Source organism: Phodopus roborovskii, unplaced genomic scaffold, assembly GCF_943737965.1.
Source record: "Phodopus roborovskii unplaced genomic scaffold, PHOROB, whole genome shotgun sequence".
NCBI classification, from domain to species: Eukaryota; Metazoa; Chordata; class Mammalia; order Rodentia; family Cricetidae; genus Phodopus; species Phodopus roborovskii.
Genome location: NW_026126547.1, coordinates 10,205,671 through 10,349,849, shown reverse-complemented (window position 1 = coordinate 10,349,849; position 144,179 = coordinate 10,205,671). Strand labels below are relative to the sequence as shown.

Sequence of the window (144,179 nt, the reverse complement as noted above, 5' to 3'; positions counted from 1 at the left end):
ATAAACTGGTTAGTTACACACAGACAAGTGAAACTAGAGCCTTATCTCTTACCCTGCACAAAACTCAACTACACTTAGATCCAGAACTTCAAGAGAACACCCAGTAGGGAGTACACCTCAATGGCACATCTAGACCTACCTTCTGAATAGAACTCTAGCAGCATGGGCATGAAGACCAACAGTTGACAAATAGAACCTCATGAAGCATAAAAGCTTCTGTATGTAGAACACAATTGAGTGGAAAAGCTGTCTTCAGAATGGAAAAATATCTTTTCTCACTATACATACAACAGAGCATAAGTGTCAAGAGTATACAAAGAACTCAGAAAAATTAAACACCATGAAAGCAAACAGCCTAATTTTAAAATGAGCTACAGGACCTAGAGAGATGGCATGTGATGAAGACTGTTTGCTCTTCTGCAGAACTGGGGTTTGGTTCCCAGTATCCACAATGGTCATATCAAATCTGTCTGTAACCCCAGGTTTGGGAGACCAGACATCTGCTTTCACTTTCTGCAGGTACCTACACACACATGCATGCACACAAACACATGCACAAAATTAGTACACTCTATCTGTTAATATAGGCTATAGAATTAAACAGACATTTCTCCAAGGAAGAGGTATGCATGGTTAAAAACAGTTTTTAAATGTTCAACAGCATTAGCTAACAAGGAATCACAAACTGAAAGAACTTTGGGATATCATCTTTCTCTGATCAGAATGGCTAAGATCAAGAAAACACAAATACTAGTGAAAGTATGCATGAGCCTTTCCAACTCTAGCATCTATCTTCCTGTTTTCATTGTATCCATCATCTATCTTTGTCCCTTTGATATTTAGAGCCTTTTTCATGTGTCTATTGTCCATTTTTTCATCTTTCAAAAAATTGTCTATTGCATTAGCCCATTTATTGATTAGGTTGTCTGATTTCTTAGTATTTGTTTGAATTCTTTGTATTTGCTTGATGTGCTCCTCTACCAGATGTATAGCTAGCCAAGGTTTTCTCCCCTTCTGTGGCTCTTTTCACTTGGTTAACTGTTTCTTCTCCTGCCAAGAACCCTTCTAATTTTTAATTCCATGATGTTACATTTGTCAAGTGTTACCGTTATTTCCTGAACATCTGGAGTCCTGCCGGAGCCTCTTGCCTTGCCTCCACTTTGAAGTATTTACCTTACTCTTTCTTCTATCAGTTTCAGAGTTCCAAGTCTTAAAGTCTTTAACCCATTTAGAGTTGCAAAAATCACATCCCATTATCTCACAAAGATTTTCCTGTTGGGTAGGCACTACAACGCCCCCACACCCACATAAAAATAAATAATAAGACATAACACAGAAATATCAAATAAGTGTTCACAGGGCAGAACTCTTCCTACCTGAAACCATGCTTTCTGCTTGTGGCCCTTAGTTTTCAATGACTGAGCTCCATATCTCAGCCCTGATATCACACCCTTTTTCATGGCTCTTGCCTCATTTTTTTTTGTTTGTTAGTTTTTAATTAATATATCAGTAAATAGTTACCTGAATTTCTAGTAACAGATTTAAAATGCTTTTAGCATAAGTTTGGGTTCCTGACCTCCATACAAATTTTCCTGTGGTATTCTTTCCTTTGAGAAGGTGAGCCTCTACTCTATTTACCAACTCACTGATGTTAAGAATTTTCCATGCATCTACTTCCTCAATGACAATTAAGTTTCTAAAATCTACTGTGGAGATAGATAGATAGATAGATAGATAGATAGATAGATAGATAGATAGATAGATAGATGGGTTATACACTCAGTAAATACACTTACTAGAGCCTCGCTATGTGCTTCATCAAGAATGTAACAGTGAATCAGACAACCAGATGGCCTGATCTCATGTCCTGAGACACACCATTAACCAATGATGACAGTGTTCCTGAAAGGCACCATGCCACAGAAGTATCCCAGCCTCCACAAACAGTGCCATGATCTAGAGGCCAAGTACTCAAACACCTGAGCTGATAGGGGACATCTCACATATGAAAGAGAACATACTGCAACTGGTCCCCATAGGCTTGTGCTTGTCTCCTAATGCAAAATGCATTTGCTCTAACCATGCTCCCTCATCAGCAAAATCTTAAGTGTCAGGCCTTCACTGTCCACTCTCATTCTCTTGTGGAATGTCCTGGGAAGATTGAACAAATATCAAACAAATAACTCCAGATAGGTCACCAAAAACAAAACAAAGAAACAATTCTTGTTCAGTATTATGATAACATGGGTGACGGAAAGGAGGCTGTAGTACCAAAAAGCCAATGCCAACCTGGAAAATAGCTCTGAAATCTCACTAGAGAACTTGCAGGCAGTAGGGTCAAAAAGTCTGCTCTCCTCGGCTATTGTTACTGATTTTCTAACTTGGGGCAAGGACCTAGAGCCTTCAAGGTTCCCTCTAAGAGGGAATTATTCAGTTAAGAGTAAATAGAGATGTGGCATTACTCCATGCCAATGTATAGTGGATGCATAAAACTTGATTTTACAGGACCACACAACTAACTTTGCCTAGAGTATCAGAAGTGACTCTAGGCTTTTGAATGATATTGTGGCTCTAGTTCTAGGAACAGGCTTACCTGGTCATTGGCTGGTTTGGATGAAGTGCTCAGCACCTGCACTCCTATGGGTTCTGTGGAACAGCATCTGTGTCCATACCTGTGAGTTTTCCAGAGACACCTAGTCTAAGGAAAATGGGCAGGACCAGGATCATCATACCACCTTAGCTTCTTTCCCTGTGATTGAATACTCTAACAAAAGAAATTTAAGGGAGAGAGTGATTATTTTAGCTCACAGTTCAAGGAACAGTCCATAATGCCAGGAAAATAAAGGCAGTGGGAGCTTGAAGTAGTTTGTTATGTTGCATCTACAATCAGAAGAGACAAGGGTGAGTGCATGTGCCTGATCAGGGATGCCTGAAGGTCCATCTCACAGGTGATAGTAGGTTCTGTCAAGCTGACAAATGAACACTATCCACCACATATATTAAGTCAAATAATCCAGACTTAGAAAGATAAATATCAGGTTTTATGTCATATACGGAATCTAGATTATATATGTATGTATTAGAGGTGGTAGGGTGGGTTTATTTGGGAAAAGAAGATCAGTGGGCGGGGGACAAGATAGATTAATGGAGGGTGGATGTAGTCAACGTGTTTGTTATAATTGCATGAACATGTTTAATGAAATTCATTTTGTGTGATGAATATATGCTAACTTTTTAATTTGGTCACCTCAGTTTTAAAGAGAGACTCAAATCCTGTGAAGGACCTGCTGAGTCGGAGTCTACATCCTTACAAGGTCACTAACAAGATCATAAGTGCTTGCGAAGTGGTCGTTTAGAATAGGGCCCGAGCTTTGGGAACTGCCTTGAACTACTTTACAAGCTTATGGCACTTCAAGCAGATGACGACACAGTTCCTGGCCAGGTTCCCTAGCACACATAACTAGCATTGTCTATTCCTCCTTTTCTAAACATTTGAATCAAAAAAAAAAAAAAAAAAAAAAAAAAAAAAACCTCTAGAATGCTACTACATGAAGAGAAGAAAGATCTACTTTCAGCTGGAGAAAAGAAAATATGGAGATTCCAGGTGGGTGATTTCTTGGTTTGTTTTAAAAGTAGTCCTTTCTCATCCTTTGAAGTCCCAATTGAAGCTACTTACCCAGCACGACAGTCTGCCCTCTGGAGTTAAAACAGCAGCAAACATTCTCAGGCCCTTATTTTGAAACATTTTTGCCAATTCCATATAAAAGGCTCCTTCTAAGCTCTTTGGGGCAACCACTTTATTGTACAGACTGTCATCTGAGGGCAAAAGGACAAAGGTGTCACAATGACACTAAGAGCTGGTTAAAGCCACATGTGGGAAACCAGCCAGCTCACCAGTCAGAAATGCCTGCCAGCCTTCCAAGCAGATCTCCATCCCTGGAACTCATCTGGGAAAAGGAGAGAATGGCCCCCACAAATTGTTCTGTGACCTCCACTTGCCCACTGTGGCGTGCATCCCCCACCATACATAAAATTAATTTAAAAATGTAATAAAAACACTTTTTTCAAAAAGTTCCATGTGATGTCAGGTCCCAAGAGGTGTCCTTTCACAAAAAAGAAAAGAAAAAAAAAGCTGTCATAGGACGGGGCCTTTCGCATACTAGTTTACTCGTACATGGAGGGGGGGTGTGAGAGCCCAGTGAGGGGCTGTCTAAGAGGGCATGTGTCACTGAAGACAAATACTTACCAAATTTGGATAAAAGCCTAGAATCCAAGGGGCTCTGGTAATATGGACGCCCCAAGACCTTCTAGTTTCTTCTTAACAGGGCTCCAAACAAACACTGAGTGCAAAATATGAAAGCAACTGCTCACAGCTGCTCCTGGGGTCCCTGTACTCTTACTGCAGCTGCGGAAAATTGTTGAATTCCATTCTCCATGTTGCCTTAAAAGCATTTCAAAGAGGTTCCAAGAGAGCCAGTGCACTTTAGTAAATTGAAAACTATTTGTAACTAATCAGAGATTGCCACCCTGTAACACTCAGCAACAGGAAAGAGTAGAAGACAAAGGGTCAGGACAAGCGGGAGTCAGGACAGAGGCTCACAGGCTCTGGCGCACGGGAGTCTTTCTGGGCAGCCCTACAGTAATATGGGTCCCTTTGCATTCTTACAGGGAAATTTAGAAAAAAGAAACATGAATTTGTAGGCACTACTGTTTTCCATATCTTGCCTGTCCAGAATTGTAAGTATCTGTGAATTTAAGATAAGTCCTAATTCTAGTCCCCTTGTCCGCAATCACTGGAATCACCTCTAAGCTGGATGGAATAGGCTTGAGCCTAAATTTTGTAAATGGTGTGAGGGTGTGTCCAATAATGAAAGATAGTGCGGCTCCAAAAGCCTGCTAATGGTGGTCTGCACGAGGAAACCTTGGGTACCCAATATTCTGTGGCTTTCAAATGATAGGTAATGTTTGAGATCCCAGTCCCAGAGAACCTGAGGAAATAAAATAGCTGTGACTTTTCAGTAGGACATGTCATATGGGAGATGATCTGCTTTAAAACCGCAATGTTGTTCTTCATCCCTTTCCTACTCATTACTGAATAAAACTGGGATTGGAAGAATTCGCAATAGTGAATTCTTTTAGCTGAGCAGGGAAAACCCACCACAAATGTAAGTGACACCATCCCTTGGCTAAGATGGAATAAAGGGGACTAAAAGACAAAGAGGACTGTTTCCTCCCATCCTGTGCCTTAGTCTAATGGAGTAGTGGGGACAAAATATTCTGAACAACAGAGATTTATTTCTCACAGTCCAAGATGCCAACAGATTTTGATGAGGGCTTGTTTCCTGTGTCCTTCAGTGGCAAAGATGATGTAATAGTTTTCTGGGCATCTTCAATAAAAGCACAAATCCCTCCCTGTGAGTTGATTGTCTCCTAACACTATCACTTGGGGTTAAGTTTTCAGTGTGTGAATCAGGGTAGGACAGTATATTGACAACTTTTACTTCTGTGACAAAACATTGGGCAGAAGCAACTTAAAAAAGGTATTCATTTTGTAAAGGAGCTACAGTCCCTCATGACAGGAAGGGCTGTCAATGTACAAGCAAGGGGCTGGTCATGCTGGGCCTTTAGTCAAAAAGCAGAAAATGAATGCTAGCTGTGCCCTGCTCATGATCCTCATTACTCCTTACTCAGTCTGGGTCAGAGGGATGGTGTCACATTCATGGCGGGTCTTCCCTGTTCAGCTAACCTTACACTTGAACACAAGGATGTGTCTCCTGGGTGTTGGCAGTAGAGACTAACTTTCACAGATGCAAACATTCAGAGCCCAGCAGCAAGCTCTCACCTGCAGACCCTTTGAACAGATCTCTCCATACTGAACATCCTCCCTGGGCTCATTGTAGGTTGTAGGTTTTGCTTTGCTTGATTCTTTTTTTTTTTTTTTTTTTAGAATTTCCTACAAGCACACTGTATCTACATTATTTACTCCTTCTTTATCTCCCTCCAACTCCAACATATGTGTAGACAGATGATAGGATAGACAGAGAGAGAAATAGATACATCTTGTTGCATCCATTTAGTGTTGCTCATACGTACATGTGACCACTTGGGATTTAATTACCTATCAGGGGCTCATCCTTGGAGATCTATTCTCCTCTTAGTAGCCATTAATTGCCTGTAGCTCTTCACCTAGGTGTGGGAGCCTCTGAGATTTCTCCTCTCAGTGATGTCATGTTAACTGGAGTTGCTCTGATTTTAAAAATGAAGAAAGCTGGAGAAAGTGCTCATTAAGAGGGCTTAACGCTCTTGGAGAGGACCTGGGTCTCATTCCCAGCATCCACGTGGTGGCTCACCGGCCTGTAACTCCAGTTCCAGGAGACCCCACAACCTCTTGGGGCTCCTCTGGCTCCTGCAGGCATGTAGTATACAGAAACTCATGCAGGCATACAAACATACACATACAATAATAAATAAATAGCTTTATATGCTAAGAAGACAAACCAGAAAACAGAAATAACATCTGAACATTTTAGATCTCAGTTGAACACTTTCCCACCTAGTCATGCATAACACCAGTCACCTGTACCCATACAGATACAGAAGGCAAGTACTCTTGCTCCAGCACCCTAAAGCCTGCAGCATCTAATGTAGGATGGATTTGGAAAGCAGCTTGCACTTGTAAATGTTCCACAGGAGTTTCAAGGATAATAACAGCAGCCACTGAATGGCTAAGCTTCCCTGGGCCTGTGAGTTTGTCCCTATTAACAGTCAACAGGAATTGTGGCAATCCCCAGGTAACACACATTGAGAGCTGAGAATTTACTAAATATGCAGTAAACCGACTGGAAGACCCCTATGTCCTACCTGGCCTGTGTTTGATGTGACAACAGCTGAGACCTGGTTACCTGCAGAATCATCCTCAGCCCCACCAGGAGAAGTAGCCTACCTACTATGTAGCCATGCATTGAATCCTATGGGCATCCCCAAAGGGCAAGCCTGCAAAGGAAATGCTCAGTGGGGAGCTTCCTGGGCCACAACCAAAGGAGGACTAGAAACTCCCCTTTGTCTCCTGAGAGCCCAGTTCCCCATTTCTGGCAATTCCTTTGAGATTCCTCTTTACAGCACTTTTAACACTTACTGGCACAGCCACATTCCCTTTTCAAATAACTTTATTTACGTGGGGTATAGCCACCAATGTTCACCTAGCAAACATGAAAAGAAACATTTCAGATGCTTCTTAGTAATTTGCTTAAAATTATATGTAAAATTCATTACATATTAGCATGCAAGGTATTTTTATAAAAATAACTCTGTGTACCAAAAGAAAATACATAATTGAAAAGTGTGGTGGTATTTTATACTTTTTAAAGCACCTTTGTGACTAGCTTTGAAGAAGACAGGCAGTGTTCCTCATGTCTGTTTTCTCCCTGTATGTTAAGACAGGTTGTTTTGATTGGAATGTGAAGAAAATCTGGCCATGCAGAGAAATTTCTGAGGAGATGGAAAGAGGCAACTAATATACTAGTCTTTTCAAATTATGAATATTCTTTTCATTATTACACTAAAACTCAACAGTGCCAACTTGGCATTACACCAAAAGTCTTTCATCAGTGCTAATGAAAACTCTCAAACCTCAGCAATAACCTTTCTGGATTCTCTTACATTCAAGGTCTTTAGTCTGCCTTCTATTTTAAGTGGGACTTAATCCACATAAAATTTTCAGATATCATGCCTTGGCTATCAGCAATGCATTGGTCTATTGAGTTATTAGACTTTCCAAATGTACAGTAGAAACTTCAGCTGTGTATTCATGAGAATTTGTGAACAAAACACCATCATAGTTATAACACAATTATTATGAAAATAACAATTTCACCCTGATTAGATTCTCCCAAGTTGGTGGGAGCCAGCTCTAGGACATGTACCCCACATCTCAATGGAAGAAGTGTCAAATTTGTACACATTTCATTTTCTTTTCTGTGGTCTGTGCTCTAACTATAGATCATCTACATCCTTGCAAAATGAAAAACGCCCTCATCTTTTCCAAGCTGCCATGCTTACTGCATTACAGTTGTAAACTTCCAAGGCCTACTGCCTGGATTTCCATATCTGGCCATGGTGTAGATGAAATGCCTTGAGCATTTCATCAGCTCTTGATACAAAGTTCACACTAAAAAGACATGCTAGTGGAAAACACAAATTCTCTTCCTCTTACAGCTACAAGGTACTACATATCTACCCTTTGACTTTCTGTTGCTGTGATAAACACCGTGACATCAGAGGTCATAAATTCTGAGAAGGAGTTTATTTCTGCTTACATTACAGTCATAGTCTGTCATTGAGGGAAATTAGAGCAAGAACTCAAGCAGGAATTATGGGAAATGCGGCACACTGGCTTCACTCACTAGCTCACTCACTTGCTTGAATAGCTTTCTTACACAGCCCAGACCAACTCACCTAGGGATGGAGCTACCTCCACTGGGTAGGGTTGTCCTACCAACCAATCATCAATCAGGAAAATCTCCTAAAGACATGGCCTCAGGCCATTGTAAGCTGAGCAGTTCCTCAGTTTAGGTTCTGTGTCCCCAAATACTCTAGATTGTGTCCGGTTGACAACAAAAATATAACAAACACAGCACCCAACCTATAATAATAACCAAACACAAAACAAAACAAACAAAAAAAAAACACCAAATAACAAAAACAGCAAAATCCAACTAAGAGAAGCAAATGGAAAGTATAGGCATGCAAAGTACATACCATCCCAGCCCCAGAGCAATTCTAGCCTATGATGTCACCAGCCTCTTAACTAAGGTCCAGTACAGATTCTGCCTGGTGCATGATTCTCCCTTGGCCCCAAGCCTTGAGCTCTTGATTCTGCCTCTGAGTCCCTTTTTCCCACAGTAAATGAGCTGATCCTCAGGTCCTTACCTCAAACCAATTATATTAGTAGTCTTTCAATGGATTCTGAATCAAATAATGTTTAAGTAGATAGGTAGGTAGGTAGATAGATATATAGATAGATAGATAGATAGATAGATAGATAGATAGATAATATACATACCTGTGATACATTTTATTTATCTACTGAAAAGGGAACTGTCATGCATATTGTGCTACCACACTGATTTATATCCTTAATTGTGTGTCTTGAACATTATTTTCTAAAAGTACACATAAATCTAACTCTAACTCACCCCACCAGCCACCACTGCCATTTTATGAGTCACTTTTTTGTGAGACTTTACTTAGCTAAGCTTCACACAATAGCTCTGTATTGTAATTTACTTCCACAGTCCTGGTCTTTTTCCTTCTAACACTCACCACATAAATAGTAAGCAGTTAAACAATTCTGGTGCTTACCACATGTTAGACTTTATTCTTAGATGTAAAATTCATATAACCTCTGTAATGCCTGATGATGTAGGTACCAGGGGGTATATGAGTATCTAGGGCCACACAGCTAGAAATAACAAAGACAGATTCAGTTCAGTTCTTTGATGTAAGTGTCCATGTTCTTTGTTGATTTGTTATGCTTTCTAAGCACTGTGTTCATTAGTAAGTGTTTAATGTCTATGCTTCTGACTAGGATTGGGTTGACACTGTCAATTCCTCTAGCAGGTGTGCAATAAATATTTGTGAACTAAATAATACAATGTTCTAAATAACTCCTGCCTGGGAATCATTCTGTCAAATATATTTATCTTACATATTAGGTATTTTATTCATTGTTTTGTCAAAAAAAAAGGCAATGTGAGGCAGGAAGGATTTTCTCTGGTTTACAGTTCAAGGGGAAATACTCCATGTTGTCAAAGAAGGCATAGTGACAAAAGCAAGAGCTCAGCTGGTCACATTGCATTGGCAAACAAGAAGCAGGGCCAAACTATGCAGCTCAAGGGCCACCCCTAGACCCACTTGCTACAGCAAGGCACTAGCTCCTGAAACAGTGGTTCTCAACCTATGGGTGGCAACCCCTTTAGGGGGGGATCACCTAATAAAGCACAGATATTTATATTATGGTTCATAATAGTATCAAATTACAGTTATAAAATAACAATGAAAATAATTTTATGGTTGGGGGGTCATCACAAGATGAGGAAATGTATTAAAGGGTCACAGCATTGGGAAGATTGACAACTCTGGCTGTTCGTATACACCAATGTCGTACATCCCACCAACCTTTTCCTTTTCTGAAACCTAGCTAGGCCAGAGTAAACAGAACCAGCTCTTGCCCCTGAAATAAGTGTGCTAAAGCTCCTACTGTTCAAAAGGAGATTTTGATACTATAAATCCAGCCAAAGACTAGTGGCTGAGGAAGTCTTGGGCCCTAAGTGGAAAACTCACTACTGCTATTTAATTGACATACTACCAAGTAACCTTCCAAATATATTTTGACTATTTATATATACATACAAAGGCTACTCTATCCCTTAATCAGAGGAGTCTTTATTTGCAATGAAGGTGGTGAATGCAGAGAATCATGACTGGTCAAGGTATGGAGAATAAATAACAGTTGAGAGCTCTTCACTAAACAGGACATTATAATACCTCTTTGAAGGCTAAGGAGACATGACAGAAGAAGGGCAGAAAGAGTATATAAGAGATGCAGGATAGAGTAAAAAGCTGAGAAATACCATCTTCTGGGCATGAAATAGTCATTGTAAACATCACACCACAAATGTAAGACTAGACCTGTTAACAGTCAATCACGGATTGAGGAAGGACTCAAAAGACCTACCTCTTTCTACTGAACTACTAACTATTAATGGATATTGTGGGAGACAGAGCCACTCACTGCCTTCATTTATGTAGTCACTGATGAGCCTAGCTGTCTGCAATGGATAGTTTCAAACCCATGATCATACAGACTGTTCAGAGGGTAATAAAACAAAAGCCATGAATGTGAGAAAGGGGCTTGTAAAAAGAAGCAAGAGTTGGTAGGGGTTATAAGTAGAAAGGAGAGGATGGGATGAGAGCACCAGAATGCTTTGTATACATGTATGTAATTGTCAAAGTATGAATTTAATAAAAATTTTAAAATGAGATGGAGGTAGTGCATCACTTATTATGATGATGATTATTACCACTATTGTTGCTGCCCATGTCAAGATGATACACATTAGCTTGCAACACAAGTCAATTTCAATTCATCATGAAGTGCTATCTCAATTGCCACTGAAGGAAACTATACAACATAGTCACACCTCTGAAAAGTGATGTGGGCATGAGTTTGCTTCTCAGTTAGCTAATACTTTTAATGTTTTGTAATCGGGGAAGAGGGTGGGGAGAAGCATAGAAACAGGTTCTTTGGAGTAAGGCTAACTAGCACACATTTACTGCAAATCCAATAGACTAGTTTCCCTATCCAGCATAATTGATCGTGGAACATCACAGGTGGCCTGTATTAGGCACAGCCCCTGTCAGTACAACCAAGCTCATGGTATCACAGTCTCACACTGCCCTCTGCAGCCTAACTGTAGTCTACACACTGCTCTCCCAGCCAGTTCTGGGTATCAGGTCTTGGGACACCTTGCAACTACCTAAAATACTTATCACACTCTACCTTTGCTCTGAAGATAAATTAAATAAATAATAAATAAATAAATAGCCATTTAATTTGCTCTCTGTTCAGGTACTTCATGTCAATTATTAGACTTGGAGAAATGGTGCATTGAAAAACGCCTTTAAAAGAAAATACAGAACATTCTTTTCAGTAAGAGGACTGAAAGGCAAACACCCTTTTCTCAGGTCTGATTTTCTCACCCCACCTCTCCCTCTATCCTGTCACCATTCAACAATGCAGCATGAAACCCACTAGGAGAAGTAGGTGCCATCTGAGTCAAAACTACAGTATACAAAAACAGATAATCCAGAGGTAAGAAAAATGGAGTTCTATGGGCTCAACTTACTTAAGGAAAATCTTGACCAAATATCTGTCCTAAAGCTCAAAAGAAACACTTTCAAAACAGACTAGAAAATTTTTATTTGTCATAGAGTGCATCTTTTTCTAGTATTCATATATTTACATGCATATATGTACATATATGTATACTTCATATACATGGGCTTGAAGAAAGACAGAGTAAAACATGGAAACCTTGCCTATACCTTGCCAGATAGTATGAGAAATGTTACCTGCCCCTGTCACCTGCCCCACGAACACTGTGAGCACTTGTTCACTGTGCAAAGCCATCCCTGTGAATGTTCTTTTCTGAAAAAACTGGATTGACACCATAGACAAGCAAACCATTACACATCACTCTACACGAAGTACTTGGGCCCTTTTTAACAATGCATTTAATCCATAGTTCAAATTCAGTTTTACAGGCTGCAAAGTTGAAAGAGAATAGAATAGAATATAATAGGGGTATAGAAAGATTTTCATCTCAACAAGGACACAAAACAATGTCCATGTTTGAGACCTTACAGGATGGGGTCAAAGAGATACTACAGAAAATTACAAAATAGTCTACAGTTGTCACTACAGTTGTCCAGAATCCTCAAGAAAGTCAAGGCTATCCCACCTCTGTTCAAAACTTCCAATGTCTTCAGATTCCCACCACTCCAGGCCAAGCCTGTGTGCCATTGTTTCCCTGTTTTTCCTACTTTCTTTCTCTCTCCAGCATTCACAGACCCTCTCCAGCATCCACAGACCCATTCTTGTAGCCCTGCCCATTCTTCAAGACATAATTCAAGCTTCTCTTTGGTGATGATGTGAGAAATCATGCCAATCAATCATGTTTGGCTGAGGACAGCCCTTGAACATCCTTGGTCACTTCTGTAGAACCATATTGCATAGGAAATGTCTCACCAGCATGTCCTTCAGCCCACTGAAGATATCTCACATTGCCTAAAGTTGAACACTGTGTGCTTAGCCTGTTGGCCAGTTGGTTTCCTGGCCCATACTGGCTGGGCAAACTGCCCCATGACAAAAGATCAAGGATCCATTGAGCATCAGTGTGTCTGGTCTAAGTAGTGATCATCATGTCCAGCACGGATCCAGACATTTTCTGGGCAGTTGACACACTTTAATTAAATGAATGAACAAAATACTGGCAGGCAGAAAAATGAAGAGTGACTGCCTGAGGTCACATATGCTAGAAAATATGTCAATCCACAGATAAACTCCAGCTAGTCGGCAAACAGGGGAATACTGAGAAGCCCATTTAAAATGATTTGATAGCTTTGCCCATTGCTCCTTATTGTACAATCATAGTCATAAAGAGATACTTCAATTCTCTCTCTCTCTCTCTCTCTCTCTCACACACACACACACACACACACACACACACATACACACACACACACATACACACACACACACGGAAGAGACAGAGACAGACAGACACAGAGAAAGAGAGATGGGCAGGATGTTTGAGTGCCTCGCCATTGGCACAGATATATCTGTCTGAAGTTTCTGAAACATCATCATGTCAGTGTTTGCGAGATTTGCAAAGCTGTGAAGAGAGAGGCATTTGAGGACATGTAGCCAGACAGACTTGAGAAATGACTGAATCACTAAAACCAAAGACTAAAGAATCATTATAAATGTGGAAGTAATTTCCCTCCCATCTCATCTCAGCTTTGCTTTTCTGTGTGAAGGTGCTGCCTTCTCCTTCACCTTCCATTTTCTCACTCCCGAACACCACTCAATCTGTTTCAAGTGTCTATACGAGATCTTGGTGACATTAGATGTGGCGGGGTGAAGTCACATGACTAAGCACAGGGGCTAATTCATGGGTTGAGGTAATCTGTTGGACAGGGAAGATTTCTAAAAAAGCATCTACCACATTCACACAAGCTATCAGAGAGTGAGGAAATGAATATGAATTGCATATTAGTCTAAAAGTAAATACATCTCACACATGACTAAACCATAGTAATTAGTAATATGTTACAGACTGAAACTTCTACTCTGTAGTCATAGAAATAGGTTGCATTTGGCATGTTCTTTTAAGGTTTCTGAGAGACAGCATCCCAGACCACTTTTATACAGAGAGATAGTATGTTTATGTGAGGGCGTTTAAGGAAGCCTATATGAGATGTGGGACTGTTCTAGACTGGTAAAAAGGAGGGAGTGACTACAGTCAGACAAACAGTTTATTTTCAAATCCTTCTGGGAAACCATATGACATTGTGTGCATCAAAAAGCCCAAAATATTCATAACCTTGTGGTTAATCCAAATAATATTTCTCTAATGAAGAAACTTGCTGTGAAATATTTTAAGCATTCTATGTTGCCAAGAACAAGAAGGCTGATATGCAGATTATAGCACATCCACTTGGAAGTACAGTACATCCATAGAACTGACATTATATTAGTTACATATGGTCATAATATTATAAAATTATGGTTATATTAGGTGACAATTTGAAGACAATGCACAGGAAAAATGCAAACCTCCCAAAAGTAAATTATAAAAGTATATATACATATACTATAATCAAGTCTATGTTACTGTGGAACATAACAAATAAGGAATTTGTACAATTGAAGATACTCTATGATGGAATCTCTACTTTACCAATTTTCTGTGGTGCTGCAGTAGTATTAAATTTTTTTGTTTTCATTTACAGGCAATCAGTGTTTCAGCTCTTGGGCTTTCAGTCTTGCCCTGGAATGTGCCCTTTGCTCAGAAATTCAGCTTCCAGGAACAGGCTGGAATTCCCACCTTCCAGGAATACCCACAGAAACCCAAGCTCCTTTTCACTCTGCCTCTGCAGCCATTGTGCTTGAAAACAACTTGTTGGACTGAAATGGATTCCCGAAAGCCCTAAGCCAACCAAGAAAAAAAAAAAAAAAAAAGCCAGATCCCGGTAGCAGATGGTTCATCTTACAGTTTTCATTTATTTTCTCTACACGCCAGGAGGGGTTATATTATCAACTGGTAGGGTGGCCATACTTCTCTACTTTAGAAAACGCCTGCTTGGCAATGTGGCATTCACCCAAGGGACGTGTCACATCTTTTGTCCCAGAGTTCCAGGGAAAGCTCTATCAGGGGTGGCTTTAAAAAAAAAAAAGTGTAATTAACATAAAGGACCCCTTCTGCCTTAAAAACACAAGCCTCCCATACATAGTAAGATGAACTAGACATTATTTCCCTGCACAACACAAAAACCCTTTCACCCACCCCACGAGCCTTTTATGGGTTTCATTAAGGCCCAAGGGTGTCTCTAACTTATTTATTTAGGGAACACTGTTATTGTCTTAATGTAAACCCAACTCGAGATCAGTTGACAGTTGGAAAGCTGCAGCAGAAAGGTTTTCACAGGCGTCTCCTTGGAAAGAGGCTCTCCATTCAGCTGAAGTTCCTGTATCATACTGCCAACTCTGCTCACAAAATAAACAAATGTTTGTTTTACAACATGGCAAAGGGGGCTCCCATTCATCGTGGGCCAGATATGAAAACAAACTTCCACTTATAAGGGCTTTTGATACACATGACTTACTTGGATGACAAGGGGCTCACTGGGGAGTGCTTAAAGCTTATTAATATTGCACAAAAGACTTTTGTTTATCATTTCACTGGACTGCCTGGGAATCACAAGACTCAAGCCGCCACCCGGCTGGTGGGTGTCCTAGCATTTTAGCAGCCTTTAACGTGTGGATATTGTGAAAGTACCGTTGGTTAGGAGCCAAACACAAACTCTCCACAGACCCAGGTGAAAGAATTCAGATCTCTGAGAGCCTGCTTTGGGACTGAAATTAAGGAGCAGAGGGGCGAGAGCTCCCCCTACAGGTAAAAAACGAGATGCCTGGGACCTTCCTGCTTGGACCTTTTCCAGAAAACCATGGAATCCGTGGTCGGCCTAAGGGGAAACTTCCCCTTCTGTTTAAAAGTCTAGGGCAACCAGCTCTTCTCTCAGACCAAGATCATTACGAAAAAATCCGTTCTTGAGGCATATCTTTGCTAAGCCAGTTAGGAAGGTGAGCAACGAGGCATATAACCCGTGTCCACTCCACTTGCCTTGTAACCAGTAACCACAAACAACTTATGGCTTTAATTCTTTCAAATGTTGCTAGACCAATGGACGCAAAAGCAGAAATTTTAAACAGAGGATGTGTGTTGTAAAAGACTGTACATAAACTTTTTTTTCATCCACTATATGTTGAAATGATAATACTTGTATTATATTGGATAAATTAAAAAATATTTAAACCAATTTCACCTGTATTTTTCCCATGTTTTAAATGTGACTACCAGAAAAGGATAAAATAACTTTTTCTTCAAATATTTCTATTAGTGCTGCTCTAGACAATTAGCATTCTATCACGGCGATTCTCTGTAACTGTAGTAGCCAAGGTTTATGATAGTTGAGTGCATTTCTTTTTTCTGGTGCTGGGGACCAAGCCCTGAACCTTAAGCATGCCAGGCAAATTATGCTACAGCCACAACCCTCTGCCTTAAGCATGTTCATTCCATCCACATACTGGAACGAATGTTAAAAGGACTTTGTAAAAAGTTTTAGTATAAGTGTCTCTACTTAAAGTCTGATTAAAATGTCAGCAAACTTAGAGTTCATCTGCGCTGAAAAGTTTCATGAGAAAGAACCTATTTTTCTTCTCTACAACCCCGATTCTCTTGGCTGTGCCCTTCACTATTTAACTATAAGTAGTTCCAAGAGAAAGAAATTCCTTCTGCTAGAATAGTCTTGGAGAATTGCTTTCAGGTCATTAGACAGTAGATATTTGCTTATTCCCTTTAGTAACTGGCAGCCTCACCCACCCACCTAATCAGTCTCCTTTGCAAGCCATCATTAATATGTGAGATAAGCACGATTATAGAGGAAATGTGTGCCCTTAGGTCAGCCCAACTAACGCGCCACTGTTCAGACAAATGACTGAAAACACACTAACAATGGGCAACGTTGCCACCTTAATTATTTCTTCTAATTATTGTCATAATTATCATTCCTGCTACTTCCCATCCTGCTTTTCGTCCCCTATTCTTCCTCAACCCTGATCCTCTGCCCTCCTTCCTTTACATTGGTTATATATTTTTCATCCATCAGTTAAAGAAATTAACATCTATTGAATGCCTTGTACATTTATTCTTTAAAATGCACAAAACTTTTATATCAAAAAAACAAAAACCTGTGACTCTATTTACTAACTTTCCAAAACTCTTCAAATTTATGTGTTACATCTTAAGTGTCTGTGTGAGCTGCCCTCCTTATTTCTGGTATGAGCTGAAAAATTAGTCAAACCAACAAATTTTCTCATATATAAATGCTATGGAAACTATTGATTTGGAATGGACAGCCTGCCTTGTGCTCCCAGATCTTACACACTTATGCATTCTTTCTCAAAAGTCCATTGATTTTTGAAAGTCAAACAATGCTAACTGTTGGTAAAGGACATGCAATAATGAGATCAAAACTAGATTTGTCAACTTACAAAGTGGGCTTAAATGCTACCAGGAGCTACCTTGGATAAACCTATCAAGTTCACCCTCCAAACCCTCCAACACCACACCCACCAACTAACCCATAAGAAGACCAGAAGAGAATAGTCAGCTTCACCTGGATTCTGCCTAAGGTTTATCTTATCCATTTTCCCTTCTAAAATGTGCAAAATTGTCACTGAAAGATAATGAAGACACAGCAAGTTAATGATAATGAGATTATCTCTGAAATCATCTCCTATAATTTAGCCTTAAATTTGTATCAAAAGCTCAAAAACAGTGCTGTAAACTACACAGAGAGGTGGATTCTCCTATAATATGGCCACAGTTAGCCAAGAAAGTAAGTAGTTCATTTCTTCTGAACTTCTTCCATCACAGGGATAAACCAAATGTATTGGAGATCTGTTACAAGTAGGTTTACACCAGCCTGGTCTCACCGCAGCGCCAGCCCCAATTAACACACAGAGACTATGTATTAGATATAACGCTGTTGGCCAGTTACTTGTTTCTTATCGGCTAGCTCTGTCTTAAGTATTAACCCATTTCTATTAATCTAAGTATTTCCACGTGGTCTCATCTTACCGGAGAGTGGGGCCGGCATCTGCTCTCTCCAATCTCTTCATGCTGACCCCTCCCTACTACTTCCTCTTTCCTCTTTTCTCCTAGTCCCTCCTATCTTCCTTTCCTATTGGCCAACAGTGCTTTATTCATGAACCAATAAGAGAAACATATTTACATCTCCCATCAGAGATCAGCAAAGCAACTTTGCTTTGATATTACAGGTGGAGCAGCTGGTGTAAAGAAACTCCAATTAATAAGCACTTTATTTACAAATGGGAAATAATAGGGCTTCTACTGAATAGCTACACATAGCACAGTTTGAACCAATCCTCAAGCCCCACATCATTTTGCCACAGAGAGTAAAAGGGGTCTGCAGTTCTACCAAATGAACTGTGGATCTGGGCTACAGTATTCAGAGACCACTACAGCAGTCAGGATACCCACTGAAGTACACACTGGCATGAGTTTCCATCTGACCTTATTATTCTGATATAGCTGCCAGGACTTTATAATCCCAGCATTGTATTCTCCAGCAATTCCTCTGCTTATTAGCAGAAACTGAATCCAACTTTGCTCTTGTAGGGGCTTGTGAATCACCACAGACCAACAGACGATATTTCCAGGATCTAGCTGCAAAGAAACAAGGGTGGTACTCACTGGATGAAAGATGGCTGTATCAGTTAGAGGCTGCATTTGTGTGTTGTTAGCAGAAACTGGAGCAAATGGTGATTTGTGCATCTGTTTCTTTCTCAAGAGATGAAGTTCTGAGTGATGAAGCCCAGGATTCTACACCAACATCAGAGAACCAGGAACCCTCCGTCTTTATGCAATGTTGCCTTCAGCACATGCTTTCCAACGTCAAGGTTACACTGTGCCCTGACAAGTGTGTGTGGTTGGGGATCCATAGTCACCATTTCTAAGGGTGAAGAAGTCAGAAAGAATAGAGGAGATCTTTTGGAAGGCATTCTCAACAAGTCTTAACAATAATTTGCTAACTTATAGTTACAAGGGAAGCAAAAGGCACTGTTTCTGAAGTAAAAATCAGTTTACAGTACAAATGAATAAGGGGGGAATAAATATCAGATTTGTAACCATCTGATCCTCAAGTTGGTGCCAAAGCAGATGCAAGATGAGTTCAGTGCAACTTGAGATGTTGATTTCAGCCCTTACCACCCAGTTAATGATAAGTACTGTAACACTGGGTCACCACATAGGCTCACAGCTTCAGCTTTCTGTTAGATCTGGACAGCTTGTTACTTGAGATTAATTGTAACTGCACAAATTTCCTCTATATGAAGGGCTCTGTTCTTCAATCCATCACAGCCACATCTAGAGCAGACAGCATTCCAGTTATGAACTTGATGAAAAGAATTAACCCAGTCATCAAGAAAAGATTCAGCTCTCCATTATGCCTAGTGTGGCTAAGGAAAACTTGGTGTACATGCCCTAATGCACAAATGCAAAAGGTGACAAGGACAGGCCAATGACTACCCAGGTCATGTCAACAGATTTTTACAGTTACCTGGACAATTGGCATGAAGGTGAGGCTTGGTTACAGAGAGCACTGAGGTACACAATAGTATCTGTGTGGTGCAATGATGGCTTGGTTACAGGGTGCTAAGCTGATGAGGACCTGGATGATGACTAAGCTTGTGGCTGATAACTATAGACACAACAATGTCCATATGTCAAATGATAAGCCACCTTCACCAGAGTAGGATCACTCCAATTGGTAGTGACTCTTTCAATTTCTACTACTCTTCACTGTTTGTATGCAAGTATGTTATCTCATTTGTGTCTCATTACTCATGAGAAGAAACAGGATTTGTTATTTAAAACCTATAGAACATAAGCTCATTATGTTATTTAAAATTGATAGGACATAACTATTCTGTTTGTCACAATTTGTAGAGATACAGAAAGCAAGCACTAGACTCCTACGTTTGCCTCTATAAGGGGACACCAAGAGGACCCTGAATTATGTGTTGATGTTTGGGACTCCTGATCTTCAAGAAACCCAGTCATTTCTTAAATATTTTAATGTCTTTATGTGCATGCCTCATGTCCTACTCAACACTCAATATGCCTGTATCTAAAACAAAACCTTAACCACATGAAGTCAGTTCCTCAGATTTCATTAAAGACAGTGATATACTTAGTTGCATATAATCTCAGCAATATCTACCAGCATAAGACCGGATGGAGAGACAGGAGGGCATTACTAGCTCTTCTTCTGTGGGGTCAGGGAAGCTTGACTTTGATTTCTGGACCATGGCTGGAGGAAGGTGATGAAGGTTTAATTTGGAGTAACATCACTGTGTTGGAGTTGCCTTAGCTGCAACACAAGATGACGGAATTTCAAATACAGTATGACAGTTTTGTTGTCCAAACCACCATGATTCTGTTACTTTACAATTTCTAAGAAAAGAACCAGGTAAATGGTAGAGACACCACTACAGGGTCAATCTCCTTTGATTCTTTTTTGTAAGATTTAAGTCTCATAGCACCTGCTCCTCCTTACTTTGACAAGTTATACTCCCCTTAAAAGCAACCTTCAACTTACGAAGCACAATAATTGAAAATAGAGCCACCAGTACGTGGCTCTATGGAGACGTAGGCTGAAGGTTTCCCTCCTAGGCTCCTGGTTTCACCTTCATCCCCATAATTGTGGCACCAACTGAAATAGAAACAAAAACTCTAAAAGGTAGAGTCTTCTACATGGCCCTCTAAAATCTTTGCTCCCGATCTGAGTAATTCATTCTCTGACTTAAACTCAAGAAGAACCATGATCCTATGGCAGAAATAGTCAGATCTTTAGAAGATCATAACATCAGATCCCTAATTCCAGCCTACTCCATTCCTATTGAATCATCTACCATTTAGGAAAATCCTTAGTATCCATCTTCCATGTCAACCCAACCCAGCAAAAGCCTCACATTGCCTTCCACCCACCAACTCGTGTTTTGGCTGGTAGCACCTGGAACCCGTTTTAGAAAAAGAAAATGGAAGATGTGGGAGCAGTCAACCTGTGAGTAAAACACCCTCCATATCACAGCTGAAGTAAACCCTCATTGCCCAGTATTGTGCAGCTGGCTAAGTACTAGTGTCAGGGACTATAGTAACAGCCATGACAGGAGCAATAACAAAGAACATTTTGAATATTCCATGTGCCATCACAAGTGCTGTGGAGGTGTTTTCATTAAATCTGAAGAACTTCTCTAGGAGTCGTGTTAACCCCTCAGCTTCCTCATTCCACCGATGAAGAAGCTGAGCTTGAGAGAGCCTAACTAACCATCACTTTGGAACTGAAAAAAAAAAATCAGTTCAAACCCAGTTGTGTATGTTTCTAGAGCCTCTGTATCATAAGTAACCTGCTTCTCAAAAATGGGAAACAGTAACAAGGGAGGCTAGCCAAGGCTAGCCTTCAGCCCTCCAGGAAGAGAGTGCAAGAAATCCGCAGGTGTGAAAGCTACAGAAGTAGAGCCATATATGTGAGTGTGCATGTGAGTGGGTGGGTGTGTGTGTGTGTGAGTGCATGTATGAGTGAGTGTGTGTGTGTCTGTCTCTGTGTGTGTGTGAGAGTGTGTGGGGGGGTGAGTGCATGTATGATTGAGTGTGTGTGTGTGTGTGTGTGTGTGTGTGTGTGTGTGTGTGTGTTGTTTCATTTTTGTTTGTCTATTTTGAGAAAGCTTCACATTTACTTGTACAAACTGGTCTCAAACTCCTGGACTAGAATAATACTCACACCTCCTCCTCCCAAGTAGTAGATGGTAACTGCAATGCCCAGCTTAGGTGATGATTATTAAACCAGACTAACCCCAGAAATAGCTGTTAAGTTGGACATGACCTCTCTCTAATATTTTCATAGGCAAATTTAAGGAGCCCATGATTGGGGAACTTCTCATAGTTCGGGAACACAGAAATAGTACAATAACAATGGAAAGTACAGATTCCCTTTCTTCCTTGTATCACCTGTAGACCTCATAGGGTGAGGGGCAGATGGTAAACATGGGGGAGCTAGTCTATTTTGAAAGCTTGTTTACAAAGCTACATTCATGACATCCACCAAACACCATCTGCTAGGCTATTTCTTCCATGAAATGACAACATTTTGTTCCATAGCAAATGAAAGTCCAACCAGAGTTCTATCAGCATGCTGTGTCTGGGAGAGCATCAGCCCTTTTCAAAACCAACTTTAATCCTTCTCCAAGTCCAAGGCAAAGAAAGCTCCCCTAAGAACAGTAAGCCAGTCAACACATTCATTCATTCGCAAACTCACTTTGAAAGAAGTTGGCCTGTGTGTGCTGGCTAAATGTGGAAAGTTAATTTTACAACATGAACTGTTTTCACCCTGGGCTAAGAGACAAGCATAGGCACCATGTGACCTGAGTCTGATTTAGTAGGATCTTGGGACCTGGGAACATGAGAGTATTTCTTCAAGGAGTCCCCACCTCTTCTGAACCCCTCCTCCTCACCCACTAAAACTTCTGAAGAATGTCTTTCATGTGTGTACCATTCACTCAACAACATGCTGTGCCCAGGAGCCCAGGAGCCTGTCCTTGAATCTTCGGCTCATTACCCCTGAATCAAGAAAAGTCAAGTTCAATCTCTAAAGCTGGGATGAAGTAGTCAGTAAGAACATGAGCATCAGGGGAGGAATGTCCAGCTTCAACCTACAAAAGAAAAAGAAAAAAAACACCAAGAATCATTTCCTGCAATTTAGAGGGAAGAGCTTTAGATGAAGAATCAGAAGACCCCAAAGTGTTCCCAGCTCTGACACTGACAAGAATGTATGGATTTGGGTAAATTGTTTAGTCTCCCTGGTCCCTAGGTTGCTTATTTATAAAATAAGGAGATGGAACTATAATAAACATCTCATAATAGGACTAGAGGCAAGAACCTTATTTGTGAAAATTAAATTAAACCTCCAGAATGAGGGGCTGTGACTAAGAGGGTACATTCCAGAAACTGAACCTTAGTTCCCAGAGGAGGAGCAGCCTTCATTCTACAGAAGCTAATTAGCTGATATGATTCTCAGTGACTGTGGAGGGGTTAAAATGTTGCAGGTCCAGAGTCAAAATACAGTGAGAGAGAGAGTATTCATTCTTTCATCAACAATAGTCATCACTTGCCCACCTCTGTGATTGTCCTAACATCTTTCTGACTGTCATGCGAAACTTCTTGAACTATATTAAATGAACAGACCACTGGCCACCCCTAAAAGCTGTCAGCAGCTAGCATGTGAGGCCTATTGAAGAGTATCCCCATGCTTCTGCGACCCACCTACCTAATAGAGCCACCAATGTATTTGAAAACATGTTGATTTGTGACTTTTTGTTGTTAGTATAAAAATGCAATGAAGTTCTACCACATTGGAGCATGGAATTTGGGGAACCTAAATCCTGTTCTGGGGCCGTGGTTACTCATATTTGGCTTCAGAGTAAACTGTCTCTTATCATTGAGAGAGCTTTTTATTGCCTCATCAGAACCAGCTCTTAGTAGCTAGGTGCAGTTCATGAAGGGTATGGGGAGTATTATTTTCTTCAGTGTTGTAACTACTGATAAGTTGACCTTGTTCCAATAAATAGCCCCCACATCAATGCCAAGGCAACAAACTGTAATCAAGCTCAGTCGGCCACATATAAAAAAAAAAAAAAAAAAAAGACAAAAGTAGGAATGATACCTGATGTGGAGAAGTATGTCAATGAGAGAGAAATGGATACTTAAAAAAAAAGCATAAGGGGATGATTAAAATTCATTAAATAAACATATGAAACTTTCTAGCAATAAAACAGAAACTAAGGAAATAAAGAATGAGGCTGGGGACAAATGAACCAGAAGTTCTATAGCTATGTGAATGTCACCTGTTACCTCCAAGAGTCCCTGAGGAGTCCGAGTGGCCTTTCTGTGACTAGAACAACATCACTTGTTTCCCAGCTCTGTAGTTCCTTCAATGGTGTGTGAATGGGTTAGGGAAGCAGTACAATCTAGAACACAATCCTTAGAATCTCTCTGGCCCTGGAGGCTATTTTCAGCTATGATTTTAACCTGTTACTTAACTTCATTGCAGCTTTTCTGGTGCAACTGTAAGGGGAGGCTATTGGTGCCTACTGTCAGTATAGGAAACCAAGTTCTCTCTTCAAAGAGCAAAAGAGATAGTTTGTCCTGGAGCCACTTGTGAGTGACATGGTGATCAACTTGCAGCTATCAATCAATCAGGTTTGTGTGGCATTCAATGTGGTTGTGGCTTCCTCTTGGGAACTTTAGGTAATGATGGTTGCAGTGGTATATCCACAGAGCATCACAAATGTCAGATAACTCTATTACTTTACAGTGCAATTTACATCATGTTGGTAGTAATAAATGGGCTGGGCTTGAAGTTCTTACCACAGGAGTCACCAAATGCTCCATGCCCAGGTATTTCCCTGTATCTGCAAGGGTACTAATCATCACCAAACACCATCATATGTCTCCCAGCTTTGGTGTAAGGATTTAGTAAAAATAGGTGCACAAAGAGTTTTTAGCATAAAGTTGGGGGCACAAGGGGTAATGGATGCAGTTGCTATTATGAATATCCAGGATTTCCCTTCTCTTCCTACTTTCTCATTCACTGCCCAGTCTTCTCTTAACCCAGATTTCATGCTTCATGGTTGAGACTGGGAAAGTCAGTTCCTTTGGGTAAAGATCTCCTGAACTCCTCCCACTTGTCTGTGATTTCTCATTCTGCAGATCCGAACTCAACACCTACCATGGGCTCAGACTTGCACTAGGCACTGGGGATACAAACATTATGGAATAAAATCCATTGCTGAGCAGGATGCATCCAAGCCTATAAGGGTCACTTTTACCAACAATGTAGAAATCTCATTAGCAGGCAAAGCATTGGCAACATTGCCAGTCCTGCCATCTGCTACCCCGGGGGCTTTTAGCAAGTAGCCTTCAAGGGAACCTCAGCTGCAAAGTGCAACCCACTTTCTCTGGGATGACATAATCATTAGGCATACAGGGTGTTTATTACCTTTCCTTTTCTCCCTACCCTGATGGCTCTACCTTAAGGCTGGTAGCATACTTCCCCACTGGCAAGGAAGGTTGTATGTTTGCTGCCTTGAAACCAGAAATGTGTAGCATCGAGTCTGGACCCTAGCCAAATTTCTACAGGGCATTAGTAACAAACTGGTGAAGCTCATTAAAAAAGAGAGAGAGAAACCTATAACCATTAAAAGCCCATTAAGCAGCCTGTCATTTTGTAGAGCTAAATAGCCCACAGTAATCAAAAGCATATGAACCCCAGCTGGGATACCCAGTGAATTGTTTCGATTTAGGGGAGAATTCATCAAGAAAGATTGTTCTTGGGATTGGGTTGATTTTTCTCCTTCGGTTCCTGGCCCCATGTTCCATTATAATTAAAGTGATTGATGCACCTTCCAGACAGAGGTGAGCAGTGACCACCAGAGCCAAAACATCTGCCCTTCCAAGCAAACAGTTAATACAGAACTTTAGCGAAAAGGCACGTAACTTGAGGTTCCCCCCTCCACCTTCAATTAAATGTGGCACTGTGGACTCTCTGCTACCCGGCTGGTTTAGATCTGTGTTATCTGTGGAATTTCTTTTTCCAGGAGAGAGAAACTTTTATCCACGTATGCATCATGTTCCAGAAACAAAGAATCAAGTGCAGGAGGTAATTCTCTGAAATGGGAGATAGGCGATCCAGCCATCAGTTTAAAACTGCCTTCTTGCACAGGGATTGATAGTTGCTAACTTTAACACAACAGATTCACTATTTCAGATTTACCACAATTCTTCCACGCCCTGTGCCACTTTCCCTCCACTGCGAGGACGGGGACCTGCCAGCCAGTCCATTGCTCATCAGTGCCTCCATCAATGAATGTGCACGTATTGAGGAACAAGGTAAAACTCACACAAGAACTGTATGTTATCAATTCACTTTGGCAGTTCTGTCTACGAGAACAGAAAGGGGTGGAGAGTTAACACTGGAATGCAGATGTGAAACGTATCTCTAGGAATTGCTTCTACATGCTTGTACTATCCACCATGATACCAGATAAAAGAGCAAAGTTACTGTAAAATCAAAGTTCAGGTGCTCAATTCAATATGAAGTCCATTGAGAACAACCCTGTAGATTTTTTTATTTAATTATTTTTTTATTTTACATGTCGATCCCAGTTCCCTCTCCCTCCCTTTCTCCCTTTTACCCTCTCTCCCCCCTCAAATGTACCCTGACCACCCTTTCCTCCCATCCCCCCACCACCATTCCACATGTAGGGCAATGCCATCCAGGTGGGGTCATGTAGATCTGTCCAGTCATTTGAAATAGGGACTAGGACTTCTCTCCTGTCTCTAGGTTAAGGCAGTATTCCTCCATGGGGGATGTGCTCCCAAAGTCCTTTTGTGCACCAGGAATACATCCTGGTTCCACTGTCTGAGGTCCCTTAGACTGCTCAGTCCTTCTGGCTGAGACCCATATTCAGGAGGGCCTGAGTCAGTCCCATGCTGGATTCCCAGCTATCAGTCTGGGGGCCCGTTAGCTCTTCCTTATTCAGGTCAGCGCTCTCTATGTGTTTCTGCAACCTGGTCTTGTCCTCTCAGTCTGCATCTAGATTCTAGTTCTACTAAGTGTTTAGGTATGGGTGTTTCCTTCTGTTTCCAACAGGTACTAGATGAGGGTTCCATGATGGTGGATAAGTTAGTTGTTGATCTCACTATCCGGGAAGGGCATTTATGGTAGCCTTTCCACAGATGCTCAAATTGTTAGTTGGAGTCAGTCTTGTAGGTCTCTAGACCTTTCTTTAGGTTCAGTTTTCTCTTCAAACCAATAATGGCTCCCTCTTTTATGTTTCTCTCTCTCTCCCTCTCTCTCTCCCTCTCTCTCTCTCTCTCTCTCTCTCTCTCTCTCTCTCTCTCTCTCTGTCTCTCTCTATATATATCTATCTATCTATCTCTCCTGTCTTCTATTCCTACCCTGACTCAATCTTCCTAGTCACACATGCTTTCTTTTTCTCCCCTTCTCTTTCTCCTAGTTCTTCCTCCATTCACTTCCCATGTGCTCTGGAGATCTTGTCCCTTCCCCCTTTTGCAAGGGACTTTATATGAATCTCTTAGAATACACCACCTTGTATCCTAGTTCCTCTGGTGTTGTGAATTATAGGCTGGTGATCCTTTGCACTAGGTCTAAAATCCATATATGAGCGAGTACATAGATATTTTATCATTGCTTTTTTTAAAGACCTCCCCTCCAAAAATCTAAGAGTTTGATTTAAGAACAAAACAGAAAAAATCATGCCTGGTGTAATCACCATTTCCTCATGTTCTTCCGAATCCCTTAAGTGGGTTTGGTGCACTGTTTATTAATACTACTTAAAGGTCCTCAAACTGCCAAAAATTCTTCCGGTGTGCACCCCCTTGGTCACTGGAAGTCACCAGCAGGGCTGTCTTTCTCTTTGTGTCACCTTAGAATCCTTACAACTCAGAACCCCTGCCCCCAGCCTCCTCACTATTGATGGTGTAATTCTTCAGTGTTTCCATGCTCAGCATCTCAGAAACTGCCTGTGCTACATTCACCAAGCAGTTAACGAGCTCACTTGCTGTCCATACAGACTCATTTGCCTTGGAAATGAAAACAAATTGATGTCCACTTGAAATGAATTTGCTTAAGCACACATTGCAGATGACACATATGGATGGCCTTAATAAATGGAACTGCTCCCTCCTCTCAGATCCCGTCTCTGATGCTCCCATCCCACCAGATCTAGCTGTCCCTTCCACTACCACAGGAAGTCCTTGGAGAGCATCAGGCCCAGACCAGGGATTTGCCCTTCTATATCTTTTAATTATTTTTATTTCTTTTGGAATCCTTAAATTATTATTATCAGCATCATCATTATCATTATTATTATTATTGGTTTTTCGAGACAGAATTTCTCTGTATTGCTTTGAAGCCTGCCCTGGAACTCGCTCTGTAGACCAGGATAGCTTCAAACCCTAGAGATCTGCCTATCTCTGCCTCCCAGGTGCCGGGATTAAAGGCATGAGCCACCACCACCCAGCTTAATTAAATTATCTTGAGCTTTAGATTAGTTAAAGCAATCACTTAACTGCTTGGACACATTAAAGGCTCCTCCCTTTCCAAGAAAACTCTTAGAAGGGAAGGCACTGTAGTAGTTATGAAAATGTGACCTCAGGCTTCACTGGGCAGGGCAAACCAAATAGTGTGAGAATGAACTTTGTAAGGTTGTCTCCCGAATGGGATCCCAATGCAAATCGTTGTGAAAATGCTGTCCACATTACTCCATACCAAGGAACACCTTAAGCTAGGCAACCTGGGGAGATGTTGCCTGTTCCTGGACAAGGGGCTCTCTGACCCATGTGCTCTTTCATCTTTGAATGTCCAATAGTGAAGGAAAAATAAACATATAAAAGGCCATAAATCGTCCTGCAAAAATAAGGCCCCCTTTTTAATGGCTAATGACTAATGTTTTAAGTTGAATTCCAGACACTTACAAAAACGTGTTAGACTCCTTCTACCCCTTTGCTGCCTTGACCTTTGGCCCTTGCAGAGTTAAAGAAGTTGCTGGGCTTTCTCTCCATTGATGAAGTTCAGGGGTGCTTGTGTGTTAATGTTTTTGGACTGTGACAGACAGAAAAGACAAACAGTTTAAAGTAGGAAGATTTGACCTGGGCTCACAATTCTAAAATATTTCCATCTATGGCCAGATGGTCCCTTATTTCTTGGCTAGGGAACAACAGAAATGTCATAGAGGAAGAGCATAGCAGCAGAAAAAATATTATCTTATAGCAACCATTAAGCAAACAGAGGCAGACATGAAAGCTCAGAGACAAGATACTCTACAAAGAGATGTCTCTAATTACCTACTTCCTTCAGTAATGTCCCACCTGTTTCTTTCTGCCATCACTCAGTGAGGTCACTGTATTGTCTATCTATCCCAGGTGAGTTCATTGATGAAGTCAGGGTCTTCATGAGCAAGTCACTTCCCAAGAGCCTCATCTTTGAACACCCTACAAATCAAGCCATCAGCATCTGAACACTTTCGAGGTCCTGTCCAAAGGAAACCTTCAAAACCAAACCATAGCCTTGTATTTGTAATAATAGCATGAAAACAAATATATACTTTCAAATCATTTTGGTGTTCTGTGAGCCTCTTGTGCCTTGATGGGCATCTCATTCTCTAGTTTGAAATTTTTCCTCTGCAATTTTATTGAAAATATTCTTTGTGCTTTCACTATGATCTTCTCCTCCTGTGACCATAATCCAAAGGTTGAATCTTTCCATGATGTCCCAGAACTCTCCCATGTTCTATTCATTCTTTTTAGATGTACCATTGACTTTTATTGAATAGCCCAATTCCTCTAGCTTGCCTTACATCCATGATTCTTAACTTTGTACAGGATCCACTTTTGAAGCACCTTTTGTTCAGTTTTTATTTGGCTGAGTTCATTTCAAGCAACATTTCAGTTCCTTTTTTTTTTTTTTTTTTTTTTTTTTTTTTTTTTTCCTTCAGCAATCCTGTCTCCTCCTTGAGTTTTATTTTCATGTCTTGGATTGACTTCCTGATTTCATTTATCTTTGTTATTGTTCCCTTGGAGTATATCCATGTCTTCTTTGAGTTGTTAGACATACCTACAGTTATTCTTCTGAATTCTTTATCTGGAACTTCTTCATTTTTATTTAATGTCAATATATGGGACTAGTATTTCATTCAGGAGATATGCTGTCTTGGTTTTTGGTGGTGTTTCTGTTTCTGTCCTGGGATTGTACATCTAAAATAGTTTGTTAATTTCATTTATTCTAACTCTAATGCTCTCTCTCTCTCTCTCTCTCTCTCTCTCTCTCTCTCTCTCTCTCTCTCTCTCTCTCTCTCCCTCCCTCCCCTGTCCTTCTTGCTTTCTCTTCAAGTTGCCACTCTTATCAGTTGAGATGTTTACAATGTTCAGGAGAGGACTAAGAGTTGAGATGCCTGTCTTCCTCTTGGGGCTGGTGCAAAAAGTTCAAGATTAGCATAGACTAATCTAAAAAAGTAGTCAGGGGTCGGGTGGGGGATGTCCTTCTGTATATATGCTTCTCTTATTGGTTGATGAATAAAACACTAATTAGACAGTAGCCAGGCATAGGTGGGGCTATGAGACCAGGAAAATTCTGGGAAGAGGAAGGCAGAGAGGAGCCTCAAGGGGACACCATGTAGCTGAGCATGCTGGAGCATTCTCTGGTAAGATGAGACCATGTGGAAATACTTAGATTAATAGAAATTAGTTAATAATTAGAGAGCTAGCCAATAAGAAGTCTGAGCCATTGGCCAAACAGTTTATAATTAATTTAAGTCTTTGTGTGTTTATTTGGGGCTGAAGGGTGGGACCAGATGGAACAGAACGTCCTTCCACAGGGGTTCCCTAATTTCCGCAGGAAGCAATGCAGACTGAGGTCATGGTGAGAACTCAAATCATTTTGAAAACATTTTGAATTAAATATCCAAAAATTTCTCCCCAAAAATCTTTTCTTCCAAACCCACAGTAATCTATACCAAAGGATGTTATACACATGGTTCCGTCTACTGATCTGCCATGTCTGTCTTATGACAAATAATACAAAGGACCCTGCTCAGTCACTGACAGAGTTCTTACTTGTCCACATTCCTCCCTCTTGTGTGTCTTTCACTCTACACACTCTACTACTCTCCCCCCCCCCCAGTCCTTGGGACAATGAACAGAATTCATGAGACGACCTCCTGATTTTGCCTTTTCTGCTTGCAAGTTGCATGGCTTTACATGTCTGGGCGTTTTGTGACCTGGAAATGAGAAAGTTATATCACCTTTCAAGTCCTGGCTATGACCATTACTCCATTACTCTTATATCTCTGAGCTGTATCTGTTCAAAGGCATACCATGCCCACTTTTTTACCCTTGTCGCCTATTGTCATCCTAGAGTCCTTTCCTACAATTTCCTGCACAGCTACTTTACCTCTTCAGTCTCTTCCTCCAATTTATTTCATTCTTTGGCTATCTGCATATTCAGGGTTTTTTTTTTCCCAGTCTTAAAATCAAAAAGCAATTTTAACTGTATAATTCTGTCATTCTAAACCTTCACCACCAGTCTTCTCCACTAGATATGTTGTGTCATCTTGGATCAGTTTCCTATCATAAACTCATTCTCAACTCTTTGCAACCTAATACCTGCTTCCCCCTCCCCCCATTCCATGCTTTCAAGATTTACTAATGGTTACTTTATCATCAAGATTTCTTTTGCACAGCACAGAAGATTAGAGAAGACATTTCTATGAAGACAGTACTGCTGGTCTGGAGAAAGCATGGCAGTGTAGGGAAGAAGCTGAGAAAATTTTTCCAGGGAACTCTAAAAATAGTCAGCAGTATCCTGACCTATGGGGCAAAAAACAAACCTGGGTTTCTATAGCATGGTAAATAAGAATCTAGGAAACGATAGGCTGATGGATGTTTATTTGGGGAGAAATCACTTATACCAGAAACAGATGACCACTGCAGGTTCCCATCCAAAGGATGCCTCTGGATGTTCTCTGTCTGTGACCAGGAAGCAAGAAAGTGAGCTGGGGTGCGGACCCGAACCTAGTCCCCCCCAGGTCACACCCTCACCTGTTCAGGCACCCCAATGGGCGTGGTCAGTGCAACAGGTGCAGGCAGGGTGGATATCTCACTACAATTTCCCTTTTAGCCTAAAGAAAAGATTTAGGCTCAAATATAAAACTATATGCAAAGACAGTAAATATCAAGTATGCTCTAGGAAAAGGAAAATTAAGAACATACAAACTTAAGACCTATTGGCAGTGAGGTAACAAGAGCAAATGGCAATAACTACAGGTGTCTATCCTTTCTAACTGGCCATCACAACTGTATTTTATTCCTTTTGAATTTACTGGTAAAGTTGCTCCAATAGGCCACAGGTGTGGGCATCTGGAGCCAAAATTACATCCAGGTTAGGGGTGGAACACTTAGCACAGTAAAGGAGATCCACATGAACCAATGGTTAAGCAGCAGTATGCATTGCCACCCAACCCTCTTCAGTCTTCTGCAGTGTCAACTGAGATGCCTTGGAAGCTTGTGGCCTGGTGAAGTTAAAGGAAATCCTCCCTTTCGTGAAACATGTTCTTCTGCTAACTGCTCTCTTCCTTGCCCATGCTCCCCTTCATGGCCTCAAACTCTCTTCTTTGTTTTTGTCTCTGAGCAACTCGCCTACTTTTACAGGTTCAACTCCTGTATCCAGAATGACTCAATTGCAGTATGCAGCTATGATAAAACTTCTGTTAGATGCCAACCTGGCACTTCAAAATTAATATGCCAAAAAAAATCATATTCATTTTTTTCCATGACTTATCCCTTCATTTTGACTTCCTGTGTTATAATCCAACAGTCTTTGATTTGCTTTCATGTCATAAAGAACCAAATTACATCTCATTTCCTTTTCACTACCTTAGTTCAGAACTTTGCTGACTAATTTTTTAAGACATGTATCCTAGGATGAGCTTGAACTCACTATGTAACTGAAGCTGGCCTTGAATGTCTGATCTTTGTGTGCCATAACAACAGTTTATATGGCACTGGGGATGCAACCCAGGGATGCATGCATGCTAGGCAAATACTCTGCCAGATGAGCTACATTCCCATATCACTATATTGACTCTTGGCTAGGCATTCACAATAACTCTGTACTGATCATCCTGTCTTTCCTACTTTAGCTCTTCACAGACCTTCACCATCAGAAAATAATGTAAAACTGCATTACATCTCACCATGGCCCCTATTCACCATTCTTTGGCTTCATTCTTCCCACATACAACATAGCAGAGCCCTCAAACACTAAACTATCCTACGTGCTTGCAGAGAATGATGGGATGAGTTGAGAATGGGAAGAAATGCATAATTTCCTGACAAGTCACATGGAGGCAGTACTGACTTGCATGCCTGCTTTTCAGTAGTGGAGTGGACATCTGCGAGGAAGAAGTGCATGAATCACCAGACCATCACATGAAGGATGACGGGCTGCCACCCTGGAGAACAGCCTCACTCACATCAAGCTTCATATGTGTTATAACTGGCCATGGTATCAAAAGCCTCTGTAAGTAGCTTGTTGCTATTTTGTTTAGGCTCCACTGCTATCTGGCCAGATTTGTCTTGATAATGCAGTATTCTTTTTTTACATTTATCCTCTTTTTCTTTTTTTATTTAAATTTGAAACCAAGTTGTTTTACATGTCAATCCCAGTTCCCTCACCCTCCCAACCTCCCCTGCCTCCCATCCCCCATCCCACCCCCTTTTAGCTCCCCAGGGAGGGTGAGATCTTCCATGAGGAGTCTTCAAAGTCTGTCATATTATTTGGAGCCTAGGCCCTCCCCCATGTGTCTAGGCTGAGGGAGTATCACTCTATGTGGGATGGGCTCCCCAAGTCCATTCGTATACTAGGAATAAATACCTCATGATAAAGTTCATCCCCCAGAAATTCCTCAGAATATTTTTCCTAGGTTCTTTTCTTCTTTGTGTTCCTAAAAATACCTGTGCCGTACATTCTCCATCACAATTCTTCACATAAGCGCAGTTGCATGTAACACTTTCAAACCTCTACACTCCATGCACATACACAGCTTCACCCCAACCACATTCAGCCTGACCTTTAAGGTCCACAGCAAGGTTTACAAACTATGTCCCATTGGTAAGATATGCTATACCACGTTTTTGAAAGAAAAAACTTTGTGGGCACACATCACTGCAATGACAAGGTTGAGGATCTGTGGCTGGTTTCCAAAAGGGTCCTCTCTGTAAAAAGCTACTGTCTAGAGTGTCATGTTCCCTCCACAATCATGACAGACTTTCTGGCACTGTGATCATATTTAACATATACAATTAAAGGGGGGGAGGTACTGTTTTCACTAAGAGTTTTGGAGGTTTTAGTCCATAGAATTTTGGTGTGTGTGTGTGTGTGTGTGTGTGTGTGTGTTGGTGTTTTATTTGTATATATGTATGTGTATCGTGTATATAGAGTGCCTGTGGTGTATAAAAGAGGGTGTAGGATTCCCCTGGAACTGGAGTTACCATCTGGGTTCTGGGGATTGAACCTGAGTCCACTGCAAGATCAGCAGTGCTATTAACTGCTGAGCCATCTCTCCAGCCCTCCGATCCACATTTCTTAGCTCCTTTAATTCTAGACTCATGGCAACCCAGATCGTCAAGGTATGGGAACATGTAGCGTTACTCATAACAAGATGGAAGCAGGGAGGGGAAGGAACTCAGCAGCGTGTATGACCTTCAGAGTCATGCCCCTAAATGACTTATTTCTTCAAGCTAGGCCCCACCTGCTACAATTCTACCACCTCCTCTGGCGGTAACCCCCTCTGGGGACCAAGTGTTCAACACATGACACTGTTAGGCACATTTCCTATTTACACTGTGATACCAACTCCCAGAGATGTGCCTTTCCAGAGTGCCTTACTGCCTGTGTGCCCCACGTCATCTTCAGCGCGCTTCCTTATAAATGGCACCAGATATGTCAGAACACATTTGCTAATCATTTTTGTCAAGTATCTGGCATCTTTATGGTAAATGTTCTGCCAATATCAGTTGATGTGAGAGAATGAAATCTTGATACTTCAAAACTGTTGCAAGAAGAATGGCCACGGAAACTACTAAAAATTATTAAAATACAGAAAACAAGTATTCTTAACATTGGCTTACTTGTTTAATTTGCATAATTTTCAAATAATATAAATAATAGATAAGTGTATTAGTTGTTTTGTGATGAAGTATCACAACCAATAGCAACATATAGACCAAAGAGTTATCTTTGACTTCAGGTCCAGAGGATAGAGTCCATAATAATAGGGAGGGTAAAACATGGCACACACTGGGAGTGAGAGAGTGAGCAGCAAATGGGGATGAGGCTACAAATCCTCAGAGCCGATGCCAGTGATGTACTTCCTCCACTATAGCCTCCCCAGACAGTGCTCCCAAATACATGAGTCTATGAGGAACATCTCTCACTCAGACAACCACAATGAGTATCCTATAAAAATATTAAAACTTCACACCCTATTTACAATGTCAAATAGTACTTTTTTTATTCCATATCCTATCACAAACTCAAATTAAAAGTCAACTGTAAGGTGAATGGAACCCTAGCATTTTCTATCCAACAAACCTCGGAGTACCTGAGGAAAACTTCAGAGTGCTCTGAGATGCCATTTTACAGATTGTTCCTGTCACCCCTACAGACTGCATTTACAAAGTGAAGAGAACGTTGTGGATGCCATTTTCTGAAGATTTGCCTTGTTCTTACCATACTCCCAAAGAGCAATGCCTTTGCCAGACAAGGTCCCTTCATCTTGTACCCATTCTTAACTAATTAAGTCCTCTGGCCAATCTATTCTAATGACATCACAAAAAAAGCAGACATCTAAAGGAATGGCTCATCAAAGGCTACACCCAAATTTAGGAGAGTTCATCAGTGCCCAAGTACAGATTCATACTACATCACACACCATTTTTTTCCATAAGATAAACATATAACGTCAGATGATAAATTTAGAAACTTACACAGCAGTTTGGCATAGGCCAGACATTTAAATGCATCATTTATATTTTACAAACCATTGGGATATTTATGACACATAGCCTGGGGATTACTGTACTGAAAGAAGGGTGTAAATATAATACAGGGACCCTCTATACACACATATGGTGCTCAAAGTGCCTTCTCCTGGACAGAACTTGGATTTTTATGTTGTAACATAAAAATTGTTGTCTATAGGAAGCTCTTACAATGGTATCATCACCCAATCCAATTCCTCCAAGAATCAGTTGAGAAGAAAGTATATCCTAAGTCCCATGATTTGCAAAAATAAGGGGTGGGAGGAACACATGGGGGGTTGACAATTTCTCAAGAGGGCTAGGTCTCATTGCACTGTATTATAGGCACCTGTTGAATTACAGTGAGCTGACCTCATGTGCTTCATTTCTAGTCCTGAGACAGTGATCTTTCTCCTGTCCCCTCAGTGTGTACAAATGCTCCTCTCAAATCTATGATATTTTCAACCTTCTTTGTAGTCCTTCTCCATAGTAAATAATTCTATGTTTTAGGGTAGATTTTTCACTGGACTTTTTACCTAATTTCTTCCAGAATCAAATTCTCCTAGGATTTCTTCATATTTCATGAGAAAAAAAATTAATTCCAAGAAAAATTATGTTTCCATGGACTAGGCAAGAAATAATCCTGGAAGAGGGAAGCCATTAGATAAAGCTGTCTAGCTGATTAATAAGAGATGCCCACCTCAAGAAAAATGAAAAGCTAGCTCATAAATTGCAAAAAGCCCTCAATCCAAACAGGACAGAGATAGAATGGGTTGTTTGAACCAGAAAGTAGACGTTAACACCTGTTAATGACCCATTTGTTGGCTCACAAGCTGTTAACACTCAAACAAACTGGTCATTAAATGCGGTCATTACTTACTTCAATGCAAAAGTTATTAGTGCGCCCATTTGAAAACTTAATGGAAGGCAACCCGCGCACTGCACACCTGGTATTCTCCAAGGAAGCTAAGGACAGCCTTCTAACTGCTGTGCCTAGATTTAAAAAAAAAAATAGGTAATAATAATAATGGCCATTCTGTTGCATCAATTACCTATTTCCTTCAGCAGAATGGAAGATGAGTTCTGGTTCACAGCTGGACACCGACTATGCACCACTATGCACCACTCAAGTCGAGTCTTCGTTACTCTGTAGGACCCTGATGGCTAAGTGGGTCTGATAGGCCTTCTTTACCAGCCTGCTGCTGGGCTCATTATTATTCAATAGACGTCTGATTCAGCCGAGAACATTTTCTCATCTTTTCAGCCTTGTGTAGATTATAAAACTTCAGACAAGAGATGTCTGAGAATTGAGACTGGTGGTAAGTGGAGAAGAGGAGTTTGGCTTCAGGCTGTCTCCCCATATAATGGCAGAAAGGTGGTCACCTAGACCCTTTAAACCTAGAAACTGTTCAAGAATCTTTTCAACTGCAACTCAAAATCTGACTTCACTAATATCCAAAATAGTGTGTGTGTGCTGGGAAAATTAACTTCAGGAGCCTCGGTAACAGAAAATATGTGTGTGAAGACAGCCTTTGTATACTTTTCACCATTACAAGACTGGGGTTGTAAATGATACAGAACATTTTGTTTCTCACTCATATAAACAATAACTCCTCAGCATCCCACTCTTATACTCTGTGCAATATTGGAGATATACTTGCACCAAATTGTGTTAGTAGTTCATCTAAAATTCTTATTCAACTGAATACCATGTATTTTGTCTAGCCAGTCCATATACGACACTTAAAAATTGAAGAAAACTGGAGCGTTCAGGGGTCAGTGGCTTCTGAAACTGGTGACTCACATGAATCTCTAGGAGAAAGTAAAGATTGTCAGATCCCACCCCCCAGAAGACTAGAACCAGAAAAACGACTGGCTTACTGAAAGCATTGAAGACGAGTCGATTATTGGGCAATGAGGCACAACAGTGTTCTACAGTGGATCCATGTGACTCCTTGAGGAAATTATGGATAGTAAATTGGTGAACTGAGGGCTAGCAAAGGTTGGTTTCCCCAGGCTTAAAATCATATTTTATATGTCAGCTAGCTCCTAAGCTTTTATCGTGAGCTGTCCTTTACTGAACCTATGCCTTTGAGAAGCCAAAAGTCAGTAAAAGGGAGAGATTAGAGTGAGGAGGACAGTCACTTGATGGAAGTTCTTCTGTGTGCCAGGCATTATGCCTGTGTTCATCACATCTTATCTCATTTTCTCTTCATGACAGCCTATATAGCTGGAGAGTCGCCCTCCTTCTGCCCATGACGATGCTAAGGCTATAGAAGCTTAACTTGGCCCAGATTAGACAATGGACAAGACCAGAAGGCATGTTTCCACGCAGGGTGGTCTGGCTCCAAGGATTTGGTGTTTGAACTCAAGTCCCACATCCAATAAGCAACATGTCAACAGAAGAAAAGAAGTATGGTACACAAGAAACTGAGTTCAAGTATAATACTGACACTTGGGGAAAGTAACTCACCCTCTGTTTTTACTGTTGCTGCCACTTCACAGCTGTCAGCCGACCACTCACAGATAATCAAGAAAGGGCTTTAATCTGGGACAGACTGGGAGGAGAGGTGAGGGAATGGAAAGAGGAGAAAATTCACATAAATACTACTACATTGATCAAAACAAAGATCAAAAGAGGAAGTCCTCTCAAGAATCCAGGCTGCCTTGGGGTTTGAAATTGTGCCCTGTACAATGAACAAGAGAATCCCCAGCTAATCCTGTCTGAGATGGCTTCTCCACAGGACAGCTTTCTCAGTGTGGCTGTCCAATGGTGGCTCTCAAAGCATCTCCCACACCTTTTCATGGGGTAAACAACAGACTTTAGGAATTATACCTATGAGTAGGGTTTTGTGAGACTTAACACACAGGATTTTAAGGGTTCTGAACTGAAAGTAAGCACTTACTAAGGTCAAACTAGCCCTTGTGTGCAATATTTCTAGCCATGCAGTCATGTTCCTCACCTTTAGGATACTTGAAGGCTTTCCTTAATGTTTTCAATGCCTGGCTTATAGTTGGTGCTGAGTAAATGTTGCCTGCAATTATTGGCATAAGTTCTCTCCCACTAGGTTGTGACCTCTTAAGGATTTGAATTTCACTGTTCTTGTATGACCTACATTTATATGGGGCTTTGCTAAGAATGAGCTTCCAGTAAGTGGATGGATTGAGTAGCTGCATACATAGGTAGATGAGTGAATAAAGAGATGGGTGAACTCAAAGAGGAATCTAATGATATGATGACTGAGAGAATCTTCCTGGATAAACATGCTATTAAAAACCATGTGGGTGACCTACTCCTGGCAGTGAGGAGAAAGCATAACCCTGCCCAGCACCATTACGACTGAGCCAGAGAAATAAACCCACATGCCTACCCAGGCTGCCCTGAGCAGTGAGGAGAAAACGTGGTGATGAGCAAATGTATGATGGGGCTATGGGAGAGAGACAGAGACATGTGCTATGGACAAAGGTAGATCTGAAGAGATGAAGGTGATAAGGAGAAGACTCAGGAGCATGATTTTCTTGCCATCTGAGGCCATGGTAATGTCTATGTCTGTGCAGCTGCGGGGGACCCATGTCTGGGTTCATGGCCCTGTCTCAGCGGAGGTCTGTGATAATGTCCACGGCTCCTATTACAACCAAAAGTCAAGAGGATAGGGCTGCACAGAGCTGGCCTGGCCCCTCGCTGGCTCCAACACTAGGCAGAACTGGCCTTGCCCCTCACCAATTGCAGCATTTGGAAAAGCAGGTCCTATACCTCACCTGGGCAGCTCAGTAGAGCTGACACTGTTGGGGGAGGGGGAGACACAAGTGAGCCAGCCCCTGGACATGAGCATGGGAGATCTGTTCTCACCCCTCATCTTCCATACAGTGGCATGGGCCAGATAGACATGCCTCCCCTCTACCCTTCACCTCCTGTGGCAAGTGGGAGAGCTGGCCCTGAGGTCATGACAGCGGAAGAGCTGTCCCTGCCCCTCACCAGCTACAGCACTCGGAAGAGTGTCCTCCCAACCCCTACCTGCCTGGGCAGCACAGTACAGGAGTGGATGGAGAGCAGGAGAACAAGCCCCGCACCTTGGTCATTGCTGCATATGGTGAACTAGCTGCTTTCTGTTAAAGATTCCGCCAGCAAATAGACACAAAAAAATATTAGCAGGCATTGACTGTCATTGGGAAGAAGTATTGTAATACAGTCTATGAAAGTGCTATGCCGATGACACAGGTAAAGAAATCCTGTTCTCCCTACTATGTAATGCCCAGAGTGCCCAGAGCAGGCCCAACTGGTCAAGGAAGACATTGAGGCACCACTACATGCCCGGGTATTTTGCTATTCTCCCTATCTACCCACTATCTCATATTGCAGTCTAGTCTATAACAGATAAACAAATACCAAGCCCAGCAAATTTTGCTATTTGCTTCCATATTGTGGAGCTTGTCCTTACCAAAAAGAAAGTCAGTATCCAAATCATAGAAAGTTGTAAGAGATCGCCTTCATAAAAGTTAACTATGAGCTAGGATGAGATAACACAAGGAAAGGAGGTTGTCACCAGGCATAACAACCTGAGTTCAATCCCCAGGATGATCATGAGAGAAGGAGAGAATTGACTGCCCCAACTCTTCAAACCTTCACATGTTCACCATAGCATGTATGCCCACACACACAAATACCAATATATTATGTGAATGTGGGTGTATCTGTGTGTATAAAAAGGATAGCAAGCTCTTGATTATTATTTGAACCGAATAATAAACTTGAGACTCACAATGTTTTCTCCAGTTTCTTAACATTTTTTTTTAATTTCCCAACAGAGAGTAAAGTAATTGTTTACAAAGGAGTGTACTTCTTGCAGGCAGATGGCACAGTGGGCAAACTGCTGCACAGACATGAGGATCTCTTTAGGTCTCTAGCATTGCTATGAAGAAGGAGGAGGAGAGAAGGAGAAGGAGGAGGAGAAGGAGGAGGAGGAGAGAAGGAAAAGCAGGAGGAGGAGAAGGAAGAAGGAGGAGAAGAGGAAGAAGGGCGGCATGCTCCTCTAACTCCAGAGGTGGGAGGTAAATAAAGGAGGACTCCGTGATTTCCGAACTAGTCAGTGAACTCCAGGCTCAGTGTGAGACCTTGCCTCAAGTGAGGGGAAAAAGATAGAGAGCATAAAGGGAGCCACTTAATGTTAAGCTCCCTTTGTCTTTTTCCCTCCCTCTTCTTCTCTCTTTCCATCTCTACAATATCTCCTCACACCCCTCTTCCACATCCCCCTGACACCTCACAGTACTTCCACAGAGTTGATCCTGTTAGCATGAATGGTTGAAGAATGAACAACTTAACTTCCTGGATGCTTACGCCTATCTCAACAGAAACTTCCTAACTGTCAGGGAGTATGCAGTTGCTTCTACTAGTAGGGAGAGTATGCCGACTGATCCTGGGTCTAATTTTCCTCCCACTTCCAAGTCCTAATGGTAGGAAGATGCTGCCTAAATGCCCCCTCTACTCAACTTAGATGCTTTCTTTTCCACTAAGCTTCCACCAGCTTACTGTTCTTATTCCTCAAGTCCCTACTATTAGCCCACCACCACCATCCTGCCCAGTTTCTCTGCCCTGTCTCTGCCCAAATGTTCAGCCTCCAGGTTCGCTGGTTCTTGAGCAATAAAGTGCCTTCTCTACCCCACCCTCTCCACCTTGGCTCACCATCTAATTGTTCATTTTGAGTAATTAACTAGGACATAGAGCTGGCTCAATCTTTGTCTCAAGATAGCTGAGCTTCATTAACCCCATGGAATCTTCGACCGATAAGAACCAAGAAAAGAATAGTAGTAGCTCTGGTGTCTCAATTTCATTTGATATGTACTATTATACTTGTGTGATATACATATGCACAACAATGATTATTCTACTGTTGACTTTTTATGAATAAAATTACCATGACAGCTTTTCACAAGAGGAGGGAACTTTTAAGCAGCTCTCTATGAACATGGCTCCTCATCAGGTCACAGCACACAGGATACCTGAATTAGAATTCCTTACTCCTTGTGTTTATCTAAAGCAAACATTCATGAAGTTCACACACAAAGACACCAAGAAAACTTTTTCCCAGAAAACTGTTTTGTGTATGTATGTATATAATTTTTATTTAAATTTGAAACAAGCTTGTTTTACATATCAATCCCTGTTCCCTCGCCCTCCCCTCCTCCCCTGTTCCCCTCACTAACCCATATCCCATCCCCTTTATGCTCTCCAGGGAGGGTGAGGCCTTCCATATGGAGTCTTCAAAGTCTGTCATATCATTTGGAGCAGGGCCCAGGCCCTCCCCTGTGTCTAGGCTGAGGGGTTTCACTCTGTGTGGAATGGGCTCCCAAAGACCATTCATATACTAGGGATAAATACTGATCCATTACAAGAGGCTCCATAGACTGCCCAGTCCTCCCAACTAACACCACATTCAGGGAATCTGGGATGGTCCTGTGCTGGTTTCCCAGCTATCAGACTGGGGTCTATGAGCTCCCCTTTGTTCAGGTCAGCAATTTCTATGGTTTTCTCCAACCTGGTCTTGACCCCTGTGCTCATCACTTCTCCCTCTCTGCAACTGGATTCCAGGAATTCAGCTCAGAGTTTAGCTGTGGGTGTCTGGTTCTGCTTCCATCAGCTACTAGATGAAGACTCTGGGATGGCATATAAGGTAGTAATCAATCTCATAACTGGGGAAAGGCATTTAAGGTAGCTTCTCCACTATTGCTTAGATTGTTAGTTGGGGTCATCCTTGTAGATCTCTGAACATTTCCCTAGTGCCAGATTTCTCTGAAAAGCTATAATGGCTTCCTCTATGATGGTATCTCTTTTCTTGCTCTCCTCTATTCTTTCCCTGACTCAATCTTCCTGCTCTGTCTTGCCCACTTCTCCCTCCTCTTCCCCCAACTCCCTCTCCTCTCCCCCCATGCTCCCAATTTGCCTGGGAGACTATACTTTCAGCGATAATTTCTATAGTTTGTTTTGGTTTTTTTGTTTGTTTCGTGTTGCTGGAGGTTCTTGTCCTGCCAGGACCACTGCTTCAGCCACAAATGAACACACAGAGATGCTATATTAATTATAAAATGTTTGGCCAATGGTTAGGACTTCTTATTGGATATCTCTGTCTTATTATTAACCGATTTCTATAAATCTATGTTTCCATGTGGTCTTGGCTTATTGGAGAATGCCCAGACCTGTTATTCCTTTGTGGTCTACGTGTCATCTCTTGAAGTCTCTCTCTGCCTACCTTTCCCAGAATTCTCCTCATCTCCTAGTCCTGCCTATCTTCCTGCCTCTACTGACTATTGGACAAACAGTGTTTTATTCATTAATCAATAAGAGAAACGTATTTACAAAAGGATATTCTCCATCAGTTTTTTTTTTTTCTTTTCTGCATTCCATATGAAATCTTCTACCATGGAAGACTGATTTGACCCATATATGGATCTAAATAATCAAAATACCAAGACCAGGTCTTTTCATGTAACCGAGCAAACTGACTAATCTTGGGGAGAGCGGACCGGGCTGGAGAAGCCTGATCCAAAGAACCAGAACTAAGTCAAACCATCTCACTATTTGGCAACTTCAGCATCTGTTTTCATTCACTGGGTGAGGGAGCAAAGGGAACTAACTGCAAGCCAAGTGAAAGAAACAGATTCTATAGTAAAAGGAACCAAAGTGAAAAGAGAAAACCTTGAAAAGCAGCTGGAGGGAAGGATCTTTCTGGAGAGACTATACAGGAAGACTAAAATCCTAAAGTCTCCAAAGAGAGAAACCAAATTGTCATCATGTTTGCTGTGTCTATGATACATTTATTTTTCAAAATTTTCACCCAACATTATGTCTTTAAGAATAATCTGCCCATTCTATATGGAGAGATACCTTGCTTAGTCTAGAGACAGGGGTGTAGGGGGTTGAAAGGTGCCTTGGTCCTGCCTCAACAAGATGATGGGAGAGACTTAGTAGACTTCCTAAGAGAGGACTTACCCTCTCTGAGGAACAGATGGGAGGTGGGAAAAGGGGAGATCAGGAGGAAAGGAGGGAGGGGTGACTGGGATTGGAATGTAAAAAGTAATTTTAAAAATTAAAGAAAAAAGAATAATTTATTATTATATGTGCACTGTTTCTTTTTATTTTATATTTATTTTTAATTATTAATATGGAGGAGGGTTTACATAACAAGAGTGCAGGACCACACAGAGGGCAGAGGTATTGCATCCCTGGAACTGGAAATACAGATGACTATCAACCTACCCAACATGGATGCAGGGACAGAACTCAGGGCTTCTGGAAGAACAGTGTACATTCAACCTCTGAGATATCCTCCAGCCCCTATGCTGCTCAATTTTAGTTGATATATACCATTTTACTTGTGTGATATATACATGTACAACAATGATTATTCTGTTGACTGTTGACTTTTTAGGAATAAAATTAGCATGGCCACTCCTGTCTTTCTGATGGAGCTTATGAATACCTGATTCTTGTTTTCCCCAAAGTTGGTGCATGCTGCATTTAGCAATCTAGAATGTAGAAGAGTCTTTGATTATCTATCCTGAACAATTTTCTCCTGTCCCAGGTTGAACCATTTTGTTGTTGTTTCTTATGGTCTCGATTCTTCCTTTGATTGGCTTCTTCCTTCAGTTTGCTCCACACCTCACTCTGTGCATCTAAATAGCTCAACTTGTTCTCACATAGTTAACTGTCCTTACCTTTATTTAGCCTTGGGTTGATTTAAGTTCAAAGTATCAGTCATATTTCTTCACCCAATACTGGGATGTTTTGGGGGTGGTTGTATCAGAGGAACCAAGCCCATCTTCCTCTTTCCCTCTCCCCATCCCTTAACTTCAGGCCTACCTGCTGTATTGCCTTCCCCTTGGTCAGCCAGGATGCTGGCAGCCCAACCTCCAAAGGATATTAATTGTACCATGGCATTGTTGCAATAGACTTCAAAAGAGAAAGGTATTCCCCTAGCTGTTAGTTTGTGCCTTCCATATTTAAAATGGCTAAAAAAAACAGAAAGCTATCTGTATGTTTCCTGGCTGAAAGACAGAAGGACACACCATTTAATGGACCACCACCTAATACACTGTTTTCAAATTCCACTTTGAAAAAGAACATTTTTATCTTTTAAGGAGAGATGCTTAGAGAATGAAAGGACAGTGTATATGGCATCTAAGAACATGGCTTTCAGCCCCTAGCTGTGTGACTTCAGATAGTTCATTTCTCTCTCTCTCTCTCTCTCTCTCTCTCTCTCTCTCTCTCTCTCTCTCTCTCTCTCTCTCTGAGCCTTGCTTTCCTCATCTTTAAGAGAAGGTTAATACCTGTTCCCTTCCAGTCTTGCTGTGAAGATTAAATGAGAACAAGAAGACTAGAACTGTACCGGATGTGTTTACATCCACTAGTGTGGGCCCTGCTAATTCTCTAAGAGGAAAACCTAGATGAACTGTGGCTTGTTGGTGTCCCAAAGTGGTTGCTATGAGCAAGCAGCAATTTCAAATTTCTAATTTCTTTTACTTTGCTCCCTGAATGGCTCAGAGGGGATGGATAGAATGTGAGAAATGTTCCTGGGCTGCTCGATTTGAGGTATTTCATTTTGTGATTCTGTCTGGGAAGTGCCAGCTCATTTCTTTGATCAATGACCATCCCAGCATTGGAGTTTGTGTTATTACCACCTTAAACTAACATTGAATGAGTGCCCCTGGAGCAAAAAGCACCAAAAGGCACTCTGCTCCCTCAGAGACATGGCTGCTCTACAATCAGATTCTAATCTGCTGTTTGTGCAATTTATGTTTGCTCACAGACCCCTTTCTCTCAAACTCTAATTTTCTAGCTTGTGATTGAGGTTTGTAGCTGTTCAGATGGTACTTTCTACATAGTAGTCTAGGAAGGTATTTGTAACCAGCCTCTCTCATCTTCAAAGCAACCTAACTTTCCAACCATAAACAAGTCGAAGCATTGTCAATCAATAGATCAATTAAATATACATCAAGCACATGCTATATACAGGATCAGAAATTTCATTGCAGGAAAATAGAAAATATCATTCTTTGGTCTTGCAAGACTTAAAGATGACTCATAACATGAGTCTGTGGGTAGAAAGGAAAAAGCTTAAATAGAGGTGCCAGGAGACTGGAGAAAAGAAGAACGTTCCTCCATGTTCACAACCCATCTCCCCACAAAGATGATAGCCAACCCCCATCTATCTCCATCTCTCTGACAAAATCATCACAGAGCTCACAAGAATGAGGTACCAAAGCAGTGATGACATAACTAACAATACATATATTCTGAACATGCTTTTGAGTTTCCATTATTTGTGAAGACCACCCCTTTGCAAGCAGAAAGTTGCATTCACACAAACAAAGGTGATTCAGCATTCAATATGGTAGACAGAAGTATATTAGGTTTAGAGTTATGGGGTCACACAGTTGAGGGTTAGAGTCCCACATTTTATGTCCTACTGTCACATCTGCAAAATGGAGGTAAGTCCTTCTTTCTTTCAAGACTTTATTGGGTCGGAATAAGATATAATGCAAGTTGAGCTGACAGTGGTCCATAGCAAAGAGAAGTAAGTTACAAGCATGACTATGACCTTATTAACTAAACACAGACACCTCTCTGCCCTGACAGATGAGGTTCCCACCTGTGGCAGAAAGATCCTTGAGCTCTAGAGACCCCACAATGGCAAACAAAGCTCAGAATTCTCCTTCCTTCTGGTTCATGTTGTCTTCTTACCGGGAAAATGATAAAACACAACACGTCTTAGGAAAGTAAGGGAAACTGACTGAATTAAAACTCCCCAGGGAATGCACTGTAAGCCTGGCTGCCTGGAAAGCTCCAGACAAAATTGTGCATGCCTCTCACCCTGGATCAGACCCAGCCACCTCTTTCCTGCTCTTCTGCCTCTTTAAACTGATTCTATGGAGAATAGAATTTAAATTCATGAGATTCCATGTTCTCAATGTCATCATGATGGGCACACACATACAGGTAAATCAGTGAAATCCATGAGTCTATCTTCAGAAAAGTGGGCGAAGTCAGATTTCTTCCATTGTTTGAATCCCATCACCCATGTATCAATCACATTGTCTTTCTCTTGGGATTCCTTGCTGACACAGCATAAGTCAGCCTATCTTCACTTGTACGTATCTGAATGGTCTCTTTTATTTTATACATAAATTGTATATTAGGCATCTAAATTTTTTTTTATGCATATAGAGTATTTTTTATTTAATTTTATATAACAAAGTCCAATTAAATGAAAACAAACATTTATACACAATATTTGGGAATTTGGGCGTCGTTCTTTCCAAACTACTTCCTGCTGGTAAGGGGCGCTGTCTTGGGGGATTCGAAGAAGATTCAGATATCCTAGCTGTAGTCTGTAGGGCTGTTTTGTCCAGCTGTTTGGAATGTAGGATCAGCTTGTACTCTGTTTCAGGCGGTCTGGTGTGATCAAACCACATTAGTCTGGAAGGAATCCACATCTTTTCATTTTCTGTGGAAACAAAAATAGAAATACTTTTCCCCAGTAACTTGTTCTTCAACTTAAATTTTGGAGTCAAAGCGTTTTTTTTTTTTTTTTTTTTTTTTTTATTTTACATGTCGATCCCAGTTCCCTCTCCCTCCCTCCCTCCCTCCCCCAAGCCTTCCCTCCCTTCTTCCCTCCCTTTTGCCCTCTCTACCCTCTCCCATGCACTCTAAACACCCTCCCCTCCCAACCCCCCACCACAATACAATATGTAGGGGAATGCCATCCAGTTGGGGTCATGTAGATCTGACAGGTCCTGTGAAGTAGGGACTAGGGCTTCTCTCCTATCTCTAGAATAAGGCAGTTATCCCTCCATGGGGGATATGTTTGCAAAGTCCTTTTGTGCACCAGGGATACATCCTGGCTCCACTGTCTGAGGTCTCTTAGACTGCTCAGACCTTCTGGCTGAGACCCATATTCAGGGGGGTCCGAGTCAGACCCCTGTTGGCTTCCCAGCTATCAGTCTAGTGGCCCTTAGCTCCTCCTTGTTCAGGTAAGCTGTCTCTATGTACTTCTACCGCATGGTCTTGTCCTCTCCATCTGCTTCTGGGTTCTAGTTTGACTCAGTGTTTATGTATGGGTGTTTGCTCCTGTTTTCAACAGGCATTAGTTGAGGACTCCATGGAGAAGTTAGTTGTTGATCTCACTCTCCGGGAAGGGTATTTATGATAGCCTTTCCACGGAAGCTGAGATTGTTAGTTGGGAGCAGTCTTGTAGTTCCCTCGACCTTTCTTTGTGTTCAACTTTATCTTCAAACCAATATTGGCTCCCTCTTTTATGTTCTCTCTCTCTGTCTCTGTCTCTCTCTCTCTTTCCTATTTTCCATTCCTAACCAGGCTCAATCCTCCTGGTCTAGGCATCTAAATTTATTGTGGTCTAAAGAATGGCAAAACATGAATCAGCATTTCAGAAGAGAACGTGAGCATATTCCACCTCAGGTCACAAGAACACTACCTCCTGAAGAAGCATGGTGACCGGTGACCCAACATAAAATATGCATTTCTAGCCAGCCATTGGTGGTACATGCCTTTTAATTCCAGCACTAGGGAAGAAGAGGCAGGCGGATCTCTGTGAGTTCCAGGACAGGATCCAAAGCAATACAAAGAAACCCTGCCTATCGTTTTTCTTTTATTACATGGAACCAACTTTCTGAGTTACTGTTTCAGGGCAAGAAAAACACCATGTCCAGTGATGGAGAGTCCTACTCCCTCAAAACAGAACTTGGGTCCAGGGAAAGCCAGCCCAATGCAGCATGACCAAGGTCCTGAGTAGCCATTTAAAAAAAGAAGCAACAGCACTTTCCTGTGATTCATGCAAAAAAGACTTATTCCCTATCATTCTAACCATTAACAGTCCAAGAACCTGGTGCAACTAGCCCCAGAGCCACCACTCTACACAGCACAACCAAGAATCTCCCACTGGGAAGACACAGAAACCAGATCAAAAGGGACTCCGGGGTAGTGGCACTCTCCTAACAGTTGACAGATGGAGAAGGGAAGCCACATAAATGTTCTCTCTTGTGTCAGCACTATAAAAATGTCGGGCTGACCCATGAAAGATGGAGCTGCAGGCCTAGGCAGCCATTAGGAGACACATGGCTCACTTGGAGCCATAACTCAATCCATGGTATTATGAAAATGGTTTTACTGCACTGGATTACCTTTCTACCCTCGCTGCAAAAATTACTGCTTATCAGCATCCCAGAAGTCAAGCTAAAACCTCTCTACCTTTTTCCTCTTCTCACACAATCCCTCCTTTTGGCCAGGAATGTAATAAAATGGAACATTTCATTACTCCAGCTTGCGTGGCTCTTTTGAACCTGAAGCCATCACCTCAAGTGAGCACTCAGAGAAGGCCAGTGTGTGGGCATTTGATTGCTTCTAGAATATTCTCAAATTCATCTGAATACCTGAGGTAATTAACTGAAAACAGCAGAATCCAGGACATCTTACAATAAGGGCAAGTCACATGGTACTTTCAAATTGTTATTTTAATAAAAACTGAAAATTAGGGATTCCTTGAAGACACAGCATAGCCCAGCCTATCTTTACCTGTACATCTTTGAACCACCTCTTATTTTTTTTCATATAAATTTTATGCTAGGCATCTAAATTTATTGTGGTCTAAAGTCAAGAAATGGTTCAACATGCCAAAGATTTTCCTTCATGTTTTCTCAGGCAACCCCAGACTAAACCCAGGTAGAAAACAAAACTATTGCATAGCTCTAACTAACCAGTGACAAGCAAGGCTTACCTTGTCAGCTGTTACTCCAGTGTGACCTGGAATGGAGGCATTGCCATGCTTTCCTTAGGAAATCTGGTTAAAATGTCTTGGATCATACAGGTGTGGAAAACATGAAAACCCAAAGACCAGCTCTCTGCTATCTCTGGTTAACTATTCCTTTTCAGGTTGTACCAATTCGGATATGGGGCTCAGCTCCTTTCTCTAGACAGATACTTCATGGCGCCTTGCTCATTTGTAAAGACCATGAAAGCACATGAAGATGTCATGAACATGGATAGTGTTAAAACAAGCACAAATAATCTAGGGGCTAAGTATACATTATCGATATCAGCAAAATCCCTTCAGACTCTACCACCAGTGTCTCCTCTCCTTTCTCCTATGTTTCAGCTTTCCTATTCCCAAAACGATAACACACTTTCCCATTTCCTAATCACTTCTATATTCACCACTATCCAGTTGTGGAAACTTTCTTGTGATCTATTTTTTGCCTTTAACAACCAATTGCATTGTTTCACAAAACAAAACCAGTTTTTCTCTAAAAAGATTCATATTAGTGCTAACATAATAATTTTTGTTACAACCCATACCATATATAAACTATTACATAGACCTCTTTGACTAAAAGTACCTGTCCATGCATGATCTCAGGTTCATTAAACAGGTTCTTTTATGACACATTGTTTCTAGTCAGCAAATGCCCGTTATGCTTGTGTCATATTAGGATGTTTGTGTCTTTGTCTATTACTGTGTCTGTATCCATAATTTTCTATATGGTTATCAGACAGCAAAGTCCAAACCAGGAGAAGACTCCTGTGTGCTTAAAGGTTCAGTCAAAGCAACACAGAGGGCATAAGATGGAGAGAGGATGCATAAGGACACCCAACATTAATTTGCCACTTTTACAATCTGACAAAAGCCAGTCCTGAACCTCCTCCCCTGTAAATCAAATGGTTCTGGCAGCCCTGCAGATAGGAACTCCTGCCCAGGTTTTCCTGTCCCAGGATCGTCCCACTGACTGTCTGGGGTTGAGACTAACAACTGCTCCAGGAAAGGGAAACAACTGGGGAGAAGGAGATGGTCCTCCTCCCTCCTGGCCTGAGGCTTCCCAGACAGTGCAATTAACATAATTACAATATGTTCATGCAGCACCGGGAAGAACACTTGTGTGAGGGGGAGTGCTGGCACACAAGCCAGGCACACAACAGTTGGGCTTTGTAATTAGCTGAACAGTTCCTCTCTTAGAGTCTTCTGGGGTTGCTCCTAGGAAGTCCCATGTTCCAGGCTTCAGGATTCAAGGAAACCATTGCACTCAGGTGCCCCTTCAAGCAGGGAACTGAGTGTCTCCCATTCACAAGACATGAGTAAGAAATGGGGTCAGAGAGATGGCTCAGCTGGTAAAGGTGCTTGTGGCCAGGCCTGACTACCTGGTTTTAGATCTCTAGACCCTATATGGTGAAGGAGTAAACCAACTTCCACAAGTTGTCTGCTGACATCCACCTGTACACAAAGGCATGTGCTCCACCAACCCATCTCCAAGGCACACAATAAATGCACACAATGCACACTTCCACTTCAAGTGAAAGTGAGAAGTCTATGCCTTTCCAATGAATATGTGTTTTAGGTATATGAGTACCCTACTTGCATCTACTGTACATGCTCTAAATGCTCTGCTATAGCATGACAGAAGAGGGCATCAGATCCCATTACAGATGGTTGTCAGCCACAATGTGGTTTCTTGGAATTGAACTCAGGAGCTCTGGAAGAGCAGCCAATGCTCTTAACCTCTGAGCCATCTCTCCAGCCCCCTTTCCAATGGATATGAAGAAAAACCTCACCACACACAAACACACACACACACACACACACACACACACACACACGACTCTATTTTCTTAAGCAGTGCTAAGGAAGTCCCTATTTTTCTGGGCTTCAATTTATCATAAGAGATTAAATTTAATTTTTTAGTGTCCAAATGGTTACATAAAGATATTATCAGATAACAACCTCTAAAAAGCAAGAATGTTAAATAAACATAAATGACAATAATAATCTAAAGAGTATCCAACTGGGGATTTGAATATTGAAGTCATCAAGTATTCAATGTCCTCCCTCTATCAGTCCCAGAGTTTGAGACCTTCAGTGGCCCCTTCCCCCTAACCTCATCCCATCACCACAGGCATCCTATTGACACCACAGTAATAACCTTACTCGGGTTCTCTATAACATGTTGTCATGCCTCTGCTGTCACAACATGCATAGAAAATGTTAATATGTTAGTCCCAAGGTGCATAGTTGTTCATGCCAACCCAAACTCCTTCCTGTAACCTCCAAGGATTATTAGAATTGGTATTTCCCAAGTTTGCCTTGCCCATAGCTCACTAGACATTTTTGTGATTTGTGTGTGACTACACTGAACAATTTTCAAGTGTGAACTTCATGAATGACAATGTCACATCACCACATCCAAAGGTTAGACATCCTGAATAAAGCACTACTGCCCTGATGTTAGCAGCCACTGCCTGCATCACCAGTCCTTTTGTTTGTTAACAGACATAGTGCCCTATGGTTCTAGAACTGATGGTGGTGGCCCATGGCAATCACTCTCCGTGTTAGCTGTATATTACAATCACCAAGAAAACATCTGCAAACTCTAATGCCTGGGCATCGTCCAAGGAATTCTGATTTGGATGGTTCTGTGATGGAGCCCAGCACTCTGCAAGTCTTGCCTTCAGTCTCAGGTGACTCTAAAAAACACCTCCAAGCTTTAGCCATGCAGGCAAGCCACTTGTGAAAATGCATCCATTTAGCAGATCTGAACTGGATCTGAGTCTTGCATCTTTGTTATCTCTCAAGACATGCTCACAGAGCACATTTTGACCAACATGTCTGAGAATACTGGCTGATCTCCAAGAAGATGTTACTAGAGCAGACTTCCAGCTTTGACTCTCAGGCTTCTGCCTTCCAGTAAACTGGCCAGCGAAGTTGTTTCTCTCAAGTGGTCCCGTAGATGCTGATGCTAGAGGTACAGGGACTGAATATGTTAAACAACTGGCCTAGAGTGTTAGTATGAAAAGCACTAGCTTTTAAGAAGAAGTGGGTACTACCCAGAAGTCTGGAGGAATTTCCATGCTGTAAACATTAGAATATTTCAGAAAACCCACATAGAATAAAGCCTGGACACAACCACTTTTAGGGATTGTACTGGCTAGTTTTATGTCAACTTGATACAAGCTATAGTCATCCAAAAGGAGGGAACCTCAATTGAGAATATGCCTCTTTAATTTCTGGGCATGGATATTTTCTTAATTAGTGATTGATGGGGAGGGCCCAGCCCATGGTATGTGGTGCCATGCCTGAGCTTGTGTCCTGGGTTCTATAAGAAAACAGGCTGAGCAAGCCATGAGAGGAGGTGGCAAGCCAGTAAGCATCATCCCTCCATGTCCTCTGCATCAGCTCCTGCCTCCAGGTTCCTGTCCAGTTTTGAGTCATTGTCCTGACTTCTTTCAATGTGGAACAGTGATATGGAAGTGTAACCCAAATAATCCCTTCCTCCCTAAGGTGCTTTGGTCATGGTGTTCCATTACAACAATAGTAACCCTTACCAAGACAGGGATGTTGTGAGTCTGAAAACTCCTGACAAGTACTTGCAAAGGCCTTAGTGGAACTGTCTATGAAACAGAAGCTTCCCCTCTATATGTGTAGGGTGCAGAGTCTGTCCACAGGAAGGTAGCTTCTCCAAGAGAAGACCTGGAGGGAGGCCCAGCTAGGCTCCTGTCAAATGCTTACCTCTTCGGTGATTCCATTCACTGGCTCTAGCTGAAGTCAAGCCTGCTAACCCTGAAAGTTAAAGCTGCTCACCCACTTGTGACTACAAAGTACCCTCCACCTCCACACTCACCACACTTGCATTATGAATCAGAACATCCACGTCCCTTCAGACTCCTATGAGTTCCAACAGGAAAACAAAGGAAGGAGCCAAGGTAGATTAAGAGGCAAGAGGCAGAAAACAATGAACCCAAAGGGCCTCGGAAATGATACTCATTGGCTCCCAGGTTTGCCAACCCTCCTTTAAAGGACTGCTGCTAATTGACCATAATAGCTACACCCTGGTGAGTTTTCATCATTTTCTCTGGACAGCTCCCAGGTAATGAGCTCCAACTGAGAGGGCTAGATTGCTATCAAGCCAGAATGAGGGGGGCCTGCTGCAGGGTGCCAGCATGTGTTTGATCCATGTGAGAGATTTCTAGCTCCAGGATGTCCCAGAAGAAAAGCTTGTTAAGAGCAGAGCTGGAAAGTCAAGATGTGCCAGGGAGCCCTAGAGCCTCCTCACATGAGCATCTTTTGACAAGACATCCTGCCCAGGCCCAGGGTGAGCTCACCAGGGCCAGCTCTGTGCTGTGTTCACTGGCAGCCCTGACATGCATCCTAGCAACTCTGACAGCAGGAATGCAGTTGTGTTAATAACTACAGAGTATAATTAACTCAGGTCAAGTCTGAGTCTGGTTTCAGAAAAGACTGGCTGGGAAGTCATATTACATTACAGATAGATACCAGGACCTATGTACACATACTGCTAGTTGACCATTGGCTGTGGCAGTCATATGATCCTGTCAGTTGCTTGCCATTTGGCTATGGACACCAGGATACTATTTGGTCTTCATATTGGCCCTTGGTCAGATCCTTAACTCTTTAATGACAAAGCAAATTATCCCCCCCCCAAACCCAGCAAGAAGAATGAGACATAGGGTGCTGTATAAACTAGAATGTTCATTCAATTTTGCTTAACACATTTATCATTTTATGTGTATGGATTTTTTCCTGTGCGTGTGTGTACCAGTGCAATATGTGCATCCCTGGGGCCCTTGAAGGGCAAAAGAGGGTGTCAGATTCCCTGGAGCTGAAGTCACAGACAATTGTAACTGTGTAGTTACTGGAAATCAAAGCTTCTGGAAGGGCAGCCAGTGCCCTTAACCACTAAGTCATCTCTCCAACAACACTTAACTAGTTTTTAATCCAATATCTGTTAATAATATTATATTAAAGAAAGTATACATAAATCATCTGAAACACAGTAGATACCTTGTATTATTGTCATTACTACTGTGATTGTAACTTCCAGCTATTTTTATTAATAATGTTATTATTCCTGATGTCACCTTCTTTTGCTCACTTCTGCCAAGGTTATCATATGCAAATATTCTCAATTAGAATAATCAATTTTATTCTGTTGAACAAGTCCTGTATGCAAAAATGGCAATTTCTAAAAACGCAAACAAACAAAAAAACAGACTTGAGACTAGAAATCTGGGTTTGATGGCCTGAAGAGAACATGGCCCCTTCCTACTACAGAAATTGTAGTGGGCTGGAGGGGCATTTGTCAACCAAACTTCCCCCCCCAAGTTCAAATGCAGAAAAAACTCTGCAGCTGAAAGTAGAGACTAATAAATGAGAGCAGGATCCTGTGTCTCTCTGGAACTTTCCATCACAGAAACCTCAGGTCTAAAGCAACTTTTCTACTATATGAAAAAAGGCAATTCTGGTAGTATTCACCAAAACCAATCAACAAACAAGCGGCTCTTTTTATGTTTAATTAGCATATGTTAATTATGAGTAGTATTGGATGTCATTATGGCATTTTCATGCATGTACATAATGTATTTCTTTGGGGGGAGTAGAAGAAGCACTGAGTGTACGAAGGCCTGACTGAATGTATGGTTGAATAAAATGACTATGTCAAGGAGTAAAGCCTTAGATCCATGGGAAATAGCAAAGCCTTCTCCCCACCACCCCAGGTAAAGCCCCAAAGGAATGGAGAAACCTGGCTTGGGGTCTGTGCACAGATATTAACAGTATGTGCAGAAAAATGTCCACCATAGCTTTCTCCCTCAGGGTGTTTACAGTTCCCCCAGGAGATTATAGGAGCCTGCTCTCGTACAGAGACTGTCACTACCCAGATTAGTTAAACCTGCCTCCTCATTCAGTTGTATTCCATAAACCCTGCCTCCATCAGTGGTATGAATAACCCCGCATCCTTGCTGAATTGAATATAATAAATTGCTGAGCTTCCAGAGTGCTGTGGTTTCTCCATCAGACAGCAGAGTCCATCCAACCCCAGATTTTCTGTGTGTCCATGAGTCTATATGTATGTTTATCTTTTCTTCATCCAATTACTGCTCAAGTCAAGTCTGTTCCTCTAGCTGTGCAAGAAGGACATGGCATGTTTCAATCATGTTCACTCTCTTCCTACCACCTTCCTACTAATCCCTTTCCTCTTCCCAACTAGTATTCCTTCTTCTTTCATGCTTGTTCTGTATTATATTTTGTGAATGGGTGAGCTTCAATAGGTGTGTTAACAGAACTCAGGAGAGTAATTGTTTACAAAAGAAAAGACACTTTACCAGTGACTACACTGCTGAAGGAAATGTTTCTTTCTCTACCATCAACCATTAACTACTTATAATCCTCAGGGAAGGAAGGTACCTTCTCAGCCCCTCTGAAGGTTTTGATAGGACCATCCTGTGCAGACCTTGTGCAGGTAGTCACAGACAATTTTGAGTTCAAGAGTGCAACAGCCTGTAACACCCAGAGGATGGCATTTCCAAGCACTCCTCCCCAGCCTCTGACTTTTATATTCTGTTTCGTCCTCCCATGTTCCTAAGCTTTGAACTAAGTGATATGGTTGTCTGAGTATTTACTATCTACCTAGTCTCAACTTTTACCAGTTTTGACTCATCTCTGTAGCTATCACCACCCAGAATGTGCTTCTTGAGCAAGGATATGAAAGAATCACTCTTAACTCAATAATAATAATAATAATAATAATAATAAAATTCAAAGCTCAAAGGGAAGGGTGACTGGCCTGGGGAAGTTCACCCAGTGGGAAATCCCAGGCCCTAGGAATGCTGACCAAGTTCTATAGGTAGAGAAGTATGATTGGCAGCATACCAACGAAGGATATGATGAAATGGAATTTGGGGTCATTTTTCAAATGACTAAACCCAGCGTAGATTGTGTGATAGGGCTGAGTGTTGAGACAGAAAAACAATAGGATATCCTGCAAAGAGAAAAATGCCCCAAACTAAACTGAACACATAAATGCCTTAAGTTAATACTGCTAATTTATCCTAGCAGTGGTTGAATATAGAAGATAAATATGTGGGAGAATCATATTTTCTCAAAGCTTGCCAAGGAAGTAGAATCTAGTTTGTGTGGGGGAGCTCTAGTGCGTACCCCCAGAAATACTTCCTAAGTCATTTCACTCCCCAGGATAACCAGTGAAATCCAGTTGAACATAACTCATGTGTCATCTATCTTAGAAAGACTAGAACAATGTTGCCTACATTAGCAAATTAAAATATGAACGAAATTTACACATCTGAAATATAAACTTAACCAAGTGCCCTTTATTTCACTGGGCAATCTGATTAAAAAAACACACACATCTAGTGTTTAAAATTCTATTACATTATTTCAAAAGCCTTTCTACCAAATATGTAAAATCTATCTCTATTCTCCAATGTTAAAGGGCAAAGAACTGACTATAAGTCTTTATATCTATGTCCCTCCCTTATTCAAAGCAAAGTCACTTAGACCCCACAACAGAAGCACCTGGCTTTCTTGGCAGTTCACTGGCTTCTCCTCAGAATCTACTATGGGGAAGATTGCTTTCATAGATGAAATGATATTTGCTCTAAAATCATGGCCAAGTCAAGTGCCATGCCAGTATAGCAGGAAGCTAGACAAGCAGAGAGCCAGTTAGTTGCATGCCCCTTCTTGCTGCTCTCAAGCACTGCTGCCTAAGGAACCTTTAGAGCTGCAACCAAGGCTGTGAGACTTGAGCACAGAGTGGAAGACAAGTCTGTAGTCACATTGGGGATTTATAGCCATTTGGGCAGCTCTCTACTATTTCAACAAATTTTCCATTGAAATAAGTTTTGAAAATTAATTTTCTATTAGTTACTCCACTGTTTTCACTTTCCAGGAAAAGCAGATCCATCCTCTCCTTCCCCCTCAACTCTACATATAACCTTAGAGACCGCTCACATACTGCTTGCCTCACATGCCAACTTACAGTTCAATTAGTAGCAGAGTCACTATTGAAGATGGAGTTTCTGTCCTACCTGGTCCCACAGCTGTTCAATCCCACATAAACACACAGAGGCTTATATTAATTATAAGCTGTTTGGCTGATGGCTCAGACTTCTTATTGGCTAACTGTTCCTTAATTATTAACCCATCTCTGTTGAACTATGTATTGCCAAAAGGCTGTGGCTTACCTGTAATGCTCTGGCATGTTTCTCCTTTGGCAGCTACACACTATAAATGAAACAATGGATATTCATCTGCACATGAGTTCCCTGAATTCTGAGATGGGTGACAGTCTTCTTTACTCTGGTGCATGCTTTCCAGTCAGCTTTGGACATGCAGGCTCTATCTTCTGCCACTTGTCCATAACTCTATTGACAATGTCAGCCTCCTTGATGAGACCTGTCTTCTAGATTTTACTGCCCCTTCCCTATTCTTTACCTAGTGTCTTACCACTGTTTCTGTGTACTCTTCATCATATTCTTCTGGAATAGAAAAAAAAAGTTAAGTGTCTGTGTAGGAAGAATAATAAGGAAGAAAAAAATCCCTTTCTAATACCAAACAAATTTTAAAAAAAAATCTAACTTAAAAATCTAATTTTAAAATGATTTAAATGTACAAAACCTATATAATGGAAACTCTTCAGTGCTATTAGATGACAACAAATGAATAAATTTTGATAAATTTTATTTTTTGACAACAGACTCACTTTTAGAAGAATGCCAGACCTATTTATCTAATAACCCAATTGTAATTATTTTTTAAAAATCTAATAGAAATGTTCATTAAAGACAATCTGGAAAAATGAATGTAAGAAAATCCCAAATTGAAAAACTAATTGTTTTAGTCTTAGCATATCTTAAAATAGTCTACAGATCTAATGAATGTAAAAAAAATACCAAATTGAAAAAGTAAGGATGATTTGGACTTAGTACATCTTAAAATATACTCCAGATCCTAGAAAAGCAGCACATTAGTAATATTACAATAGACACATAAGTGACTAGTACAGATTAAAGGGTCTAAAAGCAAACCTAAATATACATGGAAACTTTACTTATGACAACAGCAAATGCTTCAAGTTCAATATTTCATGCTACATATAAAGAAACTGAGATTACACTACAAATTCAAGGCTTGGACTAGACCGTTCAAATTCTTTGTCCTTGTTTTGTGTCTTTAATGATATATACTCTCCAATTTTCCTAATGGAGAAAATGCACAGTATGATATGTGCTCCAAGACTAAGCATATTATATAGGCCCCCAACTGTGGCTAGCTAGCCACTCTTTCCAGCTTTCTCCACATAATAACCATAACATCTAAGGAGTCCTTTCTTTCCCAGCATGTTCCTGACCATCTGACAATCCTTTGCCAGTGGTCTCTGGTTTCTGCTACCTCATGCATGTACTGTTGTACATTGGAAGCTCCCAGGGAGATTGAAAACTACACTAGATGGGAATCTCTGAACGAAAGAACCAGGCTCTGGGATTTTTGAGGTTAGCCGGGTGTTCTGATGTACTGCCAACACTGGAGTGCCTGTCTCCAATCTCTTTCTTCACCTTGACTCTAACAGATGCCACTGGAATCTCTCCGTGATGCAACCTCGGGCCCCCTCCATCATTTGCATATTTTTATCACTGACATTTGACATTTCCTTGGGGAACAGAAAATCTTTTTTTTTTTTTTTTTTTTTTTTTTGTCTAGTTAAGATCTTGGAGGAACAGTCGTGATATCTTACTTTGCTTTTCCTTGCTAGTGTCCATCATAGGATGTGACATAGAGCTGATACTCCATAAACATTAGTAAAAATGCCTCTCAGCCTACATTAAAGCTAAATTAAAGAAATTCATCTTAAAGGGTTCTCATAGCCACCTCATTCTCTACAAACCCACTGCCTTTATAAGCCCAGTATCTTCATCATCTCCTCCTGAAGCAGTACTAAACCCTCCTGATTTCTTTTTCTCTTGTGTCAACTCAATAATTTCCACCATCTTTCTAACCCTGGTACAGGTCATATCACTTCTGCTAAAGCTTGAACATAGTCAAATCCAGCATTATAACATGAAACCCTGACCTGTAATCTCACACACACACACACACACACACACACACTCACACAAGCACGCGTGTGCGTGTGTGTCACCACTGAGTCAAGCATAGATTCATTAAAATTATGGCTTTAACATATAAAATTAGCCAATTGCAAATATTACAAATGTTTCTCTATCTGATAGAAAAGGCAGCTTTATTCAGCAATTTGTATGCTGATTAAAATATATAGCACATTTTTAGAAAGAAGGAGGAGATGGAGTTTAAACACAGGTACCTTATAGGGAGAGGTAATCCTTCCCCAAAAAGACATGAATTATTAAGAAACAAACCCCAGTGCTAGGAGGAGATGGAGTTTAAACACAGGTACCTTATAGGGAGAGGTAATCCTTCCCCAAAAAGACATGAATTATTAAGAAACAAACCCCAGTGCTAGGAATAAAAAACCTCCTTTGTAGTAGGTCAGGAGGTCCCAGAAACAATGCCCCATCCCCAAAACAAGACTATTGCCATTGCTCTTGGCCACCTACCTATAACTAAACAGCTAAGACCCTGTTGCTGAGATACAACACACTTTGATTGCGGGGCCTAGAGAAACAAGCTGGAACTCACATGGACACTTTCTCCATGCTGTCTGTCTTCTGTACTGCTGATGGGTACCATGCAGGGTGCAGTTGAAGAACCCTTTAATTTGAGGTTTGTTTTATGAGAAAAAAAGTTATGCCTAGTACTGTAAATGCGGTAAAAACCCATATCTGGGGTGGTCATATAACCTAGCAGGGAACCTCCTACTGCTGTCTTGTTCAATGAACATGGTCTCAAACTACTTTGTAAATATTTATGTGTGTGCCTATATAGTATTAGGGCTGCTTTCAATCCTTGTCAGAGAAGCTTTTTCTTGTAGTTGGTTTCAGTTAATACAAACTCATGCCTGGCCAGAGTGCTGTAAATAAGCGGCTGCTGAATATTCAGTCCTAAATGGGACATCTGTGTCAATCTTTACAAATCTCCAGGAACACTGCAAAAAGGGGAATAGAAAGAAGGAAAGAGTAATGAGATGGGAAAAAGCTGCCACACTCAAGAATTCAGAGCATCTGTGGCTACATGGATAAGATCAGGCCAGCCAACATATCAGTGTGGGTGAAGAAAGAGATGGTGAGGCCCTACCCTTAATCAAGAAGCGATTGGCTGATGGCGGCTGCTGAGAAAGGGAGGTGGGGAGCATTTTCTTTTGGAGGTGTGGCCGCTGGTAACTTGTCCATGTAGATGGCCCCAAACGAAGAAAGAAAAATCAGTGGCAGCAATAGCATAAAAAAGGATGGCAAGGAGGAGGAGAAGGAGGGGAAGAACAATTGGAAGAACAAGAAGACAGCGACACGAATGTGGGAGGAAGATGTGTTGCCGTGTAACAGGCCCTCAGACCTTAGTAGACCCCAGAGCTTAGCACAATTGATGCCACGATGTATGTAAGCCTTGGAACCCAGCACGTAGACCATTCCACCTGCCAAAATGAGAACAAAGACCTAATCCATCAAAGTCCATAGCTCTGAGAAAGCCCCTAAATGTACTAAGCTTGCTTTTTGGAGTCCATAGTTTTGCCTCTGGCTAATTTTTCTTGCTAACTGAGGCATATCAACCCATGATGTGGTTTTGTGTTTAAAAGGTCACCCTGAGAAAAACTCAGGACAGCACAGGGACACCAACCAGTACCAAGCAGTGTAGTTGCCAGCCAGCAATAAAATCATAAAGATGTTCTATGGGCTTACACCCATGACCAAGCAGTCTTCTCTAGTGTTTACGTCTCAACAGTAGGAGGGGTGAGCTCAGAGGTGTGATATGAACAAAACACATTGCATATAAATATGAGATTGTCAAAGACTAAATTTTAAAATGTTCTAAAAGTAAAAAAGAAATTAGCTAGCCCCCTGAGGTTTAGTGCTGTATTGCACTAGAACATTTGGGAATTCTGTATAATAATCTCTCAGCTTTCTTCCGTTAATTAATTAATTACATATGTTTTGATGTCTCAATTTTTTTTGAACCAGCTTTTGACCTTTTGGTCTCCATAATCAACACTTTTGTTTTTGTTGTTGTTTTTATCTTTGAGATAGAGCTAATGTATATTCGTATGTTTATTTTGCTTTTAACAAAATTCTATTTGATTGGGATAGGAATAAAACTCAGCAATACAGTGGCTGGTTAGCATATGCAAGGTTGTGGTTTTGACACAAACACACACACACACACACATACACACACACAAACAAAAAATAGAACAAAAGAAGAGAAAATGCAATTTGGCAATTTATACTAGAAATTCTAGCACACTGCATGTTTGCCAGTAGAGATTGATGAATTGAAGCCTTTTCTCTTGTCATTACTCAATCCAAAACTCTCCATCATGCCCACATCTATCAAAGGCTCCGCTGGTCCTCCAGGCCTCTCTCTAAGGTTCCTGAGAAGGCTCTGCTGACCTTGGTTGTATTCTCCTTTAAGTCTCTCCCTGTCCGGTCCTCCCACTGGAACTGGGGGGGGGGGTCTGCCTTCTACCAGCTCAGCCCTTCTTTCTACCTTAGCTCAATGCCTGACCAACACATCCTTAATATTTGTTTAATTAGAAATAATCAGCCTTTAGTTACCCAGTATTTCAACACTTTGCCTCAGCCAAACTCTAAATAATCTAGTAGATGATGAGTGAGGTATTTCCAAACTTGTTTAAAACCCACAAAAGATGACTGAAATTGAACAGACATTTATTGAGTATCTTTTAGATGCCAAAAAACTAAAATATGGCATAGAATTAGGGTAACTCTTGACAGTAACTGGACTTGCTTCCTAAACCTCTGTGCTGTTTAAAAAGAGGCGTTAAATTCTAAATGAGTTACTTGCTGAGTGCTACACAGACAGAGTGTAACAAGCTTTTCCCTTGGCCTATGCATCTTTCTGAGGTTGAAACATGGATAGCCACAGGGTTCTCAGCCAGCTGCGGCTGCCAAACTCCCTGGATTGGCTCACTGAACTGAAGGTAGCAACTGTCCAGAGGATGCCTGCCCCATGCCCTATCCCCATGAATAGGATATGGACTTAGACCAGCCTTAGGCATGGGTTCTCCCCACTGTGGTATTCTTTAATAACACTGTATTCCCACAGGTCCCCTTACAGCCCCCATTCCATAAAGCCCAACTCCAAGTTTGCTTCAACTGTGCCGAAAGGTGTAAGGAACTCTTAAGTAGGAATAGTCTAATTGCATCAAAGGAAAGAATTGGAGCCCACCCAATGTCCCACCAATGTTACAAAACAGTTTACCACTTGTTGCTTTGGGCTTCAAAGGGATATTTTATTTTAATGACCTGCTGTCTAATTAATCAGCCTCCACCCCTCCCAGCTGCAATTACTGACTACTGATGGAAATAAGAAAACACCCGAAATTTGCTATTTCCCTTTTGAATGCCAACAGTGTGGAAATCTTCCCATGTAAATCAGGACAGGGTGTGGACGGGTTCTGGGCTCCAACAAGTCTGCCGTCTAACCTCAGAACTCAAAGTCAACTGTTGAGAGCTCTGCTCCTCTGGGGACCATCAGAGGTCATAAACCTTACCCTTTCCCATTTGCATCCATAATACAGAAGGCATGGATATTAGTGCACTCAGCCAAGTCAGGCTGGGGCCACGGAGGCCACCCAGTTCCAGCCACACAACTGCTGACTCCACAGCAAGTCAATGCCTTTCGATCTCAGCTCTCCCTGTGGCTGCATTGCTTTGAGCAAATTATTCACCTACCTTCCCTTATTTGTATGACAATAATAATAATCAGTGACTAGCAAGAATATTGTCCTAATTAAGAGTGCCTTGAAGCTGGAAAGATGTCTCAGCTTTTAACAGCTCTTGCTGCTCTTGCAAAGGTCTAGAGCTCAACTCCCCATGCCCACACTAGGTAGCACACAATTGGCTCTAAGTAAAGCTCCAAGGGTTGTGACTGAAGCCTACTCTTGGCCTCCATAGGCACTCACTCACACGCACATGAATAAAGAATAAAATAAAATAGTTTTTAAAAAGAGTGCTCGGGAGTCAAGCAGGCTCAGTTATAACCTGGCTTAATCATTTACTGGGAATGTGACATAAGCAAATGCGTTTATGTCTGTGAGCCTCAAATTCTTTATCTACAAATGGGGGTGATGAAAATAGTTTGTAATGTATATGGTTATTGTCAGCTTTCTAGTTTTTTATTTAATCTTTTTAATAAAATATGTTATCCTATTTTGTAAAAGTAACAATTCAGGAAGTATTGGCATACTAAAGCTACTTCTTTTTATTTTTATTATTTTAATTTTTTTCTAATTTTATTTTAAATTTATTTACATATTGATTTCAGTTCCTTCTCCCTCCCATCCTCCCATGTCCCCTAAAGACCCCCCATCTCATCCTCCATCCACTCCACAGGGAAAGTGAGATCGGAAGAATCACCGAAATCTGTCAAGTCATTTGGGGTAGGGCCTAGGCCCTCCTTCCTGTCTCTGGGTTAAGAGAGTATCCCTCCATGGCAAATGGGCTCAAAGTCCTTTCATGCACCATTCTGGTTCCACTGTCAGAGGTCCCATAGATGGCCCAGGCCTCCAAACTGAGACCCACATTCAGGGGATCTGAGTCGGTCTTATGCAGGTTTCCCAGCTATCAGACTGGGGTGCATGAGCTCCCCCTTGTTCAGGTCAGCTGTTTATGTGGGTTTCTGCAGCCTTGTCTTGACCCCTTTGCTCATCATTCCTCCCTCTCTGCAACTGGATTCCAGAAATTCGGCTCAGTGTTTAGCTGTGGGTGTCTGTTTCTCTTTCCATCAGCTACTGGATGAAGGCTTTAGGATGGCATATAAGGAAGTCGTGAATCTCATTATCAGTGAAGGGTAAAGCTGCTTTTTTATTATAGGTCATTAACAGGAACAGGTATAGACTGGCCCAAGAAGATTGCCTTATAGAATGCAAAAAAAAAAAAAAAAACCCTGTATGTAGTACCAAAGGGAAAAGGTTTTTCCACCTCAAAGAAGTTCTGATGGTCTCCCAAGGCAACGAGATTAATACATTTCTTGTTCTTATCAGCTATGAAACAAATCACTGGTGTGCTTACGAATCCAGAACAGGCTGTGGTGGTAACAAACAATCCAATCCCACCTTCCCTTGTGTTTGTGACTCGCTTTCATGTGCACCGGCACCAATTCCTTCCTTCTCCATGAAATCTCAACCCCGAGACATTAGCACATGCCCCACTTCACAGACGAGAAAGCCAAGGCGCCATGTAAAAGTCTTCCCTGCCATGTTCCAATGAAAGCATTAAGTAACCTCAGAGGCAGAGCTTTGCTTCCAAAGTCCATTCCCTATGCCATGCCATAACAGGACAAGGTCATCATCTATTTCTGTGATGGTGTATTCAAACAGACAGATCCCCAAATTCCATCTTATCTTGAATCAAAACTGCCCTTCAATATTTCTAGCTAGTTAATAAAACTAGTTTGGTCTCATTCTTTTTCCATGCTGCTACACTTGAGGTACAAATATACATAGACACATGCATGCACACACACACACACACACACACACACACACACACGCACACACACACACATGCACACACACACGTGCATGCATGTGCCCATGCACACACATGTACCTCCCTTTGTTCTTTGCCAGTTCTGCTTCAGGGGTGTGCCTGCCTACCTACAATCTTCTTGATTTGGTAGAAAAACTCTCAGGGTTTCCTTAATGCTCAGAATTAGAACAAAAGGCAGAGCACAGAAAAGAGCCTCAAGCTTTCCTGGCAGCGTCCCTGGCTTGAACCCTGCCGTCTAATGTGTGCTCTTTTCCAATAAGGCAGGCATTCTGGGTTGGCACTAAATGCCTTCTTGGGTATGGCCACATGCTGACAAAAGATGACCAGAACAAGTATTAAGCAAGAGTTGAAAAACAATTACAGTTTTAATCTCATTAAACTGTTGCCCAAAAGAAAACCAGAGGGGGTTCTTAGAATCCTGCTTCTGTAATTCTGATTTCTTCCATTTTTATAGCATGTAAATAATTAAAATTATGCCCACAATACATTTGGCTTCAGTCAGCAGGCATACTGAAGAATATTACATTTAGTAATTTACATACACCGGAAACATAATACATTAGATTATCCAGAAAGCTAAAAGCAGCAAGCAACATGGACAGATCTCTTATGTAATGTCTGCACAAGCTGATTGCAAGCACATAAAGAGAGCTTAGATTTTCCTAGGAATCATTTTCTTGTAAATGAAACATTTAATTATGGAGCAGAGTCCATAAATAGACCATTAACACTGGGAGGAGGGATGGATGCAGCTATATTGCTGGATTAGCAGGGGAATAGCCTACAAGAAATTCATCAATGCCATAGATAATTAATTACAGCTCACCTTCTCCCCACATAGCCATGCCTTTATCAGTCAGTGTTGGGGAAACAGCAGATGGTCGACCAGATACAGAATGCAATTTTCTGTCAACTCATTACTTACAGAATCACAGATTAGGTACAAGACCCCTGGAAGGTCACCTAGACCATTCCCCTCTGTTCAGAATAGCCCTCACCAGAATGGTCCAAGGCACATGAGTGTCTGTCTCCCCCATAGTCAGAAAGCACGCCCAGGAAAAGAAATGTCACTGTCTACACAGGCTTGGGATCCCAGGGACTTTGAACCCTTTCATGGGGAGGTAGTCCCTGGAGATTAATCTTCACCACCTTTTCCTCTCTGGTACTTGGATTTGTATACACAGAGGGTGCAGAAGCTCCTAAATCTGCAAGGTCTCGTGAGCTCCATGGGACATTTTGCTACAGGCATTCAGTGTTTCTATTCTATCCTTGTGCAATAGTGATGGTGAAACAGCTTCCAGTGACACGCCTCCATTGTGGGACACCTGTACACTGTGTGAAGATATATGGCTGGGATTGGTTAATAAAGAGCTGAACAGCCAATAGCTAGGCAGGAGGTAAGGTGGGACTTCTGGGCAGAGAAAGAGGAAGTAAGAGGTGAATCTAGGTGAGAGGGAGATGCCAATGAGTCATGGAGGGAGTCAGACATACAGAATGAAGGAAAGATTAAAAAGCCACATGGTAAAATGTAGATTAATAGAGACAAGTTAAATTAAAGTTATGAGCTAGCAGGACAAGCCTAAGCTAAGGCTAAGCTTTCATAATTAATAATGTTTCAGTGTCATTATTTGTGAGCTGGTGGCCCAAAGAAAAACCCGACTATATACTTCCTTCCACAAGGTCACACCTCTTAAACCTACCCAAGCAACCTGGGACCAAGTTCAAATTCTGAGCCTGCAGGGAGCATTCACATTCTAACCACTACAGGTGCCATCTTGACACATCAAAGAATTACCTCATCCCATTCCAGGAGGGAGAAGAGTCTGTCACTCTAGTTACAACTGTAATTGCCTGAAACAGAGTTGTTCCTAGAGGGGTGGCAGTGGAGGAGAAAGTAACTGCTGTGGACTTTGTAAGGACCATCTGCTAAAGACTCGGTTCCTAATTCATGAAGCTACTCGAGGTGGCAGAAACTTCAAGAGATGGGACCAGTCGAGAAGTTAGGTCATGGGGCCTGTCCTTTATGGGGCTGTTGGGATATTTGTTTCTCATAGCAGTATCCTCCCTTCCTCTCTTTCTTCCAGACCACGAAGTGAAAAGGCCCCATTATGCCACATAGCCTTGCCATGATGTACTGTGCTGCCACAAACCCAAAACAATATGGATGGCCAGGGTACCGTGTGCTGTGAGTACAGGACGGTGATCTGGTTGTCTTATCAATCTGGTTGTCTCAGATATTTGTGGGACAAATCTAAGAAATGACTAAGAGGTAAAGTGTGAAGGTATACACTCACTTGAAGCCAACACGCCCCACTCACTACTGGAGTTTGTGGCCTCTGTCGTGTGTTTCCATCTCTAAAACTGTGATGCCTATAACATCTTCACCCTGACTTGGAGCCTCTGGTAGAATAAGTTTCCCCAGGCTCTTTCTGCCCCGCCAGGCTGATAGGTCCTGATGTTTCTGTCTATCCTTTTTCTATTGCCTCAGCATCCTTTGTTACACCTGCATAACCATCATTAATACTCTATGAAAATAGCAAGCACTAGTCAGTGCAATTAGCAAACACTACAAATCATGGATGTTTTTGCTCCATTTAACCAGCACAGTGTTATGCCTTAGCTGTATTCAACATTTTCCCACTTATATGACTCCTATTAGAAAAAGCACATTCTCTCTCTCTCTCTCTCTCTCTCTCTCTCTGTCTCTCTCTCACACACACACACACACATACACACACACACACACACACACACACACACACACACATCTCAAGAAAGTACAGCACTAGCTCATTTTCCTAATGGGCACCTTCTGCCAACGTTTTTAAGGACAATGGGAAGGAGACACACACAAGTATCAGAAACAACAACGACACACTGGGTCTGTTTTTCTTTCCTCTTGCCCCTACTCTTCTCCAGTCTACAGAGGAAGATCCCCCTTTAACACTGGTCTATATTATTCCCAGCCTAAGATTACAATCCAATGTGGCAGAGGAAAACCTTTGGAAACACCACAGTACTCTAAGCATAGCACACTTACAATCATAATTTTGCTTGCAACTAGAGATTATTAAGGGTATTTGAGAATGCATTCATACTACATTCAGTTTCCCTCTGCAACCCCTCTGCCTCCTAGGCAACTACTTTAATTACCCACATGTCACACCCAGCCATGCATTACAGACACACGCAGCAGATGCACACGATTTGTTACTTCAGGTAAGAGCAAATAGCTGCACCAGGATTCAAACTAACAGACTGTCACAGCTCCCTAACAGACTAGAAGAGCAGAAACACATAGTGAATCCTTTTCCATAAACCCATCATGACAGAGAGGAAACAAAAACAAAAGCAGGCAGGTGGTTGGTTTACTCTGTTATCATTTCATTTGAATCTTGATGACATACAGTTTTTCACTACATGTCAAAAAAAATCACCAAATGCCTTCTCATTAGAGTCCCTCAATACATGAATATACATACATGTAAAATTGTTTATGACTAAGTCTTAATGCATACATAGAATTATTGTAAATAGGTCTTAATGTGTTTTCAAACATATATATATGTATATATATCAAAAATATATACATATTCATAGAGAAAACCTTTGCATACCCCAAGTTATATCCATTTATATCCCCTATTGCACACATACTAGTGTCTTACAATGAATAATGAATGAACTTGAACCTGCAGCACAAATGAGTGGCCAGTTTTATCCCCCTTCCTTTGGTTTCTAGCAATATGAGAACAAACCTCTTAATCATGGGCTATTCCATGAGGAATTTCTTCCTCATCATTATATGTGTAATATACAGCATGGTGGGAATATTTATGGGGCTGATTCCAATCACTCTGCTATGGAATACGCATCAGTGCTTACCTCTAAAAAGATATGTTTTATGTGCTCATTGTTTGTTGTGATCACAGGCCTCACCCGGCCAAATAACCACATATCCGAAACCCAAGAGCAAAATCAGCAAGGGTTGGGGGCTGAGGTAGGAGCCACGATAATAGAAGAGAAGTTTACTAGGGACTCCTAAGCAATGACTTATAAATGTGAACAATCTCCTATATAATTGATGATGGCAAGATAGAATTTGGGCAGAGAGATCACAGTGGTATAAAACAGCTCCCCCATGTATGAACTTGTCTAAGTCATGTAAATAGAGTCCAGATTCACTTCTTGGAGTTTGACCTTTCCTCTGCAGGATAAGATGAACTTCATTCATAAAACTGCGGGTATCCACAAGACATGGTTTAAAGTTGACACTGGGTCACAGGGACCTCTTCATACCCCTCAGGCCTGCCAAGCTGGTTGCCTCGCCAGGACCTGGGGAAGACCCTTGCTAGTTTCTGTGGACAGTGGTAGCTCCTGTTATAGAACCAAGAGAGTGCTCTTTGGTGGGAGAATCCTTTGACAATTGATTCTATTGATTCTCGGCCACTCTTTTCTGCCAACCTAGAATATATTTTTCAGATTGGAAAATTATTTTCCAATACTAGAGTATTCAAAGGTTTTCTACCAAAAAAAAAAAAAAAAAGCCTCTTCTAACCAACCAAAGTAGACTGTGGCTACATGTGTGTCTTCACATAATCTTTTGGTATTTCTTAAGGGCCTATTCTACTCAGTAGGATGTAGCAAACTAAATAAGATCAGGGTTTATGGTCAGCACCATTTTTATTCAAATTGTCTTCAAAAAGTTAGAAAGTGATATAAGGAAAGAATTGCCTAACCATAGTCTTAGCAGAAACATAGGGCAAGATCATTCTATTCTTTGGTCACTAGGTTTAGGGGCAAAGAGTCTTTACTAAATAGAAGAGTAAAATAGCCATCACAGACCCTGAGAACCTGTGTCCATAATCAAGAAACAGATCACAACTTAAGTGATGTTCAGGACATCATGAGGAAGGTTTGAAAGCCAGGTGGCCAGCTCTAGCCCTGTCCAGATCTCTTTGTAACTTTTCCGTGTGTGTGTGTGTGTGTGTGTGTGTGTGTGTGTGTGTGTGATATTGTCTCATAATGCATGTCCATCTGGAACCTCAGAATGTGAGGAAATATGATTTAAAGGGTATATAATTAAGGTTATGGGGATGAAATCACTTTGAGCCCTAAAACAAATGTTAAAGTCCTTCTAAGAGGAAACAATACAGACAGGCACACAGAGAAAGTGACATAGGGTGGAGGCAGACTTGGGGTGCTATGTATTTAAGAAAATGAATGCCAAGAATATCTAGAAATCACTAGACATTAGGAGATCCTAGAAGGAACCAACTCTGCCAATGCCTTGATTTCAGACTCAGGAATACAGGATTGTAAGGAAGTAGAATTCTACTGCTCCAAAATACCTATATTTGTAATAGTTTGTTTCTACTACCCTAGGAAATTAGTAAATGAGTTTCAATATTCCTCACCACCAGATCTCCCTTCCTTTTACCATTGGCTTCCTCTGAATGGGTTACCACCTGAGTTTCCCACATGTTGTTCTCAGACCACAAGCAGGAAGGAGGCAGCATGTAGGGGACTTCCTGTGTCTCCAGTCAGTGACAGGAGCTAGCTGATGCTATACTGAAAGTGTCAACTCCATGCATCTATTCCGAAATCCAGGTATAATGAGTAACATGGCAGCAGCCTTGAAATAAGTATACCAGAAAATTAACAAACACTACAAATCATGGTGTTTTTCTCCATTTACCAGCACAGTACTGTACTCTGTGTTCAGTGGATGAGGGGATCCAGAAATATTACCATAAACTAAGCCACAGTCACCTTTTATTCCTGCTAAGGCACCTTTAGCTTTGTACATCCTTTAAGATGTGATCATTACTGTATTCTTAGAAATGACGTCATGCTCCCTATGGAGTTAACTTCAGAAAATTTCTCTTTTGCAGTTGCTCTCCAGGCTTTCATCCTGAGCAGACAACCTTTGATAGGGGTATGGAAAACAGTCTGAACCTTAAACGACAAACAATAGTCAATCTCAGTGTCTGTGCTACTGGTGTTATGTTCAGGAAGCAGTCTCCTGTACCAATTTGTTTAAGGGTACCTCACACTTTCTCTTCTAAGAGGTTCAATATATCTGGATTTATATTGAGGTCTATAGTCCATTTGGACTTGTTGAACCTGGAAACAACCTAGATGCCCCACAACTGAAGAATGGATAAAGAAAATGTGGTACATTTACACAATGGAGTACTATGCAGCAGAAAAAAAACACCAATGGAATGTTGAAATTCACAAGCAAATGGACAAAACTGAGTGAGGTAACCCAGTCACAAAAAGATGAACAGGGTATGTACTCACTCATATAAGAATTTTAGACATAAAGCAAAGGATCATCAGCCTACAATTCACACCACCAGAAAAGCTAGGATACAAGGAGGACCCTAAAAGAGACATACCTGGTCCCCCACAGAAGGGAAGGGGGACAAGATCTCCCGAGCATACTGGGAGCAGAGGTGGAGGGCAATGAGTGGAGAGGGAGTTAGGAGAAAAATAAGGGGAGGAGGGAAGAGGAGAACATGAGGGACCAGGAAGATTGAGTCGGGGAAGGAATAGAGGAAAGCAAGAAAAGAGATACTATTAATAGAGGGAGCCATTACAGGTTTGAAGAGAAAACTGGCACTAGGAAAAGGTCCAGAGACCTACAAGGATGACCCCAACTAATAATCTGAGCAATAGTGGAGAGGCTACCTTAAATGCCATTTCCTGATAATGAGATTGATAATTACTTCATATGCCATTCTAGAGCCTTCATCTAGTAGCTGATAGAAACAAAAGTAGACACCCGCAGCTAAACACTGGGCAGAACTCCTGGAATCCAGCTGCAGAGAGGGAGAAATGATGAGCAAAGGAGTCAAGGCAAGGCTGCAGAAACCCACATAAACAGCTGACCTGAACAAGGGGGAGCTTATGAACTGATAGATGGGAAACCAGCATAGGACTGACCCAGACCCCCTGAATATAGGTCTCAGTTAGAAGGCCTGGGCAGTCTATCTGTCCTGTGACAGTGGAACCAGGATGTATCCCTAGTGCATGAAAGGACTTTGGGAGCACATTCCCCATGGAGGGATACTCTCTTAACCTAGAGACAGGAAGGAGGTCCTAGTCCCTACCCCAAATGACTTGACAGATTTTGATGATTTCTCCTGGAAGGCCTCACCCTCCCTGGGGAGTGGGTGGGGAATCAGATGGGAGGGGAGGGGGATATTGGAGGATAGAAGGGAGAGGGAACTGGGACAGATATGTAAAATAAGAAAATAATAATATTAATACAATGTTTAAAAAAAACTATAGGGAAAAGACTGTGATCAAGATGAGTCCTAGACAAACAAGATATGTACTCACTCATATATAGATTTTAGACATAGAGCAAATGATCACCAGCCTATAATCTAAACAGTCAGAAAAGCTAAGAAACAAAGAGGACCCTAAGAGAGACATACATGGTCCCCCACAGGAGGAGAAAGGGTCAAGATCTCCTGAGCAAATTGGGAGCATGGGGGCAGGGAAAGGGAGTTAGGGGAAAGAAAAGGGGATAAGAGCCGGGGAGAGGAGGACATGAGGGAGTAGGAAAATTGAGTCGGGGAAGCATAGAAACACATGGGGGAGGGCCTGGGCTCCGCCCCAAATGAAATGACAGACTTTGAAGATCCACCATGGAAGGCCTCACCCTCCCTGGGGAGCAAAAAGGGGATGGGATGAGGGTTAGCAGGGAGACAGGGGAGGAGGGAAGGGTGAGGGAACTGGGATTAACATGTAAAACAACTTTGTTTCAAATTTAAATAAAAAGATATTATCATAAAAATGGCATATGGCCAAACTTCACTAAGAAAAAAAAAAGGGGGGGTGAATCCTAGAGAAATCCCAGGCTTTACCCCCTTAACCCTGAACCCAGAACTCAATTTTATTGTGAAAAAGCAAGCATTCCCTTATCCACCCTAACAGCCTTCTGCACACACTGCAATATGAGTAGTCCTACCTTAAGAAGCATCTATTAGTATAAGATGCTAAAGGCACATGTGGCATTTGTATTTCAGGTGGTCACTAATGCTCTTCCTACCTTTGGAGTAGAGCACATGTGGATCATATACTCAAGATCCTACAGATGGATAGGACTGTGGATCTAACTCTAGAGTAGTATAGAGAGATTGTGACACCATTTTGTAGACTAAGCAAAGTTAACTTTCAGAATTTTCTATCTCTCTGGTAGAGTGACCCAACACATTAAAAACAGTAGCTCCTTCATTCTCAACTTTAGAGACCTAATCAACAAACACAAATACACACACACACACACACACACACACCACCTTTTGCCACATACATGCACATGAATGCAAGCATATATATATATATATATATACTCACACACTCACACATACACACACATACATATACACACCTATAATCAGCAACTGTTTCCACATACATGTGCATGCACATGGAAACATGTGTGCACACACATACACACACATCCGTAATCAGCACCTTTTGCCACATGCATGCGTGCACACACATACATACACACAAACTGAAGTGGTCTTGCAAGCACAAGCACAAGTCTATTTGAAGACATTGAGATAGGAAATCTCCTGGTAACCATTGGGAAACTCCGCTTCCCTTTCTTATAGGCACATAAGGGATCAAACAGTGCCAGGCTCAGAGCTCAGAAAATAAATCCTGGGGACTCTAAAATCATACACATTGACCCTATACGTTACCCTAGCCAATCCTTTTACTTATTCATACAAAATCTGAGCTTAGCTATTAAAAACATTGGTAATTTTCATTATCTCGCCTCTTCTGCTAGCAAATTTGATGTGGTCACAAATTTTCTAGCCTTTAGTGTCCTCAGGATAGAATCTCATCCAGTGCCTTTGTGTTTGAGAGAACAGGATACACCAGCCAGACAAACTGAACTTGACCCTATCCTGAAGCATGCCCATGTCCTAGACTGTGTGTCTCCATTTACACTGTCATAAAATCAAACTCAGCAATCTTTGAAATTCAGAGCCAGTCAATACCTCCCCAAAGCAGACCTTGCCTTTCTCAGAAGTTAAATGTGCCAAGTAGAGCTACATATTGTTCTATTATTCAGATACAGCAAACAATTGTGATTCATTGAAAGTGATGTTATTTCACCCACATTATTCAGACAATTACCTCAGGTCTGTTAGCTTTAGAGGTGAAGCCAGGAGCAATAATTACTTATTTCCTCGATTTCATCTTCCCCAGAGACCTTAAATTCTGTCAGTGTCAAATAGAGGAAAACATCCCTTAGAATGCTAACAAAGGCCTGCTAAAGAATGAAATCATTCTCTGAACCCATTTAGATGTTAAAAATATTAATTCTAGAATTATTCATTGCGCAACAGTACCTGGCTGTATGTATGTGTGTATATGTATATGTATACGTATACGTATATCAGCAGAAATCTAGTACGAACTACAACACTCAAAACAAATCTAAAAAACAGTTAAATACTTTCTCTCCTGAGGTTCCCAGTGAGCCAACAGCATCTCTATAATGTTATGTGGGGGAGGAAAGGGCCAGTAGAGGTGCCAATCACAGGACTCTACTTACCTGGAATCAGGTAGGCCTAGGTTGTATAAGAAAGCAAAGAGTAAGCACAATTCCTCCATGGCCTCTGTTTTAGTTCCTGGCTCAGGTTCCAGACTTGAGTTCCCAGCCTGCCTTCTACTGCTGATGGGCTGGAAGCTTTAACCTAAATCAGTTCTTTCTTCCCCAAGTTGCTTTGATCACAATGTTTTATCGCAGGAGCATAGAAGCAAACTAATACAGAGAATGGGGATAGCTCAGGCATGGTCTCTGATTCCCAGGCAGAATTCAGGGAAAGGGGTGGGGACCAGGATGTAGCACCTTTGAAGAACACTTGCTTTCCAGCTGAGATGTCATGTCCTGACACTAGCAAGCCTGTTAGCTAGGAACTCAAACAATGTCTTCATAGGTGCCTGTCAGTACCCATGAAGGCGTGGAGCTTCTGCAGAGCAGTGTCTAGATTTTAACATTACATTCTTACACTTGTCACATTGTCAGGAGGATGTGGTCCTTCCCACATGATTCTCTGTTTCTCCAACAAGGTAACTCAGGCATGCAAACATGGGAGTTCCAGAGGAAATACACAGCATTGTTTCAAGCTTCTATTTACATGCACTGTCCCACTAGCTGAATCAAGTCACATGGACAAGACCAGTATCAGAGTAGGAGAAGTAGAAGTTGCAGGTCAAATAGCGTGAAGACAACAGTATTTAGGATTCATCTGCTACATGTATCTTCATGGCGGTAGATCCAAATGTGTTTTGATCTTTGTCCATTTATCTTTAAGTGTTAAGCACTGGGAAGCTAATTAGAAGCTGTTGTGGAGAGGCAGGTTTGTGGACTGTGGAATGTCAAAGTAGGATAATCATTAGCAGAGTCTGGAGGTGAGCAGATGGGTCAGTTAGATGGATCCCTCTTGAGACTGTTTTGTTTCCCAGGGTGAAACCCTCTGGCCTCCTCCTGAGGGTTGTGTAGCTTCTGGCACTTCAGAGCACAATCAGAAAGAATTGTGGTAACACAGTTCAATAGACAGATATTCAAGAAAACTCTTGGTTTTAGCTCTACTCTGTGCTCCTCGGCAGCCAGCATCCCAGTGTGCAGAGCCTCTCAGATTTCTTTTTCCCCGAAATTATTTTTCTGAACTTTGTGTGATGGGTGAATACGAAAGACGTGGGAGAATGACTGTGGTCTGATGGGAAGAGTTTCCTACCTGTGCTGGATTGGGAGGCAGCCTTGGGGTGGTCCATGGTCCCAGGGCTCTGTGCTTAGACTTTCAGTCCTCCTCCCCATGATGCTCAGTGGAGCCTAGGATATCTCTTCCTGGTATGCTCTCTAATGTTCCTTCTGTCTATAAGCATGAAAGCTCCAACTCAGACATGACTCCAATTGAGGAACTTGGATGGAACTTAGGAAAGCAAGGTGCAGATGACTCAAGTTTTCTGTTTTAGTTCTTGATTTTCAAGGACATGTCTCTTTGGATTATTCCAAGTAGATATTTAACTTTGAAAGAAAAGCATATCTGAGGGAAAGAGAAGTTTTGCCATTTTTACTTGGGAGTCGAATTCCAATTTGAACCACGGGGCTATTTCAGTTCATTTGGCAGCTATAAGTGGGGCAATGTTCAGTTCAATCCTTTCTCCCCATCTTTTTCACTGTTTGGAAAAGGCAAAATAGAGCAGGGAAAGGCAAGACAAAAATGGAGTGTAAGAAGGGAATTGGGAAATAGGAGAGATTGTTGACTGTGTGTAATGGGAAAGCAAAGCAAATGAAGACAACAAGCCAGAGGCGAGAATAAAGCACAAGAGACAAAGTGGGAGAAAGGACATATGTATGAAGATGCAATGATGAAATCCAGTACTTTCCATGTTATATTAGAAATAATTTGAAGAAAGAGGGAGGGAAGAAGGAGAACGAAGTAGAGAAATAGAAAAGCACCTTGCAATCTTATTCATGTCATGGCTCATGGAGAACTGCTTCCTGACCAGAAACAAAGTATCCTAGTGGCTGTGGCTTAAGTTATCCCAAGTTTTCTACAGGTACCAGAGAGCCCAGGAACACAGCAGCTAAGAGAACTGGAACTTGTGTATAACAACAAGTCAAAAACCACACCTCATGGTTTTACATGGTATGCATGGTAAATATCTATTATGTGGGAAATACATGTATCCCAGTGTAAGAAGTATAGTTTTTTCTGCCCGCCGCCTGGTCTTGTCCTGCCGCCACGCCGCCAGCCCCAAATAATGCACAGAGACTCTGTATTTGATACAATGCTGTTGGCCCAGTTACTTGTTTCTTATCGACTATCTCTGTCTTAATTATTAACCCATTTCTATGTATTTCCACGTGGTCTTACCGAGAGCGGAGGAATGGCGGTTCTGTTCTCCCCAGACTCTCCATCTTGACTCCTTCTTACTACTTCCTATTTCCTCCTTGTCTCCTAGTCCTGCCTATCTTGCTTACCTATTGGCCAACAGTGCTTTATTGATTAACCAGTATGAGAAACATTTACAGAATGGCATCTCCCATCATCCCAGTATGAATAAGCATTCATGACATGAGTATGTCCATGTCAAGGATGCCAATGCCTTAGACTTGTGGGAATGGCAAGGCCTTCCCTTGGTCAGGCTCAGAGGAATGGCAAGACTCTTCCCTGGTCCAAGTATGGAAATGATGAGGACTATTGACTTATAGCTAAAATCTGTATATGCAAAAAATATCCACCGCATCTTCCTCAGCCCAGTGACTTCATGACCAACTCCTGATACTGTCTGCACCTACAAAGATTACCTCACCTGAATTCTCAATCATGCTATATATAATAAATCTGCAGAGTACCCCAAGTGCCCATGTCTCCATCTGAGGGCCACACAGGCAATGGCACCAAGGGCTTATTTGTTTGTTTCCCTTCATTTCTAATCCAATTCAGAATAATATATGGACCCACTGTGAATGCCTCACACACACTCACAGCACGTGACATTGACTTACCACACAGGCTTAGCAGCACCCAGAGAAATCTGATCCTCTTCAGTGAGACAATTCGCTAATAATACTTGAATATAGTAAAAATGTCAAGTAGATGTAAGTGCTTCTAAACATCTCTCAGTTTCCATATTTACACTCTCATCAATCTGAAATAAAGAGTTCTCTCACAGGCACCAATGAGTTGCCCACATTTAATCTTCTAAAACTGGCTCCTGCCCAAGGAAAGTTGAGAACCTAAGTTACTACTTGCTGCCAATCAAAAAGAACTACAATTTTCTTTGATGATTTTTTAAAAAGGTCTATTCTTACCTGCTTCATCCCAATCACTTTGTGAGTCAATAGCCACACCCAAGAAGTTCTGAAAAGATAATTAATTCATATTCTCTCTTGTCTTAGTCATTGTTCTATTTCTATTGCTGTGAAGGTACAATACGACCATGGCAACTCTTTCATTTTTGGTTTTTTGAGACAGGGTTTCTCTGTGTAATTCTCCTAGCTGTCCTGGAACTCATTTTGTAGACTAAGATGGCCTTAAACTCACTGAGATTCCACCTGCCTCTGCCTCCTTATCTATCAAAGTCTCAACACTGTTACAAAGTCCAAGGTTCCAAGTCTCTAATACCCAAAGCAATCTCTTAACCATAATCTCCTGTAAAATCAAAATAAAAAAACTGATAACATACTTATAACATACAATGACACAGAATATATACCACCATTCCAAAATAGATGCAGTTGGACATGTTGAGAAGGACTGGACTAAAGCAAGACTATAAATCAGCTTGGGAAACTCCTAACTCTACAACTCCATGTCTTATGCCAAAGCACTCTGCAGAACTCCAACTTTTTCCAGCTTTGTTGACTGTAACACATGTCTCTCTTGGGCTGGTTCCATACCCTGTTAGCAGCTCTCCTTGGTAGGTATCCTACAACTCAGGCATCTGCAACATTGTGACCTCTCCAGCACAATTCAGGCTTCACCCTTACAGGTTCACACAATGGCCTCTCTGGACCTCCAAACTGGTACACCTCTGACACACACCTAGTTTCGGCAGCGTTCCTCAGTTGTGGAGGAAGATTCCACAACCCCTTTCTTGTATTCTTGACTCTGACTCCAGAACCACATGTGAATGAAGTTTCCAAGCTCTTCTGTTTGATGGGGTTAGAACTTGGCCTCCTTCAATTAATATTTGCATCAGCTTTCTATTGTTGATGGTTTCCTTTACTGCTTAATCTTTCCTTTAATTTCTTCCCACAAATTGGAAGTTTAGCTAGAATGTCTTAAAATATCCTCTTCCAATGCCATCAATCCCCAAATCTCTTAATTTAGCCTCAGACAGATGTGTTGAACAATGGCAGAAAGCAACCACATTCTTTGCCAAAATATCATGAGAAGGATATTCATCCCCTCTAAAATTTCTTGGGCTGGGCCCCCACATTTCAAATTGCCCTCAGCAGTGTTATCTTCCATGTTCCTCCTAGAATGGCCTATTAAATTGCACCTAAAATGTCCAAACACTATTCTATTCTAAAGTCCCAAAGTCTTCCATATTCCTCCAACAAACACATGATCAGTCCTGTCACAGTAATTTTCCAATCCTGGTGCCAACTTCTGTCTTAATCACTCTTTCTATTGCTGTGAAGAGACACAATGACCATAGAAATTTTTATAATGGAAAGCATTTAATTGGGTGCTTGCTTACATTTTTAGAAGCTTGATCCATTTTGATCATGATGGGGAAGGAGCATGGTGGCAGCATGGTGTTGGATACAGCTGAGAGCTATATCCTGATAGGTAGGCAGTGAGAGAGAGAGAGACTGGCTGGGCCTGGCATGGGCTTTTGAAACCTCATCCCTGGTGACACATTTCATCCCATAAGGCCATTCCTCCTAATCCTTCAAATCCTACCAAAGAGTTCCTGGTAACTGAGCTTTCAAATGTATGAAGCTATGGGGTCATTCTCCTTTAAATCACCACATCCTGAAGATTATGAGATCCAAGGAAGTGAACTGACTTTCCAAATAATCTCCAGGCATGTGACCTGAAGTAGACATGGGCATTCTAATTACAGAGTCTGTTTCATAGATATTTTACAAGGCCTCGAGTAATGCTAATTGTCATAATTATCATATAAAGAAAGAATATAGATGTTAATTATGTATTTGGAATATCCAAGTGTATATTACTGTGAGGAACATTTGGACCTCCAAATGGCCTCCTTGGCAGAGGAGACATGACTTCAGAGGCTTTATAGTTCTCTTTAGTTATTCACAGTTGAAGCAAAACATGAAAAAGCTATTTTATTTTTCTTCCCTCCTGGGAAACTGAATTCAGAATAACTTCCCATAGACTGACCAAAGGGACCATCATTTTTTTTCTCATTTTACTTTCTTTCTAACTCTCCTTCTGATCATACTTATAAAGACCTTAGTAGAGGTTGGAGAGGTAGCTGAACAGTTTAAGCACTGGCTGCTCTTCCAGAGGATAGGAGTTTGTTTCTCAGTGCCCACATGGAGGCTCACAACCCTGTAACTCAACATACAGATGATCCAACACCCTCTTCTGGCTTCAAGGGAATGGAAAATGTGAGGGAAACAGCCAAGGAGAGAAGGGAGTTCAACTTAATGTCATTTATGTCATTCCATGTGGCATCAGTCTTGGACAATTGGAAAAGCAACCCAAGAAAGGAGGCACTGCATGTCCCACTACTATCCCCAAGTAAGGTATCCTAGAGACCTTGTACAAAGCCCAGGAGGTAACAGCTTGTACTTAGAATGTGGCTTCCCAGAGTTTAGAAGCTCCCATAAGTCAATGTTCTCACAGAAGGATCTGAGCAGGTGAAAGGATTGAAAAAAAGAAATGGGCAGCCAGCAGCATGGGAAGGTCTCAGGATGTGGGACCCAGAGTAATTAGGTGGCTATGCCCTCCTGGCCTGTCTGTCTGTTCCTCTCTCTCTCTCTCTCTCTCTCTCTCTCTCTCTGTGTGTGTGTGTGTGTGTGTGTCTGTGTGTGTGTGTGTGTCCAGGGTGACAGAGTGTCAAAGCTTATAGACCAGGGACATGAACATGATAGGAAGATGAAGTTTGGAGAAGAAAGAAGAGTCATGAGACCAAGAGGACAGGCACTAAGACCTGTAGATCCAGCATTCTCAGCACCATTGTTTAGAGCATTCCAGTTGCCCAGTTCATCAACCTAGCCTGGCTGGTATTTCTGGTCAATGAAGAAACAATACAGATGTAGTCTCATTTGGGATTGCCAGAGTGAGCTATGCATCTTGCAAACATGGTGCCAGTCCATGGTAATCTGTGTAGACCTCCCAAGTCCAGCTATCTCAAAGTGTTCGTTCTCTGGTGTTAATGTTACAGGCTTTCTTATATAAGCATAGAGAAGGGAGTGTCCAGATACACTCTCACTCTTGGCTCCTGGCCACAAGAGGGGCAGAAAGGAACAGATCTAATCATGCCCAGTTTCTAAGTCAAAAGGATTATAAAGAAGACTAGAAATGGGGAATAGAGAAGATCACACCTTCTACCTATAGGTGAGGACAGGAGTGTAATAGGACTTTTCTTTGGACCACCAACTTACAAATAACAACACAGAGACTTCTTATTAATGATGAAAGCTCAGGGTTGGAGAGGTTGCTCAGTGGTTAAGAACATTAGCTACTCTTCCAGAGGTCCTGAGTTCAATTCCCGGCAACCACATGATGGCTCATACCCATCTGTAATGAGATCTGGTTCCCTCTTTGAACCTATAGGGATACATGCAGACAGAACTCTGTATACATAATAAATAAATAAATTTAAAAATATAATGAAAGCTCAGCCCGTAGCTTAGGCTTATCTCAACTAGCTCTTATAACTTAAATTAACCCATTTATATTAATCTATGTTCTGCCATGAGGCATTGCCTCATCTCTGTACTGTCTATCCTGCTTCCTCTGCATCTAGCCAGTGACTCAACTTTTTTCTCCCCAAAGTCCTCTATGTCCCTGGAAGTCCAGCCTAACCTCTTCCTGCCTAGCTGTTGACCATTCAGCTTTTTATTACACTGATTGCAGCAATACGTCTTCACACAGTGTACAAATATCCCACAACACAGGAAAGTGGAGGATAAAGAAGGTTAAAATATAGCATGAAAAGGAGCTCATTGTGAGTGAGAGATCCAAAGGAACTCCAGTTTTCCAAACTCCAAAAGGCTGTCCAAATATTCAGAAAGAAGCTCACCATGGACCATACAATGATTTCAGGTAGTTAGATAAAAGCCAACATCCCTCAGGAACACATGAAGCTGGATCCCATCTACCAAAAGGAGTTATTTCCCTATCCTCTACCAAAAGAGACAGATGGCTCTCAATTAACATCAATCTGTGGGGCCTATCAGCATATCAAGGTCCATGCTGGCCTCCAGGCTCCCTCGGTCCCTACTCAAAAGTACTTGTTATACACTTCAAAGTCCATACAGCATCCATCATTTCTTACCTCTTCCTCTAAAGCGACTTCCCTCCAGCTCCTGGCTTCCTTTCCCTCCGCTAATGTCTTTCACAGCCTGGCTATTCTCACTACTCTCAGCTGTGGCTCTTCTCACTCTGTATAGTGGTTTGAGAAAATGTCCCCTATTAGGAGGTTAGTGTGACCTTGTGGGAGGAATGATGTCACTGTGGGGGAGGGGTGAGCTTTGAGGTCTCCTACTCTCAAGCTGTATCCAGAGTCACAGTTCACTTCCTGTTGCCTGGAGACCAAGATACAAGCATGTTTCCCACCATGATGATAATGGAATAAATCTATGAAACTGTAAACCACCTCAATTAAATATTTTCCTTTATAAAAGTTGTTGTGGCCATCCTGTCTCTTCACAACAACACAAACCTTTATGCCCCTGTTACCTGGAAGAATGCACTCAGGCAGTACCCTGGTCAACCCAGGGTTCCATGTATACTAATCTGCACGCAGGTGCAAAGGACCTCTTTAAAGAAAGACCCTGCCCACTTATGCTCTTTCCGCTCTCTTTCCGGCTCCTCTCTCTCTCCTCCCTCTCCCTCTGTCTCCCCCTCCCTCTCCCTCTCCCTCTCTGCTCTACTCTCTTCCTGCCCTCCCCGCTTTCTCTTTCCTACTGTTCCCCTGGAGCAGAGAGGACTTTTCCTGTCTCCTCTTCTCTTCTGTCCTCTCTCTGTCTCTGTGTCTCTTTACTTCTTTTCTCTTTCCTTCCCCCTCCCTCCCCTTTCTATAAAACTTCTCACTTAAGCTCTATCTGCCTGGTATGTTTGTCAGTCCATCCTCCCCCACCTCGGTCACCCTCATCTGTCATGGAGTCCACCATGGTCCCCACCCAGGGTCCCCCTTCCAGTTTAATATAACACACTCTCTGTTTTCTGTCCCTGGTTATTTTATCTTTTCTCGCAGATAGTCCTGGCCATGTTCAGTCTTCTATCTCTGCTCTGGACTCTTTCAGATTCCTCTGGGTATATCTACAATAAAAACCTTACTCAAAACATGGAGTATCCACATTGGCAGTTTCTTTACGGCACCCCTTTTGCATACATCTGGTGCCAAAAGCCTCAGATACAGTTGATGACCCCCATGGGAAAGGCACCTTCCACCAAGCCTGGCGACTTGAGATAACTCCCCAGGACCCCACATGGTAGATTTATCCTGTGACCTCCAGATGTTCTCTCTCCCTCCCTGCCCCCATCAATCACACACACACACACACACACACACACACACACCAAATGAATAAGTGAATAAATGAATATAAAGTAGAACACTGGTTCATGTCCTTCCATTTCTGAGTCCATGCACCAGTATGATTTAGTTAGAAAAGCAGAGTGTCTGTCCTGTGACCTCCAGGTTCTTGTCTCACATACTAGAAGAATGAAACTCATGAACCACACAGAAGGGTAAGACTCAAGAGAAAGTTTTGTTATTGGATTACAAGTGGTAACTTAAGAAAAGACAGTAGATCCTCTATACATAGTATGAGGGGTCCCTAGAAATAGACTATGAGGTATCAATCCAGAGACTTTTTATAGGCTTTTTGACAGATATTTTTGTGAGGCCTTGCAGGGATGATGAGCTAGTTCATGTGTCTAGCTCATCCACGAGGTGTGTGTGTAGCCTCCATTTTGATCACACCCTCACATAAGTTCCTAGGTGTTATGAGTAGTTTTTCCCTCGCCGGTCAGGACCCACCATCACGCCAGCCCCAATTAACACACAGAGATACTATATTAGATATAATTCTGTTGGCCAGTTACTAGTTTCTTATCAGCTAACTCTGTCTTAAATATTAACCCATTTCTATTCATCTAAATATTTCCACGTGGTCTTTTCTTACCAGAGAGAGGGGCAGATCCATCTTGGATCTCTTCCCTACTACTTCCTCTTTCCTCCTGGTCTCCTACTCCTACCTATCTTGCTTTCCTATTGGCCAACAGTGCTTCATTCGTTAACCAATAAGAGAAACATATTTACAGAATGACATCGCCTATCATCTCCTCTTTTCTGTCTAAAATAAAAAGAAGTGTTTTAAATTTAACATAGTAAAATATATAACAAAACATTATCAATTAAGAACCACAGTTAACAACATTTAGTCCAGTAAAATTTAGCAAGATTTAAAGAAAGTATTCCATCATCTATCCTATCTTTGTGAGTCTAAAGTCCTATGTGTAACTTATCTTTAATCCTAACTAAGGAAAACTATAACCATAACTATCTGTCTACAACTCCTTCAAAGACCACAGAAGGATAATATATAAATTCTAGAAATGACAGAGATAACTCACTGCCTGGTCAGTCACCCGAAGTTCTTCTGTAATCTCCCATCTTCAGCCTATAGGCCATAGTGTGTCTGGCTAACTCCTCATCAAAGCAGGAAACTTTAAACTGTCCACCTGTATTGGCAGTTTGTCAGTCACTTTTCTTTGTGTCCTGTAGACTGTCTGGCAGACTCTTCCATGAAGCAGGAACCCTGTAGTACTGTCCATCTTGTTTCAGCAGTCACTTTTCTGTGAGTCCTTCATGTCCAGTTTATACAGCATAAAGTCAAGCAGTCCAGACAAAGGCAGTATCTTGTCCAAATGGCTAGTCTTGCCATATTGAAAGTAGACTCCATAATGAGTTTCTTTGATATCCATTTTTGATGCAGGTGGTGTTTCCAGGAGCAGTTATGTCTCACAGTTAAGAAAAACCCTAAACCATTTTAAATGCCATGAAAGGTTTGAAGAATGCCTATTCATCTATAATACATGTATATCTAGAAACCTTAAGTAACTTAACTATAAATTTTGACTGTTATAGGTAGCTATCTATAATCTATACTAAATTATATTATATTTCTAAATGAGGTATATAAACACAATATCTAAACAAGACGAGTAATATACATATCACAAAATTGACCTTAAATTGTATCAATAACTGAAAATCCATCCTAAAACAAAGTATTCACATCTATACCATATTCCCCTTTTTACCTTTAAAAAGAGATTGGTGGTGACCATTAACCATTTATAACCAACTCCGTTTAAATGAAAACAAACATAAACAATATTTAGGAATTTGAGCATCATTCTTTCCAAACAACTTCCTGCTGGTAGGGGGCGCTGTCATGGGGGAAATCTTGGCTGTAGTCTGCAAGGCTGCCTTGTCCCAACTGTTTTGAATGTTGGATCACCTGGGACACTGGGTCTGGCTTGATCAAACCATGTTATTCTGGATAGAATCCACAACTTTTCCTTTTCTGTGGAAACAAAAATAGAAATCCTTTTCCCCAGTAACCTGTCCTTAAACTTAAATTTTGAAGTTAAAGCATTATAAATTGAATTAATTTAGCAGCATTTATTTTAACAGTTGCTGCTATTTCCTCAGCAGTCAAACAATTTAAAGACACCAGAATAGCGTATAGTATCCAAAGTTTCTCTGTGATTTCCATCTTTACGTGGCTTTTTTATTACTCTATTTCTTCTACTTCTATTTTTTCATATTTTGAGACAGGGTTTCTCTGGGTAGCTTTTATCTGTCCTGGAATTAACTCTGTATACCAGGTTTACTTTGAAATCTCAGAGATCTGCTTGCCTCAGTCTCTCAAGTGCTGGAATTAAAGGCATGTGCCACCACACCCAGCTCCTCTCTGTCTTTTTAAAACCATTTTATTCTTTTTCTCTCCCAAGCCTATGTATATTTTAAAACACACTGTAAACCTTTAGCGGTTTTTCTTAATCTGAATCTGTAAATCTTTATCTTTTTCTGTCCACGAGTCTTTATCTGGTAAGCAACGACACTGCTAAAATGAAAGTCATAGCTGTATTAGCTGTGATCTATCCAAGATGGTGGCAGGTACTTTTACCGCCAGAACTGAGAGCTGTGCTCACTGCCTTGGCCTATGCTGCCATCCAGCAGCATGTTGCTGGCTTGGAGATGTGGTCACTGCCATTGCCAGCTCTCATTCACACCAATAAATTGTTAACAGAGCTTCTTAAAAGCCTTGTGGTTTTTTGCCACTTATGCTGAGTCAGGAAACCTCCCTTAAAGGAGCCATGCAAATCTCTGCTTGTTTCTAGCAAAACAGAACCCAACTGAGAAAAATGCTGCTACCAAGAAGTCTTGCTTATTTCTGTTCTTTGTTTCTAAAATCCTTTTTTAAGCTTTTCTTAAGTTTTAAGTGGAAGTTTCTTTGGTCCGCGTTGGATACCATATGTTAGGAGTAGGTTTTTTTCCCTGCCTAGTCCCACCTCCATGCCAGCCCCAATTAACACACAGAGATACTGTATTAGATATAATTCTGTTGGCCAGTTACTAGTTTCTTAATGGCTAGCTCTGTCTTAAATATTAAACCATTTCTATTCATCTAAATACTTCCACGTAGTCTTATCTTACTGGAGAGAGGGGCAGGCATCCTACTCTCTATCCTCCATCTTAGATATCCTCCCTATTACTTCCTCTTTCCTCCTCATCTCCTACTCCCGCCTATCTTGCTTTCCTATTGGCCAACAGTGCTTTATTCATTAACCAATAAGAGAAACATATTTACAGAATGACATCTCCCATCACCTAGGCAAGACTGCTCATTCATAAAGAGAGGAAAATAGACCTACCTCCCTTTCTGGCATTCCTGACCTCAGACAAGAACAGAACTGCCTACAGCACAAACAAAAGATATTTCCACCTTCTAGACTAGCACTCATTGTTGGGTTCCCTACTGCCTGAGCAGTAGCTCCCTCCTGTTCTCATCACTTTCTTATCATACAAGAAATAAGCAACTGCATTAGGAAAAGTACTAAATATCAGCAAATAAAATACAGGCTACTCAGTTAGATTTGAATTTTAAATAAACCACTAATACCTTCTTAGAGCAAAGATGTCCCATGACACATGTGTAAAGAATGTATCTGAAACTTTTTCTTAACTAGGTCTTATGATTTTATTTGCCAACTCCAGCCACCCTAATATTTGAAGAACAGTCAGGGCTATTATCTTCCTTACTCTTTAAAATTATAGGGAAGTATGCTGAGACCACCAGGCTGTTGTTGCTCTAAATGAAAAACATAATTTTTCTAAAGAAAAACTGCCCTCCCGGGTCTCTTAGAGCTAATAGGAACTACCCAGCTGTTCCAGCAGGACTGTCATTACCAAGCTCAATAAAATGGATCCTACTCATCTCTAGCGGATTGAAAGCAGCAGCACTTCCTCACACAACAGTGAGAACTTGTCCATTTTGTTTAGTAAACATAATGTCTGACTCCAGGTGCTCCCTTCTTTGTTTATATTTGGCTGTACTGCCTGCTGGGGGTGAGGCCCATGGCTCCCTGGTCAGGCATCTTGTTAAAAAGCAAGCCAACGCCATAGGTGGTTTCTGGAGTAAAGACCAAGAATCTGTGCAAAGCATTCTTGCCCCTGAGACCCACCAGCCCATCTAAGAATGTGCCTGACTTTGTGGGGAGAGGGGGGACATCAAGTCACAGAGAAGAAGAAGAGAAATATATCACTATATCCTGAGGGAGGACATCAAGTCACAGAGAAGAAGAGAAATATATCACTATATCCTGACTGCATCCTTCCTGAGAAGCAGAAAAGGCCTTTTTCATGGCTGAAACACAAGCAAGAGTCAGGCCTCCCTGAGCAGGAAGAAGAAACATGGTCAAGAACGACTTACCTTCCTTTGCAGCCCAGAGCTAGTGAGAAGCTTGACATCTGCTGCACATCTACAACAGGCTGACACTCTGAGTACCAAGGACTAATGCCAACCCCTAGACTCCTCTGCCTCCCTGAGAGCTCTGACTCTGTCTCACATCCCAGCAACCTCAATCCCAGTCCCACTCTGAATTTCCACAATTGCAAATTGTCTCCTGGAAGAAATTTCATTTGCTGTTCATGAAATGCTGCTGTCTTATTGTGAACTGGTCCACACTGGAGTGTGCACAAGAATCTACGTGTGTGTGTGTGTGTGTGTGTGTGTGTGTGTGTGTGTGTGTGTGTGTGATTCATTCACACAATCTTTCCTCTTAATGTGACTAATAAATAGAAAAGAAAAACTGACTTCCAACTTCTCCTTTTGTTAGGAAACATCATCCGAAATACAGTAGTCTCTGTTTTTAGAAGACAGACTCTACCTTAATAAGCAACAGTGTTTTCTCCAAGCCACACATTAATGGATTGTTAGTGTATACTGTACACTCATATACACATTTTCAAGTACTTATGATGTCAGAGTTAATAAAAGAGGATAGTTAATGGTATTCTTTTTCACATAAGGATACACACACAAATGGATCTGATTGCAGCTCAGGCTTTCAAGCCTAGGCTGGAGAGGGGACTCCAGCAACACCGCTGTACCAACCAGGAGCCCGCCCAGCAGGCAATTATGAGGAAGCATGGTCTTGCCCAGGGCTGTGACAGTCTAAGTGGGACAAGTAGACCAACACACAAGCCTCAGGTGGCCCGACTGGCTCCAAGGAGAAAACACTGGCTGACCCCACACTTTGTGTCACCAGGCAGACAGGCACTATTATGGTGGGCAAATGTATGGTGTGGTGTGGAAGAGAGAGACCAGATGGTTCCTGTGGAGAGAGACATATCTGAAGAGAGGAAAAGGATGAGGAGTAGGCTGAGGTGTGTGGCTTCTTTGCCATCCAGGGCCACAGTGATGCCTGGGCCTAAGCTTCTGCTAGGGGCCATGTCTGGGTTTGTGACTCTTATGCAGCTGTGGGCTGTGTTGATAATCATGGCTCCTGGTACCACTGAAGGCCGAGAAGAAAGGGCTGTTTAGAGTTGGCCTGGCCCATCATTGGCTGCAACACTAGGGAGAACTGGTCCTGCCCCTCAACAGCAAAAGGACTCAGGTGAGAGGGACATATACCTCACCTGGCCCTGTTTGAAGAGACATGGACAAATTGTCTCTGAAGGCATAAGAATAAGAGGACAGGTCACTCCCTGCACCAGCTTCAAAACTTGAGAGAAGCAGGCCCTGCACCTCACCTGGGTATCACAGTAGAGCTGGCCCTGTTGGCAGAGGAGTGGGTGAGCCAGCCCTGACATTGTGAGCATGGGAGAGCTGTCCCATTACTCGGCTGTCATGTGGGCATGAGCTGGGGAGAGATGCCCCCCTCCACCCATCAAAGCGTGAGGAATGTAGACTAGTTGGCGCTGAGGTCATAAGAGCAGGAGAGCTGTCCCTGCCTCTCACCAGCTGTACCACTCTTGAGAGTGGTTCCTACACCTCACCTGGGCAACACAGTAGAGCTGGTCTGAAGGTGTAGGCGTGGGAGAACCCACCCTGAGGAACTGAAAGCCAGAGAACTGGCCCTGCCCCTTGCTCATCAGTGCAAGGGGTGAACTAGCCAGGGCTCACCCAGGTGAAGACTGGAGGAGGGGGCGCTGGCAGGCTGACCAACCCTGCAACTACCCAGGCCCAGAACCAGGGTATATGTTGGCCCACCCCTACATCCACCCCATCTGTGTTCTGCTAGAGCACAGACAGGGGTAGGGTAGGGGGTCGGTCCTGCCGATCCAAGGCTGCAGGATCTCCACAACATAGGGCAGCAACTGAATGTCCAGAAAGAGTCCCAGTGAGACCCCAATGATGGCATAGTAGAGACAGAGACCTCTAACCAGACCAATGGTAATTTGCAATGAACACTTGTGTGTAAAAACGTATGGATGAAGGGGTTTGCTTCATAACTCACTGTGTCACACTGCAGCTTCCGTGATGAGATTTCCCCCCCCCCTCTTTTTTCCTTTTTTTTTTTTTTTTTTTTTTTTTTTTTCCTTTTTTCCCCTCTTAAAATTTATTTTTTCTTTTATTGGGAGCCTGAGTGAGGCCAAAGGATCATGAGTTCAAGGTCAAGCTAAGATACATACAGAAAATACTGTCTCGAAATTAAGTACAGAAAGAATGAAAACAGAGACTCTAAGACAGAGATTGCAATTAAGACTTCTTCCTTATGGACCAGACTTTTTCCAAGTTCCCAAGTGTAACAGTACTGAATCTGGATGATCCATTTTTAGACACAGCAGCCTGAAGGGCTATGAGGAACATAGGCTTGAAGAAGCAGTTATGTTTAGAAAGCATGGTGATGATATGGTATCTGGCATATACCATATACAGCTAATGCTGTATACCTGGGAAGTGTGGGTCAACACAAAATGACTGACATGGGAAGTGCAGAAAACTCAAAAGCAAACAATGATATAATCAGTTACATACTGTTTTGGGCAGAATGTTTGGGTGGGTTTTGTATAAATAGGATCTTTGGGTCTAAAGCCAGCTGCCTGTGTGTGTTTATCTGCAGACCTGTGTGCCTACCATGGCCTGTGTGCCAGTCTGTTCATGTGCCTATACAGTCCAAGTGTGCAACTATGTGCCTGTCTGATGAGTGTCCTTTTTGTGGAGTGCATAAAGTATATCTCATCTGATTGTGACCCCCCAACATTCAACTCCTGGCTTTCTGCAGCCCTCCTTGTCTCCTGGCATTGGAGGTTGAACCTCACAGATATCTAGTCCACAGAGGCCAGCTTCTGTAGGCTTTGTACTCCTGTTTTCAGCATGTGTCATCCCTGTCCACATATTACATCTTGCCAATGAGTTGGAACCAGTCATCCACAAACTTAGTGTCTTCCTAGCCATTCATTCTTCCTATCTGTATCTTCAAGTTCATACCCAATAAGAAGTTTGTCTGACTCCACTGGAGTTAGCATGAGATTGCTATGGATGTTTATAGTTTGTGTTCACTATTCTGCATCATTCTTAGAATACTGTTACAATCTGTATTTATGCTATTCCTTTTCCACCATTGTGAGGACCTTGATTTCACAGAATTTTTCACTCAATACTGCTGCATCTCTAACATACAAAGTGCTGGATAATAATAAATATGTGAGCAGTTTGGCAATTCCACAAAAAGTTACAGACATGATTACCATATAATCCACAGATTCCACTCAACCTGGGTACATACACAGTAATTGAAAGCAGGGCTTCAAACAGACCGTTAGCCCTATATACCAGCGTTCATATGAGCACTGATGAGAGCCAGGAAGCAGGAAACAACCCAGAAGCTCATGGGTGGATGAGTGGATCAACAAAGTGTATATATATACAATAAAGTTTTTCTGATATAAAAAGTAAGTCTTGTCATGCACTAAACTATAGATGAAACTTGAAGACATTTTACTAAGTCAAGAATAAAAAAATACTATATAATCCCACTGATATGAGATACAGGGAGTTGACATAGTCATAGAGACATTCACACTGGGAAATATGGACATTACCAAGAACCAAAAGGAGACAGAATATGGAGTAAGTGCTTCAAAGTACAGTGTTTCTGGCTGGGCAAGATTAAAACCATCTGAAGTTGGATGTTAGTGATTATTAGATGGAGTAATGGATGTACTTTATGCCTTTAAGTTAACCCTAAAAAAAAAGGTCAGTTTTCACACACACACACACACACAGAGAGAGAGAGAGAGAGAGAGAGAGAGAGAGAGAGAGAGAGAGAGAGAGAGAGCTCAGGTAACACAATGTAGTGAATAAGAGATATGTTACATGAGCCAACTTCAGTTCAGAAGCTATTGGCTTCTCCTCTCTCTCTCTCAGCTTCCTGATCTTCAGGGTGAAGCTACTGAGACAGTGCTTCTGCCATCACAGGACCCTTCAAAGTGCTCTAAACAAGATCAGCTGTGATGCTGAGGAAGAGATGGAAGATGGATCCTGTGGTATGGCCCCCTGTGGGCTTTGTCCATTTAAAACCCAATGAAGATTTTCAAACTGCAGCAGAGGTGGGACAGATCCTCTGTACACCTCTTCAGAGAGTCTTTGGAAACTGAAAAGACATGATAGTTTCTTTTTATCGCATTGCACTGTACATATCTGTGTTGATCTAATAGTCAACACAGTGCTTTGTGTTGCCCAAAGCATCACATTTGGCTTCTTCCCCAAACATTTGTCCAAAAGGATAGTGATGTTAATAAACCAGTGTAAACCTTTGGGACTTTAGTTGACATCCTCATGGCCCTTGATGTTGCTGAATCCTGTCTTCAAGCCCCCCGCCCCCACTTTTTTATTAACACTCACTTTTCTCAAAAAGTCCTTTGCAGTTGCTCCTGTCTATGCTGAACTTTTCCTTTTCTCTGAGTTCCACATGCTATTCTAAGTCCATGGTTCTCTAACCTTTAACATGATAATGCACTGACTTATAGCCTTTGTATTTTGTTTGTGCTATGAATTTCCTGTCATAGTTTCTACAAGTTACTCAATTTAACAAACATGAACTCTTAGTGTGTGAAAGGCATGATAGAGGGTTTGAAGAGTATTAGGACACTCTTTCTGCATCCATAGATGTATAATCTAGTAGGAATTTTAAAAGTATTTTATAATGTACAAAAACGTACCTATTTTTTTAAAAGTTATGAGCTCAAAAGAAAGTCTCATCCACTTGAGGTGCAGTGGAATCAAACTGAGAACAAGAGTTTCTAGAAGTCAGCACAGTAGGGTAAGGTAATCAAGAAGAACAATGCCCAAAGAGACAAGTTATCTGTTCATCGGCTGTCTCTTCCCACTTTCTTGTAAGTTCAAAATGCAGAAGAGCTAAGCTTTCTTTCATTAAGAAGATGCTTTCTTACCTTGCTACATTAGGTTAGAGCTGAACAAAATAAGTAAGTCCATGAGTAGGATTTTGGCTGCACAGTAAAGAACTCATATTCAGAGTCTGTTGACTACCTTAAAGTATATGACAGTTCATAGAATAGAAATTTAGAGCTATACAGAATACTCCTCTAACAAGAGACATGCACTGGCTGGTCTCCATGATTCTTAGCCAATAGCTGTATCTCCTGAGAAGAAAGTACTATGCAGACCTTCCTACTTGATGCCAGATTACAGACCTGGGAACTCTAAGACTTAGTTCCTAGGACTAACTAGCATTTTGGGAGATTTACAATGGCATTAAAACTTGGGAGCCATGAACCAAGATAGTTTCCAAGTCTTCCCCAACTCTTAAGAATCTCCTTCAAAATCAAAAAGGGAATTTACCTAGCATGTGCAAAGCCCTTTAGTTCTCAGCATTCCTAGCATAGAGAGATGGAAAGGGGAAGGGAGAAGAAAGGAAGAGAGGGAGAGGAAAAGAAAGGAGGGGAGAGAAATCACAGCATAATCAGTAGTGATGTCATAGATGACATCTTTGCTACCTCTTTAAAAGATAGTCCCCCAAATCTGCCAATGGGCTTTCAGACATGCTGTACTTTTGTGCCCATATTGTTGTCAAAGGCATCAACTGTAAGGATAAAGAGATCAAGATCCAGAAAGTACCACACAAAAGGCTTTCTAAATTATCTGCTGTTATGGATATATCTATTCCCTGTGTTGGCTCGATTCCCACAAGCCAAGAACACCAAGTGATAAGTTTTCAGTTCATATCAGAACAACAGCAACAAACATCCATTCAAAATTAAGGATTCAATGACTAATTTTGACCCAACTCTAGGGAAAATCCAGTTCCTGGGAGCCTGTGGTCCTAATAATCTACATATTGAGGTCCCGTTGCATATAAAATACTATCCAATACTATCCAAAATACTTGCCTGTACTGAATACCAAAAGGAAAGCAAAGGACTTGTACAATCTCTTTCCAGTCTCCCAGCCCCCACCCGCATTGTATTCTGCACACATACTGAAGCATTAGCATCGGCTGATTTGGAAGGAATATTGGAAATGAAGTGATAGCAGAGTAAATGTCAATGCATTCAGTGTGACACCGTGAGCACCAGATCTTAAACAGCTTCATCATTGTGGCATTTACTATGTCCTGAAATAATATTAATCCCACTGTTGTCCTTCTTGATGGAATCATCCATGAATATGGTTTATGGGCCTGGCCAAAGTGATAATAGGTTAAAAGAACAGCCTATCCAGTGTTCCACTAAATTAAGGTTGCTCCATGGAATTTAATGAAACAAGTGCTGCATGGGGCTTTCAAAGGACGTTCTTGTAATTCATGTCTATTTAGGGCTCCCGATAACCAGAAACCTAATTTCTTAGAATAAAATAGCCTTTTGTAAAGCCTGGTCACATAGAAAAAGAAGAAGAAAAAACTTTAAAGGGCAATAGTCAGCCCTTTATTATTTCAAAGTCAAAGTTTAAGCAAGAAGAAAAGTTAGATGGGAATAAGAAGACATTTTGAATAAAATCCAGTAGGAAAATTAATCAAATCCATAGGAAGTTCTGCAGCTGAGTCCTAAAATAAGGACCTTATACCAGCCACTCCCTCGAACAACACAACTGGAGAAATGTTGGAATGAAGAAAACAAGCCAGATATGTTGGGAACTGAAGAAATTATTCAGTGCTGAGAACTGCAGAGACAAGACAACAGTAAACATTCCTGTACATCAATTCCCATTCTACTCGCCAAAAGCTAAACATTAGGCATTAAATGTTCTCTAAGAATGGCACAACTTCAGATGGGCAGAACAGGACCATTCATTGTCATGCCAAAGACCAGGCCAAAATATTGAATAAAACTATATATTTATCTCTAATACAATATAGGCAGGTAGAATGTTCCACTTATGTTTAGGGTAAAGGCAATTTCCTTATCAGGATTCCCTGAGTTCTTCCTGAACTAACATTTTTATTTTTCTCTATTTTCAGTGACTTTGTATTTCTTTGTTAGATAATAGGTCACAAACTCAAATACCAATAGGAGCCTAACAAGTAACTAAAGGGGATGATGGGGGAATATACAGCCTAGAGAATTGTTGGAATGGGTCACAACAAGACAATGCTTGTCCCATTGATAAGGAGAGACCAGAGAGCTTGGGACCCCTGGACAATGCAACAACACAAACCTGGTATTGTTATATTTGAGAATTTTTTTTTAGAATCAAGGAACCTCATATTTTTACATAAAATAATCTAGCTCTTAATGTATCCTAATACTGCTTTTTTTTTTAATCACTTGATATCATGTCAGTGGACTGTGGTCCCAACTCACCTTCAAATCAAGAATTTAACAATCCTGTTATAACAATGATATTTAGTGTTCAGAGAACCAGACTAGACAAGAGAAAACAAGATTATATATTTAGCCCACTGTCTGTCTGCATTAGGCCTATGCATAGAAGATTTTCAGATAACTGGTTTTTCTAGACTAATCTTTGTGAAGGGACTGAGGTCAAACTTATTTCCTCTGACTCAAGGGCAGCTAAGGTGGAGTTTGGTCACCCAGGATCTTCTGGGTGCCTTTTGCTGTGAGTCCACTCCCCTAATGGCTAAACTCTACTCAGAGACACTTTTTAACATTAGAATTCATCCCTACCCTGCCCCCTCTTCTTTTCTCAATAATTCCTTTGTTATTGCTCAAAACAAAACTGGGTTAACAGCCCATTTGGGTTTACTTTACTTAAATCCAGAAACCACATGAGTAATGTAGTCAACACAAGTTTCCAGGTTAGCCTCCTCAGCTCCCAGCCCAAGCATGGCTGGATAACCCAGTTTTTCTGCTTCTAAACATTCAAAGGGAAGCAGGCTATACACACACAAGGCCCGGGTTCCTTTTCTTTTAAGGTTTCCCCTTTAAAGCAATTATAAGACCATAGCAAAGCAAGCAGTAACCCCATTGTGCTGGATAATTTTATGTCAATTTGACACAGGCTAAAGTCACCTATGAGGCAAGAACCTCAATTAAGAAAATGCCTTCATAAGATCGGTTGTAGGCAGCCTATCAGATATTTTCTTAATCAGTGATGGATGGGAGAAGGCCAAGCCCATTGTGAGTAGGACAATCACTGGGCAGGAGGTCCTGGGTTCTCTAAGAAAGTAGGCTGAGCAAATCATGGTGAGCAAGCCATTCTGTGGCCTCTGCATCAGGTTCCTGCCTTGCTTGAGTTCCTGTCCCATCTTCCTTTGATGATGAACAGTGCTGTGGAAGTATAAGCCAAATAATCCATTTTGGCCGTGTTGTTTCATCACAGCAATAACAACCCTAAGACATCCAGAACAGTGAGGCAGTGGTGAAACTTACATTATTGTGTTGAAGAATACAATCCCCAGTTGTCTGAATTCTCCAGGGGGAAAAATTGAAGAGTTAAAAGCAAGCCCTTTTTAATTCATTACCAAATACTAGCACATTATATGGCTGACACAGAGTCTTCACCCTCCCTTTCACTATTTTCTCCTTCCAGTAGGAAATTCAGTGGATGCTGAGTTTAAGTCTTCTTAATCTCTTCACTTTGTTGTGCCTGGACCCAAGATAAGTTACATGCTTTAAAAAACAAAAATATATGTGCTATGTCTGTGTATTGCACACAGCACTGAACCTTGAGCATAAATAGAGCTCAATCAACATTTCAGGAAGGGAATGATATAAAGAATTATCCATCAACACATGAAAGTCAAATTTGGCCACAGAGACAATTCCACTGCATTAAAGACAAAGTCAGAAACTGAAGGATTTATATACATAATCAAGTAACAAATATGTGAAAGTTAATCAGAAAAGGCCTTTGACAAATATCTAGCACTCTTTCACAATAAAAGTCCCAGAGAAAATGGGGATATAAGAGATATTATCTCAATATAATAAAGGCAGTATACAACAAACTCATGGCCAAAATCATGCTAAATGCTTCAAGAAAAACTTGAAGCACTTCCACTAAAATCAGGAACAAAAAGGCTGTCAATTCTCTCCTGTTCTACATAGTACTTAAAGCCTTATCTATAGCAATAAAACAAAAGAAGGAAAAGAAATGGGATACAAACAGGAAAGCAAGAAATCAAAATACCACTATTCTCAGATGACATGATTCTATAAATAAAAGACACCATAGAAATACTATAACTCTGACAAACACATTCAGAAAAGTACTGAGATATAAAATTAACACATAAAAAATTAGCTGTGTGTGCTCTGAGAGACCAGCCATGCTTCAGTAGATCATGCCAAACCCACATATAGGCATTGTTAATTGAACTCGGGTGCCTTAGTGTGCCCTGTATTGCTTTGATAAGACACTGACCAAACCAACTTGGGGAGGAAATGGTTTATTTCATCTTATACTTCCAGGGAAGTTAGGGCAGAAACCGAGAAATAGGAACTGAAGTGAAGGCCGTAAGGGAACCCTGTTATTTTCATTAGATTCAAGATGTAGAAAATTTTGTCCCCCTAAAATTGACTTCATATCCCTTTGCCTTTGATGATCTTTCCCTACTTCAAGCCTCAGGTAATTGTTGATATCTGTCAGTTTTGTTTTTCCCTTTCTTATAACTGAATTTATATAATTATGGATTGTTCATTTCTGTCTTCTTTCAGTTGCTGAACAACTTTTAAGATTCATTTATATTAGTAATGAATGTCATTTCTTTTTTATTATTGTGTTCCAATGTGTTTGTGTGTGTGTGTTATGATATACATCATATATAAAATATGTTTAACTACTACTTTACTGTTTGATGGATATATATATATATATATATTATCTATAGCTGTTGACTCATTATAAATATAACAGTTATAAAATGTTCATAAACAGTGTTATGCAGATATGTGCTTTTATTTCCCTTGTGCAAATATTTGAGGGAGATTTATGAGTGGCCTGGTAATCAGAATGTTTTCTACAATGGCTGGCTCATTTTACTATCCTGCCAACAGTGTATGAGAGAGATCCAGTCTACCACGGTGTCGCCAACCTAAAATATTGCCAAGCTTTTTTTTTATACTAGGCATCCCAGGAGACAATAGTGATGTTTTATGGTTGTTTAATTTGCATGTCTCTACTGACTGATGACACTGAGTATTTCCTGGCATGTTCATTGACCTTACACCAGCTCTTGGTTCAAATATTTTACTCGCTTAAAGAAATAAAGTTGTCTTATTGAATTGTTTTAAGATGTGGTCTAGAGAAAAGTCCTTCATGAGATACTTCCTTTTAAAGATCGATCCTTCATCTTTGGCTTTTCTAAACAGTATATGTTGAAGGTCAAGTATTTTAATTTGGTGAACTTTAAAGTGATTTACTTTATGCTCTGTCTTGTATGTGTTTTGTTTTTTTAAAACTTTGCCTAAATCAAGGTCATCTTTTTTCCTATTGCTTTGGAGAACTTTTACAGTTTTAGCTCTTGTGTTTAAATTTATCACACTGTCTGAGAATGATGGAGATCAGCTGGACCTACATCCCTTCTGCAGTGATCTTGACTCAGGGTTCCCATGCCTGTTCCCAATCATACCAAGAGTATAGTTTTCCCTGTCTGTCTTCCTTCCCTCTCACCCTCACTCTCTCTCTCACACTCTCCTTTCTGTTTATATTCCGATTTGTGCCCCTGGAATACGCACACTTCCCTACATTGATCTTGAGCCTTCTGTGTCAATGGCTGTGTTTAATCTATTGTTTTTTCTTACAATGCTATCTCTTTTCCTTACCTGACAATATTTCATTGCAGTCTCGTCCCCATTCCTCCAAAATCACCAACATGGAAATTATTCCTTCTGGTAAGATGTTTCCCACCTGTCTAAAGCCTCTATCCCTACCAAAATAAAGTGTCTCTTATATGTCTCTTCGTCCTCTGGACTGAATAAGATAATAATTAGAACCATTTATTTTGCTATTTTTTATTACTCAGAGTACCTAAAATTATAGCTGTACAAAAAGATGATTAATCAATATCCGTGGATGTACATATGTTGAATTCTGTTAATATATCCTCTATTGAGTATAAACAGGCTGACAGGTCTTGGGAATAGAAAAAAAAGGGGGGTGGATTGCATCTGAAGATTTCAATTCTGCCTGAGGCAGGAGCCCCAGAACTGATCTGCTGAAGCCCATGGCCTCCTTCTGTCCATTGCAGATAATAGAAGCCAAACTGGTAGGCTATTATGAGTAGTTTTTCCCCGCCGCCAGTGCCACCGCCATGCCTGCCTCAAATAACACACCAAGACTCTGTATTAGATATAATGCTGTTGGCCAGTTACTTATTTCTTATCGGCTAGCTCTGTCTAGCCATTTCTATTAATCTAAGTATCTCCATGAGGTCTCATCTAACCTTAAACCATTTTAAATGCCATATTCTGTAGGTCTTTGGAAGGTTTGAAGAATGCCTATTTATCTCAATTATATGTCTGTATATCTAGAAATCTTAACTAACTTAACTATAAGATCTGACTATCATAGGTATTATCTATAATCTGTATTGAATTATACATTACATTTCTACACAATACCTAAACAAGAGAAGAAATATACATATCACAAAATTGACCTTAAATTGTATCAATAAATGAAAATCCATTCCAAAACAAAATATTCATATCTATACCATAATCCCCTTTTTACCTTTAAAAAGAGATTGGTTGTGGTCATTAACCGTTTATAACAAACCCCATTTAAATGAAAACAAACATTTGGGAATTTGGGCGTTGTTCTTCTAAACTGCTTCCTGCTGGTAGGGGGCATTGTCATGGGGATCCTAAGAAGATATAGAAATCCTGGCTATAGTCTGCAAGGCTGCCTTGTCCCAACTGTTTTGAATGTTGGACCACCAGGAACTCTGTTTTAGGGGGCCTGGCTTGATCAAACCACATTAGTCTGGAAGGAATCCACAGCTTTTCATTTTCTGTGGAAATAAAAATAGAAATCCTTTTCCCCACTAACTTGCCCTTAGACTTAAATTTTGGAGTCAAAGTATTTTTAAAATATATACATTGGATTAATCCAGCATCATTTGTTTTAACAGTTGTTGTTATTTCCTCAGCAGTCAAAAGATACAAAGACAATGTAATACAGTATCCAGAGTCTCTCCATCTTTAAGTGGCTTTTTTTATTACTCTGTTTCTTTTACTTCTATTTTTTCATTTTTTGAGACAGGGTTTCTCTGTGTAACTTTTATCTGTCCTGGAATTAACTCTGCATACCAGGTTTACTTGAAAAATCACAGAGATCTGCTTGCCTCTTTCTCCCCAGTTCTGGTATTAAAGGCGTGTTCCACCACACCCAGCTCCTCTCTGTCTTTTTAAAACCATTTTATTCTTTTTCTCTCCAAAGCCTACGCATATTTTAAAACACACTGTAAACCTTTAGCAGTTTTTCTTAATGTGAATCTGACTTTACTGTAAATCTTTATCTTTTTCTGGCCATGAGTCTGATAAACAACAACATTGCTAAAATGAAAGTCGCAGCTGTTTTAGCCCCAGTTTATCCAAGATGGCAGCGGGTACTTTTACCACCAGAACTGAGAGCTGTGCTCACTGCCTTAGTCTACGCTGCCATCCAGCAGCATGTTGCTAGCTTGGAGATGTGGTCACTGCCATTGCCAGCTCTCATACACACCAATAAATTGTTAGCATCACTTCTTAAAAGGTGTGCATTTTATTGTTTGTTTGTTTGTTTGCTGCTTATGCTGAGTCAGGAAATCTCCCTTAAAGGAGCCACGCAAATCTTTGCTCTCACAAAACAGAGTCCAACCCAGAAAAATGCTGTTAGCAAGAAGCCTTCCTTGTCTTTGTTCTTTTGTTTCTAAAACCCCTTTTTAAGCTTTTATTAAATTTTAAGTGGAAGTTCTTATTAGCCACGTTGTGGCACCATATTGTTATGAGTAGGTTTTTCCTGCCAGCCTGGACCCACAGCCATGCCAGCCCCAAATAACACACAGAGACCCTGTATTTGATATAATGCTGTTGGCCAGTTACTTGTTTCTTATCAGCTAGCTCTGTCTTAAGTATTAACCCATTTCTATTAATCTAAGTATTTCCACGAGGTCTCATCTTACCGGGGAGTGGGTCCGGACCTCTATTCTCTCCAGTCTCTACATGTTGACTCCTCCTTACTACTTCCTCTCTCCTCCTTGTCTCCTAGTCCTGCCTATCTTGCTTTCCTATTGGCCAACATTACTTTATTCATTAACCAGTATGAGAAACATATTTACAGAGTGACATCTCCCATCAGTAGGCTGTGTCCAAGACAGAAGGACATGGTGACCATTGGGCTTCTCCAGCAGTGAATCGATAACAACAGTGTGCTTGCCTCTGGTGCCAAACACATGTCCATAATATCATCACATGTGACAGAAATGCACTGGACCTCATTGTTTCTGCCAGGTCATATCTACCCCCTCCTTGCTTTCCCCCATAACAAGATTGCTACACAAGCTTGAGGATATGAGTTTAAATAGCTAGCACACTTGTAAAAATGTCCTATGTGTGCCTGTAGCCTCAGCTCAGCTGGGGGCAGAGGCAGGGACAGGAGGCTCTCTGGGCCTTGCTGGCTACCAGCTAACTCAAGAATCAATGAGAAACTTCATCTCAAAAAGTAATTAGGCAGACATTGATACAACAGGACACCTGACATCCTCCCCAGGCCTCTGCACATGTGTAGGGGTACATACACTTGCATGCATGTGTGCATAACTCGCCCATACCTACCCCACCCACATACTCATATTAATACAAATAAAAAGAAGTAACTACAAATTTCACAGTATTTGTGACACTTGCTAAAGACTTAAGAGAGTTGTTTTTGAAGGAAGGCATCAACTTGGAGAGGGGTGGGATGAGGAATTTGTTCAAATAGAGATGGATGATTAGACACAAAAAGAGGATAGGTTCTGGCTAAACCAAGTTAAAAGGATTCTCCATGAAGTTTGGCGAAACAGTAAATCACAGAGCTCTAAAAGTGAAGGCACACTCAGGAAGAAAATTCAGAGAGACCTAACTTAGTCTGGGCAAAAAGAAAATCTGTCATTCCCAGGATTGGGGGGGCAGGGGCAGACACCCCTTTGCTATATATGTAAACACATGCACACCCTTTCTGTCTCTCTGTCTCTCTCTCTTTCTTACACCCACACTCACACACATTCTCATACTCTTACACACACACACACACACACACACACTTTCTACCTCTTTATATCTTTCCACTTGTCTTCTCATTTCTTCTTTACAAGCTCCTCTCCTCTTTGCTATCTACTGTGCCTTTCCACAGAAACCAGTCCCAAATGTGATATCCCAGGGTCCCACAGAAAGTGTACATTAAGAGACGAGCAAGGAGTTGGAGGCGTAAGGACAGGCTTTAAATAACATAGTGAACAATGCACACAGTTCAGACTAGCAAACCCAGGACTTGGCTACTAAGATCCCCAGTCAATGGCCCCTCGGCCATATCGTTCAGACCTTAGAATTTGTTTAACAAAATGTTGAATGAGGTGACATTGAGCAGGCAGATGCTTGACTGCCTAATGTAACCCCAAAGAACTGGCCCAGTGGCGGGGTTTGATACAATGCTTGTACTAATGAGTGTACTGCCTTCCAAAGATCCCAAGAGCAAGAGGTCTCCCTGCCTGTCACTTCCTGTCTTGGTGAATAGTGAGCCTGGGATGGGAAAGACACAATCACCCTTGGCAAGGAGACCTGACCAGCTAAAGGAGGGCCTTTGGGGAAGCATGGCTGAGCAATGACAACTGTAAGGAAAGCTGGTAGGGAAAGAAAAAAATAATCATTTATCTTCCTTATCTCCAAGGGATATTCTCTCTCTCTCTCTCTCTCTCTCTCTCTCTCTCTCTCTCTCTCTCTCTCTCTCTCTCTCCCTCCTCCTCCCCCCCCTCCTTCTCTCCGCCCCCAGCCTTGAGGTGAGAAGGCAGAGGTGGTAAGGAGAGTAGACTTTTCTGTGGGCTGAAATATGAAGCCAATTACTAAGGGGCAGATTTCCAGCAAATTGGCTTCTGAGAGTTCTAAGAGTTCACATTTATCAGCTTTAGATTTGCATAGACTGGAAGAGAGGCTTTCCAATTTGATTCTGGTAACAAAGGCAGAATCCACTCAGCAGGGGGTGAACAACTTACTCAACTTACCTGCAACCTTGTGTTCAGGGTTCAGCAATTACAGGCAATAAGGAACAAATCATGCCAAAAACAGGTTTAAAGAAAGGGTAAGAAAAAAAAAATCACAAACAGAAAGAAACTCTTTTCCTTTGGATGATGTGTGGACTCTAGCAGAGGCAGCCAGATCAATTATACAACAACTGAACAACACAAAACTTTTGCAAAGGCAAGATCCACACACACACACCAGTGGGTAAGCATGGAGAAGGAAATATAATTTTCTCCCTATTCTATGTAGTATTTAATGGGATCATCTTCTATAACAAATGAAAATTTGCATTGGGGGTGGGGGGGAGTAGATAAAGCAAACAGATTTAACAGCATGAACACCTCAAATGTATAATAGGGAATGGAGAATAAATAATCCCAAAGAGATAGTTCTGAAATCAGGCTTAAATACAGTCATGCTTATTTGGATTGGCATGTCCTGGTTTCCATCAGCTTCAAATAATTTTCATCTTCCTCCTTTCTCTGAGTTCCTGGCCTTTTATCCTGTGTTCAAATACTTAATTTGAGGAAAGGACTAAACACCCAAAAATCAGAGACAGTCTCTCAGAACTCCACAGAAAACAGAAATTATACCTGTACCTTGCTGATTAAAACAATAGAGTCTAGTGGTCAGTGAAATGAATCCTGACCTATAACACTGACACATGACTCAATAATAACAAAACGAGAAAATAACCCAAGTAAACATGGGCAAAGGATCTGATATACAACCAACCAGTAAAAAACATGAAAGGAGATCTAGTTCACACTTAGAATCTCACACCTCCAAAGGTTTTGGCAGGAAAATCACAGGCTTGAGACCATGGATGCATAGAAAGCCCTTGTTTCACCAAAAACAGCAACAACAAAACCATGAAGTGGAAGAATGCTGCTGTATAGCTATTTCAAACACTTCTTCCTTCATGGAAGCAGATGACAGCAACAGTTGCTGGGGACAGTAGACCTGCCCAGCAGTCAGGCTACCTGAAGTCATTCCCAGCGCTCCAGAGATGTGCTTTTCATGAGCTACGGCCCATGCCAAGGTGGGCTTTGCTGATGATGCAGCAACCTTCAGTCACTCATGCTTCTGTGAGGGCTAAAGTTGTGTTTTAAATTTAAATCACTGTGCCTAACAGATTTATACAGCGAAGATGCCTGTAATCTATAAGCCCCACTTGCCCAAAGACAGGCAACTCCTGGACGTTTTCACTTCTATAAACAAGGTTGGTTGTCCTAACTGCACAGGATATGCCTCATCACAGTAGGTGGGCCATGTGTAGGGAGAAGGTGAGTCAGGAAATATGCTTGCCCCTAATTGGACAAAAGCGGGAAGTGTGTAGTTTTATAGGTTTTGCCTTTATAAGCCAAAGTGATTGATGTCATTTTCTAAGAATCCTGGGTATGGACCTGGCCAGTATCCATCTTCCTGGCCAGTATTTAATAAAACTTGCTTCAAATTTGGCTCAAAAAATTGTGGTAATGGTCTTATTATCACCCTTGTGGGATTAACACCTGTAAATAACCCTAGTAAACTCACTGGATTTTTGTTTTGTTTTATTTTGTTTGGATTGGTTTGGAGCTAACTTAGGTGGAATAGTTTCTTTGGACTGTTCTAGGTGCCTTATCTAGGGTGTATATTTACATTCCCATAAGTATCCAAATGTAGATGAGCACCATTAAAAATAAACAAAATGTGGTATGCCCAGAACAGGTTCATAAAGGGACAGTAAACTGACGGTTGTTTAGAAGAAAGGAAAGTTTATGAAGAGTGATTGCTAATGGTTACAGGTTCTCAGTATTCTAAAAATGATTAATTAATAATCGCACAGCTCTATGAATATATTTTTTTAAAAATCCTTGAGTTGGTCTCTGTAGACTAGTTGTGTGGTACATGAATTACAGTACATTAAAGCTTTTTTTAAAAGCAAATTATTTTTTCTTTTGAGACAATGTTTCATGCACCTCTAAGTGCCCTCAAACTTTCTATGTAGCTTAGGATGACCTTGAATTCCTGATCCTTCTGCTTTTGTCTCCTGGGTGCTAGGATTACATACGCACCACCATGCCCAGTTTTATGTGGTGCTGGGCTCTGAACACAGCCTCATGGATGCAAGAAAGTCAATAAGAACAGGCCTGTTGTTGTGGTGATAGACATGCATATATACTTGCTTTATATTTCTGGGGATACCTTACCAAACTGCCACAAACTTGGTGGATTAAACAAGGGAGTTCTATAGTCTCACAGTCCTAGGAGCTAGAAGTCAGAGCTCAGGATATCAGCAATGCTTACTCCTTATAGAACTGGAAAGATGATTCTCTTCCATGCCTATTCCCTAAATTCCCATTGTTTTCCAGAAATCATGGACATTCCTTGGTTTGTAGGAACATTGCTCAAATCAGTCTCCATCTTGTCTGTACATTAACCCTTCTTACAAGGTCACTTGTCATATTGTGTAAAGAACCATCTCAATCAGGGGCTAGAGAGGTGGCTTGGTGGTTAAGAGCACTGCCTGCTCTTCCAAAGGTCCTGAGTTCAATTCCTAGCAATCACATGGTGGCTGACAACCATCTGTAACAAGATCTGGTGTCCTCTTCTGGCCTGCAGAAGAACCACCTCAATCAAGTCTTTTATTATTACTATTTTATTATCTTTTAGAGACCCCATTTCAAATAAATCCATTTCAGCCATTTGGAGGCACTGTAGAGTAAGACTTCAACATATGATTCTGAGGGGAGACACACAGTTCTACATAGAACAGACTCACTCAGTAGATTAATACACAGTCAATTTAGATATAGTAAGTTATTCACATTACGAAGTATAGTACTCTAACCTAGAATTTAAAATACCCATGGTATTTTCATTCTCTATGCCACTCATGATCTTTAAGCAAAGCAGAAAAGATCATCATGAATAGCCCAGCAATTAAAATGTCATGATTACCTAGCCGCCAGTGTATAGAGAAGCGCCCAGGTCGGAGTGAACCAGTGGTATTAAGGAACAACTTTGATGATGACAAAAGATGGAACTTGAAGGCTCAAGATATGGCTTTTTTCTTCAACCAGTGCAAACTTTAGCATGGTCATCTATGTATAATTTTTAACTATGGTTTTCCTACATTATTTTGAGAAATGGGCACTCAGACAATAATCAGTTCACCTCCAGGATTTGCAATTTACCAGAAAATCACTTCTCATGTTTCTGCTCTGAAAACACCTATAAAGGTTCTTCAAATGGTTTGCATTACGACATACACGGAGACAGAAGATGGGAAGACTGTCTGGGTTTTCTTATCAGTAACTTGTAGACGGGTAAATGAGTTACACATTTGTCAATGGTCTCAGCTTTCAGTACAGCTGGAGGCCCACCAGCTAACAGTCCATCAACTACAATTCCACCATGAGTTTCCTTGGCCATTCACCCAACATGTGATTCCAATATCCCTCTCCATGTGTTCTGTAAAGTAAAAAGAGTTCGGCATAATGGTCTAAATGGAAAGTCAGCAAGGTATGGCCCACACCATGTCCAACCAGACACCAGTTTTTATATAGCAAACGAAACAAGGACTGTTGGGGAAAATATCTAGTAATTGGGGGGGAAAAAAGCATGAAAAGTTTATGAATTGCTAACTTCAGTGACTACAAATAAAGTTTTATTGAAATAAGAGCACACTTGCTCATGCAAGTGTTGTCTGTGGATGGTCTTATACTGCAGGAACACAGCTGAACACTGTAAGAGACACCAATATAAACTCCAAAGTCTAAAATACTTACTGTGTTGATGAAGTTTATCAACCCTCTTTCACTTCTCAAACAAGATTACATACACATGCAGCCACCACAGGACGTTGTTTAGATTCTGATGCTCATGGAACTATGGGATAGCACTTGAGATTTGATTTTTCTGTTATTAGAAGAATGGACTTTCCCTCTATCCACTTAGGTTGGACTGATGAAGAAGACCTTTAAAAATAACTGGAAATAGGATAGCAAGAGAAAAAGATAAATATTTGTACTTGCCTAGGAGTTACTTGTTCACTGGATGCCTGGAGGTTAATGTTTCTATACCAATTTAACAGAAAAGGAGTAGTTGATCTTTCTTGTCTCACTGCCAGTTCCCCACAGAGGTACCAAATGTCCACAGAGACTTATTATTAATTATGGGAGTTTGGCCTTAGCTTACTCAGGCTTGTTCCGAAATAGCTCTTATAACTTAAATTAACCTGTTTCTATTAATCTACGTTTTCCCACATGGCTTTCTACCTCTCTTCCATTCTGTATGTCCTATTTCCTCAGTCTTTCTCTGGCATCTCTCACAAATCTAGTTCCTCTCTGTACCAGAAGTCCCACCTAGCTATTGGCTATTTAGGTTTTTATTAAACCAATCACAGTAATATATCTGTACACAGTATATAAATATCCTATAACAAAAGAGAGGGGCTAGAGTGTTTCAGGAAAATATGGAAGGTTCTATTGGCTTTTATTTTCACTTCTTTTTCTTTTTTGTGTGTGGTAGTGAAATGGGTAATTAATCTTCTTCCTTAAATTTGCAGTTATTGCCTAGGAAAGGAGTAAAAATTGGGCATTTCAGAGAGGCTTCGCAAGTTAGACCAAGAAAATATTTCAAATGTTCTTATTCCAAAATAATCTTTTATTTGCAATCACTTTTTTCTTTTTATTAATTTATTTTTTACATTCCAATCCCAGTTCCCCTTCCTTCCTTTCCCCCCCACTCCTCCTACTCCCCTCTTCTTCCATCTGCTCCACGGAAAGGGTAAGACCTCCCCTAGGAAGTCTACTAAGTCTGTCCCATCATCTAGTTGAGGCAGGACCAAGGCACCGCTCCCCAAAGTAATCTTTATTCTAAAACAGTAGGCCCTTTCCTACCTAGTTTCCATATGACACCATTGTCAAGGGTCATAACTTGAGAAGGAAGGGTCCATAGACCAATCTCAGAGCCCATCTCTTGACACTGTAATTCTCCCTTGCTCTGAGAGAAAAATACAAGATTAAACATCTTGACATTCTTGCAAAAGATGACATATCAGCATAAAGGCAGTCCAGGGAACATAATCCCATCATCTCTGTCACGTTCAAAGCACTTGTACCTCCTGAGGCCTTTAGCAAACTTCCGTAGACTCGGGGCTCCTGAGCGAGCAGCATCAACACCCTGACTACCATAGGAAAGGAGATTGTACTGCCCACCAGGCCATGGCCTGCTACCGTGTTCATGGCTTCAGGACTTCTTCAACCTGATATCCAACAGTGTCCCTATGCAGAGCTGAGTTCCACCAGCTAAGCCAGTCCTATTTCATTTCTGTCATAAGCATAATAGCCTGTCAATCTCAAAAAGAAAATCAACTTAAAACAAGATCCTTGGGCACAAGTATCAAGCTATTCAGCATTTCCTAATACTAGAATCTCTGGCTTTGTACCTTCAAGCTCTCATGGAGATAAGTGCTGGAGTGAAACAGGAACCGTGCAGAAGAACTGTGAGCTCTTCCCCCATAATCCTGAGATTTACAGTGTTAATTTAAATCCCTGAGACATCTGTGACTTTACAGCACCTCAGCCAATTTTTCCATAAGGAGCTGTATGGGTTCTGTAAGGAATTCACTGCTTGATCAATATTAGCTATAAAGAAAGAGTTGTACCCAGAAGTCAAAGAAAGCACATTACTAAACCATGCTTCTGCCATTCTATGTCACAGGGAAGATGCTTAAAAAGAAGCGCTAGGGCTAGAAAATGTGGGTAAGCATACTCCTCCCACTTTCTCAGGAAGGGAGAAAATAGAAGACTCAGAGTTTGTATTAATCTGAAAATGTGCCTTCTCTTCAATTTACGATGATTATAAGTGGAAAGTCATGAATGATGGAAGGAAGAAATCTTAAGTCTCCAGGAAAAAAAACAAAGACAAAAACATGATGCCCAGTATGGTAGCCACTGGTCAAACATGGCCTTCGAGCACTTGAAATGTGGCCAGCAAAGCAAAGAAACTGAAGTTCCCATTTTAATTAATTTGAACTTAAATGGTCTCACGCAGGTGCTGAACTCTGCTCCCAGAATGCAGCTTTAGGCAAGCCATTGCATTCCCATGGATTCCCATTTCTGTTTTGGAGAATTTGAGCATGGATGCTATGGTTTAGATATGTTTGAGCATGTCCCCCAGGTCATGTGCTGGTACCAAAACTGTCCCTGGCACATGTCCCTGGCAAACATGGACAGCCATTAGGTCTTGGGGGCTTTGCCCTCGGAAGAGACAAAGCTGGATACATGAAGTGGAGTCATTGCCACAAGAATGGAAATTCACAGGGAGCCTGGCTCCTTAACTGAATCCATCTTCTGCCTGTATTGCTTGTCACTCCTTTTTCCATGGTGATGCCATCTGTCATGAGGCCCCACCACAGCCAAACAGATGCTATTACCATGCCCTCGCACCTCCAGAGCTGTGTGCTAACCATAAATCTCTATTCTTTACCAGTTTTCCACAACAGGTATTTCATTGCAGCCAAAGAAACCTGACTATGACAGTGGAAATATGAAGTGTGTATGGGTTCATGAATTATTTCACTCAATAAGCCAAGAAGAAACAGCAAAGCAGGTGGTGGCCTTGTAGTCAGGGTTGCTTTCAGATCTTTGATAAAACTTCGAAGCTGTCTCCTTTCATCTTCCCATCCTACATTAATGACACAGCATGAGTGGAAGCCCCTTCCAGCACATAATCTAAATGTGTGACCAGTGCCTGCTTCCTGGCTGGTTCTACCACCTGCTCTTCTAATAACACAAGAAAAGAAACAACATTAATTTCCTCTTATTCGTTTTGGCAATAATAAACTCTTAGTAACCTGAACTTCAATCTCTATATTGCCCTAAAGGCTAATTTACCTGCACACAAACCACAATCCTCCAGTGTGGGGTCATGGGGCACAATTGGGTAGAGGAACTGATGGTGTCTGGATACTCATGTGACACAGCTCCTCTCCAGGGAAGCAGACTCTGCAGTCCTTAGTTAATTTAGGAGCAGCAGGCCACTACCTCCTACAAGGTTTGAAAAGACCTGGCAAGATCAATTACAGAAATGATTAGCATGCAAACGGCACCAGCAGGCTGCAGGCAAGAACTTTCTCAGTAAGGACTGCCGAGGCCAGCCCTGTTAGAAGCAGATCGCACAGCTATAAACAGCAGAAAAGTCATTATCCTCTTTGTGGGTGGAGAACGTATTTCTCCCACCACATCAAGTATGATACTGATATTCTAGAATCCTAATCAAAGGCCAGAGACTGGAAAGTAAGAATTCAACAAATGAAGGAATGATTACCATTCTGTGAAAAAGACTGTGAATCTCCAACATCTCCCTGGTGTCTTCCTGCTCAGTCTTCTTAAGTGTTCACCTGACTCAAAGCCATGGTTCTCAGACATGGGGTGGGCTCTGCTATCAAGTTAAACCAATATCCCCACAATCCAGACTGGCTATTGAAAACAAGGAAGCTGTAATCAACTCACCATTAGGCTAAGCTGAATCAAGCTAAAAGAGAGAACTACTTTGCCCTATTCTCTGTACTAGAATGTTCTTTACATTGTGAAATAATTGTGCTCTGAAATGAGAGTTTGTTTTGGCTTTTGGTAAACTTCTTCACTGGCAACAACTCATTAACAATGGCCAGCTTTGTGCTGTGGGAGAACCGAATGAGATTTAGCAAAATATGGAAGACTGCTGAGCTGAAGGTGATTAAGGAGCAACAGATGCAGGCCCTCCCTCTACTTGCCTACACTCAAGATACAGATTTACAAAGATAAAAATATTCTTCCTGCCTTTCTTCCAGGAATAACAAAACCACTGAAGAAAGCTTTTCAGTTGAAGGGAGGGAGGAGGGATTGTATGAGCAGGGGGGGGGCAGTCAAGATCATGACAGGGAAACCCAAAGAGACAGCTGACCATAGCTGTGGGAGCTCATGAACTCTGAACTGACAGCTGGGGATCCTACATGGGAGTGAACTAGACCTTCTGTCTGTGGGTGATAGTTGTGTGGCTTGGTCTGTTTTGTGGGGCCCCTGACAGTAGGACTGGGATCTATCCCTGGTGCATGAGCTGGCATTTTAGAGCCCATTCCCTATGGTGGAACACCAAATTCAACTTTGATGCAGCAAAGGGGAACTTGGTCCTGCCTCAACTTGATATGCCAGGCTTAGTTGAGTACCCATGGGAAGCCTTGCCCTTTCTGAGGAGTGGAGGAGGAGTGGTGGAGAGTAGAGTGGGAAGAAGGAAGGGAGGGGGAACTGTGGTTAGTATATAAAATGAATAGAAAATTTAGAATAAAAATAAATGAAAGCTTCAGGTCCTCATGAACCTAGCGATGACACTGGAAGACTCTCCACGTGCAGGGCCACCCTGTCTTCTACCACCATCCATTTATCGTTTCCAAAGTTACCAGCAACAGAAATTCAATTCCTTTCTTGTTCATCTTTCTCATTCATGAAAAGGTACTATCGTTTGTTGAGATGCTGTAAAGCTTAGAATCCAAACTTGCCTGTCAGAGAGATCTGCTCACTCTTTGGAGGTCTCCATTTTAGAAATTACACTTCAATATTGTTCCTTTAGAGGCCCATTTAACCTCAGATATTAAAGAAAGAAACTTTATTTTTATCCCTGATGGTATCAGCACCCCTGATCTGATTGCAGTCACTCAGATAACCAAATAGGAAATGTCTCTGTCTGCTTCCTGGCCTTCAGTAGGCAGGCAGCTTGGGCGAACTGTGTGCATCCCATTTTCACAGTTTTTCCTTACCATTGATCCAGAAATGATAAAACTCTAGGACAGAATCATGGAGAACCAAAACCAACCTTTTATCATTCCATTGACTTCCTCAATATTTTGTCTCAGTGGTGGCAATATGACTAGCATACCAATCTCTTGACAAAACTTTGAGCTGAGGGGTAAGAAAGCTCTGTTCTGCCCTGTTTGAGCCTTCTAGTCAATTTTAACATAACTCCACCCCCACCATAGATGATTCATCAAATGAGCATGGCATTTCATCTCACTCTTCCTAAGGGGAATAGGTAAATCCCAATTTCCCAAGCCTGAAATGCCAGAAGAGTATACTTTCTTCACCTGAGAAGGAATAGGCAAATCCCAATTTCCCAAGCCTGAAATGCCAGAAGAGTGTACGTTCACCTGAGAGAAAGGTGTAGCCAGAACTTCTGAAGAAACGTTTTCAGAATGGGTTGGCTTTGTGTTGTTCACATTTCCATAGCTAATTTTTGTCTTATTTTTAAATTTCATACAAATAGATACTATATGTTGAACATATTTCCCTTATGTTCCCCTCAGTCTTGCCTTTCTTCATCTCTTCCATTACTCTCCTTTGGCCACCTAGACAGTTTTATTTCTACTCCCATGCCATATATACATATATGATTTGATTTGATGGATATGTGTAAGAGCTAGAAACCACAAAGGAGAGCAAACAGTCAGCATTTGTCTTTCTGAAACTGCAGGAAAATCTGTGTGATGGCTCACACTTTTAATCCCAATGTTTGAGCAGCTAAACAGGAGCTTCGCCCCAAGTTTGAAGCCAGTCTGTGCTACAAGTAAATTCCTGGCCAGAATGGGAATATTCAGTGATAGCCCAGTAGTTTCTATAGAGTTCAAGATAACAGTCTTGGTGGAGTGAGGTAACGTATTATTTGACATCTAACAGGTTTTCAACAATGTTAAATAACAAGGGGAGGATATGAACATATGCATAATCATGGAGAGATGCAATGAAGGAAAAATATTGAAAAGAGGCTAAACCCAAGAGGAATGTACAGATGATGACAAAGAGAGCAATCAAAGGTTCCCAGAGTGAAGCAATCACATTAGCACCTCTCTATGCCAGATGCAAACCAAGGAACTACAGCCAAAGTACATGGAGAACTCACTGCATTCTTCTGCACAATTAACACATGAATCCTCACAGTGAGCAGATGGGAAAATGCTCATAACATTCACTTTCTGAGACTTAGGTTATGTAAACTGTCTTACATGAGGAAGATACTAAATTACATCTGAACTCAAGTGTGGTATAATACCAAGATCCTTTATAACAAATGTCCTTATGACAAAACTACAGGACCAGAACCATGTCCAGTGGATTTCAGATTTTAAAAATAGCCAAATCAGAGAACATAAAAATAGCTATGTCAAGGATTATCTTAATCATTTGTGTTACTACATTAGCAACAGTTTTATAACATCTCTGGGAGATTAAATTCATTTCTGGCATTTATTTCGCTCAGTGTTACCATGTCAAAACTGCAAGGAACCTCCAAGGCCATCTGGTTCAGAGCTTTTATTTGATAACAAAATGGAGAATCTCATAGAGATAAAATGACCAAGCAAGGATGAGAGGTGAAAGTCAGCCATTTCTGCAGAGTTCAAGCTGACAGTCTAGGTGAAATGAGTTAGCGTTACACTTGGCATCTTATAGAGTTTCAACAATGTTCTAAAGTAGTATTACTTTATCATTTCAGAAAGAAAGAAATCTCTAATAGGCATGAGATGTGAATATCAAATTACAGATAATGCTGAGATTAATATTATCTTGTTACATTGGACCACCCATTTAACTTCTCAACACTGAAAACTAAGTCAATAATTTAGGTTAAACATTTGAACTTGTAAATGCACATGGTTAGGTAAATTTTATGCCCATAGTGAAACTTTTCTTTGTCAAAAAAGCACATTACATATTATTCTAATGTGTTTTATATTTGGTTCAGAATTGTCTTGTTTCAAAAGAGGAACTAGCTGCTACTATGGCTTCAATGATATCTTATTCTTTTCCTCCTTGAGAATTCTGATCTTAAAATCTGCCATGACAGTTAGCAATGAAGATGAGTCACTAGGTATTTCCTCAAGCCTTTGACTTCACATGAGTCTCTACAGCTTTAGCTAATCTCTCACAAGATTAATGGCCTTTAACATGACTAATAGAGCTTAACAGTTACACACAGAGCTGCCACATTCTGTTAATTTACATTCAGTTTTTAAAAAGTCATTTTCCAACTACAAACCCATATCACTTCTTTGTATTAGAACAATAAATTCTGAAATATGTAGGAGGCAAAAGAAAAGAATAACACACTTTACAATTTAATGTGATGTACTAATTTCCCACAAAATACATAAAATCTCTTTATATAATTACTGGAATAGGGAATATTCTAACAGATATTGGGGACAGAGAGATTTGAGTCTTGTATTGTAATTCAGGATACCATGTTAAGGGTAAATAAATTTTACGAGCATACGAAATACTTTTAAGGCTCAAACTGATGCCTATAATGAAACTAAATCTGAAACCAGAAATATAGACAGCTGTTAGAACCAGGAACACTCTCTCTGAGTTTCTCTACATGTGATGAACATTAATGAATAGAGACACCTATAGGACTATTCTAGGAGTTAAATAGATTTTACATTCTGTTACTCAAAAATGTTTAACCTCTTGCAACCCAGAAATTCCAGTATGCATGTAGTGGGTAGTCAGAAGTATTTTTAATTTCTTTTGACCAGTGAGCATTTGTCCAGAAAATCATCCATTGGACTCACTTAGAAATCCTTTGGTTGAAGGAATAGATTTGAGGCATTCCAAACTTAGTCAAAATGTCTTACTTTAAAGACAAAGGCTCTGAGTTCTGAGAAATCCATTGAGTTAGCTAACACATACCGGCCATGTAGACACAGCTTGGACACAGGACCTGGAGTGCCTGATCTGTGGTTCATGGCAGCATACCATGAGTCCACCTTTTGCTCCTTTCCTAGCATGAGCCTATTTTAAACAGTGATATACTCAGACAAACAACAACTCTATGTAAAAAGGAGGAGGACAAGGAGGAGGAGAGGAGGTAGTGAAGGAGGAGAAGGAGGAGGAGGAAAAGCATGAAAGCAAATCCCAAATCCCAAGACCCTTCTAGCAATTCATTCAACCAGAAACACACAGAGTGCCTTTCCTGGGTCCTCTCCACCCAAATCCAGTAAGCAACAACAATTTCAGTTATAACATTGATGTCCCTTCAACTCTTAAGTGGCAGAGGAGATCTTTGATGATTAGTGGCTGATTCTCTCGTCACATATCTGAGTGTCATCAGACAGAATGGTAAACACTGATCAGATTAGCCTGGAAAACATCACAGCCAAGAGACTTTTCTGTTGGTAGAGCTCACTACCTGTTCCACAGGACCTGTGCTATAGCTAGACTCAAAGTGGGGTTCTCTTGGAAGAGAAAGCAGGGACAAGGAACTGCAGAGTCTGGGTCCTGAGTTCTGCACTCTGAACCCACTTGCTCATCAATGCCCTGGCTATTACAATAAGACTGATTACATATCCAAAATAGTGTTCTGTGTTAAAAATGAATTGACCTACTCCTTTAGACACCTAGCTCATATGCGATCTATAGTCTTCATGTAATCTCTCCCACTAAGTATGAGCTGGTCTTCATGCCTTGCATATTAAGTAAAGGCAGAAGCAGGCAGACATGGTGCTGGAGCTGAGAGTCCTTACATCTTGAACCAAAGGCAAAGGAAGTGAACTGGAACACTGGGAATGGCTTGGGAATATATAACACCCCAAAGCCTACCTCTACAGTGCAACACATCCTCCATCAAGACCACACCTATTCCAACAAGGCCACACCTCCAAATAGTGCCACTCCCTTTGGGAACCATTTTCTTTCAAACTACCACAAGCAATAAAAGCTTTTAACTGTTGGTGCCATCACTCTGCCCTGCACAGAAGTAGGTAGCTCTTTAAAAAGACAACTTTAATCCCAGCACTTGAGAGAGAGAGAGAGAGAGAGAGAGAGAGAGAGAGAGAGAGAGGAATATTTATACTGAGGTTGAGGTTCCATCTAGCAGCAGTCAGATTAGCTATCATCCAGATGATAATGGATAACAAATGCAAGTGAGGAACAAATGCCAAGGAAAGAGGAAGCTGTTCACTATTGGTGGGATACAACCTTGTACTGTCACTGTGGAAATCAGTTTGAAGGTTTCTCAACAAAAACAACCTAAAAACAGAAAAACCTAAAACTAGAACTACCATGTGATCCAGCATTCTATGTCAACACAACTTAGATACTTTCTCATCCATGCCCACTGCTGCAATATTTATAATGTTCAGACAGAACCAACCTAGACATCCATCCATCCATCAATCAATGAAAAAGATACAGAATATAGTGGTTCCTGCTGATGACCAGGACTCAAGAAGCTAAGACAGGAGGATTGCTGAGAGTGAAGTCAGCCTGTGTTACATACTGAGTTCCAGGTCAGCTTAGGATACAAAGTAAGCTTCTGTCTCAGAAAAGAAAAGAAATCTTGTCACATAAACACAATAGAATTTGTTCACTTGTAAAGAAAAATAAAATTACATTTACATAATAATAGATGCAACTGGAGATGATGTTAAGTGAAATAAGCCAGACTTAGACAAATACATGTTTCTTTCATATGTGGAATCTTTGTTTGAATGCATGTGTTTGACATGAAGTAGAAAGGGGGCTACGAAAGAAGAGGAAGAATGCTAAAGGGAGGGAAATGTGGGAAATAAGTGGGGGGTAACTATATGTGGGACATAAGAAAGAAAGAAGTGTTTGATGAGAGGAAGGGGATGAGCAAAAATTCATGGGGAGGGCAGTTGTAGTGAATTTTTTTTAAAAAAAAAAGTTTAATAATATACATATGTGAAAATATCACAGTGCAACCCATTTATTTGTATGGTAACTAAAAAACTTAATGAACTATAATAATAAAATGAATGAAATAAGATTAACATTTTGACAGGCCCCCAGACTGATAGCTGGGAATCCAGCATGGGACTGACTCAGGCCCCCCTGAATATGGGTCTCAGCCAGAAGGACTGAGCAGTGTAAGGGACCTCAGACAGTGGAGCCAGGATGTATTTCTGGTGCACAAAAGAACCTTGAGGACACATCCCCCATGGAGGGATACTGCCTTAACCTAAAGACAGGAGAGAAGTCCTAGTCCCTACTTCACATGACCTGTCAGACCTACATGACCCCACCTGGATGGCATTGTCCTACATGTGGAATTGGGGTGAGGGATGGGAGGGGAGGGTGGTCAGGGTGCATGTGAGAGGGAAGAGGGGGTAAGAGAGAGGGAGGGAGGGAGAAGGAACTGGGATCGACATGTAAAATTTAAAAAACAAAATTAAATTAATTTAAAAAAAGATTAACATTTCAAGTTGCCAAGTTTGGGAATGTGTTATTTAATATCAGATGACAGACACTTTTTTTTTTAATGACCACTGAGTCCAACCTATGCTGCCCATATACTCAGGGGTCTATGCAAAGCCACCCACTGGAGCATGGTCAACCTCCAGGAGTCACACTCTTAAGGAAAACTGAATCTCCCTTTTCCAAAATCCATCAGCTGTCAATAGCTCCTCAGTTAGGTACAGGAATCCATAAGCTCCTCCCCTTCCACACTAGAATATTTAATGTTATGTAGGCCATGAGCAGACAACCACGGCTGCTATGGGCTCATTAGTATTGTACTTTTTTCACATCCAAAGGACACTTTCACTCTGGTCTCCCCAACCTCTGACTCTTATAGTATTTCTGAGCCATCTTCCAGAATAGTTCCTGAGTGATGACTTTCTTTTTTTCTGACACAGTTAAAAACCTCACGAAACTATTACCCCATTAGAAGAGAATACGTTCTTTAAACTCCATCTGTGTTTCTAAGGTCATTCACCTTTGGCTCTGTGTTTCTTGAGATGACAATGATAACATGACAAAATTGGATTATTTCTGGAACCAGGTAGAGACAAAAGTCAAATAGGTATAAAATAAGGAGGGAGATGCTGTAAGGAGTATGGTTTTTCCTCCCGCCGCCTGGTCTTGTCCCGCCGCCGCGCCAGCCCCAATTAACACACCAAGACTCTGTATTTGATATTATGCTGTTGGCCAGGTGCTAGTTTCTTATTGGCTAGCTCTGTCTTAATTATTAACCCATTTCTATGTATTTCCACATGGTCTTACCGAGAGCGGGGGCTGGCGGTTCTATTCTCTCCAGACTCTCCATGTTGACCCCTCCTTCCTCCTTCCTATTTCCTCCTTGTCTCCTAGTCCCTCCTATCTTCCTTTCCTATTGGCCAACAGTGCTTTATTCATTAACCAGTATGAGAAACATATACAGAATGACATCTCCCATCAAGATGCCATGAAAGCTTCAAGTGCAAGTTGGACTAAAGAAGGGGCTAGTGAAAGAGTTCTTCTTAGAGTACAAGGAACCTGATAGAATACATTATGGCGAATGGCAATCTTATCTATGTGTTTGCTTTGACCAATGATAGCAAAGAAAATATATGCCTAATTCTTTTTTGAAAATTCAAAGCTTGCTGGTGTTGAAAACTGCTAGTCTTTCTAGAGGCTAATTCCAAAGTTGAGAAATGCCTTCTGAGCAATGATTAAATGAAGGCAGCTAGAAGATAGGGCCCATGATGTACAGGATGTTGTAGAAAATGCTTCCATTAATTTTTGAAGCCTTACATAGGAATCCCTTGCTAAGACTATGAGTCTAAAAGATGAAATCATTTTGGTACAGGGTGTAAATGAGAGTTTTTTAAAATAACATCAACACTATATATAGCTCATGTTTATAATGAGCTATATATAAAAATATTTTGAAAATATTTTCTCTGTATCTCACAAATTTGACCATCTCAACACTGGAAATTAGAAAATATCTGAACCAAATACTCAGAAAGATGAGGTATTTGCCCATTAGCATATAACTACTTCCTGAAGGAATGACTGGCATCCCTTTTTGTATCATCTAGCCAATTCATTTAGTGAATGGAAATGTCTTGGAGGATTTGTTGTTTGTTTTTGTTTGGTATGTGCATGCATGCGTGCGTACGTGTGTGTGCATGTGTGTGCGCGGCGTGTGTGTGTGTGTGTGTGTGTGTGCATGCGTGCGTGCGTACGTGTGTGTGCATGTGTGTGCACGGCATGTGTGCGTGTGTGTGCATGCGTGCGTGCGTACGTGTGTGTGCATGTGTGTGCGCGGCGTGTGTGTGTGTGTGTGCGTGCGTGCGTGCGTGCGTGCGTGCATGCGTGCGTGTGTGTGTGTGTGTGTGTGTGTGTGTATGTGTGTCATGTGTCTGTGTGTCTAAGCCGTGGTGCACCTATGGAGATCAGAGCAGAGAAATGGGTTCTCTCTTTCCACCATGTGAATTTCTAAGATTGAACTGAATTTGTCAAACCTGGTCTTTTTCTGCTAAGCCATTCTATTTTTTTTTAATTTTATTAATTAAAATTTTTCATTTATTTTACATTCCAATCACAGTTTCCCCTCCCTTCTCTCCTCCTGTTAGTACCTCTCTCTCTCTCTCTCTCTCTCTCTCTCTCTCTCTCTCCTTCTCAGAGTCTGCTCAGAAAGGGGAAGGTCCTGGAGGTGTTTTTAAAATAGTGAAAAGCAGAAAAAAGTACAAATACACTGATTTACACATGTTTAAACCATTTATTTATTAGTTTTTCAAGACAGTGCTTCTCTGTCCTAGACCAGGTCTCTTGTAGACCAGGTTGGTCTCAAACTCACAGAGAGCCGCCTGCCTCTGCCTCCCAAGTGCTGGGTTTAAAGGTGTGAGTCACTGCTACCTGGCTTAAACCCTTTTATTTTTTTTTTTTAATTTTTTTTTTTTTTTTTTTTTTTTTTTTTTTTTTTTTTTGTTTGTTTTGAGGTTTTTTGTTATTTGGGGGTTTTTTGTTTGTTTGTTTGGTTGGTTGGTTGGTTGGTTGGTCTGGTTTGGTTTGGTTTGGTTAGTTTTAGTTTTTTTTTCGAGACAAGATTTCTCTGTATTATTTTGGAGCCTGTCCTAGAACTTGCTCTATAGACCAGGCTGGCTTCGAACCCATAGAGATCCACCTGCCTCTGCCTCCTGAGTGCTGGGATTAAAGGTGTGTGCCACTGACGGCTGACTAAACCCTTTATTTTTAAATCATAGTTTTCTTTGAACAAATCTATATTATTATTACCCTCATTTTCCTAGTTAGTTTTAATTGTGTTTTTTATTTGGTTGTTTGTTTGCTTGCTTTGCTTTTTGTTTTTGCTTTGAGAAGGGGTTTCTCTGTAGCCCTAGCTGTCCTGTGATTCACCTGTGATCACTCAGAGATCCACCTGCCTCTACCTCCTGAGTGCTGACTGCCTAGCGGCTTTAATTTTTAACTTGACTTAGCCTACAGTCACCTTAATCTGGATCAGATTGGCCTTTGGGCATGTCTATACTGTTATAAAAGTGTCAAGCTCACCAGACAGGTGGTCCTGGGTTGTATAAGAAAGATAGCCAGCTGGTAGAATATATCTCCTAGCACTTGGGAAGCAGAGGCAGGCAGATCTGGAGTTCAAGGCTAGGCTGGTCTATAGTGCGAGTTCTAGGACAGCCAGGACCACACAGAGAAAACCTGTCTTGAAAAAGGAAAAGAAAGAAACAGAGAGAAAGAAAAAGGAAGAAAGAAAAGGAGGGAGGGAGGAAGGGAAGAATGGGGGTAGGGGGAGGGAAAGAAGGAAGGAAGGAAGGAAGGAAGGAAGAAGGAAGGAAAGAAGGGAGAGAGATAGGTGTTTACAAACCAGAAAGTAGCATTCCTCTGTGGATTTTGCTTCAAGATCTTGTCCTGATTTCTTCCAATGATGGGCCATGACCTGGATATGTAAGCTATATAAATAAATCCTTCTTGCCCCTATGTTGTGGAGATCCCAGGATACTGGGAATGCCAGTAGTATGGGACACCCACCAAGGATAGCAACAGCTGTAAAATCGAGCTGGCCTGCACCTAAGAGACAGGCTGTGTGCTGTGGGTGGCAGAGCAGAAGAATTGGGACCCGTCTAGGTCCTTTGGAACCCAGAAGAGCACAAATGAATGCCAGTCGTTGGACACTGAGCTACAGAATTTGGATTTACATTGTCAAATATTGGGTTTGCTTTGATCTGATTGTTCTAATGCCCCAGGTCTTTGTTAAGAGACTTTGACTTTTAAAGCATTTACATTTTTAAAAATTGTGGGCATTTTGAAGTTGTACTGTTTTATACTGGTTTACATTGTATCTAGAGGCCAAGGAGGTAAAGTTTAAAAGTGATATGTTTATGCATCAAGTTGACAAATGGCAGTGTCCTAGTTAGCTTTGTCACCTCATTATAGGCCACAGTCATCTGAGAAGAAACCTTGTAAGGAATTTCCTGGATTAGATTGGTCTGTGGGCATGTCTATGAGGGATTGTCTTAACCATAAATTGGTGTCCTCCCTCCGCAGGTGGTCCTGGGCTATCTTAAGTAAAATGTCCAGGGTCAACCTGTGGGTGAACTAGCAGGTAGCATTCTATCGAGGCTCCTGCCTTGAGTTACTGCCCCGAATTCCCTCAGTGATAGGTTGTGATCTGAAAATGTATGCCAAATAAGCCCTTTCCTCCCTAAGTCACTTTTGGTCACAATGTTTGAATACAGCAACAGAAAGCAAACTAGAACATTCATCTTCCAGGTCTAGGGACCACATATGCAATGCCTCTTTTCATCATGTCTAACCTGGTACAGAACAGGATGTTCTTTGTCTCAAAGATGAACCTGAAGATGTACATTTTGTGAGACAGTCGTGAGCAATGAAGGACACAGCAAGACAAGGTCCCAGCAAAGACTGTGTTTTCTCTTCCAAACCTCCCCTGGATTTGCTTCAAAATAAAACATAAATACAATAAGAAAACTGGCCAGAAGTAGGATGTACCGATGGAGTTCTGTGATACTGCTGTATATTTTTAACATGCTTCAAATTTTCACCGTAAAAAGTGAAGCATGACTGCTCACACACAGGTCTCCCCTCGGAGCCTCTGGAGCAGAGTGTCCCTGGCTCTGTGTCCTTTGTCAGATTCTCTCCTGTTAGGGTCCCCCAAAGTACTTGAACTTCTTCCTTTCTCTGGCCTGAAGTTCTTCCCTCCTCCTGCTCCTGCCTGGCAATCCAACCAATCACTGCATTCAGCAAAACAAAGGAATTCAAAAGCAACAGGACCCCCCTCTCCTTCAAAAGCAGTTTAGTGACCACCTTTTGTGACTTGCATACTTTGAGGACTTAATCCCCAGCCAAAGTGGTTTATCAAAGTAATTCTCCCAAACATATGCAGTTCTTTCCTTGAAAAGAATACTGCTGAATAAAATTTTCTCCGTCTTGTTACACTTATTATCATGAATTCCTTTGCACTTTGTTCAAAGAAGCCAGTCACTGAGACTTGATTTGGAGAACTCAAGCCGCCATTCAAGGGTCTCTGAAAGGAGTGGTTAATTCTATTTGAGTTTCACTCCATAGCCCCATTCAAAACAGGTTGTGTGTATCTAAGAATAAATGGAGTTACCACACAAGAGGTTTATTATCCGAGCTAAGCTTCTGGAAGCAACTCCCACTACTTAATACTGAAAGGAGAGCAGAAAAAGAGGGAATATAGGCCTTGATGAATGCACAGAGGAGGTGAAAGAGGAAGAAGGGAACAGACAAAAGAAGGAAAGGGGCAAACGAGGGCCATTTGAAGAGCCACTGTCACTGCTCACATCATTCGACTCTCTGCTCCATCAGTTCAAAGAAGAAAACAGTATCCGTGCAAATCAGAATCGGCTGTGGTCTTCTGCCTTCTTCCCGAACCCTTCACCCTCTTTCAGTATCTTCATTTAGCCCATGTTTCAGTTTTCACTTAGTTCTGAGAGACACTGAGCTTTTACTGCCCCTTAATTCAAAGTAGTGAGCTCAGTCTCACAGACAAGGAGGACTTGAACAGGGACCAGGCATGGCCTACTTCTCTGTCTAGGGTAAGTATTCAATGTTAAAATTAGCTCATGGCCTTTTTCTTTTCTCAGTCCTCTTTGTGAAATCCTCTGGAGTTTTGTTTTCTTTTGTTTTGTTTGCAGGGTTGATCTGGTTTTTTGGTTTGTTGGTGCTCCAAATGAAGGAGAATGCCACAAAACTGGTGGGCTGCTCTCTTGAAGGGAAGTAGGGGCAGATTTTTGTCGCCAGCACCCTGAAATAAGCTACCCTGAGGGATCTCACGCTGTCAACCCGCCTCAGGACTCTTTGCATCTCAAGAGTCAAGCGTGGTGGCTCCAGCCAAAGCCTTCTAGGTAATAGTGGTCTTTTGAAGCTATATTATCTCTGGGTGGAATTCAATAAGTGAAACTCACTTTTGATTGAGCTCCTGGATCAGAGCCAGGCAAGCCTAGCAATTCAAGCTGCTTCCAAAGAGACTTGGACTTAACCAGTTTTGAGAATTCACCCTCTCCTTGTCTGACCTCTGTGGCTTCTTCCAGGAAATGGCAGAGAACCACTGATGGGGGGGAGACCACCAGTTTTCTATTACTTGTGCAAATTAAAATGACTTCTTCCCTCTACCATTTCCCTTTAAATGGAAAGGAAGCAAAATGTACAACGCCTGCCCAAACATCATGGCCTGCCTTTGCTCTTATTCCGTTCACTGGCTCTCTTTGCTTAGTTTACTCCTTCTTTTGCCAAACTTTTCCTCCAAGTAATTACATTTCTTGACCTGGAAAAAGTTGTGACTCTCTTTGTCGTTTGCATTTGATCACCCAAGTGGATTAATGTGGGCGTGTTAAATGGTTGGAAGAAGTCGCTCTCTCTGCCAAGTTCTCTCAATCACCCTTTTCATTTCATGCTCATTCTCCCCACCTATGTGTGGGCGGTGTGCAGGTGTGTGTGTGCATGTGTGTGTTCCTCCACACACATTAGTCCCCTTTTTGGAAGACATTCCTTTTGTGAGCCTAGAGTCAGTACGTGTATGAAAGGAAAAGCTAAACAAATGTATGTAGCTTTGCATTTGTCAATCAGGTGCGGGGAGGCACAGGAGGAACCAGCTGCGTGTTTTCCTTTTGGTCTGAGTAGAACCCCTGTTTCATTTTTTTTCCTCTGGGGGAAGAGGAGAATCTCTGATTTTAAAGCCAAAATTAAAAGAACTAAGGAGTGGGTGTCTAGAAGTTGCTGTCCCTGAAATCATATCTCTGTGAGACCTCATCTACCATTGATGCCCTATTACTCCAACATCCCCTCGATTTCCTGGTCATTAAGTCTCAATCCCTAAAGATTTCTAGCAATAATAATGAAAAACTCTTAGGAAGAGAGATTGTTTTAAATAAAGTCAATAAAGCTTCATACACCACCCACCCCTCTATATAAAGCTTCAAGGTATAGAAAAACGATGCACACTATTACCTGTATGTAACTATAAGGTCACTCAGATATTAGGACATTCCATCATCGTGAATGCTGTTAACAATCTAGGCAAAATGAAACATAGATTTTTGCCTTAAGTACTAACTCTGACTAATTCATAATGACTCTCTCAACAACCGTACTGAAAGAATTCTAGAGCCTCATTAAAAAAAAGAAAGCTGAGATTGGTTGGTGATGTCTAACATGGGCAAGAGTTGCAGTACAGATCCTGCCTCATATTGTTTTAGCAAAGTGACTTCAAGGACTTATAGAGTCTTTACATTAATGTTTCAAATTCTGTCAAGTCCAAAAGTCCTGTGTACTTAAAATGTTTGCCGCTTTAGATGCTGTGTTTCTGTTAGTAACAACTAGTTTCTCCAGTGACCCAGGAACCCAATTGTGATCATTTCTTGTATTAGTTCCCTAAATCTTTATAACAATATAGGTAGATGGGTTTCTTTTGTTTTTGTTCTAATTTGTGGGGGTGGGGGGGCAGGGCGGTTACCTGTGTGTATGTCTGTGTATGCCTAGTGTTCCTGGAGGCCAGGAGGCAGCATCAACTCCTCCAGAATTGGAGTTACAGATGGTTGTGGGCTGCCCTGTGGGTACTGGGAATCTAACTTGGGTCCTCTGAAATAGCAGCCAGCACTCTGAACTTCTAAGTATCCCTCCAGCACCATGTTTCCATTTTATAAACAACAATACTTAGGTTCAGAAATTTTCTGTAAATTGACCAAGGTGTCACAAGCCATTTACAGGTGGCTTCAAGTGTCAGGAATAATGGTGCTGTCTACACCTGGATTTCAAACATGCAGAGTCCAGAATGCTAAGAAAACACAATTCTGTTATTTAAAGCCAACAAGTTTGGGCAATTTGCTATACCAGCCCTAGGAAAACTAACAAAAAAGCAAAGTGGCCACATGTAAAACAATGTCCCCCAAAATATTACAAAACAGGAATGCCACAGATGCCTTGATGCAAGCTCCAGAGACCACGCCCTGACTCCACCTCCCCTACACTGGGGTTACCAGCACAAGACACCACACGCAGCATTCAAAGAGGAGCAGACTCTGGACCCCTGCTTTCCAGACAAGCATTTCATTTCATCTGGGGCAAGTGTCCTAGGAAATAATAAAATTGGCCATGTGTACTTTAAATTTGGGCATTAATGGTGGTAGTGGGAAGAAAGAAATGTTTGCTAGGCAACAGTTCAAACTAAAAGAAGAAGAAAGGTTCACATTCTCCCTACCAGGGAGCCTCTTACTCATGCAGCTTGACCTCTAGCTGGTGATTAGGACATGGCTCCAAAGAATAATGGTTCTGTTTGCCTGTGCAGTCACAACCTATTTCTTCTAATTAAGACACATACTCTACTTCGAATAGCATGAAGAAGACAGAGAAGTGGGGGGAGGTGAAAAATGAAGCACTTTTAAAATTACCTAATCCTATTTGTTTTGTTTCCCAGATGTTACCAGCCATTTCTACTAGGAGCTTGATGTGGTGAATACCATTTATTTATTTTGTGATGACAGACTGAAATTATTTGTAAGGCCATTTCTGTGATTAAAAGTCCAGGAAACTGCCATAAATTACTAGGTAGAATCATCCATTTGCAAATACAATAAACAAATATCATGATGTTACCCTTTTGTGGGAATCATATGAAGAGAGCTAGCAGCTGACCTATACCTCTTTGTTGAATAAGACCTTCTACTATAGCTGGAGTGAGTGGACGCATTTTCTATGGAGAATGAGACCTTGTATTCTGCTGGAAGGTCTGAGTCTGTTCTCTAAAAGGAATGAGACCTTCTGCTCTACCTGAAGGACTTGGTTCTATTCTCTATGGTAAATGAGACCTTTATCCTAGCTGACGGGCCTGGCTACTCCCTATAGAGATTAAGAGCATCTGTACTAGCCTGGCTGCTCTCTATAATGAACCAGACCTTCCACTTTTTCTGCAGGGACAGAGTGTGTGCACTTTATTGTGAGAAGGGCTATCTACACCAGTAGTTACTGTATTGATTCTCATCCAGTAGTTTCTAGTCTTTACAAACTCTGCTCTGACAGCAGACACTGAGACTTGGGTGGCCTTCCAACTTCAATAGTCACTGCGCAGACCATATAAAGGAAGTAACTGAAATTCTCTCAGCTTTAGTGTCTACATAAATAGGAATAATAATGTTGGACCCTTCATACAACTGTAAGAAATAAATTAATATATATGTATAGATTTAGAATAGTGCTTGGCAATTAAATAATGTTCACTGTTGTTATTCTTTCTTCGATGTATTTCTTGATTGAAATGGAACTTTTTACCTTGTCCTATGTTATGTAATTTATAAAATGAGGTTGGGGGGGAGAAGAGAGGTGAGGAGAAGAGAAAAGAAGAGGGGAGGGGAGGAGAGGGGATGAAGGAGAGGAAAGAAGAGGAGAGGTGATGCAAGGGGAGGGGAGGGGAGGAAGAGAAGGGGAAAGGAAGGGAGGGGAAGAAAAGGAAGGGGAGGAGAAGGGAGGGGAGGGACTGGAGAGGAGAGGAGGGAGAAGGGAATAGAAAGGAGGGGAGGGGAGGGAGTAGGAGAGATGGGGAGGGGAGGGGCTGCAGGGGAGGAGAAGGGAACATCAAGGCCAGTAATGCAGTTCTATGTAGCATCTGACTGAAAGGGTCTGAAATCATCATGTTACAGACCATCAACGTTAGTGAGCTTTTCATTACACAAAAAGGTATATGGAATGTGAATTTATAAAGACAAAACATTTCTTTAGGTTCATCACTTTGGAGGTTTCGGTCCTTGATTTGATGGTGTAATTCCTTTGGGATCAATGGTGACTGTACATGGAGATCAAATCATTCTTTTTGTTGCCAGGAAAAGACTGAGGTCCCACTCCCCTTTTCCCAGGTGTCCTACTATTCCTTTCTGTTACTGTGATAAACACCACAATCAAAGTAACTTGGGGTGGAAAGGATTTACTTTGTCATATAAGTTATAATCTGTAATGAGGGAAACCTAGGCAGGAACTGAACCAGAATCATGGAGGAACACAGCTTATTACTTACTCATCTTGCCTCCTTATACAACCCAGGACCACCTGTCCATGGGATGGCATCACCCACAGTGGGTTGCACCATCCTACATCATTCATGAATGAAGAAAATCCCCTCATAGACACACCACAGGACAATCTGATGGAGGAAACTCCTTGACTGAGATTTCTTCTCCCCAAATATGTCTATATTTGTGTCAAGTAGACAAAAATAACCAAACTTTCAGACAATTACTGCACAAACCTCAAGTAGGCAGCACTCCTTAAAAGTTCCATCACCTCTCGGGAGAGTCATGGGCTATGGACCAAGCCTTTGTAAGACATTGAGGACACTTACCCATACTACAGACAACCCTCAAAAGCAAAAGCAAAGACAAACACTTAAAGGAAGTTATTTTTTGTTTGGTGATGTGATCTTGGAAATCAGAAGTTGGAGTATGAGAAAAGAAATGAAGAAGGAAAATGGCCAATACTCAAATAGATGGCTGAGCCAGTAAAAGCACTTGTTACAGGCCCAATGATCTGAATTTGATACATGCAGTCCATATGATAAAAAGGGAGAAGAGATGCCCACATGTTGTCCTCTGACCTCCAACTGCACATGTGTACACAGGAAGCAGAAAGGGAGGAAGAGAGAAAAGGAGGGAGCATGGGAGCAAGCAGGCTAACATAGGGTAAATATAATATTGAGTTGACCTACTGTGTGTGTGTGTGTACGTGTGTGCGTGTGTGCGTGCATGTGCACTCATGCATGTGTGAGTGCATTTGTTTGGATATACACAAATGTAGAAGCCAGAGGTCAATACCAGGTGTCCCCTGTCACTCCCCTCTATCATACTTTTTGAGACAGTACCCCTCTCTAAACCTGGAGCTTACCACCTCAGCTAAACTGACTGGACAGGGAGCCCCCAGGATCCTCTTGCTTCTGCCTGATCCCAACACTTTTCTACGGGTGACAGATATCCAAGAGGTTTTCATACTGTTCAACAGGCACTTTACCTATTGAGCTATCTCCTGGGCCCCAAGTTTACCTTCTTTCTATGAGATAGGACACTATATCATTTGGGGTTTATAAGACACTAATGTTGTTCACTGGGAAAGAAGAAAGAAAGCATGAATCTATTAGCTCCTATTGCTCAATAATCAAGGACTGTTTCATGTCCAGAAGCCTGTTGTGAAATTTTGAGTTGTATATGCATGAAGAATAAACAATTTCTAAGAGAGTGACATTCTGCTAGCTAGATTTTCGGCAACTTTACCCAAGCTAGAGTCATCTGGGGAAAGGAAACCTCAACTGAGAAATGCTTCCCTAAGATTGGCTTCTAGACAAATCTGTCAAGTGCTATATTTATTAACAATTGATGTGGGATGGTCCACTGGGCAAGTGGTCCTGGGTTGTTTTAAAAAAGAAAACAAAAACAAACAAACAAACAAATAAACCGATCAAACTGAGAAAGCAAGCCAGACAGCAACCTTCTTCCATGGGCTCAGCTTTAGTTAGTACCATGAACTCTCACCCTGCCTTCCCTTCATGGTGTACTATGATCTAGATGTATAAGGCAAATAAACTTCTTCCTCCCCAGGTTGCCTTTTGTCATAGTCTTTATCACAGAAATAGAAAGCTAGCTAGGATACCCATGCTGCATCAATGAGAAAAGCTTATCAGAAACCTATGAAGTTAGTAAAATCTATGCAGCTTTATATACCATGGCTGGTTGATATCCATGGGATGCTCACCTATATCTGAAGAGAAACAGCGGAAGAGAAGTGGTCGGGGTGGGAAAATCTGGGGGAGGGGAAGCTTTGGTTAGGCTATAAAAACATAAATTATATAAGTAAATGTGTGAAAAAAGAATCTGATGCTCAGGACAGGTTGTAGGATCATCTCCCTCTTGGGCCTACAAAATGCCTGGGTTAAGCCAGCAATGTAGAGTATCAGTAGGGTAAGCCAGTGTGCTTACCCTGGGCATTGGAGACCCTCACATAGGCAGTTATTGCTCAGAAACATAGGACTGACCTTACTAGGAGGAGGCTTATGTACAGAGGAGCTGAAGACTTGAGTTTTGCATAAAATTTAAATTGTTAGAACACAACTTTGGGAATCCAATAAAATCCTTCTGAATTCCTGATTTAGTACACTCTGTCCCAGTGTGTGGAGCCTTTCTACTAGAAATGGCTAAGATTCAGGCTAAGAGATTCAATGACAAAATGATGGCCTATGTATGTAAGGTCCTATGTTCAATCCCCAGCAGAGGGTGGGTGCAGACAAGGGTAGAGATGCAGAGGAAGTAGGTGAGAGTCTGACAGTGAGATAAAAGGTTGATCAGGCAAAAATAAGACTCTTCCCAACTTTACAAAATACTGTTGCATAACAAGTCACTCCAAATTTAGTGGGCCAAAAGCAGTAAGAATTTTATTATGCTCAGTATTCTGGAGTCACAAATGTACACAGGGACGGCCTCCTTATGTTCTGCAAGACATGATCTAGAGAGTATATGGTAGGAAGAGACATATGTTTGGGTGGGGAGGAAACACTGGAGGCTAGAATTATCAGCAGCTTCTTCAATTATGAAGAGTCTAGCACATAATCTGGGGATGTCTCAAAAGTCTGTGTTCAGAGACAGCTGTCATCTACAGCTCTTGCACATGCTGTCTCTCCGTATGTCTTGGGTTTCTGCACAGCATGGTGGCATCTGTACACTCAGACTCCTGTCATAGTTCAGAAGTGCAGGGACAAGGTTCTGGTAAATAAGGAAAAACAAGTGTACCTTTGCTTCTAAAGTTATATGGTATCACTTATGTCCTATCTATTAGTTAAGGCAGTCCCCAGTGTTAGGAGTAGTTTTCCCGCCAGCCTGGTCCTAAGTAACACACAGAGTTGCTATATTAGATATAAAGCTATTAGCCTGTTACTAGCATTTCTTATTGGCTAGCTCTGTCTTAAATATTAACCCATTTCTACCAATCTAAGTGTCTCCACGTGGTCTTATTTTACCGGAGAGAGGGTCCGGACCTCTTCTCTCAAGTCCCTACATCTTGAATCTCCTTACCACATTTCCCAGAATCCTCCTTGTTTCCTCGTCCCACCTATCTTGCTTTGCTATTGGCCAATGGGGTTTTATTCATTAACCAATAAGAGAAACATATTTACAGAATGACATCTCCCATCACCCCAGCCCATCTGGACTTGAGGGGCTGGCTGGTTTATGAAGATGAACTACACTTTTCAACTGAAAATACTCAAAGAATTTGAATCCCATTATAAAAAAAATAAGAATGATTTTTGTGATGCGAGGAAAAGCTGAATGTCCTGGCATCAGAAAGATCTACATTCATTGTGGCTCTTCTTTTTCCAGGTTGTCATTGAAAAGGTATTTAATGTCACTAAACCCCAATTACCACATCAGAGACGATGAAGCTCATGATCCATGTAGATGTCCAGTGAAAGGCAGTGATCATTTCCTTCTTATCACGTGGGTGGGGATTTTCTTAGTCTGAGCTCCTTTGTATTTTTATAGAATCTTCAATGCCCAACTGGCCTAATTTGCAAGCAAATCAAAGCCCAAACAGAATTCTCACTCTGGTCTCAGAATAATGCTAGGTTTGACTTGCTCAAAATCCTGAAAAAATAAACTGCCTTTTTAAATGACTGCCTTACCTGAAGTCTCAAAAAAAAAAAAAAAAAAAAAATGTCTGTAGGTTTTAGAAAAGGGAGGAACAAAAGTTACTAAGTGGAGCACAAAGGATGGGAAATCCTATAGAGCTTATCTACCTGAAGTTAAAGGAGCTGCTCAGTACCTGCATGTGTTATAAGGAATGCAATCACCTCTTTGCAGTCCTAATAGCTCTGGTGAAGCCTGGTGCATACAATATTTATTTGAAAGAGGAAACGATTTCATTTTCACCTTATTTCTGGTTCAGCAAAGCAGTCAAGTAGCATACACTAAGCCTTTCAATTACATGTTTAATTCATTCTGATGATTTGTGCATAACAAGAAGGACCCAATCCTAGGGATTCTAGTAAGAGCAATGTTAGGTTAATAATAGCTCTCAGAGGGTGTTAAGATCCAATTCTACTTAGCAGTATTTCATAGACTGAGCCAAAAGAGCACACAGTCTATCAACTGACCAGCTAGCAATAGTAACACGTCTCTGTGTACATCACACCCTCAGAAATGACTTCATATGTCTCTCAGGCACAACCAGTCCCCATGCTGAGTGCATGCTTGGAACCCTGTAACTCTTTTTCTTTTTTTAAATTAATTTTAATTAATTAATTTTTTTAATTTCAAGCTCCCATACTACTACATTGACTAGAATGTCAGAGACCATGTCTTATTTAACTTTAGTGCCCAAAACAATACTTAATCCATTATAACTAATCAACAAAATGTGGTGACTGGTCTCCGATACAGTATTATTTATTGTTGTTTGTTCTAGCAAATAAATATAAATACTTACATGTGATGTGCTTTATATGTATATTATATGATATATTGGACATAAAGTATGAATATGCATGTCATTTAAATATGTGTATCTATATTCATTTCTTATGCAATATAAGGTGTAGATACATAGTTATTATAAATACATAACATTTTGGAGTAATCACCTCTTCTGGTATAGATGGACATATGTTAGCAAGAAAGGAAGCCAGGTGCTTGTTTTCCAAAATAAGTTATGAAACAATGTGTGTAGAAGAGTGGTAGAGAATGAGTTTGGAGAGTGTTTGATGAATGTGGACAAGGCCCTTAACTTCATTAAGAACCTCATCTGTAAGAAAAGACTGATAACACTGCCAGGCATACAGTGCCTTTAAAAGGAGTAGATACAAATTAGTTGCAGAAAATAATATAAAACGCTAATTGGTTAAAAAATATAATTTAAACGAAGTCCCTGATATTTAGTAAATATTAGCTGAATTGAAGTTAATGGTCTGTATATATATTTTTAAAAAACTCTTAAACTAAATATTAAGAACAGAATTGCAAAGGTAAGGCTACTGCTTTTTTTTTTTTTTTTTTTTTTAAGATTCCTTTCCATTTGTTTTTGTGTTTTCTGGACAATAGGTTATGTTGATGAGGGACAATAACTCAATTGTCTTCAGTTGTTAAAGTTGGAAATCTATCATAAAATGGAACATTTTGAAGATGTCTTGTTCAAAATATTCTGGGGCTTATTGTCTGAGATAGGAAAACCCAAAAAAATATTTGGGAAGGCTAGTATTCACAATTTAGACATTTATTGTTTCAATTCACTATATCAGGAAAAAAGTCCCTGAAGTAATAAAATTATTATAACAAACATTATAGCTTAGGGTCAAAAGTTAGAAGTATTTGACTACAATTCATGCCAGAAAAAAAAAAGACAGAATACATTATTTTAGAAAACATTTCATTGCTATCAGATGGCATGATTATTTGTTTAGAAAAGAATTCAAAAATCATAGATAACTCAAAACGGTTCTTCAGGGTTGCCAATATTTAAAAACATTAGAAAACTGGTAACTTTTTGACTCCAGAAAAAGAAATAATGAAAGTGACAAAATTACCCAGCCTGTAATTTTAACTCAAGGTGATACAGTAAATATCTCAACAAGGTTTTCTGTGGAATTTGTAAAGGTAAAAAAGAGAGTGGCATAGAGGACCAAGAGTGTGTTCTCATGTGTGTGTGTGCACGCACGCACACACACACACACACACACTACCTAAGTAAAATAAATTGGTATTATTTTATAGAGTATATTGGCAGTATTGGCAGGAGACTAAACAGTAAAATACAAGAGACAGTTTCAGAAAAATGAGGAAACAACATGAAAAAGGGAAGATAAGCTGAACAACCCATGATGCAGGGAGGTGGCCATCCAGTCAGGAAAAAGGCACAAAGCTACATTCTCCCCCACCCCTTTTCTAATTTAAATTAGAAAAAAGTTTGTTTTGCATGTCAATCCCAGTTCCCTCACCCTCCCCTCCTCTCCTGCCCCCCACCAAACCCCTACCCCATCCTCTTTCTGCTCCCCAGGGAGGGTGAGGCCTTCCATGAGGGATCTTCAAAGTCCCTCTATGTGGAATGGTCTCCCAAAGTCCATTCGTATACTAGGGATAAATTCTGATCCACTACCAAAGGCCCCATAGCTACATTCTTAAAACTACATGAAGGAAGGACTCCTGGTTGAGGACTGGGTTAATAGCTTAGTTAGTAAGGTGCTTGCCTTGCAAGGGTGAGGACCTGAGTTTGATCCACCAAACGCAGACTTTTTTAAAGACCTGGACACAGGAGTGCACACTGTTGTTCCTGGCATTATGGAGGTGGACACAACACAGGTGGATCTTGGAACTTACTCGCCAAGCTGCCTAAGCCTACTTGGCAAGCCCCAGACTCCAGTGAGACATTTTATCTTTTTAAAAAAAAAGGGGGGGGGAGAATAAACTCTGTACAAATAAACCTTAATAAATTAAAAGCTCTCTCTCTCTCTCTCTCTCTCTCTCTCTCTCTCTCTCTCTCTCTCTCTCTCTCTCTCTCTCTCTCTCTCTCTCTCTCTCTCTCTCTCTCTCCCCCTCTCCCCCACCACGGAGGCTCTGCCAGAGAAGAAAAAGAAGGTTCCTGCTGTGCCAGAAACCCTTAAGAAAAAGTGAAGGAATTTCGCGGAGCTGAAGGTGAAGAACTTTCCGGAAAAAGTTTGCACTGAAGACACTCGGGAAGGCATGGAAGAAGCTCATCTATGTAAAAAGGCAAAGCATTATCACAAGGAATACAGGCAGATGTACCGGACGGAGATTCACATGGCTAGGATGGCAAGGAAAGCTGGAAATTTCTAGGTGCCTGCAGAACCCAAGCTGGCATTTGTCATCCGAATCCAAGGTATCAATCCAAAGGTCTGCAAGGTGTTGCAGCTGCTCTGTCTTCGTCAGATCTTCAATGGCACCTTTGTTAAGCTCACCAAGGCTTCCATTAACATGCTGAGGATCGTGGAACCATACATTGCATGGGGGTACCCCAACCTGAAGTCAGTAAACGAGCTCATCTACAAGCGTGGCTATGGCAAAATCAATAAGAAGAGAATTGCCTTGACAGACAATTCCTTGATTGCTCGATCTCTTGGTACATATGGCATTATCTGCATGGAGGATCTGATCCATGAGATCTACACAGTGGGAAAATGCTTCAAGGAAGTCAACAACTTCCTGTGGCCCTTCAAATTGTCTTCTCCACGAGGTGGAATGAAGAAAAAGATGACTCACTTTGATTGAGGAAGGTGGCGATGCTGGCAACAGGGAAAACCAGATAAACAGGCTCATTAGAAGGATGAACTAAGGTGTTGCCCATAGTATTTTTGTAATCTGGTTAGTTAATAAACAGTCACAGCTTGGCAAATTGAAAAAAAAAAAAAAAAGCTGACTACTGAAAACTTGCTAAGGGAAATTTTAAGTTAAGTTTATGATCTTAAGGAGGAAATTTCTTCAGCCAAGCACAAAATACACAAATCAATTTTTAAAGCTACTGGCTTTACAACTTAATATTTAAAGCTTATCTAAGACAAAGTACACCCTATCATCAATAAAGTAAAGTGAGGGCAAGAGGAAATACTCGCTCCATAAAAAAGTCACTCCCACTCCAAGCAATGTCTAAAAATAAGTTAAAAAGAAAAAGAAAAACATTGTTTAAATAAAAACGAAAACAGATATGACCAGAGGAGATTTAAAAAAAAAAAAAAAAAGGCAGAGGAGACACATGAGAAATTAACAAAACAAATAGTACAAAACCTCACTAAGAATTAGGAGATGTATGTCAATGAACATAATGATGTCATTTTTATAGCTTGGATTGAGAAGAATTTTCGGATTCCTGAAGGATGTTGCAAAATCAAAATGAATAAGCACACATTCTTGTGCGACAGCAACTTGGTCTCTCAGTCACTCAGTCTCAGTGTTTATTCAAATGAGGTTCACACAAAGCCCAAGCCACATGAATTGAATCTTCCTGATCCTTGTCTGTCATGTGCAGCCATCACCAAGAGTTTTGCGATGCCATCGACAGGACAACTGTGGTAGAACATGTGACCCAAACACAAAAAATCTAAGTCACATAGTATTACATGGCAAGACTACATTTATGAACTTTTCAAACTATGTCTATGTAGGGGTGTGTGTGTGTGTGTGTGTGTGTGTGTGTGTGTGTGTGTATACATAAAAGGTCTGAACTGTGCAAAACAGGTAGTGTTGTATCTTTTGAGGTCTTGTTATGCACACACACACACAGCTTGAATGTTTATGGGAAACCTGTGTTCATACATGAGCTATAATGTTTTTTTGAGAAAGAGCCATATTCCTTCATGTAAAGCAGATAAAACACATGGCATTGTGTGGACTTTAAAGGACTCTCTGGGCAAATGCCTCACTCCACACTTCCCCTCTGGTTGTAGGCATGTGAATAATAAATGTTCCCTAAAGGTGTTTGCTAGTCTGTGGGAGCTGAGCACTAGAGGAAAACTTTATTAATCAGGGGTTGCGTACTCAAAGGAGATAGTGGAATGGAAGACTCTTTGCCTCTGTGTTGCTGCCCAATCATGGTGGGGTCAGCAGACTCTCAATTATGCATACCCACCAAGGTGGTAGGAATTGCAGTCATTCCTCCAAAGCCAAGAGCCTAAACAAATGACTCCTCCATTTAAGTTGACTGTCTCAGGTATCATTGCAACAAAGAGCTAACACAGTTGCATATCTATCTGTCTCAAGTATTTTCACAACAGAAAGCTAATACAGTCGCATATCTATCTCAGGCATTGTCACTACAGAAAACTAACCATTTCATATGTATTTCTGACTGTCCTTAAGTCTGTAAAGAGTGACAGTCAGTAGCATGGAGACTGAAGGGTCTCCATCTGAATCCTTTGGGTCTGGTCCATTCAGGAGCTCTGCTTTGCTGGAATAAGCCCTTGCTGTATCACGTTCACTCAGAGTCCCTTCTTAACCTTAGATTTACTGTGCCCTGTGGTCTCCTTGTCTCCACATCTTAGAGGTCAACAACAAGATCAGCTTCACTAATCAGCAGGGATAATGGGGGGGGGGTTGCCTCAGCCTCCAAGGGGCCAGGGACTGATGCCAACCAATTGCCTGTGAGTCAGGGGTTGAAAGTGCATATGGAAAATCATTTTCATCCCCCCCACTTCACCCTCTGCCCCCCCCCCAGCACTACCGATTTTTGTTTTTAAACACAGTTCTTGGAGTTTCTGTCAAGAGTTCCTATAACAACCTACAGTGATGCTGTCACAAGTGAGTTGTCACAGTGAGTTCCAAAAGCTAGCTAGTTTTTCCCTCCTGGGAGAAAACTGCCTCTGTTTGGCCAGTCCCTGTCAATAAAAAATTTGTCACTTCACAAACTGCCCATGTCTCTCTCTATCTTGTTTTGTTATCCTATTTACACATATTTCCTACATAATCTGTCATTTTATAAATTATATCACAAATATATGAGTGTATGTACAGATGCATGTACGTATATGCTGCTGAAAGCTAATATTATGAAAAAATGAGCTGGCAAGCTGGCAGTGAGAAAGAACACTTACCAACATGACTTGTGTGGAATGAGAATGTTCCCCATAGGCTCATATGTTTGAAAACTTTGTCCCCAAACAGTGGACCAACTTTGGAAGGCTTTGGAGGTGTGGCCTTGTTGAAGATAGTGTGTTACTGGGGGAAAGCGTTGAGATTTCATAGGACTCCCACCATTCTGAGTCTTTCTGCCTCATGTCTATAACACAAGATGTGAGCTCTCAGCTACTGCTCCTGCCCCATGCTTGCCTACCTGACACCATGCTCCCTGCCATGAAGGGCATGGACTCTAACTTTCTGGAACTGTACGCCACAAGTAAACTCTTTCTCCTATAAGTTGCCTTGGACATGGTGTCTTCTCAAAGCAATATAAATGCTAACTAAGACCTGACACCCTGAGTGGATCCCCAGTCTTCATGTTGGAAAGAGAAACATCTGCAAATTGTCCTCCAGCCTCCATATGTGCTTCCTAGGATATGAACAGGTGCATAAACATAGACACACACACACACACACACACACACACACTAAATAAATAAATAAATGTCAGTTTTATTTAAAAAATAAAGGAAGCATCCATATAGAAAAAAAATGTATGTATACAAATACAAGTGTCACCCTTCCGACCCCTCAACAGCATTGCCCTTCCTGTCCCCAGTATTAACTATTACCTAGGGGTTTTGTCAGTAGTTATTCTCTTTTCTTTACAGTTTTATCAAATACATAAAATTATATTTTAATAAACAAGCTTTATTTATTTTTTAAAGGTTCCCGTGTATATTACAGTGCCTAATACAATGTTTGATATTAAGTACTCAAAATTGCTACCTGGCCAGACATGGTAGCACACACCTGTAATCCCAGTACTTGGGAGACAGAGGCAGAACTTAACTACAAGTTCAAGGACAGCCTGTGCTGTGTAAAAAAGACCTGGTATCATAAGAGAAAAAGTCTATTGTCAATGCTCTTCTAAATCATTAATGCAATGCTTAAGACTTACTCACTCAGTAATTCGTTCCATTCATTTCTTAGTCACCTGTCCTCTATAAGGCTATCTGACTCGAAGTTTGTTTTATAGCTTATTTTCAATTTTTAGTTTGAAATAATTCACAACATTCACAGTCACACACACACACACACACACACACACACACACACAAACACACACACACAATAGTGCAGAGAATATTTTATGTGCTGTCACCCAGCTTCTCCTAATGGTGGTATTTTACGTATCTTCTCAAAACCATTAACTCTATACAGCTAACCAAATCCCCCTCCTTCCTCAAATTCTATCTCTTTTTGTGTGGACTATTGCTGTGTGTTTTCTAGCATGTGTATAGTACTATGACTATTTATCCTATGTGGGGTGGGTATCCATACTTTCCATCCAGATGCAGCATGTCTCTGTCCTCACAAAGGAATTCCTTTATGCCACCCCTTGGCTCAGGTCCCCATCTCTCTGTCTTCCTCACTCTGGGATGTTATATGAGTGGAATCATCCAATCTGTGACACTTGTGATAAGCTGTTCAGTTTTATACTCATGAGAAATTGGCTTTGTCTCCTGACCTTGGAGTTTTTTGACTGGAAGAATATCTTGATTAGGTTTTTTACTGGGGAGGATAAATTTCATCTTCAGGTCATGTTGGGTATTTTCATTCCTTAAGGACATCTGAGAACCCAAAGAAACTCTAGAGATAAAAGATTAACATTGTAATACACTAAGATGCTGGAAAGTATCCCAGAAGTGTGGTTCTGGAAGGGAGAGGAGTAGGGACCCTCCTCACAGCTGGGATTTGACCATCCTAGGGGTCCAGGTGTGAACTTTGCAATCATGATGAGAGCATGCTCTTGCCTTCTACCGACAGTTAGCCAGCTTGGAAGGAGTTTGTCTATAAATGTCAGAAATAAGAGCAAACTACTTCTGCTAATCCCTCCTACTCACAGCTCACCAGCAAAAGAGATCGCTTGAAAACTGCCCAGCAAGCCAGGAACACCAGCTAAAAACCCTTTGAACCAGATATTTTGGAAGGAACATGTCTAAAATAACCTTTGCCAAGTTTCTGGATGGCTCCTTTGTACGCTCATTTTTAAAAGACTGACACAAAGCAGTAACTGGAAGGAGAAGCGTTTTATTGTGCTCAACAATAAAGTCTTTTGTCCACTGAGTAGAGGTGATAATATCACCATGTTCTGTATGTTAAACCATTTCTTCAGAGGGGCTGTTGTAGAAATATTTGCATCTTCACTATAGCTGGTGGCACTTAAAGAATGCTGCAAAAGCCTGTCTTCAGGCACTTCACCCCTTCTTTTGTTTGAATTTACTTCCCCTTTCCCACCCAGTCCTTGGCACCAAATACAATCCAACAAATCCTCACCAACTGGCATGGGGAATGAAGTAAGCCGGAGCTGTGCCAAGCGCCCCTCGGGCTCTGCTCACCCGGGCACTGCAGACCAGAGCTCCAGAGGACAGACAGCTTTGCTGGTCTCAAAGCTTTGTGTTCATGCCAAATAGCTCTGGGGATAGTTACAACAGAAACCCACTTGCTTTCATTTTATCCAGACTACTAGAACCACTTTGCACTTCAGCACCTCATCCCTTTATTTCCTGGAAATTTTGATACTGGGGCTGTTTTATGGAAAGGAATTCTGAACAAAGAATCATGTTGACAATCGTCAGTGGTACAGTTTCTTCCTGTGATGGGCAATCTTCAGTCTCCTGTTTGACCAAAATTATTCTAAAACATATAAAAATACAAAGATATTCCCAGTGCTGTTTCTCAGTTACAGGAAGATGAGTGTTTACACATCACAACCTTGAGTTAGATCAGTGGCTCACAGCTTCAAACTGGGACAATTTGAGCTGAGTGGTAGTAGGGCACACCTTTAATCCCAGTACTTGGGAGGCAGAGACAGGTGGATCTCTGTGAGTTCAAGGCCAGCCTAGTCTACATAGCAAGTTCCAGAAGATCCAGGGCTGTTACACAGAGAAACCCTCAAAGAATAATTTTTAATAAAAAAACAAACAAAAGGGGGGGCAATTTTCATCCCTCCCCCAACAGATACTTAGTACCTGGAGGCAGGTTTGATTGCCTCAGCTGGTATTTATCACTGAAATCCCTAAGTAAGGTTGGGCTGTCCCTACTCATCTTGCAAATCATAAGCTGTGCCCTCCCAGCAAGGGCTCTCCTGGTTCTAAACCACACAGTGCGAGGCTAAGACCGCACTAAAGACAAGCACAGGTTGTGAAGTCAGAGGCCCTGGCTCTGAATCTTTCCTTCCTCCGCTTAGTCTGCTCCTTCATGATTCCTCACTTCCATGTCATCCCCAGCTTGGTTCCTGAGCACAGCACCTGACCCCATTCTCCCTTCCCTTGCAAACCTTCCCACCATGCACTCAGGGATGAGATAATCAAAGGTCCACAGCTCTTTTTATATTGGTGATCAGCAGTCAGCAAGCACAATTCCTACACCCTTGCAGGGGTGAAACTTTACTTCCAGTGTCATGATGTCACAGTTAGGGAGGGACATCATCCCAATGCTACTTCAGATGGGGACTGTTCTTCCCTTAGCCCGAATCCCTTTCCACTTGGTGATCATGCCTTCTGGCCTTCTCTCGTGTACAAATGTCCTGGCTTGCAATGTTCTTCACTCGGTTTTGCCGGCTTACCTGATGATTTAACAGCAACATGGTATTTCCATCCAACATCCTATGCATTCATTACCTGGGACAATCCACATTTTTCAACTCCAGGACATAAAGAATACCATCCCCGATGTGAACAGAGTCTCTTTCTGTCTTGCATTACATACCCTACATGACCTTATGTAGTGGCTCAGGGTCTTGACATAATCCCTACTCATCTATTCCTGGGCTAAACCAATGCCTCCCCCAGTCATACCATTAACTTTGCATACCTCCAACATCACTGAAGTGAACTCATCCTTTCAGGTCAGATCCTCAAATATCCTCACAGCTCACTCCTTCCCTATAAGAAAACAATGATGTCATTTCCACTCTGTCAGTTCCTTGGTGTCCCTTCTTATCTTGACAGGAGTTCCCATGCTACCATTATTCACTGGTTAATGCCCACAGCCTATGGCTGTCTTCATTCTATTCCGTGTGACTAGAAAAGCCCCATCTCCAAAGAAGGGAGTTACTTGCCATCCCAGATAGCTGCATCCTGGAAGGGGAAATTACAAAACAAGAAACATGTGAATCAGATACAACGTAGCACCTGCCACTCCCTCATCACTCATGTGCTCTGTGGATCTTGCTTTTCTGTCCCTCTGGTCCATGTGCTCCGCTCTCTATCTGAAGGCCTCTGATAAAAGCTATGGCTTCAGCAGGCCTACCCACTGACAATAGCATATAATGAGCTGTAAAACATGATTATCATGTTGCTTCCTTCTCACTGTCCAGACCTCTTCAATTATGTATGTTTGTTACTTGAATAAAATAAAAAATAAATGTGTTATCGTCACAGCATTACATGTTCTGGTTGGCCTTGTGTCAGGAGGACTTGGGTCTCCTGCTCCCATTTGTCCATGTGGTCCTGTGCAGCAGCCACCTTGGCCTTTTAAAGCTGAAAGTCTCCATAAAAGCAGCTCTTTCTATCTACAATGACCTACCCTGCCCTTGCTTCCTTACCCTATCCTCTATCAACATCTTGTCCTGAAAGACAAGTTTGCTAATCTTCCTTTTCCCTCATGCTGTCTACAAGGCCACATTATCCTGACCTATGATCTTTGTATACTTGTCCTTCTAAAACATTTATCGCAGACATAGTTAATTTGTTGTTAATTATTTATAGTGTTTTCTGGCCAGAAAGTAAGATCTGTAAGGGACAGGAACTAAGAACTTTATATTCGGTGTTATGTCCTAAATGCCTTACAAAGAATAGTGGGCTCCATAAAGGCTTGATGATTATCAGCTAATTACTGAATGTCCAGGTATGTTGGTGCACACCTTTAATCCACTTAACACTTGGGAGGCAGAGGCAAGCAAATATTTGTAAGTTTGAAGCCAGCTTGGTCTACATAGTGAGCTCCAGGCCAGCCAAGTCTACATAGTGAGACTCTGCCTCAGAAAACTAAGCCCAGCAGTGGTGGCACACAACTTTAATCCCAGCACTCGGGATTCAGAGGCAGGTGGATCTCAGTGAGTTCAAGGCAAGCCCAGTCTACAGAGTGAGTTTCAGGACAGCCAGGGCTACACAGAAAAACCCTGTCTTTAAAAAAAAACAAAAACAAAAACAAAAAAAAAAAAACATTGTTTTGAGGATTATCTGGGACTGGAGAGATGACTCAGTGGTAAAGCAAACTAGCTGGTCTTCCAAAGGTCCTGAGTTCAATTTCCAACAACCACATAAGGGCTCACAACCATCTGTAATGAGATGTGATGCCCTCTTCTGGCCTTCAGGGATACATGCAGACAAAACACTGTATACATAATAAATAAATCAATCTTAAAACAAACAAACAAAACGGAAGAAGTTATTTTTGCTGGGCAGTTTTGGCACACGCCTTTTATCCCAGCACTTGGGAGGCAGAGGCAGGTGAATCTTTGTGAGTTCAAGGTCAGCCTAGTATACAGAGCAAGTTCTAGGACTGCTAAAGGCTGTTACATAGAGAAACCCTCTTTGGTAAAAAACAAAACAAAACAAAAAACACACAAAAAAAGAAAGGAAGAAAGAAAGAAAACTAAGTAAATAAATCACAGAATGAATGAAACTATAAACTATAAACTTGCCCTCAAAGATAAATGGAAAAGAAAGGAAGGGAGGACAAGAGGGAGGGAGGGAAGAAGGAAGGAAGGAAGTAAAGAAGTCATTATTTATTGAATGTTCTTGTATAACCCTTTTGCTATTAGCTAGAGATTTGTATGTAAAACCACAGACTCATAAGGTAACATGTTTTGTGACCATTGAGGTTCTCCTGTATGTAGCCACATCTACCATCGTTTTGTCCAGATGGGATCTACCAGCGGGGTTTGTAGGGAGAAGAGTGACAACGCAGTCAACAGCAGAATACCTCTCAGTATTGCTTACACAGGAATATCTGTACCATCTCTGTTCAATTCTACAGCCAGACAATTACAAACCAAAGATAACATAAACCATCGGCTTAAGGGCTGGAGAGATGGCTCCACGGTTAAGAGCTCTTCCAAAGGTCCTGAGTTCAATCCCCAGCAACCACATGGTGGCTCACAGCCATCTGTAATGAGACCTGGTGCTCTCTTCTGGTCTGCAGCCATATGTGCAGAACATTGTATATGTAACAAATAAATATTTAAAAAAAAAAAGTCAACTTGGAGAAAAGAGAGGTAGTCTCTTAGTTACCCACATATAAGCTCAGCATGAGCACATACCACTGGACATCATCTATCTTTAACTGAGAATGACCCTGAAGTGGGTTGTTTGTTTTTGAAGCACTGTATTGGCAACAGAAAAATCATAAAGCAGAGTGACTATACAAGACCCAAGTTTCATTTAAATAGTAGGCATTGTCCTCCCACTCACCTCTCCCCAAAGCAGACAACTTAAAGACTTTTATTGGATTAATTTGTTTTTTATCACCATGTTTCTATCCATGCTTAACCTGTGACTGCACCCAAACATCATCTGTCTTACATGAGTAGGGTGATTACCACGTCCAGGTATGTATCCAATATCTAGCACAGTGTCTGTCCAATGTCAATTAAGTTTTTAATATCTTATGTACAGATGAGAATAAACAATGAAATGTGAGGCCCACGTAGGCTTAGATATTTACTAGCTGTAAAGATCTTAATCCAGTCACTCTTTTTCCTTTGCAAGCCCTGTTTCCTCACCAAAGAAATGAGATACTAGATTCTGCCCTAGCTGTGTCCTATGGTTGCCATAAATATTAGGTGAGATTCTGATGTGAATGCATGAGCCAAAAAATCATAGGGAGGGTTATCCTTGGGAATTTCTCAAAACATCTATAAAACATTTCTCACCTCATTTGATAAACATAGTCTTAAAACCATCACTAAGTTGAAAATGATTGAGCTGCACCCCCCAAAAGAAACAAAGTCAAAGTCTGCATTCATCTCTATGAATCTCCAAGAGCATGTGTAAGGTTCAAATTTTCAAATATCCATTCCCTAGGGCAGGCTTTCTCACTTCAGCTGTCATTTGGTACTGGATCATTTTTGTTGTAGGGAGTTGCCATGTGGAGGAAAGAGAACCCTAGCATACTGGTGGGAGAATAAATTTGTAAAGCATTATAGAAATCAGTATGGAGAACCCTGAAAATTAAAACCTGCACTGCCATATGCTCCCTCAAATCCTCTGCTGAACCAGCATGA

General features: G+C 41.2%; 1 pseudogene; it reads left to right on the top strand.

The window, feature by feature from the left end:
• Positions 1 to 60,598: 60,598 nt before the first annotated feature.
• Positions 60,599 to 134,609, top strand: LOC127233895 (60S ribosomal protein L7-like; annotated as a pseudogene).
• Positions 134,610 to 144,179: the final 9,570 nt, after the last annotated feature.